The sequence below is a fragment of the Tiliqua scincoides genome, chromosome 4 (assembly GCF_035046505.1).
Source record: "Tiliqua scincoides isolate rTilSci1 chromosome 4, rTilSci1.hap2, whole genome shotgun sequence".
Lineage (NCBI taxonomy): Eukaryota > Metazoa > Chordata > Lepidosauria > Squamata > Scincidae > Tiliqua > Tiliqua scincoides.
Window position 1 is genome coordinate 161,277,389 of NC_089824.1, and position 144,179 is coordinate 161,421,567.

The 144,179-nt window shown below is 43.8% G+C and overlaps 2 protein-coding genes and 2 pseudogenes across 8 annotated transcripts; 3 read left to right on the top strand and 1 right to left on the bottom strand.

Moving 5' to 3' along the window:
• Positions 1 to 11,399: 11,399 nt before the first annotated feature.
• On the top strand, positions 11,400 to 43,279 carry MOB3C (MOB kinase activator 3C). Of its 2 annotated transcripts, XM_066624807.1 has the most exons (5): positions 11,400 to 11,835; positions 17,410 to 17,525; positions 23,866 to 24,363; positions 33,310 to 33,512; positions 41,677 to 43,279. In XM_066624807.1, exons 3-5 carry the CDS (start codon positions 23,946 to 23,948, stop codon positions 41,704 to 41,706), a joined length of 651 nt encoding a protein of 216 aa, XP_066480904.1. In that variant the 5' UTR covers positions 11,400 to 11,835; positions 17,410 to 17,525; positions 23,866 to 23,945; the 3' UTR covers positions 41,707 to 43,279. The 2 variants fall into 2 exon arrangements, with proteins under 2 accessions (XP_066480904.1, XP_066480905.1); XM_066624808.1 differs by lacking the exons at positions 11,400 to 11,835; positions 17,410 to 17,525 and adding an exon at positions 22,500 to 22,568.
• A 13,214-nt stretch (positions 43,280 to 56,493) lies between these two features.
• On the top strand, positions 56,494 to 91,614 carry MKNK1 (MAPK interacting serine/threonine kinase 1). 6 transcript variants are annotated; one of them, XM_066625135.1, is made up of 14 exons: positions 56,542 to 56,562; positions 59,691 to 59,753; positions 62,323 to 62,419; positions 66,881 to 66,979; positions 70,383 to 70,480; positions 71,980 to 72,059; positions 76,584 to 76,657; positions 78,818 to 78,922; positions 82,063 to 82,118; positions 82,222 to 82,317; positions 85,182 to 85,376; positions 86,415 to 86,579; positions 88,296 to 88,339; positions 88,629 to 91,614. In XM_066625135.1, the coding sequence occupies exons 2-14, from the start codon at positions 59,691 to 59,693 to the stop codon at positions 88,855 to 88,857; spliced, it is 1,401 nt and encodes a 466-aa protein (XP_066481232.1). In that variant the 5' UTR covers positions 56,542 to 56,562; the 3' UTR covers positions 88,858 to 91,614. The 6 variants fall into 6 exon arrangements, with proteins under 6 accessions (XP_066481237.1, XP_066481234.1, XP_066481232.1 ...); XM_066625140.1 differs by lacking the exon at positions 59,691 to 59,753 and having other exon boundaries at positions 56,494 to 56,562; XM_066625137.1 differs by lacking the exon at positions 66,881 to 66,979 and having other exon boundaries at positions 56,526 to 56,562.
• LOC136649897 (5S ribosomal RNA) lies at positions 78,627 to 78,743 on the top strand (annotated as a pseudogene).
• A 49,759-nt stretch (positions 91,615 to 141,373) lies between the features above and the next one.
• Positions 141,374 to 141,490, bottom strand: LOC136650282 (5S ribosomal RNA; annotated as a pseudogene).
• Between the last annotated feature and the right edge of the window lie 2,689 nt (positions 141,491 to 144,179).

The following is a 144,179-nucleotide window of genomic DNA, read 5'->3' on the forward strand; positions in this document are numbered from 1 at the left end:
TTTTAAAAACTGGACCATGCATGTAGCTCCAATCTATGTTGACCTGACTCCAGTCAGAGTGCTGCATATGGAACACAATGCGGTAAGCCAAAAATTTTGTACAGGAATTTAGACTGGACCCTTTCGATTGTGTCATTTAATGCTGGCATCCATACAGGGATGCCATATAAAATTTGAGGTATGACTTTGGTATTAAAAACTTGCAAAGCAGCTGGTACAAATGAGTTGCCCCAAGAAAAGAAAAAACGAGTTATGGCTTGGACAACTGGTTTGGATGAATTAATTGCAATCGAACGATGGGAGGACCAGGAATGCTTATAATGAAACCGAAGGCCAAGGTTCTGGAATTTCTTGACCTGCTGTATTAGTTTTCCACTGAAAAACCAAGACTGTGGTTTCCATGAGTTCCCCAAAACCACAATTTGGACTTTTCATAATTTATCTGCAGAGAGTTAGTTGCGAGATATTCAATACAGGCTTTAACCAGTCTTCGTAGGCCTATTTTTGTACGGGAGATTAGAGCCATGTCAACAGCATATAAAAGTAAAGGAACGTCCACCGGTTTGGGGCAATGCATGTCAAACTTTGTTAGGAAGGGGGCCAAGTTGTTGATGAAAAGAATAAACAAAATGGGTGCCAGCACACAACCTGGTTGATCCGCTTGTTGATTGGGATTGTAGCTGAAAGGTGACCCTGCAGAGATAATTGCACTTGGCAAGAGGTATTTAGGTGGAGGACACAAATTAATTCTAATAATCTTTTATCAAGTCCCATCTTCTCAAGTTTTTCCCAGAGTTTGTCTCTATCAATAGAATCGAAAGCTGACTTTAGGTCCAGAAATGCCACATAAAGTTGAAATTTATTTTGAATCACCTGTTTGAAAATTAAGTGGGACAATATTACACAGTGGTCGATTGTGAACTTGTTTGGCCTGAAGCCTGCTTGTTGTTTGGGCCTATGATGTTGTGATCAGATATCCAGGAAGAGAGTTTCCTCAATAAATGGGATGCGTACATTTTCCCTGCAACATCCAGAAGGCTTATCGGCCTGTAACTGGAAGGAAGGTTCTTATTTCCTTTTTTGAAAATAGGGACCAAAATTGATCTAGTCCAGGATTCTGGAATTACTCCAAATTTATCAATTCTTGTAAATAATTCCGCAATGATTGGGGCCCACCAATCCGGTGCTGCTTTATAGATATCTGATGGAATTGTGTCTGGGCCAGCTGCTTTACCCTGTTTCAGCTGGTTAATAATTGAAATGACCTCATGCACCGAGACTGTGGGCCAGTCTGGGAGGTCTGGCAGGATATGTGCCTTAACAACAGAGATAGATTTAGATTCATCAAAAAAAAAAATTGATTTAAAATGTGTTTCTCACAGATGAGCAGAAATTGTAGTAATACCGATTGGCTCTTTATGAAAACAGCCTAATATTATTTGCCAAAAACTCTTGACATTTTTAGATCTAACAGCATTAATTAAGAGTGACCATCTTGCTTCTGCAATGCGATAGATTGAAACTCTAACAGCCTTCAGGCGGGCATTCAGCTCGAAATATTGGTGTAAAAGTGGTCTACTATTAGTATCTCTGAGTTTTTTATAAGTTTTATAAGTTTTTTACAAGAGAATTTGATTTGCTTGGAAACACTGTGAGTGAGAGCCAGCAGTATAAGGTAAGGAGTTAGGTTTAGTCCTGGGCTCTTTCGCAGAGACAGAGGCGTCCTTGGATATTATCTGTGTGTGGTTGTAAACTTGTGTTGTTGCTGGGGAGCTGCCCTTAGGTCTTGGAGCTGATTGCTCCTGCAGCTTTTCCTGTAGTGCATCAATTTGGGAAGATATTGACTTAAGTTCTCGAAAGATAGCCAGCACTGTTCTAACCGCAGCTAGGGAGTGATCACCCAATAGTTAGGAGGCATGTGTTGCCTGATTCAAGGTCCTCTGGGTCCTTTTGGTCTTCTTGAGCTGGGTCTTTATCTCCCACTGCACTCTCACAAGCATAAATATTTCGTGGAGTCACTTCAGGGCAGGACCCAGACTTAGTGTTTCCCAAACATAGTGTATTGTTACATTCTTCCCCACTCCAGATCAGATTCAGTCTCTAGACAGTCAGGTTTGTTAAATGAAGCAGGACTGGGAGTAACACTTACTGTCTCATTCCAAGATGTTATTTGGTCCAGTAGAAGTTGTTTAGAGACCTTCAATGGAGAACCGCTACCAGCTCGCTGCCTTTTCCTCCTCCTGCCCATGTTTACAATCAATCCACAAGAGTAGACACTCCAAAGCAGTGAAATAACCAGTATCAATGCTGCCAGCAAGATCTTCAGCAAGTTAAAATATCGTGGGAGAAGGGAAAATCTCCCGCGTTGCCACTAAGGGTAAAATTGATAAGAGCTCCAGCAGCCGGGATCCTGCTAGAGGGCAGCCATCTTCCAATCTCCGCATTGTTTACATTATGTGAATTTCCCCCCATCTTTGAGAAAACTGAATTCAAACTGCAACAAATGCCAAGAACAGCAAATCTGATGGCAGACAATGGAGGATCCCTCCCTCTATGAGGTCATTTGATACTTTCTGTGTAATGGTCTTGATCCCTGCTTTTTAAAAACATCTTTTTAAAAGTACCAGCTGCTTCCCTGGTATAGAAAAACTACAAGTCTCAGACATGGATGTCTCATTCATCTGGAGTGACCCCTTAAACTGGAACATGTTACTTCTCAGCTATTTCCTTCCAGGTTGTTTGACTAACACCCTCTTAAGTAACTGGTCCTATAACAGCACAAGCCAATACATGTTTTCTCAGCAAGTAAGTTCCACTATATTCAATGGGGCTAACTCTCAGGTAAGTGTGTATAGGATTTCTGCCTAAGTAACTGATTACTGAAGCATTGTAGAAATGACACCAATGGAACCTGTTTCCTTTTGTCCCCCTTCAAACATCAATATCAGCCTAGACTTGATATTCTTTGTTATAAGGCCTTATTAAAACTGAGGGTAAAAAGGTTAGGTATTTGTGTGCTAAGTTATCAAAACTGTTCCCAATTCTTGATAGACTTGATAGCATATTTAAACAATGTACCTGCTATCGAGTTTGAGAAATCTTCATTGTTGGTTTTGGTTGAATGGCATGATTTTCTCTTGCAATACCCTTACAATACAAGCCTATGCGTGTCTACTCATGTACAAGTCTCATTGAGTTGAATTGGATTTATTCCTGGGTAGATGTGTGTAGGATTGCAGCCTGAGCTCTATGTGCCAGCTTACTGCTGGCGCACACTGTCACAAACATGATGTAAGGCACATTTGCGGGCTTAGCACTGGCCTACTGTTGGATGAGCTCATGCTGGGCTAGTGCCAGCGGAAAGCCGGTGCTTTGCTGCTTGGCAGGCGCCCAAACCATGGGGTGGCGGAGAGGCAGGTGGGGGCATGGGGAGAGGTGGGGAGGAGGCATCCTGGGGGGGGAGGGTGGGGAGAGGGTGGGAAGGAGGCGTGCCAGGGGGACAGAGTGGAGCGGGAGGAGGGCAGGACCGGTGGAGCTAAGTTCCATTGGATCCTGAACTCCATGCCCCTGATACAAGGTAATGAAGGTATGCTTACCTGAAATGTATGTTTCTGATCGGTCTGTATGTGTAAGTTAGAGTAAAGAAGAAATGTCCAAGCAAGTTAGAGTAAAGGGAAAAAAACTGGTTTCGGTTTAAAGTCAAGCGGTTGGCTGAACTTAGCCGCATGCCGCAGATGTTCTCGGCACAGTAGATAAGAATGTGTTACGGTGCGGGTATAGTTTCTGCAGCAAGCAGCTGTCCGGCTGCACTCTCCACCTATCTCTCAAGGCCAAAGCGTAGGCACTCCTGGGAACAAAGACGACACACGGCAGGAGTCCTCCACCAAACGTCTCTTTACTATGCACAATATATACAGCAACAGTCCAGATAGCACACAATTCACGGATCACACTGACGTAGCCTTCGGCACAAACTCCACTCTGCATCTCCCACAACCCAGCTTGCCCTGGCTGGAGTATATACTTGCCACAGCCAATCTGAGTGAACTAGAAAGTGCTTAGTCACTCTGATGGCACATGGGGTGACATACCTGGTGACAGTCACCTGGAGTGCATCACCAGATGTTGCATCATCTCTTCCCATGATGCTGTGCGCAGTCAGGCCAAGGCTTCAGGGCCTGATACTATCCAGCCTGCAAATTACCTGCAGGTCTGGGGATGATCCCTTGACAGAATGCATTTGAATGAACAGTTCTTTGTTCTCCGAAGAAGGGAAAAAAATGGTTTGCGTTTTGAATTTTCGGTTTGAAGACTTTTTAAGAGCAACTGGTTGCACACACATGCTGGAAAAAGTATTATGGCCAGTATTTACACTACATCTTATAGCCATACCATATAGAAGAACACTAGTCAACTTATTTTCCTTAGTTTTCTTATTGTTCTTATGCTTCATTTTAAAACCGGTTTGGTGCCTCAACAAGTGTAACTAACATTAGCCTAAGTGAGTTTTAGTGGTCAGCATTAAACGGTTTAAGACAACATATCAAAGCTATTTTCCGGTTCACATCAAAGTCATTTCCGGGTTAACATTGCAAAGGTCAGGTTCCCAGAGAAATGCATCAGGCTGCATTTCTTTTTTAGCTGAGCCCGCAAAACTTTTTTCTCAGCTGCAAGTATGTTGCATTATGAAGGCCATAAGTAAGTCATGAGGATGGTAATGAGGTGAGGTCACTTTTGAGCAAAATTGAAGTGCAGTACCATTTACTGACTGTATGATGTTATGTATGGAATTGCGTAACATGAAACAACTGGTGATTTGTAACCCACCATTGAAATGTCTCCAATGAGAAATGTATGAGTTTCAAGGAGGGAACCCCAGATTGTAATAAAAGCGAGCAGGAGAGAGCGCTCGGGGTGACTTATCTCACTCTCACTTCTGACTCTCAACCTTTGGAACCTTTGGATTTATAATAAACGCTTGGATTTGATCACCACTGCCTACTGAGTTTGCTTTGGAACCTTGGACTATCTTGCAAATCCTTATTAGCTTCCGCGGACCCTAACACCATTCTTCAGATAGCTACATTTATCTCACAAATTGTGTCGTCCAACTTGAAGCGTGCCCCTATTCCTTGAAGTTTCTGATTTATGGGAGTTAACTGTAGGTTGGGTTGTTATTAGCAAATGAATTTCTAGATGTATGTAAGCATTTAATGATTTCTTAACTGTATGCCAATAAAGGAACTGAAACTGAAACTGACTATCTTGCAACATCTGGGATTACCCTGCAACATTGGGATTACCTTGCAACACCCCTACACTCTTTGATTCTGTGGCAACTCCAGAGCTGCCGCAGAATCGAGTAGCCCAATCATGGGGCTACTTTCCTTATCCAGGGGGAAGGGAACAAACATCCCCTTCCCTCTAGGAGCCAGCAGCGGCTGCCCAGTTGTGCTCAGGATGCTGCAGCAGCCATTTTCTGCAGCATAGCAGTCCCGCGCTCTGGGCAGCTCAGGATTGGGTTCTCAGCCTCACTATTTCTTCCTTTGGGCCTGTGCCCCAAATAAAGCAAATTTTCACTCCCAGCCCTATTTTACTTTGACATTTCTCTTAGATCGCACATTTAAAGATGTGTTCAAAAGCTCACTAAAAACAGTGGTTCTCAAACATTTTAGCACCAGGACCCAGTTTTTAAAATGACACTGTAACAGGACCCACCTATTTATCAGACTTTAAAAAAAGGAGATCCTAGAAATATTATTTTATTTATTTAACTTATTCATATGTAATAATAACCAGAAAAAGACTCTCAAACATCTATATTTACACATGCTTGCAAATTGCAGGAGCTGAGTTCTTTGCAGGATATTAGCAGCTACAGGCTGCAATCCTAACCACACTTTCCTGTGAGTAAGCCCCACTGAACAAAATAGGACTTACTTCTGAGTAGACCTGGTTAGGATTGTGCCCACAGTATCTGACTTTTGGAATAGCCTCAGGGCTTGAGGCAGTTAGTTATCTGATCTTTCCTTCACCCTTTGTCGACCCACCAAAAATCAGGTCCCAACCCACAGTATGAGAACCACTGCACTAAAACATGGAGAACATATTTAGAGCTAACAACTATATCTTTTTGCTTGTTGTATTTTTTTTTCTAAATTATAATCATTGTTCAGTCACCCTCTTGCAAAGTTCATCCTGATCTAATGTTCTCTTATTTTTTTGTTGTAGCAACTCAGCTCTTGCAAGTCTACACCCATTGGACTATTTAAGAAACCTCCATTTAAAATAATACTTCCTCTGCAATGTATTTGCATCTACACTTTCAAATGACAATACTGTGTAGTTTATTGCAGCAGCAAAGTGTTGCACTTTAGTGCTATCAGCTTGGTGGAAAGTAAATTGAGCTGCTACTAAGGACAGCACAGAAGTCACATGCTCTGTTACTGAAGCTATTGCTGGAGTGAATTATTGCAATTTGTGTGTGTGTGTGTGTGTGTGTGTGTGTGTTACAGTACACTTTTTTGGAAGACAGCAATAACAATGTTACTCATTTATCAGCTGTGAAATTGACAAACTGAAGCTCAGTCTAGATTAGACGGAAGTACAGTTTTCCTGACTCAGGTGTGGGTGTGTTTACCCTGTTTTGAAGCAGGTTGTAACATGTTGTTCACCCTGTTTTGAACTAGGGATCAGCCTTTCAGTCAGTGCTTCTGGATTCATCACAGTTCTTGAATCCTTGGATATCAGCGAGGCTGATCCCAAGGCTAGGAATGCATTTAGATCTGTTGCCAATTTGAGCTTAAATTGGCTGTCTTGCAGCAGAAGCCAGCGGGCTGAGGGTGCTCATGCTTGTATTGAAAGATATAGTTGGACCCCAAACTGACCTTAGTGAATGCCTGAGCTCATACAGAGAAAAGCATTTCCTAAAATAAATAGGACAGTGTGTGTTTAGGGCAGTGGGAATAAGAACCAGTGCTTTTGAATTGTATCCAGAAACCTACTGGGCGCCAGTGCAGTCTCTTGAGAACTGGCTGAATGAGTTCATGCCTTCCATTATCAGGACCCAAGTTGCTGCATTCTACATCAGTCCCAACTTTCTGAGTTCACTTCAAGGGCAGCCCCATGACATATGCACTGCACTAGTCCATCCCAGATGTTGCGAAAGCATGGATGATCATTATAAGACACTTCCTGTTTGCACAACCCCAAGAGAATGGGAGCAGCCAGACTAATTGTGTTAGGGGAACAGGTATATTCATCCTTAAATCCAGATGAAACCGCTGAACCCTCCTCTCAGGCCTTCTTGGTGGTTTATCACTCCCCCCCCTACCCAATAGTATTTCCAAAATGCATCCATGCTGCTCCCAGTTTGCTCTATCTTTGCCAAGTGAAGAGGAATGTAATTAACTGAGATGGAGAGGCTTTCCAAATCTTGCTCCCAGCAGCTTGCCTGGTGAGAAGTGTTTCAAGAACCACCTGGTTGGGTTGTCAAGTATTGCCTCAACTCAAGTGAGTGGACATTGACTCCTTAAGGTCTCCAATAAGTCAGCGACAGCATGTTTTAGCTCTGGAAGAAAGGAAGCTATCTTTCTGCCCACTATGTGGAAATGGACTTCTGTATATCAGTCTTGATGTGCTGCGTTGCTCTGTGGTGCTGCTATCAAGCATGTGCTTGGTTCAGTATTTTGCACACTGGGAAGCTGTGAGATCAGCTGGAAGGCAAACCTAGCTAAATGTCAACAGAGATCACATTTTAGGGATGTTACAGAGGGATATTGTTCTATTTTTGAACTACAAAGTAATTCAGAATAAGAGCTTCTTTCTCAGAGAGCATTCATTATCTCAATGAAGCTATACTCATTTATATGCCCCCTGAGGATCACCTTAAGGAGGGAGCCAGTCTGGAGAGAAAAGTAAAGGAGTAAAATGAGTATATCATCAGCCCTGCCCCTGCAAGTGCATCATGAGTGCCTGAAGGCAATGAAGAATGACAGACTTTCCACTGCTTCCTCCTTGTAAGTTTCTTAGTCTGTGGATGTTTGTTCCACTGAGCTGACATGCGAGGAGGGGAAGTGTGGAGGCCTCTGACTGGTATGTGGTGCTGGGTGTCTGGCTTATGCTTCTGTTTTTCTTTGCCTGTTTGGTTTATCTCTGGGTGCCTTGTATAAGCTGAAAATGAAAGGTTCACCTTTGTTCAGTTTGATTGCAAGTGAAAAGAGGTGGAACTCTCTAACTGAAAACTTTGCCTTATTCACTCTGCACTTGTCCACATTATGGAGGTGGCACAGGAGAGGTAGAATCACTATAATTTCATGAAGAGTAGGGCAGGGGGAAATACAGCAGCAGGATTTGCTGTTCATGAGGTCTCAGGGTCTCCTTAGAGATGACATCTTGTCTATGTGAGCGTAGAAAACATAGTGCATAGTGCATGGAGGTCATTGTGTGAAAATGAGGCCAGTGACTATTTTGCTCCATGATGATATGTATTTAGAAACTGCCACACAGGTGTAAGAGACATTCAGGCATGACCCAGTCACTGATGAATACACAAATTCCCCAGCTCCCATGAAGGAAACATGGGGTATGTGTGTGTGTTTGTGAGAGAGGGAGGGAGGGAGGGAGGGAGATGATCTTTTTAGCCAGATCTTCTGCATGTTTAGTCTGCAGGAAGCTACACTGATCTTAATGGCACATATAAGGACACATTGGATTGCAGGCATGTTAAATGGGACTCGCTTCTGAGCACTTTGGCTCATTTATATTATAAATATAAATGTATAAACTTTTAAAGTAGCCTTTCAGTTTTCACAGAAGTTGGCTTTTAAAAAAATACCCACGGAATAAACAAACCCACCTTGGTCCAGTTTAACACCAGTTAGATAACAACATGCAGCTTGTCCAAGGTGATCATTAACTCCTGCTCAGAGATAAGCAAGATTATACTTCTGCTGCATAATTATCTGCGTACTTCGTTTTTCAAATGTTTGCCACACAGGACCCCAATCCAGATCAGAAATGCTGCATTGGGGAGCAGGATATTAACTCCCCCCCCCCTCCACACACACACACAGTGCAGATCTTTGTCTCTTTCTCTCCCTGCCTCTTCCTTCTGCTATTTGCCCCAGGCAAAAAAAAAAATCTATAGGCAAGCTTGGGACAACATTTTTAGGCCAAGGAAAATGCCCCTGATACTGACAAAAGATAGTTACCAGATAATTCTTAGCCTCTACGTCCAGTTCCTTAAAATACGTGATCTTTAAGAATTACAGAAATGTCATTAGGCTTCTTCTTCCGCTCTTGGCTACAATGAAAACCACATTTTTATCCTGCAGTGTTTATTGCCCAAACACTGGTGCATTGTCTTCGCACAGAGCATCTGAATTCTGACACTGGTATCAACAAAGGTGTGACTAGAGATTATGTTTCTCCTTAGCCATGCTAAGGATGAATGTAAATTAAAAATGCAACTAAGAGGAAAAAATTTGTGCTGGAAAACACTGTACATTGCCCAGTTATATGAATTTCTGGAAGCTCAGGTCTGTTTCCTGATCATTCATTTTGTACACATCCACATGAGCTTTGAGGATATTTTTTGGACATGTTGGACTACAGGGCACTTCCCTGTAGCAACTCTTTCCCCAAGAGACATAATTAGAATATAGGGTAAGTTGTTGCATTCCAAGTGCCTTTCAGCAGGCTTAATGTGCCATTTGGCATTTTCCCATAAAACTCTAGCTTTAAGTTACAGAGAAAGGGGAGCATAGGATATCTTTAAAACATCACTTCCTCCAACTGTACAATGATATGATTGTAAAGTATTGTATGATAAGTATGATTATAGGATTGTACAACAATACAACATTTAAAAATCTTCATTTATTTTTGAAAAAAAAAAAAAAACACTTGCAGATGTCTGGCACTGGGATATGTGTCTCCTTTTGTTAATATCCAGTAATTATCTATACACCCAAATGCTCTGTGGCTGGAACAACTGGATTCAAAGGTATACTACCTCTGTCCATGGAAGTTCCATTTCACAACCATCTAATAGCTATTGGCAGGACTGTCCTGCCAGTGATTTTAAACATGTGTTGGACAAATTCCTAGAAAATGGGTATAACAGTGGTTATTAGTGATAATGCCTACATGAAACTTTCATGGATAAAGTTAGTATACCTCTAATCTGGAATGGTATAGTATATCAGAAGCCAAAGACTAATGCAAAGGAAGTTCTCACTTCCATGCTCAAGTCCAGCAAAGCACTTATTCTGAGGTTAGCACATGGTTACAGCAGGGTCAGCTGGATCTTTTCTTGTGAAAGGTTTTCTTTTCTTAAAAGAACTACAAATAGAAAGATTTTTCCATTGTTGTTCTTGTAAATGAATTGAAGAGTTACACTAAGGGCTGATTCACACAGACATGTACCATGTTTGATTTCTCACTGATGATTCAGCACTTGATGACTTGCACTTGAATATGTGCACTGCCACCATTGGAAGTATTGTGTCTGAGGTGATATGAAAGTTCTCTTTCTGGGATGTCTCTTTGCCCTCTTGCAGCATGCACTGCGACATAACACATGACCCAATCTGATGACTGCCATGCCAGTCTGTCTTTGTAGCCTGAGGGGAGCAGGGAAGTCACATCACACACTGTGTTTAAGAACACATTACAAAGAAGAGAAGGCAAAGAGATGCAGACTGTTGGCAGCTTGCCTCTCATTCACACATGCAAGGTGTGGCAGTCATCAAGTGATGAGCGAGCATGCATGCAGCACATTTCTAAAGCAGCCCAAACCCTGCTGTTAGGAGTTACACTTCAGTAGGTCTGCACATTTTGTACATATCTGAATGCAAGATATACACTCTTAGAACATATATCTGATTGACAGAACATATATCTGATTGACAGCCCAATCCTAGGCATATCTACTCAGAAGTTAGTCCCATTCTAGTCAATGGAGCTTATGCTGAGATAAGTATGGAAAGGATTGCAGCCTTAATCATTTTTTGGCTACTGAGTAATATATAAAGGTACACACAAGTAGCATGAGAGAGGATCAAGATCATTTTTAGTGTTTAGGGTGTTTTAAATTCACTTGGGTCTCTAGCTTAGATCCTGCACTCTGATTATCACTGGGTTTGGTGTGCACTTGGTTTGCACTGTGGTCCCATACATGCCTGCTTTTCCTTCCCCACTGCTCTGTCACAGACAAGCCTTTTATCTCCTAAAGTGGCTGACAGGGTGGGGGGAGGGAAGAGGTGGAGTGTTTTATCTGTTTTCTTTGACTGGCAGAAAACATTGTTGTCTGGAGCTAGTGATAAGTAGGAGGAGTAAGGGCAGGAATCTGGGTGCAGTTTCCTGATCTTTTTAGTACAGAACGTTTCTTGTGACTTAAAGTTCATTCTGATCCTGAGCTAAGAAACATTAAAAAGAAAAGTTGAGTGTGTGTTCTCTCTCTGTGTGTGAGACTGTATGGGGAGGGAAGGGAAAGAGATTTTCCCAAGAATGGTTTACAGTACAGGGGGCCCCACACATCAGGGGAAGAGCGAGGAGGCGTCGGATGGGGAGAGTGGAAAAAAAAGGGTTGGCACATTGCAGCAAGGACAGCTGGAGTCCTCTAGACACAATCAGGATGTGACATCACTGGCGGGGAGACAAGGCAGTTTCGTTTGATGAAAACCCCAGGCACGGTTTCTGGTGTGTGGAGGACTTTGTGATCCCGGAGATCTTGGTAGCTGTGGAGCCACTGACGGAATCCTTCTCTTTAGCTTCTGGTGGTGTCCCAGAGGGGGCGATTGCCTTTCATGCGGCTCAGCTGTGGAGTGGAGGGTGAGTGTTTTTTTTTTTATTATTAAATATATGTATATATACACTTAATATTTCACCCCAAAGTTTCCACTCGGGACACGGTACAGTGCAAATTGCTCTCCAGCCTGTCTGTTTGCAGCCACATTGTGACACATTTGTAGTTTGCAGGCCAATTAAAATTCAGGCCAGGATGCATTTCTGAACTTTTCAACCCATTGTGCTGTCCGAAGGAAGAGCTGGGAAAAGTGCCTTGTGGGGCAGGGGATCATTCTAGAGAGGGTTCTGTGAGTATCTGTGTCAGTATCTGCAGGGCCCCCCAGGCTGCTGCTGGAGCCCATTACTGGCTATGGAAAGAAGCAGGAGCAACTGCAGGAATGTTTTCTGGAGCAGCAAATCACCCCAGCAGCCACTCAAGTTTTGTAGGCACTGTTTGGGGTTTGTCAGTTTTGGGTGGCTGCCAGTTGCCACTTAGCAGTGACACCAAGGACACTGCAAACACCGTGGCCAACAATTCTTGGAGATGCACTGAATCAGCCCCCCCCCCCATAACTGTGGGGGCTGAAAACTGGTGTCTGTATGTTGGAAACATAAGAACCTGAGTAAAATATCACAATTATGTGTGCAGGTACCTGGTGGGCGGGGGAATCTAGGGACTTGATTGCAGGCACTACAGACCAAGAGTTTTAGGGTTGCATCTTCTGGGGAGAGTGGAATGGGACATTGGGTGCATATAGACCAGTGGTTCCCAAACTTTTTAGCACTGGGATCCACTTTTTAAAATGACACTCTATCAGAACCCACTTAGGTTTACCAGATTTTTAAAAAAGGAGATCTAGAAAGAAATGTTCTATTTATTTATAAGTAATAATAAACAGAAAAAAGATCCTCAAACATTTATCTCCCTAGATTTACACATGCTTGAAAACTGCAGGAGCAGAGCTCTTTGCAGGGTCATTAGCAGCTACAGTATCTGATTTTTTGACTAACCTCAAGGCTTGAGACAGTTTCTTATCTGATCTTTCCATCACCCTTTGGCAACCCACCAAAAATCAGGTCACAACCCACCAATGTGTCCTGACCCACTGTTTGGGAACCACTGATATATACTGTTATATATAGTCTGAACAGCTAACCAACTTTACTGTAAGTTTTATTGTCATTTCTTATGGAACCTTGTATGCCGCCTCAGCAAGAGAAAGGTGGAATATACATTTAAAAAAAATATACTCAGCTGATATTGATTGCCTTAACTGCAGCACTGATGTAGGTGGCCAAAACCTGTCCCACCACCAAGCAAGGTGTCATGAGATTCTCCTATGGCACTTCAAGCCAAGTTCAAGGATTTACTTCTGTGACTCTAACAGAACAAACATTCATTTGTGCCTGGGCTCATCCATGGGCTCATCTGGGTTTATCTTTTCTATGCCAAGACTAAGTCCTACTATAATACCTGTACATGCTTCTGACTATGTGTAGGATACCTTATTATGGAGGTCAGGGCCAATCCAAGAGCACCAAAAGCTGATCCCCTTTCCCTGCTGATGTGCTAGCATCTGCACTACCTAATTCAGCCTTTCTCAACTTTTTTCATTTCACAGCACACTGGCAAGGTGCTAAAATTTTCTGGGCACACCATCAGTTTCTTGACAATTGACAAGGCACACCATGCTGCTGGGGGGGGGGTCACATCCCTGAAGGCCCTACTAATAAATGACCCTCCCCAAAATTCCTTCAGCACACCTGTAGACCATTTGTGGCATACCAATGTGCTGGGGCACACCAGTTGAAAATTGCTGGTCTACTTGCTGTATTGGGGAAATATGAGGGGGGTGGACTGCAAGAGAAAGCTGCACACAGCTCTTCTCTGCCCCCTCTTTCTTTTTCAATCCAGAGTATGGAAAAAGAGGAGAAACAGTGGAGGTGAGTGAGTAGGTGCCTCCCACCAATGTATTGTGTGAGGAGACTGCCAGGAGGAGACTGGATGGACTGGTCCTGATAGAGGAGTTGCATCCTGGTCCCCCATATCTGGGATGAAGGAGCAGAGCTCCTATGACTTATAGCATATCTCTGTGGCAAGCTTTAGCCCCTGTACCTCTCTTTGAACTTATCAGGGTCGATCTCTTAAGAGATCGAAGTGCCCAGAACTTCAGGGGGTCATTCAAGTTAGGTGTGTGTGGGAATGACTGAGAGGTGAGTTTCAATCAAAGATGATGTTCCACTGGGTTGCTACTGAATTGCTACTGAAATAGGCATCAGAACTGCCTGTCCCTCCAACTGTTGCAGCCAAGGACCAAGCATTTGCTTGCTGTTTTCTGACATTCTTAGGTGAATAGCAGATTTTGAGCCATTTTGCCTAGCAACCAGATTAGTGGACACTGGACTCAGAAATTAATTTTTTCCCCTCCTGTGAACAATTGATTCTTTTAGCAGATTTCTTTGGCTTAATACCTGTCTCTGTATTCGACAGTTTGAAGTTTGTTGAGCCTAATTCCAAGCCCCTAAAATTAATTTCTGTTCAGGACCAGATCTAGACCACTGCCTAGGGGCTGCTTCATGTGTTAAGAGGCATGTTGCACCGCTGCCTGATAAAAATCATTGCTTCTTTATTTGCCCTGTTAGGAAAACTTAGAGCGCAAGCCTAACCCGTGCCAGGCATAGCTAGGCTACAGGGTAGGAGCAGTCTGGAGGTCATCTTGGGATAAGAGGATATTTTTCCTCTTACCCCAAGTAAGGCCCCAGTCAGCCCTATGGGGCTACTCAGATCTGCACCATCTATTTAGCTGGTGCAAATTGAGCAGTTTGTGTAGGGCTCTGAGACTCAGGAGTGAGAGTTAAGATACAATGTGCACTGCCACTGCTGATCCCACCCCTTCCCAGGTCCGATCCTCCTTCCCCCGTTCTACCCTTCCCACCCAGAAACACCCCCCCACACACACCCGCCACCCTCCCCCACCTCCTGTACTGACTGTTGCAACACTCACCTACTCAGGCCTGCATAGGGGTGGAAGCCAGTGCCAGCAGGCCCAGCACACGCATTGTCACAAGTCAGCACAAATGTGCTTTACAGCACATTTGCCACACTCCTGAGCTGGCACAGGGGGCCTATACTGGTACATTTGCCCTTTGGATTGGGCTGCCCAGGGGTCTATGTAAAATTTCCCTAATAAGTCAAATAGCAATGGGAGTGAAAATGTGTTCAGAGAGCTGTCTAGGCAATTGCGTGGAGGTGGTTGAGAACTGGATGTGGACTAACAAGTTGTAACTAAATTGGGACAACTCCGAGGTCCTCTTAGTCTAGAAATCCACAACACAGGTGTTGGCCCCTAAACCTGTTCTGAATGTGGTAACATTCCATCTGTGGGAGCAGGTGTGTAGTTTGGGTGTCCTCTTGGATCCACAGCTGCTCCTGGACTTCAACTGCACCTCCCCCCTGCAGTATTTGGTGGAAAGGTTAGAGCCAGGTCCTGCATGCTGTGCTTCTGACAAGGAGATAATAGTGTGGGCTGCGAGGTGAGCACTCAATTTTCTGAAACTGATTACAGTCTTTAGTCTCATTTAAATGACAAAAACCAATTCTCTAAGTGTAACAAACTCCTGATGACAGTACATCAGGACCAGTATAGTACAGTACAGGCCAACAGTACAGTGCAACATCAGGGCCAGTCCAAGGTGCTTCACTGCCCCCTTTCGTCCCTCATGTATCTTATCATATGCTGAGCAGCATAACAGTCATACTGACCAATAGAAATGATCATTCTAACTTTACATTTAAAGTTAGGGTGTAAAATTTGAACTTTAAATGTAAATGGCAAAGTGTGGGGTGGAGATGTTGGCAGTTCTGATTATTTGCCTCCCAGCTCCACTGTTGCCCCCTTCCCCAACAAGTGGCTTGAGATTTCCTGGAGCAAGGCTGCCTTTTGGAATGCTGTACTGGCCTGGATGTAGTTAGCTGACCTTTTGGTCACAATTCCTTAATGAGTGCTTATCAGACCCTATAAAACCCCAACCTCTGAGCCAGTCCAGCAATCTCAGCAATTTTAACAGGTAGCTATGCAACTTTGCCTCACCTCGTCTCCTTTGGTATCCAACCATCAGCCTAGCTTTTTCCATGTTCCAAGCCTCTGACCCTCTGCTTCTGTCTTTCTGAACCCAACCCCAGCTCAGCTGCGTTGGAGCAGGTGGAGTATTGAACCCCAACTGACTTTAAAGGGTGCCTCAATAGTTGAATTGGCTCTGTACAATATATTTTAGAGATAGGTAAAACTGGTCACATCAGCATTATTGCACGAAGTCTGATCTATAGCCTGGACTTTTACATCAAGAACCGGAAATGTGCTTGACCACAGAGGAAGCAGGCAGTTATCACGTCAAGAGGAGATCCAGGGGCGGTACATATTTGAGGAGGAACTGGATGTTTTAAAAAGGAAGAAGAAATGAATCATGAGCTTCTGTGGCTCTCAGTCTTTTATGGAAATGAGTATCCTGTTAGCCAGAAGCTTAGGCTTACGACATCAATTGGTTCCTAAGCATCTTCCTGATTCTATCCTCTGGTCAGGGCCTAGGAGAAGGGGGTAAAGGGGGTAATTTGTACCCGGGCCCAGGGTCAGGAAGGGGACCCAGGAACCAAAGGAGGGGGCCCAGAAATTTCCCGGGATCTTACATTCTCCAATCTCACTACCCACGCAGGATGCTGGGGGCAATACTGTGGGCACATGGCTACAACTATTGCCATACACACCAGGCCCAGGATTGCATACATTCCTTAACAGTGTCACATCTGGGAGGAAACTGACCTGCTACAGTAGCTCTTTGGTTTGTGGACCTGAACTACAAAGACTATTCCAGCTGGTGCCACTTTCCCTCTGCCTGTTTTGCTCCCATTGCCACTCCCCATTCTGTTTCACCCCTCCCTCTTTGGGAAGAGGCCCAAAGAAACTCTGTACCCCCTGATAAAATTCCTCTCCTGCCTTTAGTCAGCAGTTGTCAGCCAGAACCCTGTAGTCATTTCTTGTTTTGTCTAAAAGGCAGTTGTATATTTTATTTCTAAGTGGCAGTGAAGAACACAGGACTTGCAGCCTGTGGTGATGGTGGGTCTGCATGTAAGACAGTGGAGTACAACTGTATGGTTCTGATTGGAAGCAGGCAGGACTAAATGGACCATGTCATTCATTCATACAAGAAATACCTATACTGTAATGTGTATATAGGAAGGACTATGACATAGAAAAATATAGAGGAGTCCAAAGAAAGTTGATGAGCTTCATCTGTGTCTGTAAAATGACCTCCCTTTGGATTTGAGGGATTGCTCCCATTTTGGAAGGTGTGTAAACAATCCTCTTTCCCCCCCCCCCCCCCCGCGGGCTATACCTTGAGGGGATTTTTAAAAAACTGGCTGATATATTTTTATTGTGATTTTGTTTTATTTTCTCTGTTGTTATGGGCCATATTCAACCCATGCTAGAAACAGAATACTGTATAGTACAGTATATTCTATGTGCATGTCCATCTATTGTTAATCAGTATCAAAGTGCCAATGCTGACCGCATACTCTTATTTGTACTTCTTTAGTGACCATCCTTAACTCTTATGTTACAGGGCAGGGGTGGCCAAACCATGGCTTGGAAGCCACATGCGGTTGTTTGACACACAATGTGCGACTTATGGAAATATGTTGACTGAGCTCCTTTTTTGCATCGCAATTAATATAAAAGGTAAACAAAACATTTTCAAGCTTTATAATTATTTACTGGGTATAAACCAAGTCTCCACAGGATTAAAACATAAGTTTAACGTTCATGGTGAGTATATTTAAGAATTTAAATGCTTCTTAAATATTGCAGCTCTAAGTTATCTTTCTTGCAGCTCTCAAACATCTGAAGTTTATCTATGTGGCTCTTACATTAAGCAAGTTATGCCACCCCTGTTATAGGGGAATCTAAATGTCCAGATATCTCAGTTGATTGTGAACTGCTTTCCCTGGACTGGAAACAAATATGGGAGGCACAAGGAGGCAAGCTATTTACTCAGGTAGCTGAGAACCCTTGTGAAAACATCAGTGTTTGCTGTCCTCAAGGCCACCATGGAATGGCAAATCAGATTTCTGGATGCCTCCTGTTTGCAAGGAGCTCATGGTTCAGGAGCATGCGAACATACAGTACAGTTCTGTAATTTACAACACCGAGTTAACATATATCGTATATCTATATCTATTGCTTGTTTCCCCAGTGATGCAGCTCTGTGTGTGTGCGTGCATGCATGTTGGATCAAGGACATGACATCAAGAGAGTACAACACTCCTCTCCCTCATGCATCTCCACTCCAATAGGAAAGACCCTAATGGCTGCCTTAAAGTTAAAAATCAGGAGATCCCTTCTCAGTTGTTGGGCTTTAGGAGACGTTTGACATTGGCTCAATTGTTACCCCCTCCCCAAGAATATATTTGCCTTGTGAAATACAGTATGTACTCATTATTTCATAATTGGAGAAAAGAGCCAAAACATAATTTCCCAATGGCAATGAATGAACTAAAAGCAAAGGATAGTGTAGTGATGACACATTCATGTTTAATGAATGCACTGAAATGAAAAGCATTTAAAATCCTTTATAGACTGTGCCTTTCTGAGAACTTTATTATTTCAGTAATATTAGGGGATTTAATAAACGAAATGTTGGTAACTTTTAATGCAATAGAAAACACAAGGGGAAGAGAGAGTCTTGGCCCCAAAGAATTTGCATTTGAAACTACAAGTACAGAAAATTGGATGCTCTGCTCAGAAGGTGGCGCAAGTCCAAGGAGACCCATAATAGTAGGTATGTGCAAGCTTGTGGTTTTAGAGGCAGGCTGCCTCTGATTGCCAGATGCAGGGGAGGGCCAAGGACGCAGGTTGTGTCTGTTGTCTTGTGTGCTCCCTGGGGCATTTGGTGGGCCACTGTGAGATACAGGAAGCTGGACTAGATGGGCCTTTGGCCTGATCCAGCAGGGCTCTTCTTATGTTCTTACACTGTTATTATAGGGGTTGTTATTATAGGAGGCTTACCTGGGGGTAAGGAGAAGAGTTTCCCCTTACCTTTAGCTGAGCCACTGTGGTGCCCTATCTCACTCTGGATACAGCACAAGTCTCCTGGCTTGTCTGTTCCAGCACAACATAGGATTGTGCCGTGTGTGTGATACATACTAAAGGCTACAGTGACATTTATTGTTGGCAGTAGAGGCTTAATTGCTGTCAGAATAATGTTTGGAAAAAATCAGCCTTTTTAAAAAAAAAAAGCTTAATTGGGAATTGTAGATCCTTGCATATGAAACTCTGGACCAAACTGCTTGGACCAAACTGTTTCATTGAAGCTCCTGTTATCTGCAAAGGATAAAATAGACAAGCACAATCAGAACACCTGCATATTTCCCCTCTGTGGCTAACAGCAGGTTGATGGTGGGTGGGGAAGGATGTGAACTGGGGAATCTGCATAGCAAAAAGGTTAAATTCTTTTCCTTCAACATGGCAACTTCACTACAAATCTCTCCTCCTCCCCCAAGTGCTCTAAGCAGCAGCAAGGCAAAAGCAAGTCACATCATGGAGCTTTCATATTATAGTTTGGTCCTAAGACAAAGATTAATAAAAATAATAATAATAATAATAACAGGTATTTATATACCGCCTTTCTTGGCCTTTATTCAAGACTTTATTCAAGGCAGTTTACATAGGCAGGCTTATTTAAATCCCTTATTAAATAGGGATTTTTACAATTGAAAGAAGGTTCTTTCTTTCAAGAACCACTACATTCAGGTGATTTCATTCCGATCTGGCTTCACATTCTGGCCTCCATCCTCCCATGCTTAGAGCAGATGGAATAGCTCGGCTTCAGCTTATCAGCTGCTTCAAGGTCGCACGGTGCTGGTGGCCTCGAACTGGCGACCTTGTGGATGTTATCTTCAGGCAGATGGAGGCTCTACCCTCTAGACCAGACCTCCTGCCCAAAGATTGTGAAGTTTTTGACCATTTAAAAAAGCAGATTGATAGATTATGCTTAACAGCTGCTGTCTGTACCAAACCAAAAGGAGGAAAGGTAAGCCTTCTCCACTAACCCAGGATAATGTCCAAATGCGCATTGGATAAAGACCAGTCATTAAACCACACAGCTGAATTTAGTGTCAATGAGTCTCTTCTCCAAAAATGCCTTAGGCTGATGCTTGATGGCTCCCTCTGCTGAGGCCCTGTATGCAGATCTTTGTGTGCAACACAGTGCTGGACCTGAAACAACTGTATAAAAGCAAAACCAGAAAACATTCCATCAATAGTGCAGCTTCTAGTATTATTCGGGGCTGCCCCAGGACTTACAGCTTTGGAGGTGGTAGGTTAAAGAGATGCACTATACTGAGGGCTGCTTCGTAATGTTATATTAGCCCTGCAAGATACCCTCAGTTGTAAGGTGTGCCTGCCCACATTTATATCTTTGAACCATTTCCTTCTATTATACATGAATGGCAACAGGGAGAGGCCAGGGCCTGCTTATATTAAAGGGCCTGTTAAAGGGGAAAGCTGTGAATAGAGCTGCCTTTCTTAACTAACATAAGAAGAGCCCAGCTGGATCAGAGCCAGCAGCGGCCAGCTAGATGTACATAGGAAGCATGCAAGCAGGTCATGCAGGCAAAAACTCTCCTGTATTGTTCCCCCTCGCTCCATACTTGCAACTTGACTGGTAATTATTCTCCAGGGTCTCTCTCGGGACCAAATTGCTCCCAGAAGCACTGCATAGGATTTTCTTAAAGACTGGAATCTTGAGCACTTGTACATAGAAGAAAACCTCATCGAAATCTGTGATGTTTTCTTTTAAGCAAACTTAGGCCCAGGCTGTAATTGTGATATGAGTTAAACTTGCAGTTTCATATACGCAAAGCATGCTGTTACCTGAACCCTCTGATCCCTTTCTGGGACAGCTGTGTGGTGCTATGGCAGACAGATGCTGCTGGCACGGAGAGCCTATGTATACAATCCACCTGATGCTGTTCCTTTGTCACAAGTCTCACTAGCCTAGTCTGGGTGAGTGCATAAGAACCAGAGCTGCTGTATACAATCTAGATCAGTACAGTTGGTATAGCTGGACAGTGGCTTTCCAAGGTTTCAGATGAGGCCCTGCTATAGCCTTACTTGGAGATGCTGGAGATTGGGCCTGCAATCTTCTGCAGGCAAGGCATGCACTCTACCACTGAGCTACGTTCCCATTAGTGTCTAGAGTTTTCCCATGGTTCAAAACTCCTCTGCTGCTTCCCCTGGGATGCTATTGTACTTGAGGCTTGAGCCCGACGGTCTTTTTAAATAGACTTCACTACAAATAATGACATGAAATTAGAGCCGCAAAACTGTGTGAACTGCCAAACAGCTGTATTCCCAGTAGATGCAGAGGGAATGGCCAAGTGAATGAGAATGCAAAAAGAATGTTTTCTTGGGTTGAATATGCCACAGCTGCTGAGGAAACCCCTCCTCTTCCTGCCAAATATATATGTGTGTATGTATTTTTAGAACTGCCTTGAGGTGTCACTTTGATGTGATACAACTTCTGTGCAATGGCATACTGATAAGAGCATTCTCCTTCATTCTGTAATAATCTCATAGCACCAATTACGGAAATTCTGCTGGGGGGGTAGGACAAACATTTGCTTTCAGTGCAGAGTTGGATAGCCAATGTTGTTTGCAAAGGCTGATTGCAATGTAATTTAGTAAGTCCAAGAGACTGTTTCTGTTGGGGTGGTCGGTGCTGAACTGCCCCCCAACTTCTGCATCACCCCAATGTGCTCATACAAGCACTCCTGAGTGCACACTGTTGATACTGTGCATTGGAGGGGCACTTGCCCATCTGCCTCATGCCAGGCGCTCAACTCCTTTGAGTCAAGCCTTGCTGTTGCCATTGCCACTGCCACTGCTGCTTCCTCTCTAGTTGCTGTGAATGAAAGGCTGGGCTGTCAGCATTCCCTCTGTTGCCCACTAAAGGGTGGCATTAGAGGAGGAATGTAAGCCACTCTGGCCCTGTGAGGTTCACTTTTTTCCCTCTTCCAAAGTCTTCCAAGTGCTGCTGCCACTCCTGTTCCTAGTGGACATGGAAAAAATGCTGAAGTAGAAGTGGTGGCAGCTGCAGTGCTGGACCCAGAAGAGGAAGGTAAGCCCTCCCCATATTCCTCTTATGAGCTAGCATGCAAGAAGAGGATGGAACTGGATGCCATAAATGCAGCCAACCTAAGGAAGACACCAGGCTGCCTGTGGCTAAGTTTTTACTTGGATCATGGATAGGCCAACTCTGTTTAATATGTTGTTACAAGGGAAGAATTAAGTAATACTGAATTTGAGACAACAGCAAGCTGCTGTGACAACCTCATAGCAAGTGACATGGTACTTTGCTGTGCAACTCTTGTGTTATATGTGTTTGAAATTTTATTTTTACTCTGGTACAATGTCTGAAGCCTTCAGTAAAGTTAGGAAGGTGAAATATACACAGCTTGATAGTCTCTAAGGGCACAATCCTAACCAGGACTACTCAGAAATAAGTTCTATTTTGTTCAATGGGGTTTACTCTCAGGAAAGTGTGCTTAGGATTGCAGCCTGAGTTTCAAAAAGCTGGATCTTTATTGAGCTGGTCTGATCTCTTGTTTACATAAGATGGCAGAGTTTGGTACACCTGTTTCTTTGTTTCCATACAGAATAGGTTCCCACTAGGAATTCCAAGCTTTTTACTCAAGTTCCTGTTTGTTGTACCACATACAAAAGGTACACATAAGTTCTGTTTACTCGTTGGTTGCCTACTTCCTGCTCAAGATTTTATCTGAAGAAGATAGTTTTACCATGTTGAGACTTGATGTGAATATCCATGATTACCACAAGATACCAACATTGTATCCTTACTAGCTGTTTTTAGAGAAGGGGAGTGGGATTTGATTTCAGGTGAATACACTGCTCCCAGGGCCTAGGAGAGGGGGGTAAAGGGGGTAATTTGTACCTGGGCCCAGGGTCAAAAGGGGGGCCCAGGAGCCAAAGGAGGGGGCCCAGAAATTTCCTGGGATCTGACATTTTCCTATCTGCTGGGAACACTACCATGACTGGACATGCTAGGGACACTACTGATGCCACATGGGTGGGTAGATCTGGGCTCCAAAGACTTTTCCAGCTGCCTCTACCCTCCCCTCATCCCGCTTCACCCCTCCCTACCCCTATTCTGCTCACCCATCACGACCCTCCCCTGCTGTGTTTCACCCCTCCCCCTTTGCAAAGGGTCCCAAAAGAAACTTTGAACCCCCTGATAAAATTCCTCTCAGAGGCCCGGTCTGCTCCCAATCACTTTTGCAGACTGATGAAATTGGGGGATCGAGAGAGGTAAAGTTGCACACTTTGTGAGACCTAAGATGGATTTTATGGATTATTTATTTAACATATTAAAATTTAACATTAGAATTAAACATATTAAAATTTATTTTAATAAATACATTCCTACCCCATTCCCCCCCCTTGCAATGGGGTGCCCAAGGCAATTTACAACACAGGATATAAAAAAGAAGTTCAATAAAATGATAAAAATTAAAAAGCAGCAGCATATTCCTGTAATATGAATAAAAACAGCAAATAAACTGCATGAAGAAGTAGCATAATATAGCACAAAACGAGGCAATAAAAGTAATACAAAAACACAAATAAACAGTTGCAAAAATTAGCAACCAACGCACCTCCAAAAGAAAAAAACGCCCACACACATATCCCTGCATCATATTCTAAAGAAACAGCCAAATAAGACACATGTTTTTAAACCCCTCTGGAAAACCCCAGGGAGAGGGCTGATCTCAATTCAAAAGGAAGGCAAGTTCCATAATGGCGGTACCACCCCAAAGAAGGTCCTACCTCTAGTTGCCACCCCCTAACTTCAGTCATGGGTGGCGCATGGATGCTGCAGTTCATTTGGGACACCTGATACTGCTATTGTTGACATGTTGTTGACATCTTCATACTGAACATCTAAAGTAACAAGGTGACTTTGCAGTCTGATTTTCATTCCTATGTCCAATTTTTCTTTCAGGACTCCTTAATTTTGCCACTTAATATTTTTGCTGGGGAAAGAATTGTTGCCCTTTTCATCCTGGCTGATTCCAGTCCAGAATGGCTTTGTGCCTTACAAAAGTTTTTAACAAAGACAAAACATTTCGCCCCAGGAAGAAATTTGAGCCAGGAACCCAGCGCTTTGAGCTGTACAAGAAGGCCCAGGCCTCACTGAAATCTGGGCTGGACCTGAAAGCTGTGGTCCAGCTGCCTCCGGGAGAGAGCATCAATGACTGGATTGCAGTGCATGTGGTGGACTTCTTCAACAGGATCAACCTCATCTACGGGACCATGTCAGAAGTCTGCACTGAGAAAAGCTGCCCCATCATGTCAGGTGGGCTCAAGTATGAATACCGGTGGCAGGATGACTGCCGTTTCAAGAGACCCACCAAGTTGTCGGCACCTCAGTACATGTGCATGCTGATGGACTGGATTGAGACGCTTATTAATAACGAGGACATCTTTCCTACCAGAATAGGTAGGTTGACATTTTCTGTGACATCCTTTCTAAAGATGTAGGGATGGCCAAGATATTTTGCTGTTCCCAGAGGCTGCACCACACTGCACTGCACTTACTATTACCCTTACAATGCAATTCTCTACGTATTTACTCAGAAGTAGTCCCCCCTTTGTACTCTCCCAATGTTTAAGACTGAAGTCATAGGACCCAATCCAATCCTATCCAGATTTCCAGCATTGATGTAGCTGCAAACATTCCCTTACCTTGAAGAGGCCTCCATAACTATCTTCCCCTCAGGATGCAGCACACATCCCATTGGCACTGCTGCATCAGCCCTGTTTAGTTGGATAGGATTGGGCCCTTAATTTACCAACTGTTTTAGCCTTCACACACTCTCCTTGGTTTCTGTTGACCTTTTCTCAGCTCTTGTAAGGGTTATGGTCATGCATAAGGAACTACAGGATCAGCATCTTGTAGCAAGTTGTAGAAGGGTATGACTTCTAGATCAGACCTTTAATTCTGACGTTTATCGTAGATTTATTTTCGCTTTAAAGAAACTAGTTTCTAGTTCTCATGGTTTCTCTGCACTTTCCATGGAGTAAGACCCATTGACTATAATGGGACTTACTTCTGAGCAGACATGGATAGGATTGGGCTCTATGACAGGCAGAAAAGGGTTCCATTAAAAGTGTATCAAGGCAAGATGGCTGCTGCTGTTTCATTGTACTTTTTGTATGAATAAGTTCTAATTGATATTGTAAGTGGCCTTGAGTCCTCTAAAAGAAATGTGAGGTATATCTAAAAATATATAAGATAATAGAATTTTACTGTATTGTGACTCCCTATTAACTCTGTTGATAATGGCAAAAATTATTTTGCTGATAATGTACCCAAACATCAGACTACCATAAGTCAACATTTCCCAAACTTTCAGCACTGGGACCTACAGTACTTAAAAAAATGACAATCTATTGTGACCCACTAGACCAAAAAAATCTAGAAATATATATTGTATTTATTATTAATAATAATAAATATATTTATTAATAATAATCAGGGTCCTGTGCAACTGAGGCTACTAGAGACCTTACATATAGTATGTGTGTAGGCATTTGCTTGACTCTCTCTAGAAATGGAGTTCAAGGACTGTTCATCCACACTTTTACAGTCATTGCAGGATACCCAGGACACTGAACTAGAGAGCAAGATGTGCAGTTAGAAGCTTCCATGCCAGACAAAAGACTGAAACTGGGTTCACATGTGATCTACAGCACACCAATTATTAGAGAAAATTGGAAAATGTGACATTTTAAATTGGGGGTACGAATATTACCTCGTACCAGCTAACAAATTTCTTCTGCAAACTAGGCTTGCAGTTTTTTTTTTGGGGGGGGGGGTAGTTTTTCAAAAACTTTTCATGACCCATCAAAAATCAGCTTGTGACTCAGTGGTGGGTCCTGACCCACAGTTTGGGAAACACTGCCATAAGTTATCTGCTAGGGTGGGCTTTTTCTGTGAGAGCCCCATGTTTTTGCATCCTTGTCAGGAATGAGATAATTGGATTTTCTGATATGCTAAAACAGCTATGACACATATATTCAGAGCTTGCCATTGGAAAAAGTCAGAATACAATTTGGAGCAAAGAGGTTTGGTAATGTGGTCTGTTATCAGTGAGGGGAAAAAATCAAATGAGAAGACTTTAAAAGAACACTTGATGATATCCCTTTCCATTGTGTCACAAAAACAAATGAACCTGATTGAGGGCCCAATCCTATCCAACTTTCCACCCCTGATGCAGCTGCAATGAAGCCCCTAGGCAAGGGAACAAGATCCCTTACCTTGTGTAGGTCTCCATAATTACTCTCCCACCACAGGATGCAGTGCAAAACCCATTGGTATGGCTATACCAGGGCTGGAAAGCTGGATAGGACTCGGCCTTGAGTCATTCAAAACTTAATCAACTATTTATGCTTTTCTTTTTTCCCCTCAAATGGATGTTTTTCATGTGCTTTCTCAAAGCACAGAAAGCAGTGTGGGCAGAGGATGATTGAATTCTTCTCTCCCATGTAAAGGAGTATAGTATGCGCTAGTTGTTTTCACAGCTGGCCAGCTGCATAAGTGTTTGCCAGTATTCATGTGCACTCTCTCTTTCTCTTTCCTCACACCCATTATCTTTCAAAATTAATACGATGTAACAAATTGCAGCTGTTCTTGTGCTATTTCCATTAAGTGTTAGTTTGAAGGAAAAGAAAAACCCAACATAGAAAACTACGAACTTATTTATAGGAAGTGACTGCCCTGTTAACAATACCCATGCCTGATGGAACATTGTATAAGTGCAGTTGTTTTGAATTATTGTTCCTTCCTAAAATTACTTTGTAGTGGAAAGTACTTGTGAATCCCATTAGCGGGCTTCATTTGTATGCACTAGAAAAACCTTGGCTTGAAGAGATGAGTCGTCTCGTATTCTATTCAGTAATTCATTTGTGCTTACTGCTACTCATTCATAATGTATTAATACATCTTGTTCTTGTTATTTGCTTGGTGGCTTAAGCGATGCTGCTGAAACACCTCTCCCTGAACAAGGGGGGCAGCCCAGATTTTCAGAATTGCCATCGTGTTACCCTGTTCTCTGCGCAAATCAGGTTGCAGACAGACAATACAGTACTCTTTTTTTTTGTTTGTTTCCGAACAGTTGAAAGTGAACTGATAGAAGCACCATTACCCCGTGTGCGCACAGATTCAACTATAATCTTTGCTCTCAGGTTTTTCAGGAGTTCGTGATCCTTCAGAAAAACTCTTCTGCTGAACCCATGTGAACAGAGATGACAGTAAAGCAAAAGTAAAGGGCATCTGTGCACCCGGTCAACAAAGCCTCTATCATGCCACCTTCACTTGTCTTTGAAATGATTGTCTCCAGCTCATATCTGGAGAAGATGAACACCGGTACATTTGAGGACTCCCTGCTCGTAAAATAAACCCAAAACATATTTCTCAGTTCATTTTCACAAGGTTCTTGTTGACAAAGACTGATGTTCCACCACATCATCTAGTTTGGCCTTCAAACACTGCCTCAGCTAGAGATAAGTTTTGAGACATTGTACTGCAAGAAAACTTCCTTTGGATGACAGTGAATGGATTTTACTCTGTTCTGTGTTTTGATTGATTGTCAAGAATGACAAGAATGTCATAACTTCCATCAAGTTAACAAGACTGTTTTGTTTTGGCCTTCCTTGCAGTGTGTGCATCTTGGCTCAATTCCCTGAGCCATTGGAGACTGTTTGCTCTACAAGCATCTTTTCTCTGTTTGCCATACACTGGATATGAACCATTCATATTTTAGATATGAATAAGTAGGGACTGATAGTGGCGAACTTTGAGCAGGGGCTGGGACTAAGTAGCCTTTATCTCTCCCAGTTCTGATTTGGTAGTCAATGGTAGTCAATGGTATCAAAGACTGAAGGAAAGCCAAGCAAGACCACTAGTGTATAAATGCCACCTACTGTATGTGGAAACCGCCTGCCAAAATGATAAACAACTTCTTTAGGGATCTAGAAAATAGATAATATCCAGGTGAAGTTCAAGCTGTTGGGCAATTCCTAGCTCAGCAATCTTTCCCTAGTAGAATTATATTGCATGGTCATATGAAAACCTTCAGAGTACTTTGAACACTCATTGCGTCTCATGAAAAGAGGATGTGTTGCTTATCAGATATGCACCGTATTTCCTGGCTTGAGGAAAGTTTTGATCCTATTCCAGGTTACCATACTAGGCAATTTCTGCCTGCAAGCCTAGGGTTGACAGTTTGGTTTTGTTGTTTTCGTAGTGCTTAAGACATAATTGGTTTTTGAACATGATTCAAAGCAGAGAAATCTAGAACTATGTATCAAAGTTCATCCAAATTCTGTAGTGTCAATGAATTTTGCTAATTTGGCATACTTATTGAATTGCTTTTGAGAGAAACTGCCATGCCATTTATGAGGATGATTATTAATGTAGCTCTTTTCCATATAGAAAGTGCTGTTAACTTCTTGTCTCATTTTATCTATGTGCTGTGAGGCAGACTAACCTGCTATCCACTGACTTCCATGCTCAAGCAAGATTTGAACATGCACCTTTCAAGTCCAGACTTTACACTCTGCCCAGGGCACTTTCATCTCTCTTGCTAAAGAGTAGCTATTCAGTTAGTTAGGTGTCTGTAACCCATTAGGCAGCTGAAAATGAAGATGTCTACAACAGGTAACAATGAATGCAGACATTGTGCAAAATATTTAAGACAGAGGAATCTTAAAAATAGCGGGTGAAAATGGCTACAAAAAAGTCAAGATACTGAGGCAGCATAAATGCCAACACTCCCCCCAAAAACAGCTGAATAAAACTATTCACTATGTGAATCAATTCCAATGATCAATAATCAATTAATGTCAATGATAAATTAATTCTCAATTTATTTTATTTATTTAAAAGATTTTTACCACACCTTTCCTCATCGAAGCAGATGCCATCTGGCATTTGGGTGATGGATTGTCTGCCTCCTGTGCTTCTGTAGCAGTACCTTGGTTGTAAATAGGTTGCCGTCCTCCAAATTAATTTATTTTTTGTGATTTATTTATTGTTTCTCTATGTTGTTGCCAGATGGAACAAAAACATTTTGAGACCTCGCCAAATTGCCATGAGGGAGGGGGTAGATTTTAATTCCCCCGGTAGGGAGTTCCATAATTGTGGCACCATTACCAAGAAGATTCACCCCCCAGATGGTCATCCCCCTAATTTGGGAGAAAGGCGGCACCTGCAGGAAAGCCCCCTCAGATGACCTGAGCCAGAATATATGGGAGAAGGCGGTCCCTCAAATAACCTGACACAAACAGTGAAGGGCTTTCAAGGTCAATACCAGCACCTTGGATTGGACCCGGAAACGAATGGGCAGTCAAGCAGTCGCCGTAGCAGTGGAATCAATGGAATCAAACTGCCTAGCTCCTGTAATTGCCCTGCTGCGCTCTAAGAGGAATTTTATCAGGGGGTACAAAGTTTATTTTGGGCCCCTTCCCAAAGAGGGAGGGGTGAAACAGAATGGGGGTGGTGGCAATGGGGTGGGCAGAATGGGGGCAAAACAGGCAGGGGGAAAGTGGCAACAGCCAGAATAGTCTTTGGAGCCCAGGTCTACCAGTCTTCCCAATGAAGAGCTCAGGTCTACCTATCTGTCCAGCATCTGCAGTAGATACAGTAATAAGGAAAACCAAACACACTCCTTAGTCCCTATAAAAACTTTCAAATATAGAAAATCATTGCAGGAGATTAGTATCATTGTATTTAGGCTCACACTAGAATAGAAAGTGTCCTGCGTACACCAAAACTGACTTCTGCAGCAGCTGCAGTCCCACAGCTAGGTCGCTGAGCTCCTCGACCCTCCTGTATGGTAAGCGAATCCACAAGCCAAAAGCTACTGTAGCAGGTCAGTTTCCTCCCAGATGTGACACTATTAAGGAATGTATGCATTCCTGGGTCTGGTGTGCATGGCTTGTGACAGTAGTCACCGCCATGGTATTTGTCCCCAGCATCCCATGTGGGCAGTGAGTCTGGGTGACATTGGGAAATGTAAGATCCCAGGAAATTTCTGGGCCCCCTCCTTGGGCTCCTGGGCCTCCTTTCTGAGGCTGGACCTGGGTACAAATTACCTCCTTTATTCCCTTCTTCTAGGCCCTGCCACCCTGGTCTCCGCATTCTGCACTAATTGCAGCTTCTGATCTGTCTTCAGTTTGGCCCCTAAAGTTTAATACGCAGCTTCCAGTGCAGCTGGAGCCACTATTTTCATTCACCCACAATATCTGCAACATAGTGCCACTGTAGGGGAATGGACATGGCAGTTTTAGCATGTTGGTGAAATGTGGGGGTGGTGAATGAATGGGTGTCACAGCTGCAGACTCTCCCAGAGTGCAGGCCTCCAGGCATTTACAAAGAATGTCAGGTAGCTGATGCTGGCCAGAATGCAGGAAGGTGGACAAAAGTGTAAAGCAAGGAACAGGCAGGAGAAGCCTCAGCTGCTTCATTAGTAATACCAAAAGTACAAATCAAGTATTTGGATGGCAACCTGGCAACTCTAAATACTGCCAGTCATAAAAATAAGTTAGCAGTGGCATGTTGAAAACAGAGTCCAGCATTGAGTAGTAGCCCATGCACAGAGATGCACAATACCGCTTTGAAGACATGCAAGTGTCTGCCTCAGTACATGGTAGAGTGACTGGAAGCAGCATGAGCTAGCTAGACTTTCCCCACCCCCAGGATGAAATGGTTATGTAAAGATGGCTTGAGAACACTTTCCCAACTTATCATACTGGTCTGTGAATTCGTTAAAAGCAGCTATTCCCTCATGCTGCAAATGAACCGCAATGCTAGTAAACATTCATAGTTACCATTTTTAACATAAAAGTGCTGTCAATGAATCGCTCCCTGGAGGCATCACCTTGGTTTGCCCATAGCGCAATAGACCAAAGAACCCAGAGCCTGCCATCTAGAGATATCTTGCAGTTCTGAGCTTCTGCTGTATTCACATTCACATCAGAAAACACAGAGAGAGCCAGTCAGCCCCAGACAGCATGGCAACACTTCCCCGTCTTTAGCACTTCTGAGGCTCATATTATACAGATTCACATTTTCATTGCAGTGCTTGTTTGTCAGGTAATAATCCAAACTGCATTTAGTGGAGCGCGTTAGGCTCATCCTAAGAGTCTAGTGTTGCATTAGTGGATGACAGGCTGAAGCCTGCTTGAAGAGAAGATGTAACCATCAGATCCATTCATTGTTTGTGGCCTTACTCTTATCATGAGGGTGTCAATTAAGCACATGTAGTGGATCATTCAGAAACTTCTCTTTTCTGGATTTCCATGTATCTACTTTAAGCAAGCTTATGTTAACCATTATAAGAATGTGAAATTTCCCCCCTCCCATTCCATTCCTTATTTTCTTGCTGGTCCTATCACCACCAAGCCTTAGTTTAGAAGCATATAGTTCATTCTATTCCACATTAAGCATATCCTCTAGCACCCTCTACAGGTATATTATAGTTTGCATAAGCTGTCAGTCAGAAGAGTTCTGCTCTATTGAATGAAATGTTGCCCCAAGGAATTAAGCTTTTTATCCTATAAAATGTTAATCATAGACATTCTGATTACAAACAGAAAAGGGAGAGGAAGTAGCTCAGTGGCAAAATTCTGCATGCAAAAGGTTAATACCTGGCATCTCCACCAGGTAGAGGGGTGGTAAAAACCTCCACCTTGGCCAGGGAGGATTCCTGCCCATCAGGAGAAGAATTGGGCAAATGGTCTGATGCAATTTAAGGCAGCTCCATTTGTTGTTGTTGTTGTTAGAAGGTACTTATCAAGCTCCCCACATCAATTTTTTTCAGACAGATTAATCCACATAATCAGTGTCTAGTATATAATGTATTAGGTGTATCATATCATGGTGCATGGAGAACATAGTTTTCCTGATAACTCAAGCAACTGAGCCAAGCCATGTGCTACAAGGGAGGGCCACTTCCCTTGGAAGACTAGTCAGTTTTACCTGGGATGTCTTTTTTTTTTTTTTTTTTAACTGTGTTTAACCGTTGTACTCTCAGATGAAATAAACCCTTGGCTGCTGCATTTTCCAGAGATATTTAACTGGGCACAACTCTACCCCACCTAGAGAATCCACCTTTGCTTTTCCATCATAGCTTCTGAAACTTGAACAGTTGCAGAGCAGGCTGAAATTCCTGAAAGCATTGGGCTGGCCGTGTTGAAAACAGGACACTGGAATAGATGGGCCTTGGTCTGATCCATCAGTCTTTTCTTAAGGTCTGAAATTAATCAGGTTGATTCTCCCAGCAATGCAACTCCCATCGGTGCATCTCCATGTCAATAAGTGCTGCACCTGCTGAACTTTTGACTTACCCTCCAATTTTAAGGGCACAAGAGCCCTTTTAGAATTAAAAATGGCAAGCCTAACCCCACCCAAGCATTATATCTGTAGTTGCAGCCCCCCCCAACGTCAAAGAGAATGGGGACAGAAGAGAAATTGGACGGTGGGGGGGGGGGCCTGTTTTTGATCTCTGCCTTAGAAAGAGTGTTCACTTGTTACACTGATCTGAGTGGAACTACTTGGAGGACTCAAATCTAATTCCTGGATTAATGGAGGGGGGAAAACTTGCTCCAAGTTGCAAGAATTCCACTGGAAGTTTGCAACAGGGTTTCTCTGATGAATCAATCCTAGAGGAAAAAAAGTAGGAATCCTGCATGATCAGTAGTATCCTACACCTGTGGTCCCAAATAATATAAATGGCACTACTAGAGCATCATCTTACAACTTGTCCTACACATTTTAGAAGTCTATCCATCTCAGTTTTTAAATAAATTAGTTAATCTGTTCCCTCAACTATTCTAGGAAGAGATTGTTTTAGAATCTTCTCTCTCTCCCCCCCCTCCATGGATAGAAACTCTTTAGGGGCTTGGCTAATCTTGTTGACACTGATGCTGGCAAAAACTTTGCAGTAGAAGAAGCAGAGTGGGGGAGTATTGTGACTAGTAATATGCATTGAAATATGTTTTATTATGGCACAGCATGGAATGATTCATAGATTTATAGCCTACTATCCCCAGTGAACATACAGTAAGTACTTAGATGCAGTCTAATTCTTTTTGTTAGGAATATGTTGAGTGAGCTGGTATTGGATGAGTAAGCAGTATGAGTAAACTGCTCACATCATGTCTTGCATTTTGCAGGTCTTATTTACTTTTTTTAAAAAAGCTAATTGCTTCAAAACAAGCATTACCCTATAACTTAGCAAATATTGTTGCCACATTTTCCAATGTGTCATACAACATTTTAATCCCAAGTAGGAGCTGCAAGTGGAAAACACAATTGGAGCTTTGAGCCCAAATGTCATACTTCATGCTTACGCTTTAAAATGTTTTCTCTTCTGTCTTTCAGGTGTTCCTTTCCCCAAGAACTTCCAGCAGGTTTGCACAAAGATCCTCACTCGCCTTTTCAGGGTCTTTGTGCATGTCTACATCCACCATTTTGACAGCATCATCAGCATGGGTGCTGAAGCCCACGTCAATACTTGCTACAAGCACTTTTACTACTTCATCAGTGAGTTTAGTTTGGTTGACCAAAGGGAACTGGAGCCTCTGGTAAGAACATATTCTGCTTCTGAGCAGTGAGATGTTTTGGGGCAATGCAACTGTGTTTGATTTCCTCTGCATGAAACCACACTGGAGACATATAGTCTTTTTGTAAGATTTACTTTATTTACAAACTTTCAAGCAAAGCATATTGAAAGCAAACGGATATATTCCTTCCATAACGAGCAAATCCCTAGACTCAAATCTCTGCACTCCTAAATGTTTATGTCCATCTGACTCACAGTTCTAAAAAACTTTGCCCTTCTATTTATATCAACTGTTTTTCTCTATCTGTGTTTCCTCACCTGGAAGAGTGTCACCTTCTCCAAGTTCTTATGGTCATCACATTCTTTAAGCAGCCATGACATCAGCTCAATCAATCCTAAAACTTCTTCAAAAGGAGACAAATTAAGCCATCCCCTGCTAACTGCATAAAGATGGATAAACTGCATAAAGATAAACAGGCCCTTTTTATATAATGATGTTATATTTAACAAGGCGATAACAGTCCCTCTTCTTGCTAGCATAGCATCTTTTCCTGTTATTGGTGTCTCCCTTTTGCTTTTGGGACAGGGGACAATTTTTTCCAGTTATTTGTTAAGTAAACTTGTTTTATGGAAAGAGGTATATAAACATAATAATAATAATAATAATAATAATAGAATATTCTGACTTTTATTGGTGAAGCATCAACCAATCACATCGGTCTTTAGCTAGCAATCAACTTAACCTTGTGTATATGAGTTACATTTGCTATGGCACAAGAGCACAGAGAATTTGCAACTTATTTATTTATTTATAGAATTTATACCCCACTAAGGGTACTCAAGGCGACTTACAAATAAAAAGATAAAACAATACTAAAAACAATTGAGATATGATAAAAACAAACAATTAAAACAATAAGAAACAATAAACTTGAATCACAATTAAAATGCATTCATAAAATTGCACCATTACCCCCTCCCCGGTGTCAGCATAAAAAAACTTTCCTGAATAAAAAGGTCTTAAGAATTTCAAAATTTATGGAATTTAATTTTAGAAGGCACCCCATTAAGTGTCAGTTTGGGTGGATAAAACTTTTGCTGGGGACAAGTATAAAAACTTGCATTTTTGCATTGATCATTAGCTGTTTTGAATGCGCTTCAGGGAGACAAAGTGGGGTAGAAATTTAGTAAATTAAATAAATGAACTTAGTTATGATGTGCTTTTAAACCTGTCTTGCTTGATCTTAAACCTTGGGGAGAGAGAAGAGCTTCTCCTCTCATTCCCTAGCATCATCAACATATTCCAGAGATATTGCAGTGAAACTTTAACCAGGTATTTCAGTACTTGCAGTAGGTTTGAGGATCTGTGACAGTGGTTCCCAAACTGTAAGCTATATTTCCCTGGGGAGCTGTGGAATTCTCATAAAAAACTTGACACCTTTACAAAGTATAGGATTGTAGCCCTAATGGGGAGCTGTAGCCATCTGCCCAGGGAGATGCCAAGGGAGCTGCCAGTTGAAAAGTTTGGGAACCACTGACCTATGAGAATCTTTCTGCTGGTTTCAGTCCAAACAGGCAATGTAAAATCTTAGGGCGATACACACAAGTTTGTAGCTATAGCTGTATCTTAGTTGCAAGATTTCCTGCTTTCATGGTCTGCGTTGAGGTTCACATGCCATACAGTCCATTTGCCAGACGTCTCTGTGTCTTCTTGTCCTCTGTCTTGAATGCATTTTCTTTTGAGTTATTCTGGAATAACTGAGTCGTCCCTTAAGATGCAAGACTGGGCTTATTGCGCCATTATACTCAGTGGAGGTTACTATACTCAGGTTTTCTCAGTGAAGCTGCACAGCTGTCAATTTGCATAATTGCATAATTATTGTGTAGCACATAAGCAACAGGAATGAAAGTTATGAATAAAACAGAAACAAGTGAATTTGGATAGGCACACCATCTTTGAATCAGAAGAGGTAATTCGAGGAATGACAGAGGGACAGGTGAAAATAAGGACACCCGCAGTTTACAGCTACTTGCAATCCTGATTGCCAAATCCCAGGATCAGTGCACCCACATTTGTTTGTGTCTGTGCACACTCCCCTGTAACACCTGTAGCTGAAATTCAGACCTTTCCCAGTCTTTTCTGTCTGTCAAAAGTAGCCACTTCCTGGCTCAGATGAGGGAATGGCTGAAATGTTTCACATCCATGAGAACAGCTACATTTCAGCAGGCCCCTAAAAGGTAATTAAAGCTCAGGAAGCCGAAGAGGGTAAGAAGGAAGAAAAAAAATCTATAATAATCCACTTCCCTCCTTCCTGCTGCTTTCCTTAAGAAATAATAAGAGGAAGTTCATCCACTAACATTTTTGCAAAGTAACAATAGCACCCATTTAGTATTATTGACTCTCTTTGGTTTCTGCATATGAATGTATATGCCTCTGTCCCTGTACCATATTTTTCAACCAATAGGGGATCAAATGGTTCTTCATACCTTTTTAAACCCTTACAGCACTGGAGTCAACACATGCACAGCTGATTCCTGGTTCTAGTTTCAAAATGACCCACGGTCAGCAAGAATCAGATCTGACATGCCCACTTTGAAACTGAAGATTACAGATGTTATAACTTTGATGACAAAATGTGCCTTCTCTCCATCATGAGCTACAATGATGCCATGATGCATGCTGGTGGGGGAGGGGAGGAATTACTTAAATGACCTTAACTAATAGTGTCTAAGGCTGCAATCCTCACTTTCCTGGGAGTAAGCCCCATTGACTATTATGGGACTTACTTCTGAGTAGACATGCCTAGGATTGGGTTCTAAGAGTCTTGGCAGTCCCTGTTTCACCCACCACCCTGTTGACATGAAATGCACTAAGAAGTACAGGTCTAATCTAGGAGCAAGCTCCACTGAGCAAAGTGGGACTTACTTATAAGGAAACATGCATAGGAATGCAGGGTCACCAAATGAGAGAAGCTTTTAGAAGTCTCTAGTAATAAAGAGACATTGTCCCCCACTAAGGGCCCAGTCCTATCCAACTTTCCAGCGCTGGTGCAGCTGCAGTTCAGCCCCGAGGCAAGGGAACAAAGGTTCCCTTACCTTGTGGAGGCCTCCATAACTATCCTCCCAGCACAAGATGCAGCACACATCCTATTGGCATGACTACACCAGGGCTGGAAAGCTGGATAGGATTTGGCCCTAAGGCACCTACACAAAATCTTAACTAACCGTCCCCCGCCCCCCCATGGAAGCAGCTGCTCCCTATGTGGGGAGCAGTCGCAGAGATCTCATGGTAAGATAACTTTCATTCCCGTACCCTGGGCAAGTCTCAGCTGCCCCAGTAGGTCTGCTTAGATCTGCTGGCACAGATCCAAGGAGAGTAGGGGAGGGGAAGTTGAAAAGAAATGGGGTTAGGATCTGGCGCAAGTTGCAGACACTGGGACCCACCTCCCCCTGTTACAGCCTCCCATTTTTCCCTCCATACCAGAAATTCCCGTGTTCCTTTCCTGGCCCATTCCATTCTGCTCCCTTGTCCATCGCCTGCCTCCTGCAACTCTTGCAACTTACTTGCCTTAGTGCACATTGATGCCTGCAGCAGTGTGCTGGGGCCATCACTGCAGTTTGCAGTAGTGCCCCTGAAATGGCCACTGGTGTCATACTGTTAGTGACATTATAAATAAGCTAGGTAGGATTGGGCTGAAAATCCTCATCCTTCTATTATGGACGAATCTGGAATGCCCATTATAGTCTCTCGTTTGGCTTCCTGTATAAACAGGCACTCAACCCAGGAGAGTTCAGCACTTACTCTAACAGATTTAGGCCCAAATCCTAACCAATTTTCCAGCACTGGCATAGCTGTGCCAATGAGATGTGTGCTGCATCCTGCAGTTCGGGGGCACTCATGGAGGCCTCCTCAAGGTAATGGAATGTTTGTTCCCTTACGTTGGCGCTGCATTGCTCTTATATCAGTGCTGGAAAGTGGGTTAGGATTGTGCCCTTAATGGAATTAATCTTGTTTACATTTTTCAGAAATGCTTGATATGCACAGATCTGACCTGCCTCTGGTTTGCGGGCTTCAAGGTATCCTAATGAAATATTCTAACACTCTTGCTCATCCCTCAGCCCCTGGACAATTTGTTTCTTTGTGACTGGCTGTACAAAATGAATGGCTCAACTCTCTGGGTTTAAGACTAATTTTAGAGATGTGTCCCCTAAGAAAACAATAATTTGTTTGTAGCAGCAAGTAATACTGACAAAGCCTTGGATTATTTCTGAGAAAGGCTGGGACCGCTGTGAGGATTGTCTCAGCATAATGAATGTTCTCTGACAAAGCGCTATGGCACTATGTGTTCTGTGTGAGGGAAAGAGAGAAATATTAAAGGAAATGGCACAAACTGATGTCATGGTGATGCCCCAAGGCTAGAGAAACATGTGAATACAAAGGGGAAATTGGAACTCAAAGAGCAAGAATGAAGATAAAGGCCTTTGACTCAACTGTGAAGTGTCATTCAAACGAACAGAAGTTGCACTTCAGCTTCCATTTCTGGAATGTTCTGTGAGAGAATCATCTTGGCCACACAGTTAAATGAACTGGGCCTAATCATGCTCTTTGCCTGAATCAGAATCCATGATCTTTACAATGATGGAATTCTTGGCCATCAGAATGTGACTGCTTCAGCAGTTTGTACTATCACCAGCTGATTTCAAGCATTATAAGGAATCCTGATACATTATAAGCCCTGCCGATGCATGAGTTTCATGAGAGTTATTTTAATGTACATTGCACATCTGGACAGAATACATTCATTTAAAAACCTCAGAACAAATTATTGAATACTCCACAAAGAGCAAAATGAATGAGTGCCAACCAAGACATCGGAGGAAGGAGCACCAAAGCTGCTAATTAATTTACCAAAAAGGCTTAAGCGTCACTGAGCTATGTAATTTCTTTCTCACCAATCTGTTGCTTTTGCTGTGGATCTTTAGCAGGTACACAAACACATATGCACAGATGTCTCATTAAAAAATGGATGGGAAGTTCATGCTTCGAAATAATACATCTTTAGCTTTTAGATTTGTGGGTGGATAGATTGAAGTGCGCACTGCTTCTAACAGTGAAATCTTGACTGGAAAGGCAGACACATGTTCCTTTTGCTGGGCACACAATTGTGATAGAGGGTTTTTCATTCATATTTCAGATCTTGAGAATGGTTATGAGCATTTGGATCACATAGGCCAATGTTATGTAACTGGCTACAGCTTCATTCTTAACAAGATTTAAAGAGCAAGTTGGCTGGCTAGAAAAGGATGGAGTCAGATTTGGTGCATTCAGGATGGTTGCTGCCATCTGCTCCAGCTTCCTATATTGTGAACTGCCAAGGCTTGATAGCCTCTAGTTGATCCACTCTGCACCCAGACTCACTTGTGATGACATTATTCTGGGCCAGTGGACATGGCCATTTAATTTGTGATTGGCTGTTGCCTACCTCCACTTACTGCCCCTGCTTGTGACACTCCACAAATTGTCTGTTCTTAATAAGGTGTATTTTTCTTACTCTGACTTCATTTATTTTTGGAAGATTTGTGACAGCAAGCAGAGTGCCAGGTTAGGCTTGCAGCAAACTGTTCAGACGACCATGCTTTCTGCTTTGTTTAGCGGAATGCAGAAGGAAGGAGTGAGATGAGTGGGTCGGGAAACAGATTGGAATACTTCATCCATGGAAGGCTGGGGAGACTTGGTGACAGTCTCAGGTTATAAAGCACCCCCAAGTCTGTTTGCCGCTCCCCACAACCCGTTGCTTGTTACGTGCTGCACCTCTTGTTTCATGGATGGGCCAGTCATGTCTCACCCCAATAGTTCACATATGCTAGAAGTTCCAACCAACCTGCACAATCATCTCAAAAAACATATGGCTGTGTGAATCCAATCTCAGGAGTCCTTGTTCGTTTGTACACATTATTTTCCAGTTAAATGGTCTTTATGTTTCCTTGTGGACCTCATTGCCACAATGATATTTGACAAGCTGTTGGTTTTTCCATTTCTTACATATATTGTGCCTTATTTCTTGTCACCAATGCCTTTTATTTTGTATGAAAAGAAAATGCTGCAGAAGTGGAAATTGGATTTTTAGACACAACACAAGCCTTTGTGAATGTCAGTCTCTTTTGACCCTTTTGATTATTGCCACAGCAACTCAAGCAGGCACTAAAGATCTGTCCTATTTTTTGCTGCTCATGTCTCACTTCAGCATCTTTCTTTCAAACCAAGAGTCTTTAGACTGCTTTAAGTTGGAATCAATTTAAAAAGGCAATACTGTCTGTCTACAGATTTTTCACGTGTATTATCTCAAATTTCTTTCAAGATGAATAGGAATTTATTAGCATTAAATGCATCTTTGTAGTCAGATTCTTAGCTGGTACAAATTCTACATTCAATGCAATTTTGCAAGCTTATGTCACCAACGTTCCCTTTAACTTTTGTTCCATTGTGCAGAACAATTAACCTGTGTAGTCTATAACCCTTGTGCACCACCCCAGAAAGCATCTGTGCCCAGCTTTCTTTCCTACCACCGTGGAGGTACTTCTTGAGCCATGACTCCAGGGACAACACTGGTTTAATTTTATCAGATTGGAAGGTTGTGATTTGTGACAGACTCTAGTTCAAATCCCACCTCAGTCAGAAATTCTTGCCTAAGACAAGCTATTCTCCCTCTGTCTCCTCTTTGCAATATGGGGATAAAAATACATACCTTACAGAGGAGTTGAAATTACTGAATGCATTTGAAATGCTTGTAATACTCTAAAAGTGATTTATGCATGCAGAGGAGGCAAGTCCTTGCCCCAGTGGACGCTGTCTACAAGTAACATAAGAAAAGGGGTGACAGTAAGTTCAAAATTATAGTACAGATAGTAAGTGAGGCAGAGATAATGTGAATGATAATGAAAATATAGATTTGTGATCTTTCCAATATTAGTTTGAAGCTACTGATATAAAACCTTGGCCTTCTTCCAGGCTTCTTCCAGGCTTCCAATCCTTCTGTATAATTATCTCTCTCTATTTCTTTAACTCAGAGAAGCAAACCCATTAAAAGGCAAGCAGGCATTTTTTTTGCAAACTCAGGTCCTAGGGCCCAATCCTATCTAATTTTCCAGTGCTGGTGCAGCTGTGCCAATGGGGCATGCAATGCATCCTGTGGTGGGGAGGCAGTCTCAGAGGCCTCCTCAATGTATGGGAACATTTGTTCCTTCACCCCAGAGTTGCATTGTGGCTGCAATTGTGCTGGAAAGTGGGATAGGATTGGGCCCTAAATCATCTCTTTGATGACTCGTCTTTTTAACTTACAGTGCTTTACAGCTCAGACTAAGAGTTGAATCTTGCATGTGGGTGGGTGCGTGTGACTGGCTTGCCATACATCCTTCCTGAATAGAATGTTTCAGGTGCTTTTGCTATGCATCCCATTTTGTGTGAACAGGAGGCACCCCAACAATTGGATTGCCAATGTATTGCGGTGTTGGAGTACTGGACTACTAGAAAGACCCTGTTCAGCCATGAGGCTTCCTGGGTGACCAATTATTGTTTCTCATCCCACCCTACCTTAGTGGGCTGCTGTGAGCTAAGAGGAGGGGCAGTATACTGTATAAATGTGAAAATAGTCATTTATTCATAATTTTTATGAACTGCTCCTGTTGTGGGAGTTTGGTACATAGTAAGTACAAAACCTAACATGGACAAAGTTTGTCTATTTTTAGTGAAAGCAATTTTCCTTCTGAAGCAAATTTCTATGTGTTGGCTCTGTAAAAAAAAAATAGATTTTTGTACTGCTACTCACTATGAAAGCTGAAATTGCTGTGTAGGATGATAATAATAGGGTAGCAACTATTAGGCATTAGCTAGCTGTTTTCCACTTTTGCATGTAATAAATGAAATCATTAAAGTAATGCGATTAGATACTCAGGATTATAACGGGGTAGAAAAAAAGTCATTTGATGCCCTGTTCATTTTCCTTTCCGAGTGAGAGTGACTGGCTGGACTATCCATAATTTGTCTAGTTAAACAATGGCAGCCCCTTCAGAGACTGAAGATGCGTCCTGTGCCAAGCTGGATGCATATGAAACATAAGGTGTTTTGTGTAAAGCTTACATTCACTCCAATCTCATCCAAATAAAATTATGCATTTTTCTTCTTGCAGAAAGAAATGACAGACAGAATTTGCCATTAAGATCGGTTTTGCAGAGTCATCATTTGCATGGACAAGCCAATCTAATGATGAACCATTACGGTTCAGTGGACTACTGATAGATTATCTGAAGAGCTTTCTGTTCCAAGGGCTGCACCTCTTCTCTAATGGCTGTGACCATCTAAGGCAATATTTCAGTGGCATTCTCTTGAGGCCCACCTCCTGCTGCTACATTGCCTTGCATCTTAAAGAGACTCCAAAGGGGAATTTACCCATATTGACCAGAAGCTGAATGCTGGAACAGTATTGTCATCCCCATAGAAGTTTGGTCTGTCAAAGAAGAAAATGATCACCAGAAACTCTGCCTTGTGTTGCCTTGGAAAAAATGGTTGACCACACTGCTTCACCCCCCCCCCCCAAAAAAAAAGCGACAAAGAGCTGTAGAATATTTCCACACAGCCGAAAAGAGTTTGGGAAGAGAGGTGCTAGGAGGATCCTAGGCACGCTGAGGAATCCTGGATTGAAAGAACAGTTTCTGCCAAATAAGACAGAATTCATAGAAAATAATATATCAGAGGGACCAAGGAATCATTCAGTCCAGTTTGTTCTGCAAGGCAAGGTGGTCATCTATAGGGAAAAATTCTTGCAGTTCCGAATGCCAGAAGACCGAGAAGTGGTGTATCATATTAAAGTGCCTGGAAGGAAAGGGCTCCACATCACTCGACTAAATGAGCCAAACCATGTGCTAAAGGTGAAGTATAAGCACTACAGATTCTGATTTGAAGCCCAGGAAGGTAATCAGTGCTCAGGATAAACAGTCCTTTTCACAAATGGATCACAAATCAACCAGCTCTTCAGTTCTTTGACAACCACACAAAAATTATTGCTTCTTAGAAAATACAAACTGCTTTATGTTGAGTCTGATCAATGGTGCATCTTCCCTGGCTAATGGCAGTCCAGTCCAGTCCTTTAACAGACCTTAACTGAAGATGCCAGGGAAGGAACCTGAAACTTCTACCTACAAATTGTGGGGTCAACCACTGAGCCCTGACCATAAGAACATAAGAGCCCTGCAAGATCAGGCCCAGAGCCCATCTAGCCCAGGAAGCCCAACCAGCTTCCTGTATCTCAAAACAACCCACCAGATGCTTCAGGGAGCACTCAAGACCACAAGATACTTGCATCTCGCTGCATCTGGCATTCTGTTTACCCTTGCACCCCCAAACAAAGACACCAGACTGCACTTGGGTTTGTGGGCCACTGCATAATTAGACCCCTCTCCATAATTCTCAGTAATGGATTTCCCCACTAGCTGTTACTTGCAGCTTTCTGCTTTTGAGAAGAGAGTTATTTTTCATCTTTTTATTTTATTTTTTTAAAGGAAGGATCTGAGCCACATTATATGGATAAGTTTTACTAGTTTATTTGGTAAATATTTATATCTTGTGTTACCCTCTTATATTTCTGCCTATGAAGTTTAAATGCTAAAATTGCACAGAGTTTTGGACTGACAGCACTTATTTTTCAAATGAAAACAGATATAAAAACCAGCAAAGACAAAAGAGCATCAAGGTAAATGAAGATATGTACCAGTTTTTCTACCAAACACAAAATCATCATATACATATGTATGTTCTTTGGTATTGCCCTCTCCTTGTATATCTGTCAACAGCTTGCCCTCCCACCCTGTTCCTTGCTCCTTCTGCTGCTGCTTTTTCCCCCCATTAAAAACCAAACAAACATTGATCTAAATGACAAGGATACTCCCCATCTGTGCAGCAAGTCTGGAGAAATGTATCTGGTTTATCAAACTGTCTACATCCATGCCTCCTCCAAAGAGAGGGGGTGAGAGATTGGGATTATATATGTTTCAGGGAAGTGTGGGTGTGTAGTAAATAATCAAGCCACAACCCCTTTCCTCAGTTTTCTGTTTGGCACCCCACTTTGCAAGCATCAGCCGTATGCTCTCTTTGCCTTTCTTTCCTTTAGCAAAGAACCAGCACCCGCAGGCTTTGTGGACAAACGATGGAGACAGTGACAGAGGCACCGGCTCTTATCCACAATGGCAACAGTAGTGGGAGAACTTCAGAGAAGGGAGACTGCTGGGATTGTGCCTCTGTCCCCATTCTGTCTGCTCTTTGAAACTGTGGGTTGTGGAGAACGACACAATATTGAACCAAAGTGCTAGTATAGGGTTCACACAGAATCCTGCCTTCTTTTGCCTCTCATCTAGAAACAATCATGGAGACTGACTGATTGGTTGGCATAAGTGGATAATAAAGTAACACCCATCCCCATGCTCTTCTCTGGAAAATGGTTAGCATCTTTTTTGCTCCATTTATGCAGTGTTTCAGATAAAACTAGACTGCACTAAGAATCACTATGACACTTTTATAGTAGCCCAGTTGCAATAGAGTTTCATTTTAATAGCACCTTCACAATCTACTGTGCATTATGTGAGACTCCATAGGCACATGAGCCACGACGCGCACACACACACTTCTTCAGCAAACAGGTTATATCTGAAGAGATTAGTATATGGATACAGCTTTCATTTTAGAGGCCGTCTACTTCACAGCGACTAGGTTAGCTTTTTGGAACAATCAAACCTTCTGATTGTTCACCATAGGCCATGCACACGGTAATGTCGATATGTCATGCTCAGATTGGAGTAGGGCAGCATTACTCCCAAGCAAAGACCGATCACCTGGTGGCTGCTGTGGAATAACTTGTAGTGCCATAGACCACAATGCAAATATACAGTTTCCTTTCTGTGCCCTGGGGGATTCACATTGGCTTTGGGAGCAGAGGTCTCATGTTTTGCATGTATGATGAAATACAACATTGCTACATGTGTGAGAGGCAGTACCTGTGGCCAGCACTGCAGTTTGAAAAGCAAACAAATGTGGCATGCGGAGTAGATTGCTAAAACTAAATTTAAACATAATCAGGGAATTGTGATCTCTGAAAAAAGGATAATCCACCACAGTGTCTGGAAGCATTATGTTCTACTAAGACAATAAGATTCCTTCCTAAGAAAAGAAAAGTGGCAACCCTTGTCCTACAGACAATTAGCATGTATGTCTACAGCTCCTCTTAAACCTTGCACCTTCGTACAGTTGCAATCCTGACCCAATAGTCCACCTTTTTTTTCTTTTAGTGATTTCTCATAATACCAGTTAATGCCAGTTAAAAGAAAGCTTAGTCATCCCATTTTGAGCTTTGATTAAATCACACCTACAGATACTTGCATATGAATAAAGAAATACTTATGTAGAAAGGATTGTATGTATGTGTGCAGCATACAAGAGGAGGGAGAATACATTTTCCTAAAATAGTGCTTGCCATGGGCAAGTAATATCTTTTTAAGGGACATGAACCATCCCATTAACCACTGCACATTTTAGTTGATGAAATGATTTTTAAAAATATAGTAATCTAAGCAATTATCAACTCACAATTGCAGGCCTACTTTTCCAAATGTTCCCACAGCAGGTTAAAGGCAGGGAGTCTTTACAGCCTGACCTATAAAACTATTGGTTTCTATAACTGAATGACAATAGACCTTACTTGGCTTTGCACATTAAAGGAAGCACTGACAAGAGAAGTGCAGGCAATTCATGCTCCCAGCATGTTGTAACAGCTTAGCCCACTGCTTTTCCCTCTCCCCGCCCCTCCCCTGTTGAAACCAGGACCTCTCTGGGGTCACCATGAGATGACTTGAACAACCACAAGCAGGGCTAAAACTAATCTTGCACACCACTCTTACCACCAGACCAGTCCTCAGACTAGGTGAACTAGAGGCCTTTGGGCATCCCAGCTACACAGAGGAGAAAGAAATCCTGAAACCCAAGGATTTCCTCCCTTACCAGAACTCTGGCAAGAAACACAATATAGTGACTTCATGGTCAGGACTAGATTTAGGCTGCAATTCTAAGCACACTTTCCTGGGAGTAAGCCCCATTGAATATAGGAGAACTTACTTCTGAGTAGACATGCCTAGGATTGTGCTATTAGTTGAACCAATCTTCCCTACTTAGTAACAATGCACTGCAGTAAAGTTTTCATGTGGTCATTACATTCTAGCCAATTACAGCCCAAAGTTCCACAAAGCAGTCTGTCCAAAAGTAGCCCCGTGTAACTCACAGCTGGAGTAAATTTTTAACTAGTCCAACATCTCCCAACTTTGAAGGCATGGTCAGCCAAGATAACACAAGTATCTCCCCTGAGAACATTTCCAACTAGCCATTATTCTCATGGAGACACAGGCCATTTCCCCTCTGATGAATGTTTGAGTGCTTCAAGATGGAGTTTTGGTCTCAAAATGGAGTTTACAATGTCTTCACATTAGGTAACATGCAAAAAAGAAATCTGTGCATATTCTTCACAGTGCGCTACACGTGCATGTGGATCCAACACACCTATCAACAGGAAAGATGTGTGATTTTCTCTTCACACATTACCCCTAAAATGCAACAAGCAGAGTACAAGTCACAGATGTTTCTTTTTGAGTTACTTCTGAGTAATATCAAAAGCTGTTTTATATGTCACCACCCTATGTTGATTCATACACTTGACCCATCTAATTCATTGTTGGACTATAAAAAATTAACATTCTAGCTCTGAATTTTGTTCACATCTCCTTAACTTGGCCATGAATGGAAAGTATGTACAAAGCTGTAACATCTCTTACTGTTTTTCTTTTAGAAGCTACTTTTACTTTAATTGAAACAGAGGATTGGATTAGATTCATTCCTGCCAGTTAGCAAGCCTGGTAAATAGGTAGACAAAGAGCTTCAAGGGAAAAAGAGAGTTAATTAAATTAGCAATTAAAAAGTAAAGGAAGTCTCCCAGGATAAAACAGGAGCTTGCATCACATGAATGGATATTATGATGTGAATCCCTTGTTGTAATTAATAGTCTTCCATGTTGCTATTTCTCTTGCATAGCTGCCTTGTGCATTTTTCAGGTGGAAGTATATTTGATATACAACATGTTCATTGTACCACTTTAGCTATTAACTGGATTCAAAGAGCTTTGAATGACTGTCAAAATCCTATTGAATCTATGAAATGGGTATCTCCAAAACTAGAGCTGATAGGACAAAACCAATGCCATTTTTGGAATCCGTGCCCCCAAAATATCCAAGAATAAGTCTAACTTCTGAAGCAACAGAACAATTTTGTTGCTGTTGTTGGGTTGTGTTATTTGTGGTTTTCCAGACTTCACAATCAACAGTGAAAAGCACAATGCATGCAAACCATCAATGTTTTGTCATAGTGAAGCATTGCAAAACATGTTTGACAGTGTTGGCTGCTTTTGCAATTTGTCACAAAGTGATCAGGAAAAAAAAGTTCATGTCTGCCATGTCAGGATGTGCCTTCTTCAAATGTTCAATCAGTCTGGAAGGCTTCATTGCCTCATCAGAAAAGACCTTTTCAAGTGTTAGGCACATTGGCAGCTAGTTGGCTTGTTGGTGCTGGTATAAATCTATACTTCAGATATTCCAAACTAGATTGTCTACATTTCTTTGAATTTCTGCTTCTACCATTTCTGTTCAATGACAGATACAGAAACACGTGTGGTGACTACAGTTTCTCAAAACATGCTGTACCGGTCTGACAAGAGTGCTGGTTGTATACTTGTTGGCAACCTTCAGTCTCGAAAGACTATGGTATCGCGCTCTGAAAGGTGGTTCTGGAACAGCGTCTAGTGTGGCTGAAAAGGCCAATTCGGGAGTGACAGCAAGTGCAGTCTGTCCCTGGTCTGTCTCCCTGGCTATGGTTGTATACATTTACCATAAATTTGTATACTTTCTACTAGATTTCACCACAGTGCAGAGGCAGAAACTTGGAGTGCCATTTGCCAGCATGGTGCCATATTCCCTCCACTTCCAGCACCTCCCTGCTACCTCATGGCTCTGGTAATCCCACAGCCCCCAAGGGGTGGTACTACCCACTTTAGGAATCTCCACTCTAGGACACTCTAGTCTCTTGGAGACTATTTGAAGATCTTCCCTGCACAAGGCTCTGACTGGAATATGAGGTTTCAAAAGGATGCTTTGTTTTGTGATTTTTGTGCCACAGAATAATTTTCTAGCTATAATAATCCAGGTGTATTTTTATTAGATGAACTAGTAGACCAGACAGGGTGTTGGATGAGAACATTCCTGTTTCACTGGTCTTTCTGGTTTTTCCAGACTTACTGTCCTAAGCTGCTGTATCTAATTATGAAAAGAATGAAAAACCCTTTTGGAAAGCATATCCAAAAAGCATTTTTGGAAAGAAAAAGCATTTTTCTTTTTCTTAATACAGATCCACCTAAACTACAAGAACAATCGACTCTGTACTTCACATTTTTCTTCGAAATTGCATTGAAATGAGAAATATTGACTGGAAACTGTTTTTCCTTCTGCACCTTTCTGCTGAGATCTTATTTATGAGACTTCGATGCTGATAAGATAATTTTGCTTGCACCACTTGTTACTAGCTGTAGATATTATGTTGCCATTAACACCTTCTGTGTTCTTGAGAGGAGGAGTGCAACTTGAAAAACTGACATCTGAATGTTAAGCAAGAGTGCAATCTTGGGCATGTCTACTCAGAAGTAAGCTTCATTGACTTCAGTGGGACTTACTCCTAGGTAAGTGCCTAGGATTGCAGCCTAAGCATCTTTACAAGACTTGAACAGTTCTGACTTCATTTGGGTGACTTTAAAAATAAATCCCTGCTTGTATTGAAACAGTATATAATATTATCCTATGAAAACTATATATTATGTAACTTTAAACATGTGCCACATGCTCTTTAAAGGACCCAGTGTAGATTACATATAGGCATTTCAAATTCCATAAGATAACAGCATAATAAAACCTGCTTTTAAATACATATTTCCATTTAATCAAGTGAGGAAGCCCCTGTACACATGGTAAAATTATGACTCACTTCTGATCCTGTTTTTATTTAGTACCATGGGGTATGCAACTCATTAAAGTCCATACAGGCTCTGAATTGGGGGGTATGCACATCTGTGGAGCACTTGCCACATTTCCAGTAATAACTCTGCTGCTCTTGTGGTTGTTGTTCAGTGCTGAAAAGCATTTTAAAGCAGGTTAAACTTCTTATTCTCCCTTTGTAGAAGAGCACAATATATGTGCTTTCAAAGCATTTCAAGGCCATACATCTGGAGGCATCTTCTTGAGCTTGAAGATGGAGATAGTCTTTCAGTGCACATCAAAAATAACCAGTGGAAGCAGGCAGGGTCTCTGAGAGGAATTTTATCAGGGGGTACAAAGTTTATTTTGGGCCCCTTTGCAAAGGTAGAGCTGTGAAACAGAGCAGGGGAGGGTGGTGATGGGTGGGCAGAATAGGGGCAGGGAGGGGGAAGCAGGGTGAGGGGAGGGTAGAGACAGCTGGAAAAGTCTTTGGAACCCAGGTCTACCCACCCATGTGGCATCAGTAGTGTCCCCAGCATCCCCTATCATGGTAGTGTCCCCAGCATCCCCAGTCATGATAGTGTATCCAGCATCCCGTGTGGGCAACAAGTTTGAGTAGATAGGAAAATGTTTGATTCCAGGAAATTTCTGGGCCTTCTCCTTTGGCTCCTGGGCCCCCCTTTTGACCCCGGGCCCGGGTACAAATTACCCCCTTTACCCCCTCTCCTAGCCCCTGGAAGCAGGCACTCACTTGGGGCAACAAAGTCCCTTGCAAGACCTTCTGGGTTCACTTGCCTTCCACTAGAAATGTCCTCCTTTTTGGATTATTGATTCTCTTGGGCTGCAAACTCGTAAATACAATACTTACCTAGGAGTCCCATTGCACTCAATGAGATTTCTTCTCAGTAGACCAGCATAGGATTGTGCTATTGATACCACAGGTATTTGAACTGTATGTGGTATTATGTATGATCTTCTTTATATCTTTGTTATATTTTTTCTGTGTGTTGATATGAACTATAAAGGTTGAAACAATGAGGCTTTGATTTAGTTATATATGCCAGTAGGATTTCTTTCCCTTCAAAGTAATGAACAAGACAATTACAAATACAATCAAGAGACTGTAGGATATAATTGAAAATGACATCTTAAAAATAGATTATGCATTTCTCCTGCAATTGTTTGCCAGCCATGCTATTCATATATATTTGATTTGTAACTTGTGCATTTAAAAAATCTTTTGCTAGAACAATCTATTACCAGAACACATTCACTAAGTATCCACTGGATGTTACTTTTATTTTATACTGCACAGCAAATAAGACTAGTTCAAGTCACATGAATTTTGTTTTGTTTGGGTTGCTCTTTTCCTAGAAAATGAATAAAATCGTTTCCTGGAAACAGAATTCCCATTCTACACAATAACAAGTGCTTTGAAGTAAAGCAGGAAGTAATGTACTTTCAAAGTAGTCTCCGCTCCGTCAAACAGAACTTAGCAGCCATTCACCATCTGTTGTTGTGAAAGTGGCAACCGTAACTGCACCCTTACGTTGTGTAAACTTAAAATCCCGGATGTTGTGTTGCCACTAGATAACAGACTGGGCAGGGTGCTGCACGCTGTAGAAGAACTTCCCTTCTTAGTTCTAGCATGATACACAGCAGGGCTTAGGAGAGGGGGGTAAAGGCGGTAATTTGTACCCGGGCCCAGGGTCAGAAAGGGGGCCCAAGAGTCAAAGGAGGGGCCCCAGAAAGTTCCTGGGATCTTACATTTTCCTATCTCACCCGAACTCGCTGCCTGCACATGATGTTGGGGGCTAAATTGCAGGCATGCAGTGGCAACTGCTGCTGCAAGCCATGCACACTGGGCTCAGGAATGCATCCATGACCCTCCATAACACCATTTCACATTTGGGAGGAAACTGGCATGCTGTAGTAGCTCTTTGCCTTGTGGATCCAATAACCATGAAGGACTGCTCAGGGACATAGTTGCAGGGCTGCAGCTGCTGCAGAAGTTTGTTTTGGTGCACACAGGACACTGTCCATTCTAGTGTGACTCTAACTACAATGATGCTAATTTTCTGCAATGATTTGCTATACTTCAAAGATTTTAGAGAGACTAAGGAGTGTGTTTGGTTTTCCATTTTACTTTATCTAGCTGCCAATCCCGCATGGTTAGGAAGACTTGGGCTCCACATCAAGAAGCCTGGTAGAACTGGGCTTCAAAGACTATTATGGCTGTCAGCACCCTCCCCCTGCCTTATTTTGTCTCCCATTCTGCCTGCTCTCATTGCTCCCCTCCTCCTTTGGGAAGGGGCCCAAAAGAAACTTTGTACCCTCCCCCCCATAAAATTCCTCTCAGAGGCCCTGATACACACCATTCCATAGCTTGAGTGAGAACAGCAGGGAGGAAGCCTGATTCTGCAGGGCAAGACAGAAGGGCCAGGAACAAATAGGCACTCCTAATAAACGGTGGCGCAAACATCAGGACTCAAATTCACACTAGGTCTAGAACTTGCAAATACAAGGCTATGTAAAGCACCATGCACAGTGAGAGAAATACATAATTTTATTACTACTTCCCAGGGTTGTGTGAGGATATAAAGGGGTAACCCTTTGCCAAAGTCTTTGGAGGAAGGTTGGTTATAAATATGGGGAGTAACACTAAAATGTGTGGTTATTAGCTAATGTCTGACTGACAAATGTTTACTGCTGTACTAATACGTAGTAAGAGGAAGGACTATAGCTCAGGGGTAGAGCACATTACTTGCTTGCAGAAGGTTTCAAGTTCAGTTCCACATAGGCAGTGAAAGATCCTCACCTGAAACCCCAGAGAACACCCACAGCCAGATGGGTCCATCAAGCTAGATGGACCAGTGGATTGACTCAGTAACTAGCAGATTTTGATGATCTCAATTTGATACCATTTGCTAGAGAGCATTAAACACATGGCATAAGGTTGAAAGTCAGCCATATGGCAATCAGAGAAAGAGAGAGTAAATGAGAAAGAGGAGTGATTCATTCCTCTCCATTGCTTTACAGCTGTTCCCAGACAATCAGACCCAGCAGTATTATAGCTCTCTCTGATCAAAGTAGGGTGAATACTAGGCTCAGAGCCCGGAAGAACCACTGGAGGAACTGAGGGCCCAATCCTATCCAACTTTCCAGTGCCTGTGCAGCCCTGCCAATGGGGCATGCACTGCATCCTGTGGTGGTGGGGCAGTCACAGAAGCCTCCTCAAGGTATGGAAACATTTCTTCCCTTACCTTAAGGAAATCAGATCAAGAAATAAGCTGTTAGTGGCCTAATCCCATTGAGCTGCATCAGCATGTCTGTAGCCTACATTACCCTCTGCTTGTCTCAGCCTGCAATCCTAGCCACACTTACCTGGGAGTAAGCGCCATTGACTATAATGGACTTACTTCTGAGGAGGCATGCATTGGATGTTGCAAAACACAATTGCTGGCATGAGACTTGACACAAAAGGCAAGCAAAAGCCAACATTTCATGACAACAAAAAGCAAGAAAGTTCTGTATTGGATATGCTGCTAGGCAGCTGAAATGATGGAGGTCCTTGCCCGCTTGCAAATCTCTAGGAAATCAATATCTTCTGGGCTACAGAAACCTGGAATAAGTGAAACAAGAAGAGAAAACAAGCAGGAGGGAAACACATTTTTTGTCAAGATATAACCTGTCAGTAAAACCAAAAACAGATAATGCCCAGAGGTATAAATATATCATTTATATTGCTTCTTGGAGAAATACGAGCAGCATGAGGAGGGACTGATACCATGCTTCTAAGAGCAAGGTTGTGGATGTGAACATCTTCAAGGCAGATTTTGTTTACTTACATAGTTCTCAGTCTACCCACAATGGACTTCATTTTCACTGTAATAGGAACTGAAGATTCTGTCATTTTCAAAGGCACCCATTAACTGTGGCCTAATGTTTTGTTTTATTCTCTACTCCAGGGGTGCCCAAACCCTGGCCCTGGGGCCACTTGCGGTCCTTGAGGTCTCTCAATGCGGCCCACAGGGAGCTACCAGTCTCCAATGAGCCTCTGGCCCTCCAGAGATTTGTTGGAGCCCACACTAGCCCAACGCAACTGATCTCAGCGTGAGGGTGACTGTTTGACCTCTCTTGTGAGCTGTGGGATGAGGGCTCCCTCCACTGTTTGTTGTTTCATGTCTGTGATGCGGTAGAAGCAGCAGCAAAGGAAAGGCCAGCCTTGCTTTGTGCAAGGCCTTTTATAGGCCTTGAGCTATTGCAAGACCTTCATTCATTCATATAAGTTCATCTTTAATATATTTGTTTATGTAAACTTAGGTAAATTTATTCAAATTTTAAATGTCAATTAATTCCCCCACCCACCCGCACCTGACACAGTGTCAGAGATGATGAGGCCCTCCTGCCAAAAACACTGGACACCCCTGCTCTACTCTCTCTCTCTGCATGCAGTTTAACCTTAATTGAATTCATAGGTTGTGCAATCCTAAAGTTGCCTTCAGCTGGCGCAGTGTTCCCTGTGTTGGATGAGGTATTGCAAATGTGCCTTAAAGCAAGCAAGCAAGCAGCACCAGCGGGGAGGAATGCACTGCCCTGCTGATGCAGCATCCTGAGGAATAACAGCTAGTGATGGTAAGAAATGCACTGGGTGGCACAAAGGTGGAACAGAGGCAGGGAGGGGTGTTTTAGGGCTAGGGATGGTGGAATGTGGGCAGGTTAGGCCCAAAAGGGGGCAGGATCAGCAGAGCAGGCTTCTGCCATATCCTAACCACCGAATGGGGCCTGCTTGCTTTACAGGGGGTTGATTGGACAGGCCCATAGGGCAGGCTGGGGTGTTACCCAGCATAAGGGGAAAAATATCTCCTTACCCTGAGGAGACCTCCAGCTTGCTCCTGCTGAGCGCTGGATACAGCAGAGGCAGTGCAACCCTGCTGCATCAGCGTTAGTCAGGATTGGCGGCTCTCACTAACTTAAGGCACATCTACATGTGTGCTTTAAAAAAATAGACTTAAGCATCCCTTTTGAGCTAATAACTGCCCCAGAGTTTGCACAGCTCAGAGCTGGAACTCTGTGGTGGATCCAGGGGAGAAAAAACAGTAGTCATGCATAACATCTTTTTGACTATGGGAATCTGGCCCAAATCATCTGTCACCAGTGCACTGACTGCTGTTTTCCCATGGCTTGATTCCTTATCATATTGATAAAGGATAGAATCACATGATATGGACACAGCTGTCCATCTCACACGCTCCCATCCTTTGAACACAACTGGCATGATGTGGAGCCCTGCCATATGGAAACAGTAACCATACGATACTGGCCACAAAGAGCTGAACAGCTCATTTTTGTAAACATAAAATCACATGCTTAGGGAGAAGCAACCAGAAGCCAATTTAGATGTGGGATGACCAGTGTAATGTACTCCCACTAACCCCTCCCATTACAGGATGAATTTTTGCCGTTGGAGCCTTCCAACTGTCTTTGTGGACAGTCATAATTTAATAATCAATTTTTGAGTTTACTAAGGCATAGACGATGCTTTCTAGTTCTAAGTCCAGCATCAGAAATATCAGAAAAATATTTTGCATTGTTAGAAAAAAAAATAGTGGCAAAATAATATTTTAAGCAATCCTTATTTTACCAAAAAATCCTTCATTCAAGACAAAAAAGAAGTTCAACTGAATCGAAAACTGATTGTTTCTCAATGTGCTAGAGCCACAACTTTAATATTGATGCCCAGTGAAACAGCATCTGTGTTTTCATGTATCATTTTGATTTCGTACCCAAGTTCCTACCTGTATTTCTGTCCATCCCCAGCTCCCCTGTACTGCCCAGAGATGCCTCCAGCATGGCAGATACTGTGATAGATTTGGAGGCCTGTATTTATGTGCTGTGAGAATGCCAAGCACCAAAATGCTTGCAAGTAATAAAAATAGCACACACTCCATTTTATTCCATGAACAAACAGCATGATCCAGACAAATAAAGACACTTAAAAAAATAATTTATAGCTTCCTTCTGCTAATGTTAAAGGGGGGGGGGGAGGAGGGCCAGCTCCTCGTGCCTGCCTCGACCTGTGGTTCTTGAGCTTTGCTGGAAGTAATGAGCTAGACTACCTTCCATCGTGGCTGCAGGGATGGGCAACATGAAGTCTCGCCCCTCTCCATGACTGTTGCCCCTCCTCCCTCCGGAGTGCCTGGCACTGGCCCTCTGGAGTGCCTGTCGGCAGCAGTCCAATTGTTGCGCACAGGTGCTGTTGCCTGCAAGTTGTTGCCTCCTCAGCCACATTGTTGCCCCTACCCACCCTGTAGCCCAGTGCATCTGCACCCCCTAGCTACGCTACTGCCCATAGGAGACTACTGGAGCCTGTGCTGACCCACAACCGCTGCTCACGATAGTCAGAAGTGAGCTGCAGGATGAGTTAGACAAAGGCCTTTTATAGGGATGTGTATTTTATTTTAACCCCCCCCCCCATTGCCTCTGAGCAACTTATGAATGTGTTCATTCATATAAGTTCTCTCTCAAATGTATTCGTTTATGTCAATTGATTCAAATTTGAAATGGAAATTAATTCTTTCCCCCTCCCTGGCCCCCCACACAGTGTCAGAGAGATGATGTGGGCCCTCCCGTTCACCCACCCCTGTTCCACAGTCATAAACATTAAACCAGGGGTGTCAAACTTGTGTCATACTGAGGGCCGAATAGCATTCATGATGGCTGCTGAGGGCCAGAAGTGATTAGGCAGGAAGTGATGTCATTAAACAGGCCATGACCAAAAATAAGCACTTTTTCCCACTTAGGAACTCATTAGCTGCAAATGACAGAAGAGAAAATATGCAAATCTTGATCATATTTCAAGATATGGGCGAGCCCAATTTTCATGTGGGCTGCCCTTTCAGCAGTAACACCTCAGCACTGCTCAGCAGCTGAGGGCCAGATAAAAAGTTTCTGTGGGCTGCATCTGGCCCCAGGGCCTTATGTTTGACACCCTTGGGTTAAACCTTCTTTAAAATCCTTCCTCCACCTGTAAACATGAAGCGGCACCCTCTCCCCTTTTGCCATACTAAACTGCGTGAATGACAGGATGGTTAGGTGACCTAAAGCGGGATTTGGTTTCTTGGAACGCAGCCCCCCTGGGGTCACCCCTGCCATCCGATCACCTAGCAGCCCACACTAAATTTGGACAAGGATGTCAAGGAGGACTGGGGTGAGCAGATGTCCTCTTTTTCCAGGAGGTGCCCTCTCTTTTGAGCCTCCTGTCCTGGAAAAGAACTTTCATGTGCTCGTTTTCCCTGTCAGAAGGCAGCGCAGGGCCTTTGTGCAATGAATAAGGCTGCAATCCTAGCCACTCCTACCTGGGAGTAAGCCCCATTGACTGCAGTGGGACTTACTTCTGAGTAGACCTGCATAGGCTTGGGCTCTGAATGGTATGTACTGTGGTTTGACATGGAAGAAGAAGTCTTTAAATGCGCCGCATGAAACCAAGATAGGGGTGTTTGGGGCTTTTATTGTGTCAACTCCTCCATCCTTCTTGGACGTCCCACACTGTGGAGTGCCTGCTCCTCTGTTGTGGCTGTGCCACCTGGGCTATGCTTGCCCGCCCCGCTGAGCCTCCCCGCCGGACTGAGCGCTGCGCCCCCCTCCGGCTACGCCACCGCCTCCACGCTTCCCTCCTCCGACCTGAGAAAAGCTCCCCCGCGCCCCCCATTGCGCATGTGCATCTTGCTCCCAGCCGGGCTGCGTCGCCGGCATCCCCGAGTGATGCGCGTGGGCTGAGCATGCGCTTGTCACCCCTTTCATTGGGCTTCTTTTCCTTACTAAAGCCTTTAGGGGCGGGCACTGGTGACGATTCGAGGGCTTGGAGCCTCTCCCTTGGCAGTGGGAGCCTCACACTGGCCGGCCTGGAGCGCGGCTCAAGGGGAGGGGGACCGAGGGAGGGATGCGGTCTGGCAGCCACGGAGGTGGGTGAAGGGGGAGCTCGGCTTGGGAGTGGGAACGGCACGAAGGGGGAACCCACCTCCGGGAGGGAGCAGGGCGCCGGGTGGGGCTTCCTCTCTTCCCTGGAGTTGTCGCTCTCTGGGTGCGTGGGAGACTGAGGAAGGGGCGCGGGGAGTCGAGAGCCGAGCCAGCCTTGGAACTTTAGGAACCTGCTTTCTGAGCGAAGAAAACTTTGCACATGCTCAGAGGCACAGCATTAGACCCCGATCCTATGCGTGTCTACTCGGAAGTAAGTCCCATTATAGTCAGTGGGCTTACTCCCAGGAAAGTGTGGCTAGGGTTGCAACCTTTCACTTATGATCCTGGCGCTGCAGAGAGTTTCTGCCGGAGGCCTGGAACAAGTTAACCCATTTCTGCCCAGCCCACAGGTCTACACATTTGTTGCATATATGCAACATAGGGCAGCAATGGCTTAAGATTCCCTTTCGTGGGAATCTTCCCTACCCCATGTAGACTATTCTGTTCCCTGCCCCCCCATTGTGAATTTTTATGTGAGAGGAGATTGAACATGACATAAATCCTCAATCTTCCCATGAGAGAGATGATGACGTACAACACACCGGATATGGTGAAACTGTGTTCCCCTGCTGCCCTGGTTCAGTTTAGTGTAGAAATGGATGGTAACGGAGACTGTTCTTCCTCTCAAGAGTGTATGCCCTGAAATCAATGATTTAAGGCTAAGAAAGAGCCGTAAATTAACAGTCTGGAAAATCAATCGCATTACATGTATCAGTAAAGCAAGCTATTGCCATATGCTTTCAAACACCTGCTGGCAATAGAAATGACTTGGCAGGAGGATTCCTTTGGAAGCTTGGGGGTGGGAACCAAGGTGATGATTTTCTCTGTTGTTTGCTCCTAGCATCTGGTGATAATTGCACCTTTCCCAGGAGTTCATGTGCTCCTTGCTTGGAAACTTGCTAAATGTTAAAGTTGATAAGCATTTCTTTTTCTTTATTTTTGAATGCCTGTGAAGGCATTCTTTGATGCTTGTGAAGGAGATGGTTTCATTGGACTTGACAGAGAGAATTACGTGTTTTGGCCAAGGTGATGCAACATCCTATCTGTAAATGGTGGGAAAGCATAGCCATGGGTGACATTCAAATATTGGTTTGAACAGTATGTGTGATATATAGTAGAAATTTGTTGGGACCTCCTCTCCATCCATTCCATTTTCTGTGAGGGGAGTGCCACTTCTGACCACAATAATTTTAACACTTGTCCTGCTCTGCAGTCTTATGCATATCTGCTTGTAGTAAGTCCTGTTGAGTTTCTGTTTCTTAGACTTCATACTAGCACTGTTAATTTTGGGTGAACCTTCTAAGTACCTGAAGAGTGGTTTGTCTTTTCCCGCCTCTCTTTGGTCTTGACAGGTTGCTGAATATATGGTGGGTGCTCATTTCTGTGCATATGTATCTCTTGATGAAGACCTTACCTGGGTCATATCTTGGAAAGGAAGGCAAATGTGTCTGGGGAATGTATAGTTATGTCTTGTTAATTTGGGGAGGGGGGTTACAAACTGTAGAGTAGAAGTAGAAAAGCAATATATAAAGGCAACAAATAAATTAATAATAAGCACTGACTTTGCAAACGTGACTTTTCAAAGTCATGAAAGATGTTAAAGCCTTGTCTTTAAAACTTTTTTTTTTAAAATCTAGAAGCTTATACTCTGCTTTTTGGCTCTAACAAGAGCTCAATTGAGTATACTGTAATCTCGTTTATTTTCATTATGTGGGAAAACTGTTTTCAGAGTGAAATTTCCAGTGGGTTTAGGAAGCTAATGAAAGAACTGAAGATAGTATAATTAGAACTGGTGTAGAAAAATATGCTATTGGACATCATTGTGATAAGTAGAACTGGTGTAGAAAAATATGCTATTGGACATCATTGTGATAAGTATAAGACATTAGTAAGGCTCCGCTTGCTTCATTTGCTCGGTAATCATACATTATAAATCAGCTATTTCAAATTCAGTTTCAATGCAGTCCATGTAATATTTTAACTTGGTAGGTCCCTATGACATCCTGTTTGCCTTCAGTAGCATATTTGATCATTAAAACAAATATCATAATGTTGTGGTTTTCAAACTCTCAGGGAGTTTGAGGACCACAATAAGTCCTTGCAGGGGAGGGGAGGGAGGTGGCGCGGGATGGTAGCGATGACGCAATCCCCAGGATCGCATCACTAAGGAGGGCTGCAGGGACTGGGATGGACTCACCAGTTCCTGCAGCAGCCTGTTGGGGGTGCAGGGAGCCCTGCATGGCCATCCCAGTCCCTGCAGCCCCCCTTAGTGACACGATTCTGGAGATTGCGTTGATGCCTTCCCCCTGCCCCTTAAGAGGGCAGAGGCCAGGGCTGTCAGGCTGGGGCATTGCGATGCCCCAGTTTGAATAGCTCTATCTTAATGCCTTTAATAACACTGCTTCCTTTAGCGCTGTTTTGATACAGTATTCTTTGTCCTTGGTTGATTGATCACTACCGCAGCCAATAAGAGCAGTGTGTTCTGGACAGTCAGTGCCAGTTTCCTGCATTATCATCGATGACAGTGCTGTTTGAGAGAGTGCTTGACTTTCGAGGAATGGATTCCCCACATTGTTAAAAGTATTATTATATGTGGTTTGAAACAATTGGGGTTTTGTGGGATGGCTCTTAAATCCTGTGCTAGGGATGTGAGAGTAAATAGAATCCTAGATGCAGGGAGGTGGCAGCAAATATCTTGTGGTCTTGTTTGTGCTCGCTAAGGCATCTGGTGGGCTGCTGTGAGATACAGGAAGCTGGACTAGATGGGCCCTGGCCCTGATCCAGCAGGGCTCTTCTTACGTTCTTATGCTCCCAACATGAAAAGGTGACACACAAAACTCTGTCTTAGAGCAGTGCTTCTCAATCTTTTTACTGCTGTGACCCGTTTAGTTGGCTGCTGCATCCAGATAGCATCCCAGAATGCCTTGTGGCTTCTAGGTAGCACCAGCATGCAGCCCACCAAAAACCAGATTGTAACCCACTGGTGGGTTGCGACCCACAGTTTGAGAACCACTGTCTTAGAGTATCAGCTGTATTATAGAAGGGATAATTCTTCTGTTTCCATCCTTTACAGATGTCAAATGTCCTGAGGCAAAATCAAATTTTGGAACTGAAGAGTTTTCCTTGTCCCTTCAGGGTAAATGTGAAGCACATCCAATTAACCTTTTGCATTGTTCTCTAGTGTGACTTTATTATTAATTCATTATTTCATGTGAACTGTAAACAAAAACCGATCTGTAAGCTCCTCAGGGCAACTATTTTTCTGAAGACTGTTGTCATGTCCATTCTTGGTTGAATCTTCTCCAAGCTACATGAGCTCAGCATCTTCAGTATTTGTATGGCCCCTTTTCAGCCTGTCAGTCACTTTTAGTATTCTTTTGTTTATTTACAACTGTTCCATGCCCAGTTGGAGTTTTGTGACTGGAACTGAATGTACTGCTCTAGCAGATGCCTTATCAATGCCTGTAAACTGGGAGAAGTTCTTCCCATATATTACTCATGTACTGGCCCTTTCAATACAGCCTACTATGTTGAGGGCTTTCTGTGTGATGATATTGCACTGCTGATTCATATATAACTTGTGATCAGCTATAACTGCCAGTTATTTTTTTGGAAGATTGCTAGCTTGCATGACCTTTGAGGTACACTGGAGTGCCATCTCCAGCATGACTCACATGTCTCTTTCAGAGATGTTATGACTAGACAGGAATCCACTAATATACTTTCCAGGTTGCCAGGAATGATCAGACATTTCAATCTGATGTCCAAATGCTTTGCATATCAGAGAGAGAAGGGGGGGTTTCTCCTTAAGCTTGATTGCAGACCTGCAGTTTTCTGTGTTGCAGTGGGCACTCCAAGAAGGAGTGTAGAGGGGTCATTGTGGATGTGCCGGTATATCTCTTGACATTTTAGAGTAAGCATAGGAAACTCTGGTAATATTTTGCAGTGCGTGTAATAGTGTGAGCAGTTAGGTGGAGTGAACTTGCCTTTCACTTGGCTGAGTGAGAGAGTGACTCACACATTCTCAGAAGGAGTCTGATTGCATGCTTCAGGGAGGAGAGGCCTTGTTCTGTTCAGAAGATAGGCAGACAGATATAAATTTTTGGTTATAATAGGAAGTACCTGCTCTATCAATTCCCCATTTTTTTTCCTCTTGCACTATTAAAATAATAATAATAATAATAATACTGCTGCAACATGTAAACATCGCTCTCCAGCTCTGAGTGCATATTTCCTCCTTCTACCTCCAGTACACTTTTTCTTTTTAGGGAGCATAGAAAATTATGAGCAGGCCCTCTGTACTTGCAGCATGACTCTTCTATCTTGAGAACAACTTTTTTCCCCTCCCTAAACCTGCAGCTGCATCTCAGATCCTGGCAGGGCTTCAAAATGTCTGTGTTCTCCAGGCCCATTCTTTGAAAGAGTTGTTTTCTGATCTTCTGCCCACCCTCTGCCAATCGTCCAGCTAGTCAAGCATTGCAGCATGAAACAAATAGGGTAGAAAGGAAGATTGGAGGAGAGGGTTTGCTTCAAGAAAAGAATTGGGGAATGCTACAGCTTTAAAGAACTCTGTGTGTGTGTGTGTTTGAAATGTTGCTGCATTCCAGGTAGTAGAAAGGGTTGCTGAATCTAAAAATCTACCTGAAAGTGGCTCGTGATCCAGCTAGTGGGTCCCAACCCACAGTTTGAGAAACACTAGTCTAGAGGCATTACACTGGTTTAGTGCGAAAAGCTGCATCTGACAAATATTATTATTATTATTATTATTATTATTATTATTATTATAAACAGTATTTATATACCGCTTTTCAACTAAAAGCGGTATATACAAAGCGGTTTACAGAGAAAAATCAAATACCAAATACAAACAAACCACAAAATCCCCAGTCTTTAAGGTGCCCCTGGACTACTTGTTTCTGAAAAATATATTTGTCTTTCAGTTTTTGAATTTAAAAGTTATAGTCTAGGGCAGGGGTGGCAAACCTTTTTCAGAGCATGTGCCCAAATTGGCAATTAATTAATTTATTATTTTTTATTTTGCTAACTCAGCAATTTTCATCTCAGGGCACACTGACTAGGTGCTGAAATTGTCAAGGCGCACCATCAATTTTTTGATATTTGACAAGGCACACCATGCTGCTGGTGGGGGGCTCATATCCTCCAATGGCCTTAATAGTAAATGACCCTTCTCAAATTCTTGTGGGATATCTGCAGACCTCCGTGGCACACCAGTGTGATGTGGCACACTGGTTGAAAATCACTGTGCTAAATTTTTATGGAGAAGAGAGCAAAATACTGGAAAGCATAATTCAGCATTTGCCTACTCCCATTTTGCTTTAGTTACGAGCAGTGTGACCTGCAGCCTGTCTGGCCCACAGGACTTCTGTTTTATATAAGCAGTAGCAGAGCAGGCTGGGAATCCACACTGCACCACATTTCAAACAGAAGCAGCATGGACCAGGCAGGCTGCAGATCACATTCCTCTTAAGTGTGAGGAAGGAAGGGGGGATGGGGAAGCTCCAAATTGCCTATCCCTGCCTAGTGATCTGGAAAGAAGGGATAGCCTTCTGGGATAGCCTGTATGTGTGTGCTCATGGGTGAGCTCTGTTGGTCAGGATTTGTCTTTTGTTATATCTGGTATAGTGCATAGTAGGTATTTTCTAGGCGCTAACCTGCAAAACTAAATAGGGTTTTGTTACTTTCAGCCACAAAGTAATCCTTCAGCGAATTCATTTGTGAGTGAAGCGGGTTGCCAGGCTACACCGGCCCTTTATTCAGGGAAGTCAAACCAGCATAAACCAGGTATCTGCTTTGAATATTAGCCTGTTTTGCATGTTTATCCCTATAGTGTAATTGTTCTTTTGAGTATTTTAAGGAAATGGTTTCCTGTCAACAGATGGGCGATGCTGCTCTCTTTGCTGTGAGAATGGTAGACTGCTTATCTAACTGGAGCGTGTGGATTTAGTTGACTAAGCATGAGCTGTTGAGTTATAACAAAACTTTACCCATTTCCCTGTCTTTCTCTCCTCCCCCTCCTGCATTGATACTGGCTTGCTTTCTGTTAATCTGCATGTCATTTACTTAAAGCTGCTTTTCTCCCTCCTTTTTTAGCAAATTAAAAATCTTGAAGTCTCAAAGGCAACTTTTTGAGAATCTTTAATGAAGGGAAAATCTTCCTGTAAATGTTAAGATTACACTGGTACTCATTGCTCGGAATAACTATCTTCAGTATTTCCTTTATCATCAAATTACATTACAAATTACGTGAAAATAAACACGTTCCAGGACTTCAGTTGTGTAGAAGGCCTGGATTTAAGATGCACTAACCTGGATTTCAACTGTGCATTATAATCTTCTGTTGCATGTGGCTCTTGTAGTGAGAAGGAAAACCATAGTGATATTGCCCTCAGTGGGTGGACACCTGCTAGTTTTCAATAAAAACAGGAAGAACTTCTCCTGAAGTTTCAGAATTGGTTAAGAGGAAGAAAATAGTACACTTGTGGCCAACTCTTCAAGTCCTGGAGTGTCTGCTTGTCAGTTCAATTGAAAGTCTCTCCCCCCCATTAGTTGTCAATTTGCATTGTATTTTCATATTTAAATAGGCATTAACAAAAGCATCTGTTCGAGCTGAATATACAAATGTGAGTAAATAGGCAATCTATTTTTAAAGAGCTCTCTGTGTTTGAATCATGGACACTGTGTAGGTTGATAAGTCAGTTTCTTATCAGTGGTCCTCCTACAGTGCTTCGTGTTTCTCTATCCTTTTTTTCCCCTAACAAAAATAGATTCTTGTCCTTGAGATCACTTGCCAAAGAACACTTCTTCTTATACAACACTTATACCATTTTATAATTAGGCTGAGGAAATAGATAGCTGGTCCATTGAAACAGCTGAGTAAAATTTGAGCTTGATATTTGTAGCTGTAACCAGCTACAACCCATCTACTATGGATAAAGAGAGAGACTTCCTGTATTTCTTTGGCAGCATGAAGTAGTTGAAATTAGTCTAACATAAAGCTGCCTGCTTCATGTCAGGTATGTTAATTATGTCATATTTTAAAATAGTGGCATAGAACCATTCTGCTATCCTCCAGGAACTGATCGCCATGCAAAAACTGGGCAGTGTGTGTGTGTGGTTCATTCCAACTGGAAAAGTAACCTCAGAAAGTTACAGGCCATGTAAGGATATATCTTGCAATTCTGGTGAATATACCACAGGCAGCATAAGCCGCCGAAATAACACCTTTTGTATGCTTGTCTGAACACAAGTTGAGGATGTCAATGAGAAGTTATTTTCTGGTGTGAAAGAAAACTCTTTAACCTTTGGTGTGTCAGACAGAGAAGAAACTGAAAGACCCCTGCTTGGAGAAATTCTTCAGGCAATGGATGCCGTGTTTTGACTAGCACAGTGCAGGTAGAGAAATGAAATTGAGTAGAATGAAGTGGCTTGGTACATCTAAATTAATTTTCTAAGTTGTATAAAATCTTCATTTGTTTCTGTTGCCTCTAGAAAGCAGCATTGGGGTACTTTGTTGAGTTAATGAGTGACAATTTCACTTAAATGATTTAATTCATTCCAGGGAAGTGCTCTCCTCTTCTGCAGACAGAACCTCTAGACCAGCCATTTTCAACCTTTTTCAGCTCACAGCACACTGTCAAGGCACTAAAATTGTCAAGGCACACTCCCAGTTTTTTTACTTACATTAAATTACTAAATTACAATTAATTTTTAATTGATATATTTAATACAATTAAATCATTACATGACAAAGGGCACAAGCCTAACCAGGTCTACTCAGAAGTAAGTTCTGTTTTTTCAATGGAGCTTACTCTCAGGAAAGTGTGGTTAGGATTGCAGCCAAAGACTGGCAGGGGAATGTGCCTGTGGGACTTACTTCTGAGTAGACATGCCTAGGATTGGGCTTTTGGTTGCACTCTTTTCTCAAATACAGGAGCAGGCAATTGGCACTTCTCTTCTCTCCCCACCCCCTCCCACAGGCACATTTCCCCCATCTCATAATTGCAATTAGCACCTCTCTTACTGTCCTTCCCCTCACTGGTCTGCACCTTCCCAAGGTCCTTGCCTTGGCTTGCCTCACATTCTCTCCCCCCCACTGCCAATTGCCTGCTCCTATATTTAAGAAAAAAAGAGTGCAACCAAAAGCCCAATCCCAGGCATGTCTACTCAGAAGTAAGCCCCGTTATAGTCACTGGGGCTTACTCCCAGGAAAGTGGGGCTAGGAGAGGAACCTGAGAGCCCAGCCCAGGCCTGTCAACTCAGAAGTAAGTCCCATTATAGTCAATGGGGCTTACTCACCGGAAAGTGTGGATAGGATTGTGGCCCAACGCCTCTTCTCTGAAAGGCAAAGGTAAGGCAGGGCAGGGAGGGTCACTTTGGGGAGCTGCAGGCAACTGTGGCAAGGAGTTTTGTGGATCCTCAGCCAGCCCATTCTTAGGTTGGTGGCCTCAGCTCCCTCCTCTCCCTAGCTCCCTCTTCTCACTCACCCCCCCCCCAGACCTTCTCCAGGCTCCTATGGCTGCCCAATCAGCATGAAGGGCAGACAATGGACTGCAGCCAAAGGATTGTGCTTCAATCCTAGGTGTGCCTACTCAGAAGTAAGCCCCATAATAGTCAAGGGAACTTACTTCCAGGTAAATGAGAATCGGGTTGCAGCCTTCCTCTTAATCAGTAGCAGGAGATGCAAAGCAGCCAAGGCTACTCATTTTTCACCTCCGATTCTCTCTGCCTTTGGCTGCTGCCTACCTCCTCTGGCCCTTCGGCACACCTGAGGCTACCTTGCTGCACACTAGTGTGCCAGGGTACAGCGGTTGAAACAACTGCTGCTCTAGACCGTAGCAGAGCCTTTGCAATTCAATGAGCTTTCTTTTTTTTTCTTTTTTTAATTTTTATAATGCTTTATTTATTTATTACAGATACAGGTAAGGAAAATTGGATAGACTTAGGGCTAGGACTACATAGGTTACACACGAGGGTGGTGGCCATCGATTACAACAAACATTAATCCAAACGAAATTAATAATCAATAATCAAACGAAATTATCATATTCATTAACCCAACTGGTTAATACTTTAACATTCCATATTTTTCCTCTAACCTTATCTATCCCATCATAAAAAAAACACTTCAGACTTTTACTTATACACTCTTCTTACCACTAAACTAGTCTCTAAAATAAAATCTCTTATCTAATTCTTAATTTCTAATATAACATCTAAAAAAAAAGTCTCCGATTACAATGGTATTACCTCCAATATCTCTTATAACATTATACATCATTTTCCATAACTATCCAATCAAAAAAGGCTTCAAATTTTTACTTATAGACTCTTCTTACCACTAAACTAACCTCTAAAATACAATCTCTTATCTGATTCTTAATTTCTAATATCACATCTAAAAACAAATATCTCCAATTACAATAGTATTATACTTTGCTTATCCACCACATATTTATTAACCCAAAATACAGGTTTAATATTTTCTCCAAAATAAATTGACATCTATAATGTGTCAGGTCTAATGCTCTAGACCGTAGCAGAACCTTTGCAATTCAATGAGCTTTCTAATTATAAGTTCAGGAGACCAGTAGGGGGATAAATTCATATCTCAAAAATAAAAATGTGGAAGTGAAGGCTAAGAAGATTAATCAAAAAGAGTCAAGAGACCAGTATCGGATTGAAATGATTGCTTCTTGACCAGAGTCCAGCTTCTAGCTTCTGCTAAATTGACCGATTCATGCTGGTGAAATTTTCCTTGAGCTATTTGTAAAATAATTTTCAAAAAAGTGAATGCCTCCATCTTTTCAACAAAGACTTGAAGGTGAAATAGTTTGGCAGTATTTGTAGGGATGATGGAAAATGATCCTTAATGTGTGCACCCACACACGTTCTGTGTTCTGTGATTGTTCTTCCTGCACTACAAGGGCCATTCCCTAAACTACTTGCAGTGCACTTGTCAGCATAAATGATAATACCAGTTAAACATAATCTGAAAGCATCCTGGCTAATCATGCAAGCCACTAGTCTTGTAGAATGGATTGCTTTGGTTTTTCCAAAGTCCTTTTGCTTCAGCTTAGGAATTTGGTGCTCAGATTTGGTGCTGTTAATGTTAAGATGTCAGAGCCTTGACTGGTGATTAAAATTTTTCTCAGAGTTTATGAGCGCAAGTGCATAATGCTTTATTTTTCCCTTTTGTATGCAGTAAACATAATTGTGGCTTACTATACCCTATACATTGTACAGAAATGGTAAACAGCCAGCCTCTTCCCATATCGGACAATAGCAAAAGGAAAAAGAAAAAAAGAACCAGAGCTACAGACCATTTTCCTGGAAGATTTGAAGGTTGGGTCACACTTACATTGTCTTTTGTTTCTTCTGGATGCAGCTCAATATCCTCAGTTACAGCTGCTTTTTTGTTACAGTTTTTATTGTAGCAAATGCCTCCCCCTCCCCCCCAGCTACTTTCTTTGGCCTCCATTGTGCATTTTCCTTCTCTATGCCTTGCTTTTTCTTGAAGGTAGCAAAACTGTGAATTATCTAAGTCAGGGGTATCGAACATAAGGCCCGGGGGCCGGATACGGCCCACAGAAGCTTTTTATCTGGCCCACAGGCTCTCAGCTGCTGAGCAGTACTGAGGTGTTACTGCTGAAAGGGCAGCCGAAATAAAAATTGGACTCTCCTATATCTTGAAATATGATAAAGATTTGCATATTTTCTCTTTTGTCGTTTGTAGCTAATGACTTCCTAAGCGAGAAAAAGAGATTATTTTTGTTATGGCCTGTTTAATGACATCACTTCCTGCTTAATGACATCACTTCCTGCTTAATGACATCACTTCTGGCCCTCAGGAAGCATCATGAATATTACTCGACCCTCTATATGAAGCGGGTTTGACACCCCTGATCTAAGTAGTAGTGATAAATATAGGTTGAATATATGAAACTGCTTTATCTAGAGTCAGACTGCTGGCCTACCTAGCTCAGTGTTGTGTATACTGGCACCAACTCTTTCCAATTTTTTTGCAGCCCAGGCTGCTGGAGTTGAATTGGAATACTCTGCATGTAGACTTGGGCCTCTGCCATTGAGCTATGAGCCATATCTTTGCAGGAGGAACCCCCCACTTCTCCTTCAGTGTTGTTCTTCCAGAACAATTTAGGGGAAGAAGCTATAAGCATTTAAAGCCTGCAATCTCAAGCACAGCTACTTGAATTCTGTGGGGTCATCTCCCCCCCCCCCCGTAAACTAGTAAGCAAATAGCATAGAGTTACTCCTCATCTGTGAAGTATAAGATTTCAGTGAGCCCTATGAAAATATCACTCTTTGGTTGTGTCCCATGTGTTAAGCTAAGAAAATGAGCTTCCATTTTCTTTCCCTGGGAGGAGATCGTACTGAATAGAGATCTTTTAAAAAGTTAACATGAAATTGGCCCCCAAATCTCCTGAACTGTTGATGTCTCCATTCCATTATGCAGCTGCTGCTGGAGTGGGGAGACCCAGCTATGGCTAGCAGCTTGTAGCAGAAGAGACTTCTATATGCTCACTCATATAAAGGGCCAAACCTGGAAGAAAATTTGCACAGACTTAAAGAAATGATGGGCCTACAAGAGGTTGAGGGAAGCTGGATGGAGAGAAGGGGGTAGAGATGTTGGTGACATTGTGCTACCCCTACTTCCTTGACTTGGGCCAACCCAGGGCCACAAGAGAGCCTCTCCCTCAAGGATACCGCAGGACTTTGACCTCAAGTTGGGGAAAGAGGACAGGGAAGGTGGCTATGAAGAAGACAGACCCACCCAGCCAAGACAGATCAAGAAAATAAAGATAAGGGGTTGAAGAAAAGCCTTTCCTTTCCCTCTCCTGCCTTAGCAAGCAGGGGGTGGGTTGTAAACTCTGGGATGCTTGTACTTGGCCTTGTTGTAAATAGAGATTCTGGGCCCAATCCTATCCAACTTTCCAGCATCAGTACAGCCATTCCAATGGGGCGGGCACCACATCCTGAGGTGGGGGGATAGTGGTAGAGGCCTCCTCAAGGTAAGGGAATGTTTGTTCCCTTACTATGGGACTGCAGTGTAGCTGCATCAGCACTGAAAAATTGAATAGAATTGGGCCCTAAAACTGCATACAGGTGGAGCCTATTTATCCGCGTTAGTTCCGTTCCGTGACTCGGCGTGATTAACAAAAAACGTGTTGTGCTGAATTCCATAGAGTTAAGCAAACACGCTGCAGCCTGACACTTCCGAATTGAAGGAAACTAAGGCAGCTGTTATCAATCCCCTCCCCGTTGCCAGCTGTCCTGCTGAGCTTTTAAGAGTCCAGCCCTATGCGTTTCTACTCAGAAGTAAGCCCCATTCCAGTCAATGGGGCTTACTCACAGGAAAGTGTGGAGAGGATTGTAGGCTAAATCTCATGCTTTGCTTGGTGGGAAGGCTTGCTTGTGTCAGTGAAAGCCTGCACCATGGGGGGGGGGGAATTTGGCAAACACTCCTTGGGTTTTTTAAAGCAATCCCCTCTGTTGCTACCACACCTGCCCCTGTTTGTGTGTGTGTGTGAGGGAGAGAGAGCTCCACCTTGCTGCACATGTTCTAGCTACAGAGATTTTCCAGGCCCCCCTTCTCCTCTTCAGCCTCTTTGCTGGCTCAGGGGCTCCAGGACTGTTACTGTTCCTTTGCAAAGGGAACCTCTTCCAGGGCTCCAGGGCTATTTCCCTGCCTGGGCGAGGCAGAGCCTTTTTGCAGTGTTTTGGGCTGCCTGGAAATGAAGGGAGACACTAGTGCAGGGCAAAGGAGGCAAAGATGTGTGTGACTTTCAGTACCCCCACCCCGTTGAGACAAATCCGATAAAAAAATTCGTGGTTAAATAGGCTGCACCTGTATTTAAAACTTCGGTCACTGCCTTGTTGTTTGTAGTAGACTTAGAGCCCAATCCTGGGCTCGACATGTCGGTTTAGTGCCGGCGCACACTATTGCAAACATTAGGCACATTTGCAAGGCTTGCCGCTGGGTGAGTGCCCATGCTAGCCCAGTGCTGGGCTAGCGCTGTGCAGGTGCCCAGCCTCCACTGCTTGGCGGTTGCACGGACTGCCAAGCTGCGATATGGGAGGTGGGGAGGAGGCCTTCCAGGGAGGGGGGAGGTCGAGAGAGGGTGGTTAAGAGGCGTGCTGGGGGGAGGGAGGTGGGTCCAGTGGAGCTCTGCTTCACTGGATCCAGAGCATTCATGTGGGACTCAGTGCCCTACACAAACGCTCTTCCCTCACTGTTGCAGGGCTAATTCCCTTACCTGGGAGAAGGGGACAAAAGTCCCCTTCTCCCGGGGTGCTGCTCGCAGCAGCCTTTTTCTGTGCCACCGCAGCTGGGTGCCATGGGAATGCAGGATTGGGCTGTTACCCAGCACCTGTGATACGGAGGTATCTGTGTGGGATGAGGATGTGAACAGTCTCAAAATTCTTGTGGACAAAAATTCTCAATAAGCTTGTAATATTTGATTTAAATTAGTTGACTGTAGGTTCAAATAAACAAGATCGATTTTCAATGCCATCTTCACATAAGAATTCTAACTCTACTCCCACGTTTCTTACTCTGTTTCGTTGATGGGAACAGATTGATCTTAAAACCAATTTCAGCCTTCTATATTAGCAAGGGAGCTTTGGTTCTTATCTCATTATTAGTGATGGTAATTAGCTCAGTAACTTATCCTTGCAATTTTACCTCCGTTTCTTCAAATGATTTCCATATACTGGTTTTCTTTTGCAGATTTGTACAAACTCACCGCAGAATTACTTGGTGAGGGCTCATATGCCAAGGTCCAGGGAGCTGTAAGCCTACAAAATGGGAAAGAGTATGCAGTTAAAGTAAGTAACTTAACCCAAAGGTTAATTTCAGTTGTTCAATGTCTTTAGTTTCTGCAAGTGTCATTGACAATCTGTTGCTGATCAGAAATCATTCCTTGGTGTGATGAGAAATGTAGTTAACGGGAAATAGATCATGGAATGTTTAGGTTGGAGTTCAACAAGGATTTGATCCAGATATTACATTTCTAATCTTCCAAGCCATGACTGGAATGAGCCCTGTGCTCACATACTCCCTCCTCTTGCATACTTAGGGCTGCAATCCTATCCACACTTACCTGGGAGTAAGCCCCATTGACTATAATATGACTTCTGAGTAGACATTCATAGGATTGGGCTCTAGAGATCAACAACTAATTTCCTGGTTTCAAATCATCAGTTACTGTTAACAAAGCACAGTTTGATCTGGCTGGCAAGTCATATTTTGCTGGTAATAAATAGTTCTAATAAATAGTTCTGTGGGGGAAAAATCATTGTTTAGCTGTCATTCCTATCCTATATTAATCTGTGTGAAATGATAGTTTATATTTAAACTATTCAGAGCATTTGCACACATCTACATAATTTATAAGCTCCAGTCAGGTATAAACAACCTTGAGTGGTACTAGGGGGCTTTTTTTTTAGTTTTAATTTCAGGGGACTAAAGTCACTTTCAAAATGGAATTTATTCTGTTTGTAGAGGGCATAGACATTGAGAAGTACTCTTATGAAATGTTCATCTTTCCTGAAAGTACAAAATGCCAGCTACGTTTTTTTTAATTCAAAGACCTTGACTTTTGGTCGTTCTTGTTTCATTTTAAGTACAAAACCTTTCATAATTGAAATGACTTTAGCTCTTATGTTGCCCATTACTTTTGGTATCTGGATGAACTTACTGGCATCTATATTGAGAGGTTCCTGGAAAAAAGAATCTGGTTGGACACAGAAATTGTTTGTTCAATCATCATCTCAAACGAGTCGTATCGCTAAAGAACCTCTGACAGCTGTGGAGGTTCAGTGGCTGCTGGAAGCTTCTTGAGCATCTTGTTCTGTTCTCTAATTCTTGTATTTAGGATATCATTACAAGTATTGCATTTAATGCAACAACTTGTGACTCTGAGATGTTGTTAGTGTTTAATAATCTGTTTACAACACATGTTAGAAAAAAAGCATTGCCATGTTTCTTGAGGATAAAGACATGGAAATAGAATAATACTTCCCTCAGTGTGTAGTCTGGATATATGTTGGGGTCTTCTTGACTTCAGTGAGAGATCTTAGCAGTGAACAGACATGGTAAAGAATCTGATGTAAATGTGCTTGTCTTAGCTGGTTCATTTGTGCGAATTTGATAAACCAGTACCATATCTGTAAACACATCTGTTGTCAAAACAAAACAAGTGCAAAACAAAACCATTTTTTCTTCTGTGATGACTTAATGGAGCAGTTGGAAAACTTATCACCAAAAGTTGCTCAGTGGCATTTGTTCCTGCTGCTAAAAAACAAATTTTCTATTTTGATTGCAGATAATTGAAAAGAATGCAGGACATAGTCGAAGTCGGGTGTTCCGGGAAGTGGAGACATTGTATCAATGTCAGGGTAACAAGTAAGCAACTGTTATGGCATTTTAGCATACTTATAAATTGTTTTGAAATTAGTCATTAATCAATGTTTCCATGACACCAGAGCTGTGAGCTAACTTATTTCTGATACAAAGATGTGAAGCCAAAGCTGACGGTCTCTGATAAATGTCATGTAGGTTAGTTGGGGTACCAAAAATGAGTTTTGCTCTGTATGTGGAGGTGCTTAATTTTAAGCTTCATGCTCAGTTCAAGATCTTTTATAAAATAAAATTCAGTTCAAGATCTTGAATGGTTGCATGCTGAAAGTTGACTCTTGTTTTGAGTCTTGTTTTAAAAGTGTTGAGATCAAAGCTCCCCATCAGCCTCAGTTCCCTTCCTATGGAATGTACTGGTATCCTTTGTTCCTTGTGCAGCCACATGGCTGCACAACTCTAAGGGAAGCCGCATGCAGCTTCCATTTCGGCACTCCATAGCCTGACAATATGTCATCGGCAAGCATTCTGGAGCTGCCCCCACACAGCCATGGTAGGTCTCTGTGCACTCTGGGCAGAAGATAAGAGGGAGCACTGCTGAGATTGATAAAATCATTTCTGTGTTTTGAGTATTCCCTAACCACAAAAGGAATTCCCATTTCTCTAAGGCAGTAGTGCTTATTTTATTTTTAGGGGAATTGATTATGAGCACTAGCAGCACCAAGGATCTTTAGGTTGGGTACAAGGCCAGCATTGGCAAAACTGATTCATGAGACTGAGAAGGGAGCATCTTTAAGCAAGAGTTTTTTAAACTTGTTCAGCGCAGTCCTCACTACGAGTTAGGCTTTTAGTTTGCGCCTCCTTTAGAGCAAGCTGCGCCAGCACACGGAGGTGCACTGTCACATGGAGAATGCATCCAGCCTCCGTGGCGGTTTGTGGGTTGAGCCTTGTGTTGGCCAAGCTCAAGGTGGGAGGGAAGCGTTCCAGGGAGGGGGTGGAAGGAGGGAGGGTGGGCAGAGGGCAATTGGGGGCAGGTGGGCAGTGAGTGGCTGGTGGGGCTGGGATCCAATTGTTATGCCAGATCCCAAACCCCTGTTCCCAAGCAGCACAGAGCACCTTCAAGTCACTCCACTCTCCTTGGACTTGTGCCACCTCATGAGGTGGCACAAGTCCTAGGAGTCCTATAGGGGCTGCGGTGGCTTACTCGGTGGTAAGGGGAAGAGTTCCTCTTATCTTGTGCCGCTTTAGCGGAGGCGGGGCGCGATCGCTCCGAATCTACTTTCACTGCTGCAGGGAGCTCTGCTGCAGGTCGCGCTGGGCTCCCCTTACCTGCGGGAGGCTGCAGGGGTTTGGGTACGTGTACCCAAGCCCCTGCAGCCCCCCTGAGCGGCGCGATCCTGGGGATCACGCTGCTGCCTTACCCTGCCCCTACTGCCCCCCCCGCCCATGCAAGAACTTAGTGGCTCTCAAACTCCCCCAGAGAGTTTGAGAACCACTGCAATATGGCGTGATAGGAATTTCAATGACATTGCAAAAATTACTTTCCCTTCCAGAGCATGTGACATTTATGAAACATCATGAGCTGAGGCCAAGATGGTGTGTAGGGCTTGACCTGAATTTTGAAAAAGTAATATCTGTGATCCATGTTACTGACCACTGGGGTTCATAAATTTCTGAAAATAGTTAAGCAATGTGTTGGCAGCAACAGCTGTAAAATTAAGAGTCTGCTTTTGTGAACAATCAGCACATGTAGTATTTGAATTCTCTCCTTGAAAAATGCAAGTCTGTACTGCCCCAGCACAAGTTGTCAAAGCAAATCAAACTTTGAAAGCATATTTTTAAGGCTTTGAAGCACAATATCTATGAAGTCTAAATTGTGCAGCTTACATGGAAGGAAAGGGCAAGTTCTTACATGTGGATTTTGAGAAAAGAATATACAGGTTGAGTCTCATTATTCGTGCGGTTTGCATTCCCAGTGCTCATATGAATGGCAAAAATTGCACTAAAGCAAATCAATTTAAAAAATAAAGTCCCTTTGCTCTGTGATTTAAAAACAGCTTTGCTGATCTTTGTGATGTTAAGACAAAGTCATTAGGTAGACAATCCATCATTCGGTCATACGAACATAAGAACAGCCCCACTGGATCAGGCCATAAGCCCATCTAGTCCAGCTTCCTGTATCTCAGAGTGCCCCAGGGAGCACACCTGATAACAAGAGACCTGCATCCTGGTGCCCTCCCTTGCATCTGACATAGCCCATTTCTAAAATCAGGAGGTTGCACATACACATCGTGGCTTGTACCCTGTAATGGATTTTTCCTCCAGAAACTTGTCCAATCCCCTTTTAAAGGCATCCAGGTCAGATCCTGTGGCAAGGAGTTCCACAGACGAACCACATGCTGAGTAAAGAAATATTTTCTTTGGTCTGTCCTAACTCTTCCAACACTCAATTTTAGTAGATGTCCCCTGGTTCTGGTGTTATGTGAGAGTGTAAAGAGCATCTCTCTATCCACTTTATCCTTCCCATGCATAATTTTGTATGTCTCAGTCATGTCCCCCCTCAGGCGTGCCTTTTCTAGTCTGAAGAGGCCCAAATGCCATAGCCTTTCCTTATAAGGAAGGTGCCCCAGCCCAGCAATCATCTTAGTTGTCCTCTTTTGCACCTTTTCCATTTCCACTATATCCTTTTTGAGTTGCGGCGACCAGAACTGGACACAATACATCAGGTGTGGCCTTACCATCAATTTGTACAATGGCATTATAATATTGGCTGTTTTGTTCTCAATACCTTTTCTAATGATCCCAAGCATAGAATTGGCCTTCTTCACTGCCACCGCACATTGGGTTGACACTTTCATTAACTTGTCCACCACCACCCCAAGATCTCTCTCCTGATCTGTCACAGACAGCTCACATATAGGCTAATTGGTTCTGAAGTTTTGATTTTTTGCCCCAATGTGCATGACTTTACACGGTCATGTGCATGACTTTTGATGGTCTCTCTCCAGGCAAGCCATCCACCCCACCCCCTTTGCCCAGAGCAAACTGATCTTTCTTTCATGGGCTCAGGAGGGAAGGGAGGAGTTGATTTGCCTGGGAGTGAAGCCTGGAAAGATAATGATTGATAGATTGTCAGCCGACTGCCCTCTCTCACATTAATGACTAAACGACTGTTTTCCTTTAATTTAAAGGTGCCCTTCTCATCGCAATGAAATATAAAAATCTGTGGATAGTTAGTTTATACCTGTAATCCTGCTGTTTTCAAATTCTCTGGGAGTTTGAAACCTGCAGTAAGTCTTTGTGGGGGCGGGGGGAGGCAACAGGGGCAGGGGGAAGGCAGTAATGCGATCCCTAGGATCGCGTTGGTCAGGGGGCTGCAGAGATTGGGATGCACGCACCAGTCCCTGTAGTAGCCAACCCTGTGTGTGGGGAGCCCTGCGCAAGTGCCTGCAGGGCGTCCCAGGTCAGGGAAAGGAAGAGTGGAGTGATCTGCTCTGCCTCCGCAAAAGCGGAAGCAGGTGCTCGTGCAGGGCTCCCTACACCCTCAGGAGTCTGCAGGAGGCTTGGGCAAGTGCACCAAAGCCCCTGCAGCCCCCCTGAGCGGCGCAGTCCTGCAGATCGCACTGCTGCCTTCCTCTTGTCTCCTGGCTGCCCCCGCCCCTTAAGGGGGCAGAGGCCAGGATCCACAGGCTGGGGCGTCGTGACACCCCAGTTTGAATACCACTGCTGTAATCCCTTGAATGACTGTCTCTCTACAATAGTAAGAAAAGCAGTTTTTTATGACTGTGATTTTAAAGGGATACATTTTTCCCCTTCTCCAGGGATCAGCACATTCCTTCTCATTTGCAGTGGCCATTCGTGTTGAGTCCAATCCATGTATAAAAAATTAGTGTATAACAAGGTTGAACCTGTACATTCAGATTATTACAGACCCTAGAAGCTTGCCATTCATTCCATTTAATGGTAGCAAAAATCTATAATCAAGTCTACTAAATTTTCAGTTGTGAAATCAAAACAGTGCAGTTAATAGTGAGAGTTGGAAATATAGTGCTTAAACTAGCACATTTCTGATGTCTTCATTGGGACTATGTCACTGTAAATGGTCTCTTCATTTAGCAAGGAAGACTGATCTGGTTCAGGTGGTCTGAAACATGGTTGTCTGGAACATGAATGCAAGCTCAGGGAAGTCCAAGCCTGCTGTGCCCCTTCATTCTCTCTTTCTGTAAGGATCTAGTTTTTTTTAATGAAACTGGGGTCTATTCTCTATTATGATTTGTATATCCTTTGTAAACTATAGTCAAACTACACCTTCTGAGTTCAGATAATGTGTGAAGTTGTAATCTAAATAACAAATTCTGCTCCAGAGGGGAGGAGGGAGATGTGTGGGGGGTGGGGAGTACACAGACTTAGAGCTCCTTAGGGTCACCTCCTTTGTTGAATAGGGCTACTGAATCTGAATAGGGCCACTAAGCCTTCTCCAAATAAAAGCATTGCTGTTGGATACTCCCGATATAACAGTGCTTTTAGCACATAACTTTATCACAGTGTATTTTTTCCTCTCCCATTTATTTTTAGGAACATTTTGGAATTAATAGAATTTTTTGAAGATAATGCAAGATACTACTTAGTCTTTGAAAAACTACGTGGAGGTACTGTGTGTACTATATGGTGTAAAATATAATTTAAAATGTTGCTCGAGTCGTCAAGCCACAGATTAAAACACACTGTAGGGTTTAGTCCCAACATTTCACTTTCAACTGTGGAAAGGGGGGTTACAAAGAATTTTATATTGTCTGTTCAACTTTCTGAGTAACATCCCTTTTTGAAGGTATACAAGAAAATATCTATTTGGTCTCATCTGCTAGCTGGCCACAGGTTTAATTGCCGGCTCCTGCTTGAATTTTTAAAGGCATACATACACTCTTTGCCTATTCATAAATACCACAATTTCCTATATAGGTTTCTCCTCAAAGTTTTTTATTCTAGTATATTTGATTACTGGAAGCCAGGCATTACTTATGCTGAGAGCCTCTTCTTTTTTATTCATATTGTTTTTATGTTTTTGATTTTCAGTGGCCTCTCTATAGATTCTAGTATGGTGGTACTGCACTGTGAAAAGAACTTGAGTTTGACTAAAATTTATTTGGTGACCAGTTATCATAGCATGTTCTGCCCCTGCTGATTTTTCACTTTTTTCTAAGTGGCAGTGGTGCCCGTGTTCCTTTACTGTAATCACACACTACTTTAAAGTGTCATGATAAATTTGCTGAAACTGTATTGGATTAGAAGTTCCTAAATAGCTGAGAGATAGCTAGTGGAGAGACAAGAACATTATTTTCTTGGTATACATTTTTCTGCTATGTAAGATAAAAGTGCATCTTAAGATATTTTGTATTGGTTCTGGTCCTACATAAATTGGAGGTGAGGACACTTTGATACTGGATAATGTTTATAAAAACTAATTGCATTTATTGTGCAATGCAAATAGGGGGCAGAATGATGCATGATCTTAGGTGAGATGGATGTCAAGGTAAAAAAATGAGCATAGTAATTTAGAACTGTAGATGTCATTTTTGCTTTCTGTAATATAATCTGCAACCTGAAAAAACAAGATGAAAAATGGGGGAGGGGCACTTGTAAATGGCTCCACAAATCTATTCTGTGCTTTCAGCATATAACAATTTTATTTAGGGATTGCAGAAAAGATAACGAATGGTAAGATGGCACTTATTTTATTTAGATGGACTGCTTGGGTATGTCACCTGTATTAAGTGGTTTTATCCTCTTAGTTTCATCAAATGATCAAGGCTCTTGAATGTTATGAAAAGGCTTAAATCCCAACATTAAAAGCTGCGCACTGCATTGGCAAATATGTACAAGACATGTCTTGTACACACATGATTTCCAGATGGAATTGGGTTCATTTTTTAATTGGAATTTTAAACCAGAAATCCTGTGCACAATTTTATTTCCCCATTGAACACAGTGAGACTCACTTCTGAGGAAACTTGCATATGATTGCACTATAAGACATTCTAGTAGCTAGAATAGTGAGATGCTGGTAGTTAGCTGAGATTTTGTAGGGTTTTTTTGTGCCTTTTGGAAATGGATAATGGGATGGAGACAGGAGGTTAGGAAACATTTCTGTCTACCCTGCCATGATAAAGGACTATAAGAATGCCCACATGACATGCTCTTGAGAGTACCCTCCATTGCAAAGAGGTCCTGCACGTGTTTAAAAAAAAAAGTTTTGGACAATTATGATTAAATGCAAGGTTTTTGTTATTGGGCAAGTCTTGAATGTCATTTGTCTTGAAAGAAAGCAGCAATTCACTTTTTTTAATTCACAGCAATTCACAATTCAATACACTTGCTTGGGTCCCATTAAACTCTGTGGGGACTGGCTTCTGTATGAGCATACACATATCAAGCTATATGTCACGTTCACTTATTACAGAGCAGTGAAACTGCTATAATAACGATTAATATATTTCTGATAACTACCTTTGGCTCACTCATGTTGAGATAAGAGGTGTTCTATTCAACTTATGTCTAACACTTCCTTTTCACAATACAGTCTGTTGCGAATGTAGTCTTTCCATTACAGCTTTTCAGGTAGCTCACAACTGTTACCCTGCACATGCCCAATCTCGTCTGATCTTGGAAGCTAAGCAGGGTCAGGCCTGGTTTGTACTTGGATGGGAGACTGCCTAGGAATACCGGGTGCTGTAGGCTTATACCATAGTTTTTCGAGACTGAAGGTTGTCAACCACTTGTAAAAGACATTTGCGTGTCCTTTTTCTCCACAGGTTCTATCCTGGCTCACATTCAAAAGCAAAAGCATTTTAATGAGAGAGAAGCCAGCAAGGTTGTGAGAGACATTGCCTATGCTCTGGATTTCCTCCACACAAAAGGTAAATTTTTGGAAAAAAATTGATTTTTACAAATTCATTAGCCAATAACTAATGATGTTTGCCTTTGTAAATTAAGAGTTCAGCATGAAATGTGGTCCGTTCTTGTGAGCATTAGATGTTAGATGTTCTTTATTTGATCACAGAAGATGTGCCAATGAGCCCAGGAGCTGTGGTGCTATCATTGCTGGCTTTGTGCCACTATGGCTGTGACTAGTGGAGAGATGAGCATGTGGTCTGTGAGACTTGTGAGTACTGGGACATGATAAGTTAATGCAGCAGTTCTCAGACTGTGGGTCTGTGGCCCACCAGTGGGTCACGACTCAATTTGTGGTGGTCCGTGAAACTGATAGGGCAGATCAGGCTGTGTGTATCAAGCCATTGGTGCACCATACTTTAGTCATATGCCCTACTGTAACTAAGCCAAGTCCTCCTTTTGTTTCCCTTGCATCAGTATCTACGTTGCAGGCCCCGCAGAGCAGGGTTCTTTCATTCTATGCATCTCTATATTAAGAAATAAGCTGCACTGAGTCCTGTAGGCCTTACTGTCTGATAGATTTGTATAGGACTGCAGTCTAAAATACCTGCCATCACAGGAAGAATGGCACATTTTGTCTGGGCAAAAATAAAGGCCAAGAGCATATTTTACTTCAGATGCTTAGCTCTGTATTTTATTAGGCAGTGATGGTGGTTTGAGTCTACTGTGTAGATTCAATTAGATGTCTGGCTGGTGACTTATGCATTAATAAAATTGGTCTGCATACTTATTCTCTGTTGAAATTGACAATAGCAGATTCTGAAATGAACAGGTTAGGCTGAGTTAGCGGAAAAAGATGCCTTTTTAAATGAGAAGCCTCTGCTTAAGGCAGTTGTGCCACCTTTGGAGACAGGCAGGGGCCTCTTCTTCCTCTTTAACTCCAGAAGTTTTTTGATGCTAACCCACCTGAGTACAAACAAGCTAGAGGAAAGGTCTTGGCTTGTAATGAAAAAAGTGTTTGGAAAATAATGAAGCGGAGAAGCATTGCATGGGGCAGATTAGAACTCATAGTGAAGGACAACAGAAATGGACTTGAAGGGAAAATAGGACACTAGAAAAACTAATCTGTGTTGAAGAATTGGCTGCTTGAGGATATAGCAGAAGTATAAGGATGTGTTTTAATACCTGAAGTAATTACAGGGTGGGAGGGCTTTGTAATTAAAGAAAAAGAAATATGTATTGCTAGTATGTATAAGTAGTGTAATTACTGGCTTTGAATTTTATGGTTTGCTTGCTTGTAAACTGTCCGTCGAACACATTCTTTTTCTCTTCTGTTTGTTCATGGATTGAAGCAACAAGAGCAATGATGGTCCTGCAGGAAAGACTTTTAAAAGCAGCTGCTAAAATTGGTTGGGCAGGCAGCCACGCAGCAGGAAGAACTGCTTGCAGAATAAACTCCTGGAGGCATCTCTGATTTTTTCATTTTACATTATGGTCCCACTGTGTGGCATTAACATTCTTATTGAGCAATGGTGCACACAAATTCGGAGAGGAAGGGGAAGTGTTTGTTGCAGACGCAACTTTAGCAGTTTCCTCTTTCGAGGTTTCCTCTTTCCTCTGAAATGGTGAGGGGTTTAGGTCTTGTCACTTGCAAAAGTTGTCCTACCATAACAGCACCTATTGTTATAGTTGCTATAACTATACTATACTATAACTAAGCAACTATTGCCTGTTGCTTTCATATCATTAAGCCCCAGCAAACAACTTGGTGGCGACCTCTTAATAGTTCATCTAAAGCACTCAGACAAAACAGTCATGTTGTATGGCTCTCTATTATGCCTTAAAGAATTTAAAGCCTTCTTTGTTTGCATGCTATTAGTGATGCTTAATGTTTTTCAGATAATGCAAATGCAGATTTGTGTTAATATAAAACATCAGTTTGGCTCTAAATCCAACATGTTCTTCCTCATATTGGTTGTATGCTGCAGAAAAGAGCTATTAAGGGTTATTCCTTTCTTAGTTCTGAATTAAAGAAGAGTATGATTTTTCACATCCACCTAATAATGAACGTTTGAAAAGTGGGTACAGGGAAAATTTTATAAGAGTGGAAAGCAAGTCTTAATGCGTTTCAAGCATACACTTTATTATGGGATACAGAAAGGTTTTTATAATTTGGTTCCTTAGACAGCAGGAAACTTGTGGAAAGTGCTTTGTTTGGGGGGGGGGGGGAGGTTGTTGCTGTATATTTTGATATATTTTAAGAAGCCATCCTTAAAGCTGGCATTAACTTTGGTGTTTGGCACCAAATCTTGTAGAAGCAAAACGTTTGGCAATGCTATAACTCTCCCCCAGTGTCTGTTTTCTTGATTTATTGAACAGAGAATGCATAGAAAGCCTTTACATAAAAGAGATTGTTTAGGATGCTAAGTTTCTCAAAGCTTGGTTAGATGAGCTTAGATTGCACAACTTGCTCCACTCCTAGAGGCTCTGGAGCTTCTTGGACTACACAGTTAAAAATTGGGGTGTCACCCTTTGGGTGGTATTTGCTTAGTTCTACAGCCCCAGACTCCTGGGTCTCCAAGGCTTTACAAACTAATCAGGAGGATACCCCTAATGGGGAGAGAGAGAGAGAGAGAGAGAGAGAGAGGCACCTCATCAGTGGCTTCAGTGTAGACCTTTTTCATTGTACAGTAGTGGCTAAAAAACTGAGGTGAAAAAAATGGGACTTCCCTGGTTTGAATTTTACCTCTGCCATGAACTTTCTTACTGAGTTTGGGGAAACCTCCTGAACTTTAACCCCCTCACCATATGGAGCTAATAATTAATGTATATATTTGCTGTAAAAACTTCAAGGTTGCTGTAAAGTTGCTTCAATGGAATACATGTGAAGCACTTTGCATGAGCAAGGTGCTATTAAAATGCTAAGTAGTATTTATTAACTGTGCCAGGAGCTGGGTTCAAAGTCTAATATGAATTGTCAAGTAAGCCTATTAGCCCCACTTTCATCTTATCCAGACCACTTCATGCTATATCTTCCAGTTATGATGGTGACAGTTTATAACTTCACTTCATGTAGAAACACCAAGAATCAAATACTATTACTTTTTTTGTTCTAAATTTGATGTAGCTCCTTGAGGCCTGATTCTTTCTTCTCTGTATGTCTTAGGCATCGCTCATCGAGACTTAAAACCTGAAAACATACTGTGCGAATCTCCAGATAAGGTGCTTCATGCTTTGATATCCTTTTGTTGGGTACTATTCTGGGCCTTGGTTCATAATGTCAGTGACGGACTTATTCTTTCTTTTCTCTCCCTCTCCATTTCAGGTGTCTCCAGTGAGAATTTGTGACTTTGACCTTGGAAGTGGGGTAAAACTCAACAGTGCGTGCACGCCAATCACTACTCCTGAGTTGACCACTCCAGTATGTAGACTTCTGTGTTTCTCTAGAGTTGGGTGTACTTGTAGCAATAGAAGAGGAAGGGTGGGCATCTTGTCTGCTAAATATTTTTGCACATGTCAAACCATGATTGTAGTGCATCTCTAGCTATGACTGGTTTTGGTAGTGGTCCTTGGCATAAATTCTCTTCTGATGAGACCCCAAAGCTGGTGTGATGAGTACATTTTCATCTCTTGTGTATTCCATTGGTTGGTTTTAATGCAGGTTGGTTTAATGCAGGTTTTAATCAAAGGTTGGTTTTAATGCAGGTTGATTTTAATCAAAGGTTGGTGTTTCCTTAACTTCTGATCCTTATTCAGGCATAAGTCTGCTTAAATCTGAGCATCTAAGGAAACTGACCTTTTGCCGCAGAAGAGCCTTCCAATAGGTGAAGCAAGCCTCATCCATCTTCAAGGCTGCAACTTCAAATTTTGAGGCTATTTGGGAATCATTATCTATATAGTTTGGGAATCACAGACTAGTTCCACAGCACCTGATGATGACGTACACATTCTGGCCTTATAAAGTATAGTTTGGGAGACACTTACATTGCCTGTTTCCTCATCTACCAGTTCCTCTCATTTGTACTTTGCCTCTACTGCTGTTTGGAACAAGAACTTGAAGGGCTATTAACTGTGGTTCAGACAAACCTGAATATTACATCTGTGCACCAGCCTTGTTTTCAGCTTCTGGGTTTTGACTTGCAGAGGCTTAAAATGATATTGTATGTTTGCATTGTGTTTTAAGATTGGCTGTTATTCCCAAACCAAGCACTTCTTACTTAGCAGGAATAGTCTAAAAATGTAGAGTATATCTTTTGAAAGAGCTTAGAATTAAAATTCTCTATGATTTCATTTGCTGCTTGCTGTTGCCCGGCAACTGTACAGTACTTTATTGCCAGGGTTGTGGGAGGCAAGCCAGCAGACTGAGGCTTTTTTTGCAGGAAGTATGAAATTTTCTATGAGTGGAAATCTTTGGGTTTCAATATTTTTAAATGGAACTCCTGTGCAGTGTTATGATTATGGATTAGAGTTAAACTGTAGATTGATCTTTGTATCTGTCTGTGTTGGAGTGAATAATTTCCAAAATGTTAAACGTGTACCTTTTGCACAAATGCAAGGTAGAAGGACATTTTTTTTAGCGCTGAGGACTGCACTTCCCTTAGGGATTCTGTGTTTTTTCCCCACCCTGAAACCAAGTCAAAACCACACCTTTAGTGTGTTGCCTTCAACAGCCGCATGAACTGAAGGCTCCCAAACAAGGCTTTCACCCAGCTGGGATCATTTGTCCATCAACTGTTTGCATGCAGAGTTTTCTGACTGACATTGCCTCTTTCCCTCTCTCATCCACATGCCCCCATACAATTGTACACACATTCATACTTTCTCTAGTAAGACAAGGCTAAGCACAGTGGAGATAGGAAGTCATTTGCTCTTTGGGTGGATGCAGTAGGCAGGTTGGTTTTAATCAAAGGAAAAGATTGAAAATGGAACAAGGGGAAAACAGGCAATCAAAAGGCAAAGTTCAAAATAAAATACAAGCAGATTTGTCCCTGACTTGGAGTCCTTTTACAATTCAGTATCCTCCTGACAGCAGAGGGGAAGAGTTCCTTAGGAATGGGCAGCCCAATCCTGAGCTCCCATGGCATGCAGCTTTGGCAGCACAAAAAACGGCTGCTGTTTTTTCCCATCTTGCGCGCCATGGGCTACCGCGGGTGGCAATTTTAGAAGAAGGGGACTTGTCCCCTTCTCCCAGGTAAGGGAAGTAGCCCTGCAATGGGTAGGGTAGGGTAAAGGTGTTTGTGTGGGGTGCCAAGCCTCACACAAATGCACAGGATCCAGTTCCACCGGACCCGCCTCCCTCCCCCCCACTTCCTCCCCCCGGCATGCCTCCCCGCTTCCCCATAATGCCTCCTCCCCATCCTCTCTCCACCCTCCGTCTGCCTCCCTCCTTCCTGGAACACCTCCTCCCCGCCCCCTCCCTGCCCCCGCTTACCATGCCGTGGCTCAGCAGTCTGCGCAAGCAGCGGAGGCCAGGCAGCTGCCCGGCACTAGCCCAGCATGGGCACTGGCCCGGCTGTAAGGCTGGCAAACATGCCTTACGACAGTGCATGCTGGCGGTAAGCACAGTTCAGGATTTGGGGAGACTAGCCACCCCCAAGCTCTGATAGGTTGGTTTGAAATTTAAGATTTCCCACCCCCAAATCAGATGCAAAACTGGACCAATGACTAGGTGTGAGCTAATCCTACCAGGGATCAAGAAAGATTTTGGTCACGGCTGTTGCTCTTTTGAAGAGACTAGACAGTCATGAGACTCTTAATATATGCTTAAGAGAGGACTGCTACTTGTGATACATGACCTAGAGCTCTGGAAAGAATGGAGAATGTGACGGGTCAAGTCTTTCTCAGTGTGAACAGAACACCGTCATTTAGGGAAAGATGAGGTTTTCCAGGAGATGGAGCTCTTAAATTGTGGTTAAATTTCCTCTGGGCGGTTGAGCTGACTGCTATCTGGCCATGGCTTTCTTGGACTTTTAAACACAGCGTATTTACAAGAAGAATGCTTGTGTTGGGTTTAATTCTCAGCCAGCTTTGTTTGAAAGACTGTGTTTCAGAGGATTGCGACAATGACATGTAATCTCAGGTGGCAGCATTGAAAAGATCCATTTAAATTGCCTTGAACAATCTCTGCCTCCAAAGGCTAGCACTGAAGTGTGAATTACGTACATGTTTTGATGCATTTTGCATGCCCCTCTGTTGCCAAAGCCCTGGAAATATTAATCACAGATTTATTTCAGAAGAGAGCATCTTTATTTTGAGAAAACTGATATGACCTCTGTCTTTCCCCAGTGTGGTTCTGTGGAGTACATGGCTCCGGAGGTGGTGGAAGTCTTCACGGAGGAAGCCACGTTCTATGACAAGCGATGTGATCTGTGGAGCTTGGGTGTGATTTTGTACATCATGCTAAGTGGCTATCCTCCTTTTGTGGGGAACTGCGGCACAGGCTGTGGCTGGGACAGGGGAGAAGTCTGCAAAATCTGCCAGGTAGTCACATAAGTATACTGCCACTGCATAGAAGAAGATTATATTGATTATATTGAATTGATTATATTAAATCCAGCCACAAATTCTCCTGGACTTATTTTTTTATTGTCAGATGATAAAAACAATGATACAATAACAATGCAAAGCAACATTCTTCACACACAGTGCCTGGGTTTAGTTCCTAGAATATCCAGTTAAAAGGGCCCAAGATATCAGGGTTGAGGGAGACTCTTGTCTGAAGAACTATTGCTAGCCAGAGTTGATGATACTGGCCTAGTTAGATCAGGGGTCTGATGCTGAATAAGACAGCTTCATATTTTCAGATGCATCTGGAACAGGGGACTAGGAAAATATTTATTTCTAAATTGAGACTTGCCCGATACCGACTGACTGTTGGACTCCATTTTTAGCATATATTTTTAGTCCTTCCGGATGGGCAGAAGTCAGGAAGGAGACCTGAAACATGTAACTGGAATTGGTCTGGCTCATGATGGAAGCAGGTTTGGGCTCTCAGACTGTGGCTTCAGATATGGGTTAGAGCAGCAATTTTCAACCCTTTTCATTTCACGGCACACTGACAAGGCACTAAAGTTGTCTAGGCACACCATCAGGTTTTTAATAATGGGCGAGGCACACCATACTGCCTGTGGAGGGCTCACATTCGCCATCGACCCGACTAATAAGTGACCTTTCCCCCCAAATTCCTGTGGCACACCTGAGGGCCACTTGCGGCACACCAATGAGTCCCGGCACAGTGGTTGAAAATGGCTGGTTTAGAGGGTGGTGGGAAGTATCTATTTCCTCAAAACTTGAGGAATTTCAGTCCAAATTAGGTTTCAGTCCAAACCTAAATTACCAGCCAGTTACCAAAATTCCCCTTCAAAATATGAGTTTCATGAGCTGTAGGGATTTTAGAGACATTTTGTGAAAAGTGATTTTTCACTTTCAACCACAAATATAATAATAATAATTTTATTTTTACCCCACCTTTCTCCCCGAAGGGACTCAATACATATGTATTTTTAATGTTGTTTCTAGAACAAACTCTTTGAGAGTATACAGGAAGGCAAGTATGAGTTTCCTGACAAGGACTGGTCTCATATCTCTAGTGATGCCAAAGATCTTATCTCCAAGTTGCTAGTCCGGGATGCCAAAGAGAGGCTGAGTGCTGCTCAGGTCCTAAAACATCCATGGGTGCAAGGGGTAAGTGCTGCTTTATTTGCATAGCATTATTGATCATTCACTTTTCAGAATATCTAATGGAGAAGACAGGCTCTGAATGGGAAATGTCTTTCTTGCAGGGGGGAAAAAAAAAGATTGGGCAGAGTTGTGATACAGGACTATGGGGGAGAACAGGGATAAAGCTTTGTGTGAGTTGCATAGAGTCCCAGTGGTATTTGTCATCTGTGTTTGTGAGGACTTAAGTCAGGGGTTCCCAGACTGTGCACCATGGCACCCTAGGGTCACCGTACAGGGTCACCCGTACAAGCCTTCTTGGCTGGTCAAGCTAAGATCACATGGAATCTTGTGTGATCTCAGCCTGGCAAGCCAGAAAGAAAAGGCTCTTCGGCACATGTATCAGTGTGAAAGGTGCTGTGGTGAGTTTGGGAACTATTGGCGTAAATCAGAGGTTCCCAAACTACGGCATTGCGACACCTTAGCCAGGGAAGCCCTGTCATTGCCCCCTTAAGGGGTGGGGCAGTGGTGAAGGCAGCAACATGATCACCACAATTGCACCACTGCTGGGGACAAAAGATTTTTTTTTTATTTTTACTTACCCCTAGCAGTGCCAGCATTCCAGAGGATACAGAGAGAGTGCAGACCCCTCTGCAGGGCTTTCCAAGCCTCAGAACAGTTTGGTGGGTGACGTGTTGGCAGGGTATGCAGGAGTTGGCCTTGTGTACTTCTTGAGGTAAGCAAGGTCAATGATAGGTCAAGACCGCTCTTACAGTGCTTGTCTGGGAAGGCTGGCTGGCTTGTCCCTTGACTGGTTTGGCAATCACTAACACATGGCTTGACCTGTGTGGGTACTTGCAGACTAGCTGGCTTGACCCTCCAGGGTTGGCAGTGATAAGATCACCCAGTCTTCAGACTGGGTGATGCCTTGAGTCAGGTAGTGATGCTTGTTTGGGGATTGGGGGAGGCAGACAGCCAGTGCCCTTTTCCCCCAATTGTTAGGCCAGCACATCTAATTGTTAGGCCAGTCAGAGGGTCATAATTAGGTTTTTTTCCCTGCTGCAGGTCTGTTTTGAATTTAATAAAATAACTATATCTTAAGCCTCTATCTCTTGTGCTTTATTGGGGGGGGGGGTACATGGGTGAGGACCTCTCTGTAGGGCTTTCCAAGCTTCAGAACAGCTAAAAAAACAGATTGTGACCCACTTCCGGTTTCACAATCGCAAACCAGAAGTAGGTCGCAATAGCTTTCATAGCTGTTCCGAGACTTGGGGAACCCTGCAGAGAGGTTTGCAGGCTCCCCACACCCTCTGGAGTATCAGCACTGTCAAGGGTCAGTCTAAGAAAAAACCCTTTTGTCCCTGGCAGCCTTGCAATTGTGCTGACTGTGTTGCTGCCTTCGCCCCTCTCCTGCAAGTACTTACAGTGGTTCCCAAACTTCCAGAAAGTTTGGGAACTGCTGGCCTAAATTATTTCCTGGAATAATTGGTGCCCAATCTCTCTTGCTCTGGGTTGGTGCAGTTCCAAAATCTTGTCCTGTCCCCCCCAGCATGCCTGCTTCTTAACCTTCTCCTTTCTTCAGTAAGAGTTTGCTATTGGTGGAATGCAAACTACTCATACAAGGATGACCTAACTGGTGAACTCTGAAACATAGAAATCATTCCCTTATTTGATTTAACATGAGCAAAGATTTGCCATGTTAAAAAGCCTCAACTGAACTTGTCATGTTTTCATCACATACAGCATGCTTCTGAAAGAGGACTGCCCACCCCACAGGTTCTTCAGAGGTAACTTTGAAGTTTTCTTAAGTATCTGTTGTGAGTAGCTGAGAGTGTAATTCAGATAATGGAACCATCAAATTGCAGGAGTTGGGAGGGAAGCCAGTGAGCTGCATAAATGGAAATGTATGTCTTTGAGAAATAATGTGTTGGCATGTGTGTTGCAATTTCTCATTTGGGCATTAATAAGAGAACATAGCTTGGTTATTTGTACAAGACAACAAAGAGGCTTATGCTAACGTTAATCGAATTCCTTGTATCGCTGGTGTAAAATGTTCTTCTCCGCCCCCCTTTACAGGAACAGCAGCACAAAAGACTTGACTCTCTTCGCGGCGGAGGCCATTGCCCTAAACCGCCAGCTCTCTCAACACGAGAATCAACTCAGTGAAGAGCAAGAGAGTATTGCTCGGGCTGTGTGCTCCATGAAGCTTTCTCCACCCTCTAAATCCCGCCTTGCCAAACGCCGAGCCATGACGCAGGCCACAAAAAGCAGTGACTTCCAACCACCTGTTCAAGCTACCCTTTGATGCCCAGTTCACATTTGTCAGGCCAATTTTTGTAGTTATTTCTGTATAGTTATTTTAATATATTCATGGGTTTATCAGTGTTTAAAACACTTTTTAGAACAAATGTGTTGATGAAGAGTGACTTAATGGATAATTCCCTTAGTGGTGCTATTTTTGAAGTTGAAAAATATAGTGAATTGGATGAAGTTCTTAGGTGATGTTGCTGCTGTGTTACTGACATGACAAACCACTTACGCTGCATTTGCACAGTCTTCTGTGACCAGCCGAAATATGAATTTACATTCTCATCAAGGAGCTTGCAATAGCTGTACAACTCCATGAATTGGATCCAAAGGTTGAATCGTGTGAGCTGAAAAGGAATTCCACTCATGTGACTGGTTGAGTGCAATTTCTGCCAACTTCTTCACTCCCCTTGGCAGTCCTACATGTCATAGGTATTCCTGTCAGGAGACCCTCAGGCTACGCCTGGCTTTTCATTGGGGGATGGAAAGTTCTATTCCATGAGCAAAACATCTCCCATGATTCTCTGAATCCAAGCCAATGTCTCTACCTCACAGAATAAGTGGTGACTGTACTTCAGGAAGCTTTCTGCATGTAGTTGTCCTTGCCTGCTATACAAACAGAGTTTAAGCTATGAACACACACAAAATAAATATCTTTCCTACTTTTGTCTTGTGGTCACTTCCTATATTACCCTTGACTGAGTTGGGACCTTGGCTTGTCTGGATATATGGTATGCAAATATGACTTCAGAATAGTCAGAGTTATGTCCGTTTCAGCCCTGAGGTGATTCTGTCAGAAGTGGCATGAAATTTGTTTTTCTGCAGAGGCCTGTTTGTGTTTTGTCATGGACATATTCTGCTTCTTAAAAACTGATTGGACAAAAAGTAATGTGGGAAGCAAACTTCAGGATACAGAAACTTCCTGCCTTTGGTCAGGCCTCCTTTGTAGCTCAATTTTCCAAGTCTCTTTCTCTACATTTCTTTGTTGGTGATTCTGCTTTCAGTTGCTTGCTTGAAGTGTTTGACTTAATCTTTCACAAAGCATTTCTCTGTCTAAGGTGTGTCCTTTCTCACCAAAATCCACAGAGAAATGTTTTCTGCCCCTGTGTGGCAGGCATTAGACACCTCTCCCTATATTAAGCTTTCATTCGTATTTAAATGCTTTTTATTGTGTGTATGTGCACCAGTGTAGGCACCCCTTTAAAGTGCAGGGCTGGTGTGAGACATTGCATCTGTTTGGACAGCTGTATACAGAAATCTTTGACATTGCTGCTCTAATGTGGAGCAGGAGAACCACCACAGGAGAACGCTTCTTTGTGTTTGTTGCATCAGGGCAATAATTGAACTGCTGCTGGCTTGGGAAATAATGAAGACATTTAGGGTTTAGGTAATCAGTGCTGTATGGGTGTTCACCTGCTGCAAGCTTCAGTTTAAGCTCATGCTGAAAAGTTTCAAGGTGTATGATGTGGCCTTCGCATGCCACTTCAAAACACTTTCCATAACTTTGAAATTGGAACACACACACAAATATATATATGTAGTGCCCATTTATTTCCTCTTCCCTCTAAAGAGGATATGCTTAATTACCCTACTTCCCCCTCCCCCATCTCTTTCTTAGCTATTTTTCCAGGTTTGGTATGATAGTCTTTGCTTAAAATAAAGATGGCGTTTGTAGCCTGCAAAATGTTTAAACAAAGCTGTCTTGCATATTGGTACCCAGCGCATTGGAACTGTCCTGATCAGCAATTTCAGAAGCACTTATTTTTGTCAGCAGTCCTTTAGGTTGCATGCCAAATTTCTAGCCTTTTTGATTTGAATTAGGTTTTGAATGGTTGTTGCTCTTGGAACATACATTCCGCCTTTGTCTTACATAGTATAGACTTGAAGATGGAGAACATCAACCACAGTGTTGATGCATGCCATTTTCACAGACTGAAATAGTGACATCTTTCTCATAATCATTTTCTTTGCCCATGTTTCCATCTTCCCCCAATACATTTCACTCACAAAAGAATTGGATTGGGCTAGCCTCACCAATTGTCTCAAGCCTTTCAGATACCAATACAGTATATTTTGGGGTTGATCATGGCAAGAGAGGTAATGGAAAATGCCAGATTGTTTTTAAATATAACATGCCTTTATGAGTTAACTTCTGTTGAAACACAGTGACTTAAGAATTAGCCATTATTGAACAAGGTCTCTCTTTTTAAAATCTTTGCAACCCCATCATGAGTGTATCCTAGATGGTCTTGTTTTATTATGCTGAAGCTACTTGCCTCAAGAAATTCAAATTCCTTTTAAATCAAGATGGATATTTCAAATTCATTTGTGGCACTTGAAAAATTGGACAGTTAACTGTGCAAGTCACTTTTTTTTTAAAGATCAGTATTGATATGAAAAGGGCAGATGGAAGAGATCCAAGAAGCTAGAAAAGTCTGAGTTGAGGTTACCCTATCTCTGCCTTTCAGTTAAGTTCCCCATTTTCTTTGTCTTGCAAAGTATGCAATTTATACATTTGCATTGTTCTTTATATTGATGATTAACATGAAGAGTTGTTACATGAATCTTTTACAGATCTTGCCATTAGTGAATATTAATTATACTTTAGTTTTTAAGCCTACTGTAAGCTATAGTAGTTATACTCCGTAGCTAATGGTTTTTAAAAGCATTGGAAGACTCAGGAAGAAATATCCCTGCCTATGTGATTCATTTACTAACTTCGTGTCCTGAAAATTAAACTTACCTCATTTCTGAACTGTGTTTTGTTTCTGTGTTCTTTCGATTAGTTACAAATATTCCATTAAAAAAAAAACTGGGACTAAGAATTCACCACTGCATCATACTGTACAAACACTGAAAAATTTTGATTCTTGAACAATGACTTAGGGCTGTTACTATTATTGATTTGAGACAAGACGGGTGTATATGAATGTTAAAATGCTAGTTCAGTAGCAGTCATCCTGACCACAAATATAAAAGATGCAGAAAACAGAGAGAGAATCTCACGCTGATATACTGATGAACTGACCCTCGGTGCCAGAGAGGCGTTGCTGTCAAGTGGAGCGTGGGAGGCAAAGGGCCAGAGAGAGGCCAGACCGGGAAGGAATCCAGCTGGAATGAGGAGTTCTATGAAAGACTAGAACTATTCAATTGTAAAAATCCCAACGGGGGTTTAGAACAGCCTGCCTATGTAAACCGCCTTGTATTAAAGTCTGAGGAGAAATCTGAGGACCGAAGAAAGGCGGTATATAAATACCTGTATAAATAATTAAATAAAATAATAGGAAAGGCAGTTGACATACACCAGTTGCAGTTATTAAAGGGAAATGACCTGGTATGTACTGCTTTATTCCAACTCAAATCATCTAGTAAAACATTATTCAGTGTTCTTTGATCCTAAAAAGGAGAGCAAATAACCCAGTAAGTCATGGCAATTGAACTCTTGCAGCGGAAGAATTCTGCAGTGTGTCCCTGGATGGTAATTTTTACCATCGGCATCCTTAAAGTGAATAATTTGTCCCTTTAGCATAAACAAAGCTCTAGGAAAACTTGCCTTTATCTCTTGTGTTGCTAGTATAAAAAGAACTTACTGATCCTATATCCATGTGGGCTTTTTGTTTTTCAGCAATAGCAATTTTATATTTGATCTGCAAAAACAAAAAGAGGGCTGCTTTTCACAAGAGGAAGAAAACAACCCTGCTTGTTTAATTCTCCAAGGCTAATGCTCTTCTTTTGGACCATTCCAGTGGTAAGGCACAAACATCTAATTTGGTTTCTTTAGGAACATGCTACCATGGCAACTGAAAGCTTGACAATTCTGAAGAAGCATATGCTGGTGCCTACTCACAAAGGCTTCCTCTTCCCTCCCTACTATTTCACTTGCTAACTATTTTGCTACTAACACAATAATATGGACATAGAAATAATTTTGCTTCTATGATTAAGACTCGGAGAGTCTTAAGCTTGTGGTCTACTCTCCAGTGATGGGAAGAGGCACCAACTGTGCCCAATCCCATCAATAAATGAGAGTAACTATGCAGTAGTGCATTGTCCATGACTGATTTGCCTTAGGTGATATGGTGACAATGGATTGCCTTTATGGGTGACACACATTGTTGCTGTTAATCAACAATGTGAGTTAGAGGGGAAATGAGCCTCCGTAATTCAGCTAAGAGAATTTGACTTTGAAGGGGAAGCATCATTTCCTTGTAAGTTTGCTAAGGACTTGGTCAAAGAACTGCTGATGGTGTGTTTTGACCAACTCCTGTTAAAATAAAAGACTTGAAGCAGATTAAATGAATTTTAAAATGCTGCTTTTCATTCTGCTTGGTGAAGAATCCAGATTTCATAAATATGTATGTATGTGCATTTATGTATGCTTACTATTTTGCTGGGGTGGGGGTATTTCTCATTGGGAGAGCCTAGTTGGGTGAATTGGTAGAATTTCTTGCTGAGATGGTATAGGAGAGGAGACTGTTAGACTCTTATTTGTATCTTGACTATTGGGCAGCCCAAACCTAACCTGCACTGGCACAGACAGGCCACATGGCCTACACTGTATCAGGTACAGGTTAGGAAGCAATTGGAGGTCTCCTTGGGGTAAGGGGATATTTTTCCCCCTACACTGAGTAATGCCCCAGCCTGCCCTATGGAGCTACATAGATCTCCACCTGGCTGCCAGCAGTCCATATGGGCCCATGTAAAGCTGCCTGGCCCAGGTGGGAAGATAGGATCCCGCCCCATTCTGAGCCTGATATACACCAATCCACCCTTTCTCTCCCAGCCATGCAAAACTCACTACTGCCTGTTTCTGGAGCCTGACGCAGCTGTGGTGGACTGGCACAGGCCATCTCACTGGTGCTGCTTACTCTAGAGTCATCGCAAATGTGCTTTATGGCATGTTTGCTACACTCTAGGCCAGAACAGGGTCTGCTGCGCTAGCAGATGATAACTATAGGATTGTGACTGCTGGGTCAGATTGGCTAGTGCTGTTTCAAGTGTATATTTTTGCCTTCCCTTAGTTTGGTGCTAGGGTCACTTGGTTGAATTAGCTCAGTGTTTCATTTCTTCCTGTCTTTTGCAGAAAGGCTTCTTGAACCTTATTGTATTAAGTTTCCCTTTGTCAAAACTCAGTTCTCTGCAACTATAATAGCATGTGAATTCACCTGATTTGCCAAAATGAGTCCTTGCTCTCCAATTGGGAAGTACAGGTGTGCCCCAGTATCTGCGGGGGTTAAGCAAAACCATGGATACCGGGGAATGATCCCCCTTTCCAGAGCGGAGGGGAGTTCCACTCCCCTCACCTCCCAAGGGTCTTCTGAGCCCAGGAGAGGCTGTGCACATCTGCCCACAGCCTCTGCTGGGCTCGGAATGAAGCTTAGAGCAGGGGAAAAAATGCAACTTTTGGGTTTTTCAAAAAACCAGGAAGTGATGTTTTAAACACCTTATAAGGCATCAGGATAAGGCACCGGGTAGATGGGGCTCATCAGCCTGGGAAGGCAGCTCATCTGAGAGAAGGAAAACTCTGATCCCAAACCTCCACTGCCTTGTGGCTACATCCAGTTATGGAAAAGGCTTCAGGAGTCAACCTTGAGGCAAAATCCGGAGCCGGAGTCCCTGAGGCATTTCATGGCTGAACACAGTCACGTTCTGGCAACTCCTGCGACGCCGCTGGAACCAACCGTATTGGCCTCTGCCTTTCCATTGGACCATTTCAGCGACGTGGAGAGGGGGGATTTGCTGCATGGGTAACAGCCTACCCTCCATACCTACTTTACCCAGGCTTCGCGCACTGGAGAGGACACTCTGTTCCAGAACCACCATTCAGAGTGTGACACCATAGTCTTCCGAGACTGAAGGATGCCAACTTAAGGCATCAGGAGGCCTGGGAAAGTCATGGATGGCCTCTGCGGGACTCAGAAGACTCTCTAGAGCAGGGGTGTCCAAAGTTTTTGGCTGGAGGGCCACATCATCTCTCTGGCACTGTGTCGGGGGCTGGGGAAGAAAAGAATTAATTTACATTTAAAATTTGAATAAATTTACATAAGTTTACATAAATGACTATATTAAAGATGAACTTATATGAATGAATGAACCTCTTGCAATAGCTCAAGGCCTATAAAAGGCCTTGCACAAAGCAAGGCTGGCCTTTCCTTTGCTGCCGCTGCTGCATCAGAGACATGAAACAGCAAGCAGTGGAGGGAGTCCTCATCCCACAGCTCACGCGAGAAGTCAAACAGTCACCCTCATGCTGAAAGCAGTTGCGTGGGGCCAGTGTGGGCTCCAACAAATTTCTGGAGGGCCAGTGGCTCATTGGAGACTGGGGGCTCCCTGAGGGCCGCATTGAGAGTCCTCGAGGGCCGCAAGTGGACCCAGGGCCGGGGTTTGGGCACCCCTGCTCTAGAGGCAAAGGGAGTGGAGCTTGCCTCCAGAGGGGGCACATGGGGGGAGCATGTGCAGGGGTGAACCCATTCTGTAGATAAGTGATCTGCAGATAGGGGGGCCCCCTGTATAGGGGAGCTGCAAAATCTTTCTTTCATGATTGGTGCCCCCTAGATTTCAGTGGGGAGGATGAATCCATTCACTTTGAAACTGGAATAGTGTGTTTTAAAATAAGCAAAGAGATTGTCCTTAACTATGAATTTAAAATAGTGAACATTTTGGGAGAAGGCACTAACCTTTCTTTAATTTTTTTTAAGTGTCAGTTTCTCTTTGATGGGATGTGTGTCACCTTTGTGTGTTAATTTTTCTCACAGTTGGGGTTGTTTCAGTCAGTCCCCTGCCCCCCCCCCCCACACACACCTGCAGGGACTTGACAGAAAGCAGTGTGACATACTTAGCAAGTTCCTATTCATAACTAAGTTGTAACATAGCCTCCAGCCTGGTCCTAATTAGATTGTGCTAAAGTTACTGTGCATAAATTCTCCAAGCGAACATAACTAAGCAGAATTTTCCTTGGGGTTTAAAGGACTCGCCTTTAAAACCAAATGACGTATAATATGTTTTTATCTGCTATAATGTGGGATCAGAAGATTTAGGGCACAAGCCTGACCAGGTCTACTCAGAAGTAAGTCCTAGTTTGTTCAGTGGGGCTTACTCTCAGGAAAATGTGGTTAGGATTGCAGCCTTAGGCATATTATATATTTAGGAGGATTTTCTCTTGGAGTTTCTTATATTAAATTAGGTCTCCTTCCCATCCTGTGATTATTGCACATCTCTACTGGGGGTTTCTAATGGCTGCTCAAGTATGATAAAGCAATGAGGAAGAAAGATGGCAAATGTTCCAAAACCAATATGTGCTAGGGCAGTGGTTTCCAAACTGGGGTTTAGGACCCAATGGTGGGTTGTGACCTGATTTTTGATGGGTCACCAAAGAGTGATGGAAAGATCAGATAACTGCCTCAAGCCCTGAGGCTATTCAAAAATCAGATACTATAGTTGCTAATTGCCCTGAAAAGAGCTGAGCTTCTGCAGTTTGCAGACATTTGTAAATATAGGGAGATAAGTGTTTGAGAGTCTTTTTCTGGTTATTATAAATAAAATATTTCTTTCTAGATCTCCTTTTTTAAAAATCTGGTAAATCTAGGTGGGTCCCAATAGAGTGCCATTTAAATGTGGGTCCCGGTGTTAAAAAGTTTGGGAACCACTGGGCCTAAGGTTGCAGCCTAAGGTTGGGCTATAATTCTAGTCAACGTATAAAACCCAGCCCATCTTCATTTGGCTCCCTTCAAAATCTGTCCCTAAGCTGTGTGAAAGAAGCTCCATTTTCCAAGATGCTGCCAGTCCAGCCAAAAATTAACATCTGCCCTGTGGTAGAGCATACCCTTGTCCAGGTGTGTGCATTTTCTAATCCCATGTAAAAAGTGGGCTACTATGTGCCAGAGGATGAGTGCATATGCCCATAATGCATTGCAGGTCAGATGGAACAATTTATGTAACCTGTCCTGACTTACTCTATGTAAAGTAATACTCCAGGAGCGCTGTTTGAGTCATGGCAACCTATTTTTAGATCAGTTGCCTGAAGAATAGTTGTCACTTCATTAAAGACATGATTAAAGGAATAGAATCTAGTTTGCAAGAGCTATGCAAGAGCCATAGTTATTGGATAAGGGAGCTTCAGCTCTCTCTGTGAAATGTTTCCATTTTATGCCTTTGTTCAGACTAGCTGCCTTTTGAACAATCAAGTCAAAGCTTACAGTTCCCCCTGGTGCAGTACCCCTCCTGGCACATGGAACAATCTTGCCCTTTTGGTTGAGTTAAGCTGCTTCCCGTCATAAGAACATAAGAACAGCCCCACTGGATCAGGCCATAGGCCCATCTAGTCCAGCCTCCTGTATCTCACAGCGGCCCACCAAATGCCCCAGGGAGCACACCAGATAACAAGAGACCTCATCCTGGTGCTCCCCCCTACATCTGGCATTCTGACTTAACCCATTCCTAAAATCAGGAGGTTGCGCATACACATCATGTCTTGTACCCCATAATGGATTTTTCCTCCAGAAACTCGTCCAATCCCCTTTTAAAGGCGTCTAGGCTAGACGCCATCACCACATCCTGTGGCAAGGAGTTCCACAGACCGACCACACGCTGAGTAAAGAAATATTTTCTTTTGTCTGTCCTAACCCGCCCAACACTCAATTTTAGTGGATGTCCCCTGGTTCTGGTATTATGTGAGAGTGTAAAGAGCATCTCCCTATCCACTCTGTCCATCCCCTGCATAATTTTGTATGTCTCAATCATGTCCCCCCTCAAGCGTCTCTTTTCTAGGCTGAAGAGGCCCAAACGCCGTAGCCTTTCCTCATAAGGAAGGTGCCCCAGCCCCGTAATCATCTTAGTCGCTCTCTTTTGCACCTTTTCCATTTCCACTATGTCTTTTTTGAGATGCGGCGACCAGAACTGGACACAATACTCCAGGTGTGGCCTTACCATCGATTTGTACAACGGCATTATAATACTAACCGTTTTGTTCTCAATACCCTTCCTAATGATCCCAAGCATAGAATTGGCCTTCTTCACTGCCGTCGCACATTGGGTCGACACTTTCATCGACCTGTCCACCACCACCCCAAGATCTCTCTTCTGATCTGTCACAGACAGCTCAGAACCCATCAGCCTATATCTAAAGTTTTGATTTTTTGCCCCAATGTGCATGACTTTACACTTACTGACATTGAAGCGCATCTGCCATTTTGCTGCCCATTCTGCCAGTCTGGAGAGATCCTTCTGGAGCTCCTCACAATCACTTCTGGTCTTTACCACTCGGAAAAGTTTGGTGTCGTCTGCAAACTTTGCCACTTCACTGCTCAACCCTGTCTCCAGGTCATTTATGAAGAGGTTGAAAAGCACCGGTCCCAGGACAGATCCTTGGGGCACACCGCTTTTCACCTCTCTCCATTGTGAAAATTGCCCATTGACACCCACTCTCTGCTTCCTGGCCTCCAACCAGTTCTCAATCCACATAAGAACATAAGAACATAAGAACAGCCCCACTGGATCAGGCCATAGGCCCATCTAGTCCAGCTTCCTGTATCTCACAGCGGCCCACCAATGCCCCAGGGAGCACACCAGATAACAAGAGACCTCATCCTGGTGCTCTCCCCTACATCTGGCATTCTGACTTAACCCATTCCTAAAATCAGGAGGTTGCGCATACACATCATGGCTTGTACCCCATAATGGATTTTTCCTCCAGAAACTCGTCCAATCCCCTTTTAAAGGCGTCTAGGCTAGACGCCAGCACCACATCCTGTGGCAAGGAGTTCCACAAACCGACCACGCGCTGAGTAAAGAAATATTTTCTCTTGTCTGTCCTAACCCGCCCAACACTCAATTTTAGTGGATGTCCCCTGGTTCTGGTATTATGTGAGAGTGTAAAGAGCATCTCCCTATCCACTCTGTCCATCCCCTGCATAATTTTGTATGTCTCAATCATGTCCCCCCTCAAGCGTCTCTTTTCTAGGCTGAAGAGGCCCAAACGCCGTAGCCTTTCCTCATAAGGAAGGTGCCCCAGCCCCGTAATCATCTTAGTCGCTCTCTTTTGCACCTTTTCCATTTCCACTATGTCTTTTTTGAGATGCGGCGACCAGAACTGGACACAATAATCCAGGTGTGGCCTTACCATAGATTTGTACAACGGCATTATAATACTAACCGTTTTGTTCTCAATACCCTTCCTAATGATCCCAAGCATAGAATTGGCCTTCTTCACTGCTGCCGCACATTGGGTCGACACTTTCATCGACCTGTCCACCACCACCCCAAGATCACTCTCCTGATCTGTCACAGACAGCTCAGAACCCATCAGCCTATATCTAAAATTTTGATTTTTTGCCCCAATGTGCATGACTTTACACTTACTGACATTGAAGCGCATCTGCCATTTTGCTGCCCATTCTGCCAGTCTGGAGAGATCCTTCTGGAGCTCCTCACAATCACTTCTGGTCTTCACCACTCGGAAAAGTTTGGTGTCATCTGCAAACTTAGCCACTTCACTGCTCAACCTTGTCTCCAGGTCATTTATGAAGAGGTTGAAAAGCACCGGTCCCAGGACAGATCCTTGGGGCACACCGCTTTTCACCTCTCTCCATTGTGAAAATTGCCCATTGACACCCACTCTCTGCTTCCTGGCCTCCAACCAGTTCTCAATCCAGGAGAGGACCTGTCCTCTAATTCCCTGACTGTGGAGTTTTTTCAGTAACCTTTGGTGAGGGACCGTGTCAAACGCCTTCTGAAAGTCCAGATATATAATGTCCACGGGTTCTCCCGCATCCACATGCCTGTTGACCTTTTCAAAGAATTCTATAAGGTTTGTGAGGCAAGACTTACCCTTACAGAAGCCATGCTGACTCTCCCTCAGCAAGGCCTGTTCGTCTATGTGTTTTGAGATCCTATCTTTGATGAGGCATTCCACCATCTTACCCGGTATGGATGTTAGGCTGACCGGCCTATAGTTTCCCGGGTCCCCCCTCTTTCCCTTTTTAAAAATAGGCGTGACATTTGCTATCCTCCAATCTTCTGGCACCGTGGCCGTTTTGAGGGACAAGTTGCATACCTTAGTCAAGAGATCTGCAACTTCATTCTTCAATTCCTTAATAACCCTTGGGTGTATGCCATCAGTGCCCAGTGACTTATTGATCTTTAATTTATCAATGAGGTCTGAAACATCTTCTCTTTTAACCTCTATCTGACTTAACTCCTCGGTTAGGAGGGGCCGTTCGGGCAGCGGTATCTGCCCGAGGTCTTCTGCCGTGAAGACAGATGCAAAGAACTCATTTAATTTCTCTGCCATCTCTAAGTCTCCTTTTATCTCCCCTTTCCCTCCCTCACCATCCAGAGGGCCAACCGCTTCTCTGGCGGGTTTCCTGCTTCTAACATATTTGAAGAAGCTTTTATTATTCCCCTTAATGTTGCTGGCCATGCGTTCCTCATAGTCTCGCTTGGCCTCCCCTATCACCTTCTTACATTTCTTTTGCCACAGTTTATGTTCCTTTTTATTCTCTTCATTAGAGCAAGACTTCCATTTACGGAAGGAAGCTTCCTTGCCCTTCACAGCCTCTCTAACTTGGCTGGTTAGCCATGCGGGCACTCTCCTGGATTTAGTGGAACCCTTCTTTCTTTGCGGTATACACCTCTGCTGGGCCTCTATTACTGTTGTTTTAAGCAGCCTCCATGCACTCTGGAGAGACTGGACTCTTTTTACCCTCCCTTTCAGCCTCCTTCTAACCAGCCTCCTCATTTGAGGGAAGTCCGCCCGTCGGAAGTCAAGGGTTTTTGTTAGAGATTTGCCTGGTATTCCTCCCCCAACGTGCACGTCAAAACGGATCGCAGCATGATCACTGTTCCCCAATGGCTCAGTAACGTTTACATCTCTAACCAGGTCCTGCGTACCACACAAAATTAAATCCAGAGTCACCTGTCCTCTGGTGGGCTCCGTGACTAGCTGATCTAAGCCACAGTCATTTAGCACGTCAAGAAATCCGGTTTCCTTATCGTGACCAGAACACAAATTGACCCAGTCAATATGAGGATAATTGAAGTCCCCCATGATTACAACCCTGTCCTTCCTTGTCACCTCCCTGATCTGTTTCCTCATTTCAAGGTCCCCATCAGATTTCTGGTCTGGAGGATGATAGCACACCCCCAGTATTACATCGCTGCTCAAGCCTGGTAATTTAACCCACAGAGATTCTACGGTGGAGTCAGACCCACCTTCAATCTCTACTTTGCTGGATTCTATCCCTTCCTTAACATAAAGGGCCACCCCACCTCCAACACGCCCCTGCCTGTCCCTCCTGTAGAGTTTATAGCCCGGGACTGCGGTATCCCACTGATTCTCCGCATTCCACCAGGTTTCCGTTATGCCCACTATGTCAATATTTTCCCTTGTCACCAGACATTCCAGTTCTCCCACCTTTGCTCGTAGACTTCGGGCATTCGCATAAAAGCAATTATACACGGAATGCCCCAGGATGGGCTGCTTATTCGCTCCTTTGTCCCCGCATCCTCTCATTGTGCCAAACTGTCTATCACATCCCATCTCCCTACCTTTCCCAATTTCTTCTCCTACCCTGCCTTTGTCTTGTTGTTCTCTAACCTCCCCTTCCTCATCCCATAGGGATGAGGAGTCCCGAACCGGATGCCCCTCGGCTCCTGTCGGCCTTCCCCCAGGGATCAGTTTAAAAGCTGCTCTGCCACCTTTTTAATGTTATGCGCCAGCAGTCTGGTTCCATTCTGGTTCAAATGGAGCCCGTCCCTCTTGTACAGGCCCCGCTTGTCCCAAAACGTTCTCCAGTGCCTAACGAATCTAAACCCCTCCTCCCTACACCACCGTCTCATCCACGCATTGAGACCCCTGATCTCCGCCTGCCTAGCTGGCCCTGCGCGTGGAACAGGTAGCACTTCAGAGAACGCTACCTTTGAGGTCCTGGCTTTCAGCTTCCTGCCTAAAAGCCTAAATTTGGCCTCCAGGACCTCCCAGCTACACTTGCCCACATCATTGGTGCCGACATGCACCACAGCCGCTACCTCTCCCCCAGCACTGTCTACCAGCCTGTCTAGACGAGAAGTGATGTCCGCAACCTTCGCACCAGGCAGGCAAGTCACCATGCGGTCCTCACATCCGTCGCAAACCCCCCTCTCTATGTTTCTAATAATCGAATCCCCCACTACAAGAAGCCCCCGACCCCCCTCCCGCCGAGGAGTATCCCGAGTGCGCTCGGATACGGGCCCATCCCCTGGAGAAGGGATCCCCCCTAGGGGATTGTTTCCCTCCTCTCCAGGATGACGTCCTCCAGTCCCGAGACTTCCCACCCGGGCAGCCGAGGAGCTGCACGCCTGAGGTTGGGACGAAGCCTGATCGTCCCCAGAAGTCTCCCCACGGTCCTCCTCTGGCTGCCTGCGCTTCTCCAGGTCGGCCACCAAGGCTTCAAGGGAGCGGACGCGTTCCCTGAGAGCCTGGAGCTCCTTGCACCGACGACACACCCATGACTTATGCCCCAGAGGCATATCCGTCTCTCTCTGTTTGTCTCTCTATGACTCGCAATGTCATCAGTTACTTTTCTGAACCATCTAAGAACTAAACTGGCTGCAAGCGTGGCAGCACTGTTGGGTCATATGTCCTCACCTTTGCCCCACTTAGTTGTTTTTGCAAATATTTATATACTGTACTGCATTTCAGCAACGGTAACAACCACAATGTTCATTGCATATAAATTGGATTGAACTTTCCAAAGGGTTAAAGCCTTAATGCCATTCTTGTCATGAAGGCGAAATGAACAAAACGTAGTTTCTTTTTCCGCTTGAATCATGTCCTGGGTGAATTAATTTGGCTGCACATGGCCTTCATCCAGAGAATCCTAGAGACTGAGGACTTACTAGAGTACATTTTTAACACCTGGATGTAACAGTAAAGTTGGTATGCTTACCCACAATTTCAGCAGAGCTAAGAAGACTGATTTTTGAGTTCGCGGTGTTCTCAACACCTATTGCAAGATCTGAGTAAATGGAGGAAGACATTTCAGATGTGTTTCTGGGGAAGTATCCACACTTGAAGTCACTCCGAACTAACAAATCGCATGCAGTACATAACTGTAACAAACACAGATCTATTTCTTGAAAGTTTGGATTCAGCTCAAATTTGGGAAGAGGAATGCTGTAGATATATTGGAAAATTATACAAGTTAGGGTGCAATCCTAACCCACTTTCCAGCACCAACATAAGGGTAATGCAGCTCTGTGGTGTGGGAACAAACATACCCTTACTTTGAGGAGGCCTCCATGAGTACCACCCAACTGCAGGATGCAGCATACGTCCTATTGGCACAGCTATGCCAGGGCTGGAAAGTAGGTTAGGATTTGGGCCTTAATCTCTGTAAATTTCATTTTGTTGTAAACAGCCCTGGTATCTTTTTTTTTTATGGCAGCTTGTGTACAAATACAAATAAATAAATGAAAATCCTTCTAAATTAACTATTCACAGTCTTGTTCCAGTATTAATGAATGTGTTTGCTGTTCTCTGTGACTTTTTTGAGTTCTTTCCATAAATGTGAGAAGTAAACGGCAAATATTCATAAACACTAAAATTCTACTTGAGGAGGATGCTCTGGTGCCACAGTCACTGACTGTAACCCACAAGCATGGAAACAAAATATTTGTAAATGCAACTTCAGCTTTCAAATAATCCCTCCCCTTTGGCCTGCTTTGCTGCCTTTTTATTGGCTCCTGTGTTCAGCCCTGTCAGCAAATTTGCACCATGTTAGCGTCATCATTAGGTCATCCATGAGCTGAGGTGGTTTAACAAGGAAACTAGTTGGCCAACTCTCAGCTCTTCAGATACTTGACTGCCAATGAGCATCATTAAGATCTCACCTTGGAATAATATTGGAGAAGCTTGGTGTAAATCCTCTGTTTCTGTTGGAGGGCAATGAGTTGTCACAAAAATTAATGTTTATGCTGCTCTCCTGAGGAGCTGGAAAGAGGTTTTTGGTATGTCCTTTTGCAAGATACACACACTTCTGATTGAATGCAGCCTCATACAAGTGTCTGGAGAAACTGTTCACAGGTGTTTATTAGGCATATGGAGTTCAGTCACTTCATTACATCTTTGGATAGAATAAAATATCCCCAGTTAGTAAGGCAGTGGCTTTCTTTTTTAAAACCCTGATTTTGGAAATAATAAATACAGATCTACTGGTGGCTGTTACCCTTAAGTATGCTTCCTTTCTCATATAGGAAGGAATGCTTCTTCTGAGGGTATCCATGCTTGTTTCTCAGCAGGTGCCATCTTAAAACAAAAGATGCTTCTCCCCTCGAACTATTTAGTTGATTTGAAATTCATATATCTGTCTCAGTTTTCTCTGGCTGAAGGCCCTTGTGATTGAGGGCCCTTGTGATCATGACACTCATGCAGTGGTGCCACTAGGGTTTGCATCACCCTATGTGGCAGGCCAGCTCATTACCCCCATGCAGTGGGTAGGGCAATACCCTGGGTGGTGGGTAGGGGGGGGATATGCATCATTGTCCCGCCCCCACTGGTTTTTTGGCTATACCTTTTGATAGAACACAGATATTTCAATGCTGATTTTATTGCATTCTGCTGTAAATTTCACATTGAATGGTATAAGAACATAAGAACAGCCCCACTGGATCAGGCCATAGGCCCATCTAGTCCAGCTTCCTGTACCTCACAGCGGCCCACCAAATGCCCCAGTTAGCACACCAGATAACAAGAGACCTCATCCTGGTGCTCTCCCTTGCATCTGGCATTCTGGTTGTGTATGCGCAACCTCCTGATTTTAGAAATGGGTTAAGTCAGAATGCCAGGTGCAAGGGAGGGCACCAGGATGAGGTCTCTTGTTATCTGGTGTGCTCCCTGGGGCATTTGGTGGGCCGCTGTGAGATACAGGAAGCTGGACTAGATGGGCCTATGGCCTGATCCAGTGGGGCTGTTCTTATGTTCTTATGTATGACATAACCCATTTCTAAAATCAGGAGGCTGCGCATACACATCATGGCTTGAACCCCGTAATGGATTTTTCCTCCAGAAACTTGTCCAATCCCCTTTTAAAGGCGTCCAGGCTAGACGCCATCACCACATCCTGTGGCAAGGAGTTCCACAGACCAACCACACGCTGAGTAAAGAAATATTTTCTTTTGTCTGTTCTAACTCTCCCAACACTCAAATTTAGTGGATGTCCCCTAGTTCTGGTGTTATGTGAGAGTGTAAAGAGCATCTCCCTATCCACTCTGTCCATCCCCTGCATAATTTTGTATGTCTCAATCATGTCCCCCCTCAGGCGTCTCTTTTCTAGGCTGAAGAGGCCCAAACGCCATAGCCTTTCCTCATAAGGAAGGTGCCCCAGCCCCGTAATCATCTTAGTCGCTCTCTTTTGCACCTTTTCCAGTTCCACTATGTCTTTTTTGAGATGCGGCGACCAGAATTGGACACAATACTCCAGGTGTGGCCTTACCATAGATTTGTACAATGGCATTATAATATTAGCCGTTTTGTTCTCAATACCCTTCCTAATGATCCCAAGCATAGAATTGGCCTTCTTCACTGCCGCCGCACATTGGGTCGACACTTTCATCGACCTGTCCACCACCACCCCAAGATCTCTCTTCTGATCTGTCACAGACAGCTCAGAACCCATCAGCCTAAATCTAAAGTTTTGATTTTTTGCCCCAACGTGCATGACTTTACACTTACTGACATTGAAGCGCATCTGCCATTTTGCTGCCCATTCTGCCAGTCTGGAGAGATCCTTCTGGAGCTCCTCACAATCACTTCTGGTCTTCACCACTTGGAAAAGTTTGGTGTCGTCTGCAAACTTTGCAACCTCACTGCTCAACCCTGTCTCCAGGTCATTTATGAAAAGGTTGAAAAGCACCGGTCCCAGGACAAATCCTTGGGGCACACCGCTTTTCACCTCTCTCCATTGTGAAAATTGCCCATTGACACCCACTCTCTGTTTCCTGGCCTTCAACCAGTTCTCAATCCATGAGAGGACCTGTCCTCTAATTCCCTGACTGTGGAGTTTTTTCAGTAGCCTTTGGTGAGGGACCGTGTCGAACGCCTTCTGAAAGTCCAGATATATAATGTCCACGGGTTCTCCCGCATCCACATGCCTGTTGACCTTTTCAAAGAATTCTATAAGGTTTGTGAGGCAAGACTTACCCTTACAGAAGCCATGCTGATTCTCCCTCAGCAAGGCCTGTTCATCTATGTGTTTTGAGATCCTATCTTTGATGAGGCATTCCACCATCTTACCTGGTATAGATGTTAGGCTGACTGGCCTATAGTTTCCCGGGTCCCCCCTCTTTCCCTTTTTAAAGATAGGCGTGACATTTGCTATCCTCCAATCTTCTGGCACCGTGGCCGTTTTGAGGGACAAGTTGCAGATCTTAGTCAAGAGATCTGCAACTTCATTCTTCAATTCCTTAATAACTCTAGGGTGGATGCTATCAGGGCCCGGTGACTTATTGATCTTTAGTTTATCAATGAGGTCTGAAACGTCTTTTAACCTCTATCTGACTTAACTCCTCGGTCAGGAGGGGCCGTTCGGGCAGCGGTATCTGCCTGAGGTCTTCTGCCGTGAAGACAGATGCAAAGAACTCATTTAATTTCTCTGCCATCTCTAAGTCTCCTTTTATCTCCCCTTCCCCTCCCTCACCATCCAGAGGGCCAACCGCTTCTAACATATTTGAAGAAGCTTTTATTATTCCCCTTAATGTTGCTGGCCATGCGTTCCTCATAGTCTCGCTTGGCCTCCCATATCACCTTCTTGCATTTCTTTTGCCAAAGTTTATGTTCCTTTTTATTCTCCTCATTAGGGCAAGACTTCCATTTACGGAAGGAAGCTTCCTTGCCCTTCACAGCCTCTCTAACTTGGCTGGTTAGCCATGCGGGCACTCTCCTGGATTTAGTGGAACCCTTCTTTCTTTGAGGTATACACCTCTGCTGGGCCTCTATTACTGTTGTTTTAAGCAGCCTCCATGCACTCTGGAGAGATTGGACTCTTTTTACCCTCCCTTTCAACCTCCTTCTAACCAGCCTCCTCATTTGAGGGAAGTCCGCCTGTCGGAAGTCAAGGGTTTTTGTTAGAGATTTGCCTGGTATTCTTCCCCCAACGTGCATGTTGGGGTATGTAACATATTATTCCTATAAACCGCAATTTTAGTGATTTTGGTCACTAGTGGTGTAACCCTCTCCCCCGTGTGCATCACCCGACGCAGTCCGAATCCCCTGAATCTCCCTAGTGACACCACTGCACCCACATAGTGACAGTCTTAAGAGCAGCTTTTGAACTGAATCCTGGGGGAAAGCCCACAGGAGCTGAAGGGCATCTAGTTTGGGACTCCTTATCCCATCTTACTATGCAGATGGGAAGTTTAGAGAACCTCAAGGTAGTGATAGAGTGGGAATTGGGAGCAGAAGCATGATGGGACATGATAGCTGGTAAAGCAGAATGAGAGGCTGCAGGGATAAAGGAGCAAATAAGTAGCCTATCTTGGGGGACTCTATACAAATGCTTTTATGTAAATGCTCAAAGTCTCTGAGCAAAGATGGGGGAACTGGACTGTTTGGTGGTTACGGAAAACATTAATATAGTGGGTATAACAGAAAAAGGGTGGAATGAGGAGAATCAGTGGGATACCACAATCCCAGGCTATAAACTATAGGAGGGATAGGGAGGGGCGTAATAGAGGTGGGGTGGCCATCTATGTTAAATACAGTAAAGTAGAGATTGAAGGCAGGTCCAACACCATCATAGAATTGCTGTGGGTTAAGTTACCAGGCTTGAGGGGCAATGTAATAATTGGGGGCATGTTACCGTGTTCCAGACCAATAACCTGAAGGGGACTTGAAATGAGAAAACAAATCAGGGAGGCATTGTGAAGAGACAGGGTTGTAATCATGGGGGACTTCAATTATCCTTATACTGACGGGTCAATTCGTTCTCTGTTCATGAAAGAGAGACTGGATTTCTTGACTCGCTAAATGACTGTGCCTTACAGCAGCTAGTCATGGAGCCCACCAGAGGACAGGTGACTCTGGATTTAATATTGTGTGGTACTCAAGGATCTGGTTAGAGATGCAAATGTTACTGAACTGTTGGGGAAGAGTGACCATGCTGCAATCTGTTTTGCCATGCATGTTGGAGGAAGAGTGCCAAGTAAATCTGACACAAAAACCCTAGACTTTTGAGGGATGGACTTCCCTCAAATGAGGAGACAAGGAGATGGATAAAGTGGCTGGGGGAGGGTGTTCTTTCCCTCTCACACAACACCAGAACCAGGGGACATCCACTAAAATTGAGTGGGAGGGTTAGGACAGGCAAAAGAAAATATTTCTTTACCCAGTGTGTAATTAGTCTGAAACTCCTTGCCACAGGACATGGTGATAGCATCTGGCCTGGATGCCTTTAAAAGGGGATTGGACAAATTTATGGAGGAAAAGTCCATCACAGGTTACAAGCCATGATGGGTATGTGCAACCTCCTGATTTTAGAAGTAGGCTACTTCAGAATGCCAGATGCAAATGAGGGGACCAGGATGCAGGTTTCTTGTTGTCTTGTGTTTCTGAAGCATCTGGTGGGCCACTGTGAGATACAGGATGCTGGACTAGATGGACTTTTGGCCTGATCCAGTGGGATTCTTATGTTCTTACATGCACTGCTGAACATTTCTTCTTTGTAAAGCACCAAGCTTCTCTCTTCCTGTCTCTGGCTTGCTCTACTGGTCTATGCAGGCTAACTTGTGTAGCTTTCTGCTATTGGAGGAAAGGGCTTAACCTCTCTCCATTCTTGCCTGTATTGACAAGCAGTGCTGGTGTTGGGGGGAGGGGGATGTGAGGCATTGTATGGTTAAAATCCCATTTCAGCTGGCAATTGCTCCAGGCTCTGGCAATGAGTACTTCAGATTGATAGGAAAAATTCATTTCATATGCTTTTCATTTCATACTTCTGCTGAGCTAATGCAATGTCACTGGGGTTTATTTTACACTGAACTGCAGCTCAGCACCTGTCGTTCTTTTCTTCTTCACCTCTTAGCCTTCCCAATCAATGGTAACACTTCAAACATTTTCTGCATGTGAACTTTGGAGACTCTCAGCCTGTGTTTTTAATAGTGGTTCTTTTAAAGCACTGCTGGCCACTGTGTTGGGTGAAGAGTTCTTTAGAAATGGGTCTGTTTCTTCTGTCCCTCATTTCCCAGAATACACAGCCATTGAAAGAAGCAGAGAATGTGAGGGTGGCACTTCCTGCCATGATCCTTGACACGCACGCTTGCAGGACCCTAGGAAGATCTTTCATTGTGTTCATTTTCCTGGGTATGCACCCTTTTAAGTTAGAAGTGGCAAAGAAGGAAATGGATGCTGTACAGAGGCAGATTGAACGTCAGTTTTTTCATAGCACCATGGCTGTTCTACCTGCTTTGGGTACATAGTGTGGTGAAATCTAGGAACCTTTTGGAAGCCTGGCCTGAAAATGCTCTGTCTTGACGAAAAGAAAGTTCTGATGAATCATGAAAATGCCAAAGATCTGCAACATCTGGCATTCATAATATTTCGTGGTTTAAGTTAGAGCTCTCCAAACCCTGGCCCAAGGGCCAGATCCAGGGTTTGGAAACCCACCCACCCCCATGTGTGGTGCTTACCATTCTGCATCCCTGTGCCCAGATCAACTTGAAAGAAACATGGCACCATGGCAGAACAGTAAGCACCGCTTGGAATGGGGAGAGCTTTTTCAGAACACAGCAGTTTCCAGTTTGGAGACCTCTGGTTAAGTGAATCCATAGCACTTCATTAACCTCAAGAAGGGCTGCTATTCATGAAATGTTTGACATGTAAGGGAGGCTATTTTAAATGCTTCCATCTGGTGCCTGCCTCAATAAGACAGCAGGTTTTATGCAATGGCTTCTGTGATGATGAAGGGATTTTCTCAGTTTCATGAGTTGTGTGTTTTTCAGAAAGAGGCAAAACTCTGTAGCTCACCAAAAGAAATCATGTAGAGTGGCATCCATTTTGTGGGCATCAGCCCTTAGCCTTCTGATGTTTGCACAACAGACAGATCAGTGCAAATTAACTTCATTCTCATACCCACGGGTGCAACCTGACTGACATTGTGTTGAATATTAGGTGCTGTACACGAGAACATGTGGACAGCTACAAAGCATTTAAGTTAAGGCAGTCACCCTAACTTACACATATAATTGTGCCCCCCACTCCTAAATTGTGAAAAACATAAGGACTGAAACTCTTGACTTGACTTGATGGGTGTGTGTGTGTGTGTGTGTGTGTGTGTGTGTGTGTGTGTGATCGATCTTTGAATGGTCTTGGTATTTTGAAAAGGAAATTCACTGTTTGATGGGAAAGGTCTTGTGGAGGGAAGGGGACAAGAAGCAATATGACTACACCTCTATAATAGTATTTATATTGTGCTTTGAGGTCTGCTCGCATATATCATCTCCATAATCTTTATATCGAGCCCGTAAGGCAAACTATTTTATTGCTGTGTTTATCATCTTCAGTGCTTGTCCAATGGTTCAAGAAGTGACGAAGGCATAATGTAACTATTGGAGTCCTCCCCATATTGCCTTGGGACTAAGGAGGGGTTTATTGCAACCCTTGAACATGGACTCTTAATGAGTGCCAAATCCATGCTAAAGTGAAATGGTACTCTCTCTCTCTCTCTCTCTCTCTCTCACTTGATCACTATGAAACATCCCAAAGTGGGCTGATTAATGTAATGAACTTGATGTGTGACAGAGTAATGAAACCCTAATCCCAGGGTTGGCCAAAGAATCTCTAGTGCCTGAGCAGGCATACTAAATGCTACCCCCTTACCTGGTGATGTGCCAGCCTCTGCTCTTCCCACTTCCTGGATTGGGAGAGGAAGAGGGCAATGGAGCAGAAGAGGAAGCATGGAGGAGAGGACAGTGGTGGGCTAGACTAGTGTCTTGCACTTCCTCTCTTGTTCTATCATCCTCTTCCTTTCCTGATCCAGAGAGTGGGAGGGGAAAGAGAGCAGGGGAGGCAAATGGCTGGATGGAGTTGGACACCTGCCAATCTGCTGCCTGAGGTGACCACCGCAAATGACCTCATGGATAGTCCAAGTCTGAATCATCTCAAAGCTTCTCTGATTGCAAGTATTTATTACCACTGTCACTGCAACCACAACTCTGCAGAAATGTGGTGATCTGTGATCAGAAATGTGGCAGAGCAGGGCAGGAAGTGGAAGGATAGAAGAGAAAGGGGAGGTGCCATATACCTCAGCCGGATTTTACTGATCTGAAATTCAATCTGATGGAATTGACAGTGACATTGAACTGTCTGTGACCAAAATGACTGCTGCTAAAGGCAGCTGATTTGCTTGCTTTGTTTTGAATATTGCCAAGAGTTGCTTTAGCTTACTGTCTCAAGTGGCGAGGGAAAGATTGATTCACTCTCGAACAGATTTCAAGGTGTGGGCATGTTACTTAAGTTTGTTTTCTGCTTTCTGTGCTACCTCCAGAGTGTGATTCTTCTTCAGAAGCCGAAATCCATCCCCCCTGGAACTAGCCTGATAATTCCACTGTTATCAGTTTGAGTTATGTTTTCTCTGCTATGCTTCTTGAAGCCTTGTTTGAATACTTTGAAGCAGTGAATGTTTTTGCCCACGGGTAAGTAAAGAAAGTGAACATATCAGTAAATTAGGCACCCTGGAAAGAAATACCTTTAAGAAAGGAGAGGAAAACAGAAGTCGAGTGGCTATAGAGTGCAGAAGAGTGACTTATAAACTGTTTCTTCCAGGAGAGATTAAGGGCTTAATCCTATACAACTTTCCAGCATCATTGCAGTCACAGTGTGGTCCCAAGGTAAGGGAACAAACATTCCCTTACCCTGTGGAGACCTCTGTGACTGCAACCCTACCATAGGATGCAGCACACACCCTGTTGGCATGGCTGCATCAGTGCTGGAAAGTTGGATAGGATTGGGCCCTATGTTACTCTCTCAAAATGCTCCTCCATTGACATTTGGATTTCTCCTGAACATGCCAACATTGTTGCAGCCCACGTTATGCATGGTGATTGGATGTTGCAAGAAAGTCATTGAATGGTAACCATGCTGCTTCATGTACTGAATATGTTAATGTCTGGATGGTCATGAATCAGGGAAACTGGACTACTGGTCAGCATCCTGTTGGGAACTCAGAATTGTTTGAAAGATTTGCAGAACCGTTGAAATGTGATATTGAAGAACTTTGCAATTTGTTTGCTAGAAGAGGCCGGGAATGTTGTCAGTTGTTAAGGCAGTTGCATAGAAGCTGCTCACCTGTGGTTTCATGTCACACTGCTGCCATGATATTTAGCCCAGCACCATGTGAGTTGAGCTAATTGTGTGGGTCCCCTCTACATGGTAGTAAGCTTTGGGATATTGCAGCAGTATCATGCAGTTTGGCACTTGTGTCAGAATTTGAAATTCTGCTTGCTTACCAGAGTTTGCTAGTGAGTGATCCTCCTTTTCTCTTGGTTAAGTAAACTGCAGGTGTCAATCCGAACCCTTTCCCCTGTTTTGTTAAAGTCATCAAACAGGCAAATGGGTACATTCCTGAGCAGTAGAATGAGGTAGCCACATTTTGAGGAGTAGTAATCCAACCTAGAAATAGCAGTTTCAGATACTATCAGAGGATCCTCATACTTCCCCCTCCCCATGAATGCAACCATCTGTTCACTAGTCTGAGCACATGGGGATCCTTGGCTATAACTCTATCCACTCCGCATATATCTACATGTGAGGATCTGTGGATTGGGGTAAATGGATGGGGGAGCTTTTGAAGCAGGGGCATGCCTTTCTCCCTTGTCCACTTCACTCTCCACTCTCACTGACTCCATTCCCACATCCAACTTGGAAAGAAGCAGGTTGCCTGGTGGTGACACCTAATTCCACCTAAAGTGACTTAGGGCTGGTCCTTATGTGCAAAAAAGGCTTATGTTGCAACAGGTAGACCACAGCTGCAATACAAGGACATCTGCAAGAGGGATCTGAAGGCCTTAGGAGTGGACCTCAACAGGTGGGAAACCCTGGCCTCTGAGCGGCCCGCTTGGAGGCAGGCTGTGCAGCATGGCCTTTCCCAGTTTGAAGAGACACTTGGTCAACAGTCTGAGGCAAAGAGGCAAAGAAGGAAGGCCCATAGCCAGGGAGACAGATCAGGGACAGACTGCACTTGCTCCTGTTGTGGAAGGGATTGTCACTCCCGAATTGGCCTTTTCAGCCACACTAGACGATGTTCCAAAACCACTTTTCAGAGCGCGATACCATAGTCTCTCGAGACTGAAGGATGCCAACAACAACCATGAGTGTGCTTAGAAGTAAGTACCATCGCATTCAGAGGTGCACAGGTGTGCTTAGGACTGCAGTGTTAGTGTCCCTCTTGTGAATGTGTGGACTGTTTCTATTGTGGAAAGGATTATATTTAAATTGAAGGAGACCATTGGCCCACCTACCTGGGTAATGCCTACAGTGGCTGGTGGCAGCTCTTTAGGATTTTAGGTAGGGATCTTACTCAGAAGCAGGGACTGCCTACATGCAGAGAAGGTGGTCTGTCACTTCACAGACTGCTCCACATGCATTGCTAGAACATCTGCTCAGTTCCCGACCTAGGGATAAGGGCCAACATAAAAGGCCCAACAAGGTACTGAAATTGACAGAACTCGGCCCATGAATGTGCAATGTTTGTGAAACCATGGCACTTGGTATTGGGGGCAAAAAAAGTGTTGGGCGCTTTGGTGGAACATTACACAGATTGTCAGCCATGCTCTGTACTGCAATTTGTGTCCTCTGAATCTTGTGCTCTTAACTTGTAACATCTGGTGGAATTTTATAGGGGGATTTGTTTTGTTCATTTTAAACCAACTTGCCATTCAAGTTGCTACTCTTCATTTTTTACATGTGTTTATCTAGACCTTTTCTGTTAAGGCGAAATGTCTCAAGCTGTTCCATTAGATGCGAACTTAAAGTACAGGCTCCATTTTAAAAATATATAGCTATGAGACAACATATATTCCTGTCATTTTGCCTCTGTAAAGATGAAGAGGCAATGGAGAGACCACGGTAATGCATTTCATTTAACCGCCACTTTGTGTACACCTGATAAAGCTCCTCTCAGCTTGTATAGTACTTACTGTGTAGACTATCATTTTATGCCAAGGTAAGGAATTGTGACTGCTCGGGCTGGATTGGCTAAGAAATAGAAAAATGTCATATTGATTGTTAATAGCTTCTCCTTACTTGACCTCCAGTCTTTAAAGGTTGCTTATACTTGGCTCTTTCGTATCAGATGCAAGCTCATTCTCATGTACAGCACTTTATTTCTGAGAGTGAGATTAGGGCAGTGCTTTAACTGTGGGTATAAAGATAGAGGAGCACCAAACAAAACCCACAAAGCCTAACTTCTGCAATTTTAGTTAAATCATGGCCCCCTTGCAGATATGGTGGCCCTCCAAAATATGGGGCCCTCCTCTGCCCTCCCAATTCAAACACTCAATTAGGGAATTTGAAGCTTCTAAACACTGTCCAGTTGGAAGATCCAAGATAATTTTTTAACATCAGACTATTCTCTGCCACTTCTGCTCAACAAGGCAGCTGCTGATCCACTCTCAAAATCTAAGCTGCTGTATACTCGTTTCTCAGTTTGCTCATGCACTGCTCAGGGTCTTATAATTTTGCACTTGTCATAGGTACAGGCCAAACTCCCCTTTAATGCAGCATCCTGTTTCCCACAGTGACTCACCAGCTGCCTCTGGGAAGCACACAAGCAGGACATACTTCTCTCCCACCATTGCTTCCCTGAAACTGGTAATTGTAGTGCACAGCCTACATGACTAATAGGTATTGCTAGACCTGTCCTCTATGAATGTGTCCAGTCCTCCTCTATATCTATCCAAACTAGTGGCCATTGCCACAACGTTCAGTAACAAGTTCCACAAATGTATTATACCCTGTTCTTGGATATAATGAACTTCTGCAGAAAGAACCCAGCAAATTAGACATGAACACCTTTGTGTGAAGACCTCAAGGGATCTCTGAGTAGTAGACACATTCATACAGTCAGGGCCCCTGAAATTTTATCAGGGGGTACAAAGTTTCTTTTGGGCCCCTTTGCAAAGAGCAGGGAAGGGTGGTGGTAGGAAGCAGGATGGGAGCAGGGAGGAGCAAAACAGGGTGGACAGAAGGGTAGACACAGCTGGAAAAGTCTTGGAGCCCAGGTCTACCCACCCATGTGGCATTGGCGGCTAGATACAGTAATATGAAAAACCAAACACTCTTAAGTCTCTCTCAAATCTTTTAAATATAGAAAATATTGCAGAAAATTAGCATCATTATATTTAGGCTAACACTAGAAGGGAAAATTGCCTGTGCATGCCAAAACTTGCTTCTGCAGCAGCTGTAGTCTTGCAGCTGTGTCCCTGAGCTCCTATACACTCCTTCATGGTAAGCAGATCTGCAAGCCAGTGACCTACTGTAGCAGTCCAGTTTCCTCCCAGATTTGACACTGGGGTAAAAAGTGTCATGTATGTATTCCTTGTCCCAGCATATATGGCTTGCCAGTAGCTGCAGCCCGATACTTGTGGTAGCATCCCCTGCATCCCATGTGGGCAACAAGTCTGAGTAGATAGGAAATTGTAAGATCCCAGGAAATTTCTGGACCCCCTCCTTTGGCTCCAGGGCCCCCTTTTTGACCCTGGGTAAAATATCCTCTTTACCACCCTCTCCTAGGCCCTGCATACAGTACTTTAGCTGATGCTGTGTGAAAGATATTTTTATTAAAGGGAAGACACAGGTAGTTGGCAACCTTCAGTCTTGAAAGACTATGGTATCGCGCTCTGAAAGGTGCTTCTGGAACAGCGTCTAGTGTGGCTGAAAAGGCCGATTTGGGAGTGACAATCCCTTCCACACTGGGAGCAAGTGCAGTCTGTCCCTGGTCTGTCTCCCTGGCTATGGGCCTTCCTTCTTTGCCTCTTAGCCTCAGACTGTTGGCCAAGTGTCTCTTCAAACTGGGAGAGGCCATGTTGCACAGCCTGCCTCCAAGCGGGCTGCTCAGAGGCCAGGGTTTCCCACTTGTTGAGGTCCACTCCTAAGGCCTTCAGATCCCTCTTGCAGATGTCCTTGTATCGCAGCTGTGGTCTACCTGTAGGGCGCTTTCCTTGCACGAGTTCTCCATAAAGGAGATCCTTTGGGATCTGGCCATCATCCATTCTCACGACATGACCGAGCCGATTGTAGGGTGCAATCCAGACTGGCAGATGGGCCTGCGCATGTTTTTTGCACCAGCCCATCGTTGTCGAAAAAGTGCCATAAAGCACCTCCACACTGATAGATAAGAGATAAGCTGGCGCATGGATGTGTGCCAGCCTCCTCATGCTGATGTGGGCCCCAGGCAGAGTGAGTTTGTGCCGGCCCAAGCTCAGCCAACACAGGTGTCTGGGGGGAGGGGGAGGGAGGGAGGGATGCATTTTCAGGTGGCAGGCATTTCCTGTGGTGGGCGGGCAGGGAGTAGGAGGCAAGGCCAGGATCCAGCACTTATGCCGGATCCTAGCCCTGTTCCCAGGTGGCCCGGGGCAGTCCTAGGCTGCTGCGGTTCTCCCTGCAGTAAGGGAGCAAACTTTTGTTTCCCCAGGCGGAGCCTCAGCCAACCCCAAACTTGCACTGGATACGGCGCAGGCCCGTCGCCCTGCGTGCTCCAGTGCAAGACAGGATTTGGCTGGCAGTCTAAGAAAGTTAGCTATGACTAAGCACCACTGAAATCAATGAGGCAAGTCAGGCTTGATGAACTTCAGTCCTATGAAGTTCAGTGTTTCTGATCAAGGGGGCTGCAGTTCACAGAAGCATATTTTACAAGCAACTTGTTAGTCCTTAAGAAGCTGCAACACTCATTTTTGCTACTCCGTACTAACAAGGTTAGTCTTCTGGGAACTAAGACTATTTCTGTGTTATTTGGGTCCAAACCCTGAAGCACTGAGATCCATGCAGTACTCTAGCTGAGTGGATGGGGTGGGGGCAAGGCATGGGGCAAAGCATGCGGGGCATTGTCTTTTGATTCCAGAAGATGTTCTGTACGTCTCTGCAACTACATGGAGATCTGTGTTTTTCTCTCCTTCAATGAGCAGCAGTTACTCATTTTAATTCTATTTTTTCCCTAGCAACTTTATTGCCGAAGCAAACCAGCCATTATAGCCAGGTAAGACATCTGGTGGAGCTTAAATGAAGTATTGACACATCTCGCCAAGGCTGGAACTCCCCCACTGAGTGCTATTCCCAAAGGAGGGCTTTATGTTAATCTTTCAAGTTCTCTAGCTGTCTACATTATGCAGAATGTAGAACTCCCAAAGCATAAAACATTCATCTGTGTTTGAGGAGTGTGTTACAAAACAGCAGTGAATTCATATGTCTTTCTGCAGCAGCACCACAGAGTCCTCTTGGGTGGCATTGTGGGCTTTATTAGCTCTATCTAGCAAATAGCTTTTTTTTTTTTTTTTTTTGAAAAAAGGTGCGTATGTGATGTGACTGAAAATCAAGCAGCACTGAAAGAAGCTTTATCATTCTCATGCTCATCCCAGCTTGTATCTAATTGGACAGCTCTTAATAAACTTAATTGTTAGAGCTGACTCTGTAGGAGTGAGATTGACCCAGACTCATCATAAACAGAGTATTTGTAATAGCATGGGGCTGCTAAACCATCTAGTCCAACTCTTTGCATTGTGCAATGATGCTCCAGCATGCTTAACAGAGTACAAAATGCCACCGGTTTGCTCATCTCAGGGCTCGCTCACAAGCAGGTTTGGCGTTAAATTCTTTGCTTGTGCTGCCTTATCCCTGGTGATATCACACATGAAGATGGCTGTGCACCTATGGAGCTTTACTGCAGTACTTTACTGCAGTACTGACAGCAACTTTCCAAGTGCATTTGTGTCCACAGATCAGAACATACGGTCTGTTAGCCACTACACAGCCCCCACTGGATGTGTGGTATTAGTGGGTATGGTTAGGAAACAGAAATAGTGACTACCCTGCAGATGTTTGCCATAAAAAGTCTCTCAATTACAGTGCACCACAGACAAGAGACAGTACAGTAGCAATGGGCAATGAATAGGTTCATTCAGAGTTGGCATGTGATGGCAAAACAGTTGTGTGATCATGTTGGGTTAACTTTGGGGCTGGATAGTCCTCAACTTGACTAGGGGCCTGAGGCCTCAAGATCCAGGCTGGCTCCTTCCTTCTCAACAGGCTGCTGACCACAAACCACATATAGTACTATGTAACTTGCAAAAGTACAGCTTCTGTATCAACTCTTATTGTCACTGGTTTCCAGGACCCCATAGTATCCTGAACAGAAAGATCTGCCACCCCAACCACAGCTGAATAGCACAGGCAGCTCAGTTCTCAGAAGAGTTGTCTGGTGGTTGGGACATTTGGGGGCTTTTTGGGCTGGGACTTTCTGTGATCACATCTGCTTGTTGTTTATAATCCATGTATTTCTGAGAAACATGCTCTGCTTACTAAGGAAATGTATGCCAAATATGGAATAAGTAGGTTGATTTACTGCTTGGTCACTGGTATAGGAAATCGACAGGGCCATAGCTGGGGGGGGGGCCGGGGGGGGCTTTGCCCCCCCCCAGCCAGCAGTTTACCCCCCCCTCCCCTGGCATTTTTCCCAGACTTGTCATGTAAATGTGGTTGAATGTCCTCCAATTTAGCTTCTGTTCCTTGAGAGCTCAGCCCCTCCCTGCAGGCAGCCTCCTCCAATCAGCTCAGGCTGCTGTGTCTCAGTAACTCACCTTAGGGGCAATCATAGAGATCTGCTGATAGTCACAGGACACCAGAGAGGGGGGCATGAAAAAGCCTGGAGGGAATGTGTTCAGTGCCTTCGATTTCCCTCCTGTGAGCTGAGTGGCTGTGCAAGCACTTTGCAGGACCCTGAAGGCTGCTGCTGACTCTGGTATCATTTGGGGGTGAGCAGGCAGGAGATTTTGGATGCAGCATTTCAGCTGTTTGGGCCAGGAAGGGCCTTTCTGGGGGGGGGGGGGAGGAAACCATGGGTTTGGCCTCTGAGATTTTGGATGCACCATTTTGGCTGTTTGGGCCAGGAAGGCTCTGACTTCTGAGATTTTAAATGGACCATTTCTGCTGTTTAGGCCTGTCCTCTATCTGCCTAGTATGGCTTCAGATGGGGGTCATTTGATGCCCTTTTTGCAACTTTTTTCGTGCACAGGAGGAAAGAAGGTTTGATGCTTCTGGCAGGAATGGGGGCGAGAGAGAGAGCATGTAGAGTGAGCAAAACAGGGTCCTGGAGGGCTCCTTGGAAGTTATGACCTCTGGTCACCCTGCCCCCATCCAGAGCACATGGAGAGCGGGGCTGGTCAAGAGAAGCTCCAAGGAAGGTCGGAAGAGATTTCTACTTTTACTGGCAGAGGGGGTGGGGAGGGTGCTATTCTACTGTGGAACATGCTAATTACAATGAAGGTATTGCTGTGGTGAACACAAAGAAAAGTTTCTGTTTGGCAAAATCATGGTGGGGTTTTTGCCTTTCAGACATATTTTTAAAATTAATGGCTGCTGTTTGGGGCTGGGGAGACCCTTTTTCTGGTGGAGAAAGCATGGAAAGCATTTGAGCTAAAGAGAACCAAGAACTTAAGTGCGGAAAAGGTTCTAAGCAGGAGCAAATCCAGGGGAGGCCATGGGTGCATACCCCCACCCCAACTGTCCTGCCAGTAGGGAAGGGCACCCACCGGGATGGAGAGCAAAATTGGATGTCAGGGAAACACCCACTGGGTGGGTGCCAAGAAGATTGGTTGGAATGGGAGCCCAGGTCTACCCACCCAACAAATAGCCACAGAGGCTATAAACTCAATTTGGAGCCCAGGTCTACCCAAGCAGGTAGACCTGGGCTCCAAGTCCAGCAAATAGCCACAGAGACCTGAGAGAGGACATGACTGAGACATACAAAATTATGCAGGGGATGAATGGAGTGGATAGAGATACCCTTTTCCCTGTTACATAACACCAGAACCAGGGGACATCTACTAAAATTGAGTGCTGAGAGAGTTAGGACAGATAAAAGAAAATATTTCTTTACCCAGCATGCTAATTAGTCTGTGGAACTTTGTGCCATAGGAAGTGGTGATAGCATTTTACCTAAATGACTTTAAGAGGGGATTGGACAAATTTCTGGAGGAAAAGTCCATCATGGGTCACGAGTCATGATAGGTATGTGCAAGCTCCTGATTTTAGAAGTAGACTACCTCGGAATGCCAGATGCAGGGGAGGCACCAGGACACAGGTTTTGTCTTGCTGTCTTTTGCGCTCCCTGAAGCATTTGATGGGCTACTGTGAGATACAGGAAGCTGGACTAGATGGGCCTTTGGCCTGATCCAGCAGGGCTCTTCCTATGTTCTTATGTAGGCTATAAGCTCAATCGGGAGCCCAAGAAGGTAGACCTGGACTCCAAGTCCAAGTGGGAGCCCAGCTCTACCTGCCCAGCAAATAGCCACAGAGGATATAAACTCAATTGGGAACCCATGTTACGTGAAAATCCCCCCCTGTGATTTTCTATATATCTGGGTATAATATCATGCAAGCTCAACTGTTCTCCCAGCATACAGGTCACATTTCCAGGACTCTAGTCCAGCCACAAGCTCGTGGTTATGCAACCACCACCACCCATAGTCACACATTATGGGAGGAAGTCTTGTGTCTTAATCCAATCACTGTTTATGCAAATGATTTTGGTGTTACCAATTCATTTTATTGTACATACACAGAAGCCCATGGTTACACCCCCCCCACACACACACAGTCACACATTATGGGAGGAAGTCTTGTGTTTTAATCCAATCACTGTTTAAGCATCTCCTACATTACTGTATGCAAACTTGAACTGCCTTGTGTTGGTATTGTTTCCACTCAGTCTTTGTAAGTTCCCCCTTCTAGGAAGCCAGCCATTGACCCCATTGGATAACTGACATCCTGATCCCCATTCAAATGTATACATACTCCAAGCACCCAGCCCTGTGTTAGCAACCAAGCTACCATCCAGCTCAGTCTGTCTTCCAACCCCTTATAAGAGAGGGCTTCCTCTCACATGCTCTCTCTCTCCAACACATCTGTGTTGTGTCAGAGGGTCTTCTCCACAGGACTCCCCCCCCCCACTCCAACTGCTCTACAGGACAGGTAACTATCTTGTGCCTGGAACTCTTTCCCTTCTTCTTCCCCCTTTTTTCTCCCCTTCTCTCCCCATCTTTAGTTAGCAGCTGGGGTTGGCAGAGCAGGGACCCCTAAAATCCTTCCCTACAACCCTTCCTTTTTCTGATTTCCTTGGATGCACCAAATACTCTTCACACGCAACCACCATGAAAGCTAGGTACCTTGGATTCAAGCATCAGGACCAAGAAATATCATTTCTCCATGTGCATTATTTTTACCTTTGTTCTTTTGTAATAAACCATAATCTTTTGTTGAAAGTTATCTTTCTCTCAGTGTCCTCTTTAAGCAAAAGGGAATTTCTCTGCATTACACCATCTTGTTATCCAGCCTACGTTCCTAATGTTCCAATAAGGGCAGTGTAATAATTCCCCTAAACAAAACAGCTCTTTTGGTAACACCCAGGTATACCCAGCAGGTAGACCTGGGTTCTAAGTCCAGATGGGAGTCCAGGTCTACACAGCAGGTAGAAGTCCAGGTGGGAGCCCAGGTCTACCCACCCAGCAAATAGCCACAGAGGCTATAAGCTCAATTAGGAATCCAGGTCTACCCAGTTGGTAGACCTGGAGCCCAGATCTATCCACCTGGTTGACCTGGGCTCTGAAGATAGTGCTCAAGGCCCCTCCCCATACAGACACTGGATCCACCCCTGATTCTAAGGAGATTCAACTCTCAGAAAGATAGGAGAATTCAGCTCTACTAGGTAGATTCAATAATTCAAATCTTCTGTACTTTGCTTTTTAAAAGTAATGAATATTGTAAAAAACTAATGTTCCAATGGGATTACTGTATTTGACTTGCATATCTTTCCTCTTGCTTTTATGTAAATAAATTTTATTTTAGTATGTTTCAATGTATCAGCAATGTGTCAGCTAATGAAAGGCTTTCAATACAAGCAAATACTACCTGTATCACAGTGATGTTTTACTTTTGCAGGGATGCAAACCTGTGTATTGTGCTGGTGTGTAAAATGAAAGGATATGTTGCATGTTATTTCTATGTAGACAAATACTTTTTACATTGCATACAGAGATGCATTGATTCTATGCAAATTGTTACATTGCTTTACAGATGAATGCGTGTTTCAATAACCCCCAAAAATATTTTCTCTTCATGAAATTTGGGGGAGTTATGGGTCTTTGATGTTTCTCCGCACTTATCACTTCATTTTGCACACCAGTATAGATACCCAATATAATTGCCCCACCCTGAAAAAATAGTCACCCCTCATCTCTAGAATCCTGCCTACGGGCCTGGAACTTGAATATAAGGTCTAACCCTGCCTGGGGACAGACACTGGACAGATGCACATTTGCTTTTTGCTATCTTGTTTGTCTTTTCAGCCCGGAGAAAGCAGCGTAATAAAAGGTGTCTGAACTTCAACCTGCTGTGGATATTGGCTATTTTCACATCAAGGAACAAGTTCTTTCTCTCCTGGAGACATCTGGCAAGTCATTTGGCTAAGAATTGCTTCAGCCTTTTTCTAGCTTGTAGCTCAGATCACACTGACATCCTCACCACAATGAACCCAGAGGTGGGATCAGCAAGTGATGCAGTGAATATAGATTGTTGCACTGTCAGCAAAGCATATGGGAAAACAATCGCACTATTGTGTTCCCTGCATGCTTAGCTCTACACACCAGTCTTGTTGTGTCCTTTGGCCTTAAGAACCAGTTCTACCACTTTCTGCACTGCCTGCAATTTCAAGATGCAACAGCACAAATGAATTCGAAGATGCTTGGGTCGCAACCCTATATACACTTTCCTGTGTATAAGCATTGTGTTTCCATGAAACATAAGGGGACTTTGTAGTAAACATGCCTAGGATTGCCCTGTTGGAGTGGTGGATGTCACCGGCCCCATGGGTGTAGCTGCATCTCCTTCCTTACACTTTCAAAGCAAGACCCACTTTGCTGCGGACTGATAAAGAAAACCAACAGCAAGCAACTTGTTACCCCACCCACAGAACTGTAGGATTCTGCAAAGGGTGTTGCCTGCCACTTCTGTTCAGGAATCACTGCTACCTGTTAAGATAGCATGGAAGTCTCCAATGTCATGCATTGCAGTGTAAGACCAGGCATGTGTTCAGAGAACAGATGCTTGCTAGGTGCTAGGCAAACACAGCTCAGCTTTAAATCCTGGGTATAACAACAGGTATTTATATACCGCCTTTCTTGGTCTTTATTCAAGACTTTATTCAAGGCGGTTTACATAGGCAGGCTTTATTAAATCCCTATTAAATAGGGATTTTTACAGTTTTCAAAGAAGGTTCTTTCTTTCAAGAACCACTACATTCAAGGTGTTTCATTCCGATCTGGCTTCACATTCTGGCCTCCTTCTCCCACGCTCAGAGCAGATGGAATCGCTTGGCTTCAGCTTGTCAGCTGCTTCAAGGTCGCACGGTGCCGGTGGCCTCGAACTGGCGACCTTGTGGATGTTATCTTCAGGCAGATGGAGGCTCTACCCTCTAGACCAGACCTCCTGCCCCTCCTACCTCCTGGGTATTTTTTTTACTGTTACGGTGTAGTTCTTCTAAATGTATATTCCTCCTCCTTTCCCAGCTAGTTTATTCACATAGTCATGAGGGCTCTCTGCTTTGAGTGAATTAGTCTGTAATAAAGCAATGAAGTGATTTCATAAAATAGATGTGAAACCAAGTGGGCCAAGGGGTTGGAGGGCCTTTATCTGGCCCCAGAAAATTATTGCAAATTAGTCAGGACATTATTAGCTTATTTTGCTCCTGCTGGAGCAGCTATACGGATACATCTTGTCTCCCTGCCAAACACAGAATATTCACCCTTTCGCTCTCTGGCTGTTTCTTGCTCTAAATCTGGGGTCTCCAAACTTTTTGGCCAGAGGGCTGCATCAAATATCTGGCACAGTGCTCCCAATTCTCACAGTCCAGACCAAAAAAGAGATTCAAAATGTGACAGTCTTCCATGGCCCACATAGGCAACACATGTGCACTGATGTTAGATAGATGCTCCACTAGTCTTGCCCATATACTTAGGGTTTACTTAGTTTTGTAACTACACAGACAATTTTTGTTTTGCAGTGAACCATTTTTATTATATCTTTTCCAAGAATCTGAGAAAATAATATTTTGTTTCTGACTCAAAAATGTTGAGCTTTTGCAAAACATGTCTACTTGGCAGTAAATCCCATCAGACTCAGTGGGGTTTACTCCCAGGAAAGTGTGGATCCAATTGGGCTGTGAGTGTGCTTGGGGTCAGGGGCTGGCACTGCAGGGAAGAAGTCCCGGGGATGTTTGAATGCAGCTGGAGAGCATATCTACTCAGCAGTAAGTCCCATAGAGTCAGTGGGGCTTACTCCCAGGAAAGTGTGAGTTGATTGGGCTGTGAGTACTCGGTTTTGGAGGCGGGCACTGCAGGGGAGAACTCACAGGATGTTTGAATGGGGAGGAAACCTAATACTTTTGCTTGTTGGGGTTGCTGACAGAGAGGGGGGAAGATGGGGGTCCGTTTGTGAAGGGGGAAATACACACAGTTCTCTGCCTGCTTCTAAGTTTGTTTGGTGCTCGGTGCAGGCTGGGGGAGGGGGGACTGAGAGAGGGAGACAGGCAGCTCCCTTCTCTGTGTGAATGAGGAGAAACAAACTCCTGTCCTGAGGGGGTGAGTGCCCACCAGATCCCTGACTGATTGTGTTCCTTTGCTGCTGCTTGTTGCCAGGATGGGGGGAGAGAGAGTAAAAACATGCTCCTGCATGGGGCAGGGGAAGGAGCCCATGCTGACTCCTCTTAAGTCTGTTCTGTACTTTTCCCTAGGAAGAGGTGTGTTATATGTGTCAGGAATTATTTTAACAACCCCCCTTTTCTGGATCTCATGTGTATTATAAATACGCTCAGTAAAATTAGTTCATTCATATAAGTTCCGTCTCTAGTATATTAATTTATGTAAATTTATTCAAATTTGAAATGTAAATTTTCCCTGGACCCCAACACAGTGTCAGAGAGATGATGTGGCCCTCCTGCCAAAAAGTTTGGACACCCCTGCTCTAGCGTAAGAACAGCCCCACTGGATCAGGCCATAGGCCCATCTAGTCCAGCTTCCTGTATCTCACAGCAGCCCACCAATACTCTAGCAGTAGTTATAGGAAACATATAAGACATTCATGCTCACCTTGGGACCAGGATAGCAGAAGGGCCACCTCCTCCCATATGAACTTGTCCAGAGTCATGTCAGAGGCATTTCTCCAGATGCCACTACTAGTCAAAGGTGAGGCAACCAGACAAAGGGTTGTCAGTTTGCCAAATATGACTTGCTTTTCCAGCTTTTTGCCTTTGGCAGAGGGGCAGCAAAGCTTAGCCTCAGGCCTTTGGGGAGTGCTGTTGGGTCCCGCATCAGTACCCAGTTTTTCAAGGGTTGGCAGTCTTGTGACATCACCAGGATCCCCCCCCCCCCCGCAAAAAAATAGGCACTGCTGAAAGGAGCTCGTATGTGGCTGCACAGTAGTTCAGCAACATCTTCCCAGCATTTGGCAATGATGTCATTATGTCATTGCTGGCTTCCAGTTCAACCAAACTCTGAACTGTGTGGAGCTGGTTGAGAGCTGCACAACTTAGTGGGGAACACTGGACATTACTAGGTCCCGTCTCAAATCCCAGGTTTTTGGGTGCATTCAGCCTGGCAGCTCTAGTGGTGTGGTCCCCAAGGATGCTTGACTAGGGCCTGTTTGGAACCAGGTGAAGACCATTTTATGCTCCATTCATGCTTTTAATGATTGATCTGTCATTGCCTTCAAAGGATTGTAGCCTCAGAGCTGCTTCCTCTTAGCTATATATGCTAGAAAGCTGAATCTCTGGTATTCAATTCAATTTGAAGAAAAGGGTGTCATTTTTCTACCTGGTTAAAGTGGTTAACTTTTTAAAACTATGAATAACAAGCACTGGGTGGAATGGAAAGTAGAAAGATTACTGCTGTGGGAATGGACTGAACGTTCATGATCATTTGATAGTTTTCCTTTGAAGCTTGACTTTTCTATTAAATAAACTTTCTTTTTCTTTTGGTTCTGACTTAATACTTGTCAACCTCCAGCTACATTCAGCTGTTATGAATTTAAAAAGCAACCTTACAGGTAGAGCCTATTTATCCGCATTAGTTCTGTTCCTTGACTTGGCGTGATTAACAAAAAAAAAGGCGTTGTGCTGAGTCCATAGAGTTAGAGTCCATAGAGCAAATAGGCTGCAGCCTGACACTTCCGGTTGGAAGGAAACTAAGGCAGCTGTTCTCAATTCCCTCCCCTCCCCACTCAGCCCTGTTGCCAGCTGTCCTGCGTCTTTCACAGTTGGAATGGTGAGCTTGCTTGGGAAGCCTCTGTGTCCCAGGCGGCATCCCAACAGCACTGCAGGTCCTCCTCCTCGCTGCTGCCGCTCCTGCAACTCTCCCAACCACCATCATGGAAACACCTCTGCCCTGGAGCATTCTGGGACTTGTAGTCTGACTCTCTGCTCACCCTCACCTGTCTCTCCAAGGCTTCCCAAGGGGGGGGGGAATTTGGCAAACACTCCCTGGGTTTTTTTAAAGCAATCTCCTCTCCTCCCCCTCCTGAACCCTCCCCATTGCCAGCTGCCTGGCTTCTTTCACAGGTGGGATGCTGATCTTTTGAGTCCAGCCCTATGCATTTCTGCTCAGAAGTGAGCCCCATTCCAGTCAATGAGGCTTACTCTCAGGAAAGTGTGGAGAGGATTGGGCTGTAAATATGCTTTGCTTGGTGGGAAGGCTTTGTGATAGCCTACAACATGGGGGGGGGGGGGAATTCAGCAAATACTCCCTGGGTTCATTAAAGCAACCCCCTCTGTTGCTATGGTACCTGTCCCTGTGAGTGAGTGAGAGAGCAAGAGAGAGAGAGCTCCACCTTGCTGCAGGTGTTCTGGCTACAGAGGTTCTTGCCCCCCTTCCCCTCTTCAGCCTCAGCTGGCTCAGGGGCTCCAGGAGTGTTACTGTTCATTTGCTAGGGGAACCTCTTCCAGGGCTATTCCCTGACTGGGCGAGGCGGAGCCTTCTTGTAGTGTTTTGGGCTGCCTGGAAATTGGAGCGAGACACCAGCACAGGGCAAAGGAGTGTGTGACATTCAGTACCCCACCCCATTCTTGTTGAGACAAATCCTCAGATAAAAAATTCTTAGATAAATAGGCTGCACTTGTACATGCACCTGTTATTTGTTGTTTTGCCTTCTTTGGCTACTCACAACATGGCTGTCTGTTTTATTTCCCTCTTAATCTTTTACCCTCTTTCAAATACTGCAGCCAATCTGGAAGTGGAACCTTGGTATGAAATGGTTTAATAAATATAAAAAGGAATGTTCTGCAGAAAAAAAGCCAAATAACTTCTAACTCTGCAATGATCAAACAAAGTAAATGATATATATATATATATATATATATATATATATATATATATATATATATATATATATATATATATATATGCATAGATATGTCTTTCCTTAGGTTAAAATTTAGGAAAAGAAATGTGTTGTTTCTGCCTCCAACCCCCAAGAAGAAAACTTTAGTCAGTGGCAGCACTAGTGGGGTGTGAAGAGTGTGGGCCGCACCAGGTGACACACACAGGGGGAGTGACACCACTACTGGTCAAAATGTTTAAAACTTTTGGTTTTTTTTAATAATACCATCAGGTTATATATCATTTGATGTCGAATTGCATGCAGAATGCAATGAAACAAACTGTGTTGAAATATCTCTATTCTCTCAAACATTATAGCCCAAAAACCAGTGGGGACAGGGCAATGATAGGTCACCACACCCACTGCCCGGGGTATTGCCCCACCCATTACAAGGGAGGAAGTCCAACCTGGGGGTGACGCACTGGCCTTTCACACTGGGTGATGCAAACCCTTGTGACGCCACTGACTTTAGTGCAACGGAAGACTATCAAAGGAGTGTTTTCAGCAGGAATAGACTTGAGGCATTAAGACAAGCCCTCTAAAAGCTGCTGTATCAGGCAAGCTTTCTCATGTCAGTGTAAAGGGCGTGCTGCCCTTGCCTTGCCTTGCCTCTGCTTCCACACAACCGTGCCTTGTCTTGCTGGGCCTGGGCCTCCTCCAACTTTCACCAATAGCTGAATCTGCCACATTACAAAGGTACAGCACTGCTCCTCTTGGCTCCTGGAATGACTGATATCTCACTCAATGACACATGAAGGGCTGTTGCTGGCCAGGCCCAATTCTCTCCTGTGAAAAGAGAAGGCAATACTGTGATAGCTCCATTAAAAATGCCTGCTGTGCCAGCACTGTGGTTGTGATCAGTGTTAAAACACAGCATTCAGCAGGAGGCCATTTCTGCTCCACTATATGCACAGTTAGGCCTTGAGACTTGAGAATTAGCATGTGTATTAAGATGAGACTAGTCAATCTGGGAACGCAGACTGGCTAGAGTATCCATATTTCATGCTTTGTACATTGCGATTGGAGAAACAAATGTGTATGGCCTCAACCTCTGCCAAACTGGCACCTGAATTGATGATAAATTCCACCACCCAGCACCAGTGTGTGTGCAAACTCCCCATCACCATTGTTGCTGTCTCATCATGTCTGCCACGGTTTCTGCTAAACTGGTCAGGCACCGAGGATTCTGGGAGTAGAACCTCTCTGCTCCTGGCTGCCTCTTCCCCAGGTCAGTTTAGAAGTGGGAGTGGAGGAAGCAAAGGTCTAGAGATGGTTGTGGTGGTGGTGGCAGCTATGAACAGCTATGAACAGGATCACAATGCTGACTACCTCCTCCTCTAGCTCTAATGCTATGAACATCAAAAACACTGCTGGATAAGGAGGTGTGCCTCTTGGTTTCAGAACACCAGTTGTCATTACAAACCTTCAGTGTGAAACCTATTGTTTCTTCGTTTATGGAGCACCGTCAGTGTACATGATGCTTTACTTAGAATAAAAAACCAGTTCCCTGCCCCAAGGAGTTTGCAAGTGAACCTAACCTCTGGCTCTTCCTCACAAACCCTGCTGCCAGTTCAGTCTGAACTCTGAAGTAACTGGTTTTGGGGCTATGCAAGCAATTGAAAGGATGTTCACCTAAGCCCTCTAAGAACTGGTTCAACAGAAATTAAACTGCCTCTCCCCTGAGAACCAGGAATGGCCTCAATAGGTTGGTCCAGGATAAGCTCATCCCACAAATGATCCTATATGACCGAAGAGCCTATAGAAAGTGTCGCCATAGACCCCAAATGGTTTTTCCTTCCCAATCTGCAAGGTGCTTGGGAATGTATCCACCATCTGTGTCACAAGCTTGTCACTCATCTCCTTTACAGGCATATTCTGTGTTCTTGGGCAACTAGGGGCACAATCCTAACCAACTTTCCAGCACTAATATAGTTGTGCCAATGTGGCATACACTGCATCCTGTAGTGGGAAGGTCCTCCTCAAGGTAAAGGGCATGTTTGTTACCTCACCTTGGAGCTACATTGTGGTTAGGTCAGTGCTGGAAAGTTGGTTAGGATTGCACCCTAAGGCAAGTGACTTACCTCATTGTAGTTCCCTCATCATTTCCCTCATCATTTCCCGATGCTTCTTCTCCGTATTTCCCCTTTCTCTCTTTGCCTCTTTGCCACAACTATCAGGCCAGTCTCATATTAAAGCAAACTTTTATAAAATGATGTGTAGGTGGTATATTAGCAAAAATGTATGGAAATATGTGGTGGAAATATGTATGTATGTATGGAAATATGGTGCTGGAAGAGCTTGACAGTGAACCAACCCTAGAAGAACTTCACGTGGCCCTGGACTCCCTTGCCTTTGGCAAGGCACCTGGAAAAGACAGCATCCCTGCTGAAGTCCTAAAATGCTGCAAAGAGATCATCGTCACTGAGCTGCATGAAATCCTCTGTCTCTGCTGGAGAGAAGGTGGAGTACCTCAAGACATGAGGGATGCAAACATCATCACGCTGTACAAGAACAAAGGTGACAGGGGTGACTGCAACAACTACCGCGGCATCTCTCTCCTTAGCGTTGTAGGAAAGCTGTTTGCCCGAGTTGTACTAAAGAGGCTCCAGGTACTTGCAGAGAGCGTCTATCCAGAATCGCAGTGTGGATTCCGAGCCAACAGGTCCACCACTGATATGGTATTCTCCCTTAGACAACTGCAGGAGAAATGCAGGGAACAACGACAGCCACTCTTTATAGCCTTCATAGATCTCACGAAGGCTTTCGACCTGGTCAGCAGAGACGGCCTCTTCAAGATTCAAGACCGGACACGGAGTAGAGCCCATTACAGAGCCTATTCCGTGGCGGTGGTAGCAGCGAAGAGATCGTTCTTCTCTGCTACCATTGCATCTGCTGACAACCGTCCGGCAGAGCTGTTCCGTGTGGTGCGGGGCCTCCTCCATCAGGCCCCCCCAGTAGACCAGGAGGAATACACGGTCAGCCGCTGTGACGTGTTTGCGCAACATTTTGCAGATAAAATCGATCGTATTCGTCACAACTTGGATGCCACATTGACAGTGTCTGACGATGTCCCCTTGGCAACTGCTTGTCCTGTGTTGTGGGATTCTTTTCAGCTTGTACAGCCTGAGGATGTGGACAGACTCCTTTGGAGTGTGAGGCCATCTGCCTGCCTGCTCGACCCTTGCCCAGCTTGGTTGATAAGAGCTGCCCGGGGTGGGCTGGCTGAGTGGACAGGGAGGGTGGTCAACTCTTCCTTGATGGAGGGGACGTTACCACTCGCTTTGAAACGGGCGGTGGTTCGCCCCCTCCTGAAGAAGCCCTCCCTGGATTCCACTGTGTTGGATAACTACCGGCCAGTCTCCAACATCCCGTTTCTGGGCAAGGTAATTGAGCGGGTGGTGGCATCCCAACTCCAGAGGGTCTTGGATGAAGCGGATTATCTGGATCCTTTTCAATCTGGCTTCAGGCCGGGCTTTGGGACGGAAACCGCCTTGGTCGCCTTGGTGGATGACCTACGCCGGGGACTGGACAGGGGGAGTGTGTCCCTGTTGGTCCTGCTGGACCTCTCAGCGGCTTTCGATACCATCGACCATGGTATCCTTCTGGGCCGATTGGCCGAGTTGGGAGCTGGAGGCACTGTTTTGCGGTGGTTCCGCTCCTACTTGGAGGGTCGGTCCCAGATGGTGGTGCTGGGGGATGCCTGTTCGACACCCTGGCCCTTGAGATGCGGGGTGCCACAGGGCTCAATTCTGTCCCCCATGCTATTTAACATCTACATGAAACCGCTGGGAGAGGTCATCCGGGGGTTTGGAGTGGGGTGCCATCAATACGCTGATGACACCCAGCTCTATCTCTCCTTTCCTCCAGACTCCAGGGTGGTGGTTGAGGACCTGGAGCGCTGTCTGGAGGCAGTGAGGATCTGGATGGGGGCTAACAAGCTGAAATTAAATCCGGATAAGACAGAGGCTCTCCTGGTTAGGAAATCCTCGATGCAGGTGCTGGACTATCGGCTTGCCCTGAATGGGGTTGCACTCCCTCTGAAGGAGCAGGTCCGCAGCTTGGGGGTCCACCTGGACTCGCAGCTGCTCCTGGATTCCCAGGTGGCGGCTGTGGCTAGGGGGGCCTTCGCTCAGCTTCGGCTGGTGCGCCAGCTGCGGCCGTACTTGGATCGTGCAGACCTGGCCACGGTGATCCATGCCTCGGTGACATCCAGATTAGATTACTGTAACGCACTCTATGTGGGGCTGCCCTTGAAGACGGTTCGGAAACTGCAACTAGTGCAGAATGCGGCGGCCCGTGTGGTTACTGGAAGTAGGCGGTTCGACCCTGTCAGTCCGCTTCTCCAGCGGCTGCACTGGCTGCCCATTCGTTTCCGGGCCCAATTCAAGATGCTGGTATTGACCTTTAAAGCCCTATACTACTCTGGACCAGGGTATCTTAGAGATCGCCTGCTCCCGTACAATCCGGCTCGCCCTCTCAGGTCATCAGAGAAGAACTTTTTACAAGTGCCGCCGCCTAGGGAGGTACGTGGGGCGGCTGCAAGAAATAGGGCCTTCTCAGTAGTGGCACCAACGCTATGGAACTCCCTTCCCCTTGACTTAAGAATGGCTCCCTCTCTTGAGACCTTTCGGCAAGGCCTGAAGACCCTTCTGTTTAAACAGGCCTTCTGAGTTCTTGGCCTTTTAACATTTTTTAACATCTTTTAATATTTTTTTTTACAGGCCTGATTCTTTTATGACTTGCTGCTGCTCTATGCTCTTTTTACCTATTTTTACTCTGACTGCTGTTTTTAGTATGTGTTAATATGTTTTTATTTGTTTTTAAATTGTTTTTAATATGTTGTAAGCCGCCTTGAGTCCCTTCGGGGAGAAAGGCGGGGTAGAAATAAAGTTATTATTATTATTATTATTATTATTATTATTATTATTATTATTCTCCCCAAGATTGGATGTCCACCCAGGCTCCTCAGCATCATCAGATCTTTCCACAAGGACATGAAGGGCACTGTTGTCTTCGATGGCTCCACATCAGACCCTTTTGACATCCGAAGCGGAGTGAAGCAGGGCTGTGTTCTTGCACCAACCTTGTTTGGGATTTTCTTCGCTGTCCTGCTGAAGCAGGCCTTTGGAACTGCAACAGAAGGCATCTATCTCCGGACCAGATCAGACGGAAAGCTCTTCAACTTCTCCAGGTTGAGAGCAAAGTCCAAAGTCCAGCTGAAATGTCTGCGTGACTTCCTCTTTGCCGACGATGCAGCTGTCACTACCCACTCTGCCAAAGATCTCCAGCAGCTCATGGATCGTTTTAGCAAAGCCTGCCAAGATTTTGGACTGACAATCAGCCTGAAGAAAACACAGGTCATGGTTCAGGATGTGGACTCACCTCCCTGCATTACAATCTCTGAGCATGAACTGGAGGTTGTCCATGACTTTGTGTACCTTGGCTCAACGATCTCCGACACTCTTTCTCTCGATACCGAGCTAAACAAGCGCATCGGTAAAGCAGCTACCACGTTTTCCAGACTCACAAAGAGAGTCTGGTCCAACAAGAAGCTGACGGAACATACCAAGATCCAGGTCTACAGAGCTTGCGTCCTGAGTACACTTCTGTACTGCAGCGAGTCATGGACTCTTCGCTCACAACAGGAGAGGAAACTGAGCGCTTTCCACATGCGCTGCCTCCGACGCATCCTCGGCATCACCTGGCAGGACAAAGTTCCAAACAACACAGTCCTGGAACGTGCTGGAATCCCTAGCATGTATTCACTGCTGAAACAGAGACGCCTGCGTTGGCTTGGTCATGTCATGAGAATGGATGATAGCCGGATCCCAAAGAATCTCCTCTATGGAGAACTCGTGCAAGGAAAGCGCCCTACAGGTAGACCACACCTGTGATACAAGGACATCTGCAAGAGGGATCTGAAGGCCTTAGGGATGGACCTCAACAAGTGGGAAACCCTGGCCTCTGAGGTTGCCAATAATAATGGAAATATGCCAAATAAATGTTGGAAATGTAAAAACAAGAAGCTTCCTTTTATCATATGTGGTGGACATGTGGCATTGGCCCAGGAAAGATTGGGCCCTCTGTGAGCTTGATGGCTGCCCAGCTTCACTGCTTGTATCATCAGAGTTTTGTAATTCAAAGAAACTGCCTTAGCAGATACAGAGAGAGCAATCTTGGCTCTAACCCTCCCATCTTCTGATCTCGTGCACAGCAAACTTGTGAGCATGCTTAGTGACTTTTCCTCTTGCTTATACAACACGTGTCAGACTTGTAGCTAGGATCCATTCAGAACATTGCTTTTTCTAAGACTCCAGTTTAATCTTGACTTTCCCTCTCCCTATTATTGTACATGTCTTCCTAATAAATATTCTTCTGCAGCAGTTCCCAAACTCTGGGTCAGGACCTACCCATGGGTCACGACTCAATTTTTGGAGGGTCGCAAACTGACAGGGCAGATTAGGCTATGTACATCAAAGGTTAAACAAACTGCTACTTAGTGGTGGGGAGCACTGCTGCCCAATCACCATTATAGTGATGCCCCTTGGCATTTAAATATCAGGTAGCAGCCTCTAGGGCTTCTAAAAATTTTGAGAACCACGGCCTTAGATTGCACTGTAGGAACCCATTCCTCTCATTGGGTTGCTGTCAAGAGTTGTGTCAGAGGTCAGCCAGCTGAGACAGTGATCTAGGGTCAACATCCCTAAGAGGCCACCAGAATGGTTCTGATTCAATGAACTTGGAGCTCAACAAACACTCCAGAAGGTGGTTCCCTCCCCCACTATAGTAAAAAGGATACAAACAGAGGCTTGAGCAACTGGAAAAGTGCAACACTTTTTTTTAGGCTCGAAAAGCTAGATGCGTCCCAACAGAGTGACATTTTAAAAAGTGGGTTCCAATGCAAATAGATTTGGGAATCACTGCTCTTGTGCATGAATTGATATTGGTGCCTCTCACTTTTCATGAATGCCAATATCCATTGGGTATGCTACGAATCAATTTTTCAAAGAGCCAAGTTATACACAGGCTGGGGTGTATGTGTGAGAACATGTGGGCTTGAGGCATGTGTGGCAACAGGCAGAAGGAGTAAAAGATGGCACTGGGTGTGCCCAAGTACATTGTTGAATCCAAGCCACAGTGTACATTATAACACACCCTGCCATCCCATCGATTTGACAGTTTCCTGTAGTTTCTCTTTTTCCCTAGCTGGGTATTTGTCAGCTAAAATAAAATAATGGCAATCATTAACTAACTGATCCAAGCAGCTCTGGAAACAGATCCCTGGAGGGAATGAAGTTGAATAATTGGAAGGTAAGGCATGGAATGTAGGTGTTTTGCTAATTGGCTTGCAAATGCGGATGTCTGCGATTTAAGGTCTGCTGGCACAGAGCTCCCAGCAAGTCAATTAAAAATATTTGTCTCTTGCTGATAGCAGCAGCACAGTCCTATTCTGCCTTTGAAGACAGCATCCTAAGTGGTTATCTCTTTTCTTCTTCCTTGCTGGCAGGGAAATGACAGCAAGGCAAACTGGAGGAAGAACCATGTCACATTCAAGCAGTAGCCTGCCCCATAAATGAGAGGGAAGGTGAGCCAAAAACAGTTGCTTAGCTACTCTCTTGCTTCTCTCCTCTTACTGATGTCCCGGCTGCCATCACTTCAATGTTCATTACAGGTGCCTCTACTAAAGTTACCCTTCACTTTTTGCTTATGATCCAGCCACTGTTCCAGTACTAGAGAGCATGTAACTAGTTATTGGATGTGAGCGGAGAGATTTAAAAAAACTAAGAATCCAGGCTAGGTGAATAATAAGAACAAACTTTGCTAGAGATTTTGAAAAATATTTCAGTTATTTGTTTTATGGCAGTGTTTCTCAAACTGTGGGTCGGGACCCATGAAATGGGTCACAAGCCAATTTCAGGTGGGTCATTTCATTTCAATATTTTATTTTTAATATATTAGACTTGATGCTACCGTGGGATGTGACTGCATTTGGGGAAATATTACACATCTGTACTTTTTACAAGCTACTATGTATATTCTTTTAACAATGATAGTAAATGGGACTTTCTCCTGGGTAAGTGTGGGCAGGATTGCAGCCTAGGATTGTTAAAAATTTTTCCTGCTTGATGATGTCACTTCCAGTCATGACATCACTTCCAGTGGGTTCTGATAGATTCTCATTCCAAAAAGTGGGTCCCGGTGCTAAATATGTGAGAACCACTGTTTTATGGTATTCATTTTCATTTTTCACATTTTTATACCACCTTCCCTCCAAGGAATTCAGGGTAGAGAACATAGTTCATCCCTTTATTTAAAGCAGTTTTTGGGGGAAGGGGACAATAACTCACAGGCATGTGAGATAAGAACATAAACAGGGATAAACACAGCCAGCGAATGCTAACTAGACTTGTTCCCTATTTTGCAGGTTGAAATATCCGTAAGTATTTACCTTTCCAGGTCAGCTTCGTGAAGCTATCTTCCTCGTTCATACTCACTCAATCACTTCCAAGTAGCAGTTCCCTTTGATTTCTATCCAAGCTTAACTGTGCTATGGTTCAGCCCATTTTTACAGGAAAACACCCTTCCTCCCAGGTTTTTACCCAATCTGATAGCAAGTTTTAAATTTTCTTCCTCCAAGTTAGGGTATTGAGTTTACTATTTCTCCCCAAAATGAGAGTTTTCTGGATAGTGCATTTGGTTTCAGTTTCTTCTCTGCCTAAAGCTAAACAGAACAAGAACATTTTCCCCCTTCTGGAAACCATTTTGCAACACACTGTAAATATGAATAAAGAAATGGTGGAAGCAAGTTCAACATAGGGGATATCTGGGCAGAAATGCCACTACAAAACCATTGGAAGTTCATTACATCAGAAGGTCTTTTCTGTGGTGACCCCTGCCTGTGAAACTCCCTCCCACAAGAGGTTTCCTCTGCTCCCTCTCTTTTCTCCTTTCAGTTAAAGTACTACAGTTAAAGGCCCATTTATTCCATCAAATATTTCTTGATTTTGTTTCATTATGTTAATGTCAAATATTTTCATGTTTTATTGTTTTTAGCCTTGGTTTCTGTATTTTTTAATGGGACATAATTAAAAAAAATAGATACATTGCTTGCCCCACTTGTTTCCAAATCCTAAGACCAAACGCTGATTTTCCTATCATTGATTGCCTGATGACTCCAGCATGGCGTGATTTGGTATTGAATGTTTGTTGAAAGGCTTCTTTGGAGCAAGGAACATAGAGAAGACCAAAATGGCACAACAGCATCCATCCATCCAATCTAATCTAATCTATTGGGCGCACACACAGTTCCTACAGGATATTGACCAGATTTGGACCTCACTCCTGTGAGCTGAAAGTGCAACCTTAAAGACATTGAACACTTCCTGTGAATGCATCTTGCAAGATTAGAGATGTAATGATGTGGCAGGTGACTTCCGGTTTGTTATGCACTTTTACTGATCTTTATGGGGTCAAACTGGATGTTACCCAGAAGGATGGAATCTTGAGCGAAAGGATGGTAGGAGGAAGGAATGTTTAACCCTTCCAGGTGTTTTTCAACTTAAAACTGCTCCCACCTGCTTTTCCATCTTCATGAAAAGAAAAAAAAAATTAAAAATTAAAAAATAGTTTGTTTTTTCTTCCATAGATAGAGCAACAGTTTGGTGTGCATGTATGTGATGATCTTGAGCTTTACAGCTTTTCAGACCTGTGTCTTTTTCTGCTAACAGCATTTTCACAAGGGACATCAAATCCGGTATGTTTCAGAGAATATACAATTGATTGAAAAGTATCTCTCTTTTGCATTCTGTATCACATTATGTTCAGAAGTACTACGCTCAAGACTAAAAGATATTTATGGCATCATTTGTGATGCTCGCACTGTCACCTCTGGTGCATGTCTATCTGACAGAAGACTTCTTGTCATTGGCTGCTCAGGATCTCCTGTATGGCTTTGGCGCTGACAGGTTGCTTGGTGTGCATCTAGACTACAATTTTTGTCCTTGTTAGGCTGTGCTGGAATGACAGAAGACCACAAGGTCTTTTTGACAAGGTGGGTTCTGTGAAGCTTTGCTAACTGGGCCCCTAAGCACATAAAGCTCTAGATAAAAACCTTGCCTCGTTATTGCTCTTGTTATGGGCTATTAAACAGGAAGTGTGCTGGAGGAGGCCTGCAGCAACTGTTGAGAGTCTGAAATGGCGGCAACCATATTTCAGCATAATGATCTTCATAGCATGGAGCCCCAGAGAATCAAGGAGCATTTAAATAAAATGCAGGAATTCCAAATGAATTCGACAGAACAAGACTAGAACTAGGGTTCCTCTTGCCATTAAATAGCTGCTACAGGCACCACTCAAAAGACAGCAACTGTTTCTATTACAAATCACATTTCACTAATCAGAAAACCAAGAATAGGTTGGAATAGTCTGCCCAGCTTGTGGGCGTGCATGCAGGGAAGGTGGAAGACTAGATTTTTAGGGGATGACGAAATTATTACTCACTGACTACAATGAACTGGGAACAGCCTGAGAAGTCTCTTTTTATATGCCTTACCAAGAAACAAAGGAATTTTCCTCTAGTGGAAAGGAAAATACCGACAGTAAGAGCCACTGCTGCATTAATAATAGAACTGGTGACAGTGTAAAAGATCCCATTCGTTGGAGCACCGTTGCCATTTAGTTGGGTTGAATATTAATGGTGCACTTACAATACCGCTGTTTACTGGAAGTCATGTATCTTAAATTTTATACTCCTGCTTCCACACAGATTTTATTAATAAAAGTGAAGTATTACTGCCACGAATCTTCATTGCATAATCAATGCAGATGAAAAAGAGCCACTCTGAAATGAGAGGCTGAGAAATAATTTATCCCAAAAGGTGGTCAATGGTCTGCATCTAGATGCCAAAATCAAACTTATAATCTTATTATTGAAAACACCAATTCCCCTGAAGTGGAAGGTGTAATGAAAATGTCTTGGAATAGAAACCCAGAATGATGCTTCTTACTCTCTCTCTAAAATTGAAAATTATTAGTCTCTCTCTCTCTCTCTCTCTCTCTCTCTCTCTCTCTCTCTCTCTCTCTCTGTGTGTGTGTGTGTGTGTAAAACTTCAGTGATAAATGGTGGAGATGCAATTGAGAGGGAAAGCAATTGAAATGCATTGTTAGTGGAACTGCAGGAAGACAGGATTATATTGGCTATAAATATAAAAATGATTCAAGATATGATGAGATACATTTTACCCTGCAACATTGTAAAGTTCCTGCCAAGCTGTTTAAAATATATCAGGAGATCAAATAGGAATTAGCTGGAAATGGATTGACTACTATAAGAATGGAAGCAGTATATAATACAGTAAAAATATTCCAAAGTGCCAACAATCAAGGATTGTCTATTATAACAGTACAGAAGGTAGTGGATATGGTAAAATTAAGGTGTGTTGAATGAGTATGGAAAGGTCAAGAAAAGGATCGTATTTTAGAACATCTGTATAAAATGGAACATGGAATTTGATCAGTATACTACCCAGGGATGGGAAGGTCCAGTGTGGCTTGACTCGAACCAAATCTAGAGTCAATCCCCCCTGTGATTTGACTTTGAAAAGAATCATAACAGGGGCACTTTTCAAGTCTCCGAGTTGCCCCTTCGCGACTCTAAAGTACTCGAGTTGAGTCACTCCCCTCCCTTTAAAAAGCCTGCCATGGAAAAAACTGGGCTGCTGCCAGGCTGTGTGTGTCAGAGCTCTCTTTGAACACTCCCCTGATCTCCCTGCCCATCTATAAACAGGGTGGGAGGGATGCAAGAGAGCCAAGAGAGAAGTGACAAGAAGGAGGAGGATGGTCACGAGCAGCAGCTGTGAGGCTTACCAGGCCGACCCAATCTTTTACAGCTCTACACATTTGCACCTGTCATTCAATGAGGCTTCCTCCCCTCCCCCAAGTAACAACAGAGCCAGGAGGAGGAAAGCGTGATTGCTATGAACTGCCTCCCCTCTTCCTGCCTCCTCCTCCTTCCCTGGGCCTCTGTAGCCAATTGTAAGGCAAGAACCCTCTTGGGCTCCTCCTTCTGCCCTCCCTCAACCAAAGAAAATACCAAACCTCCCATCCTGTGTCCAACGATCATCCATTCTTTCCTTCCAATCAGAGAGCCCGCTCTTGCCACCCCCCTCCTGCTCAGATGCAAATGCAAACATTAACCCTTCCCTGCCTGAACCTCCCTGCTGCTTGCCCGTGAAAAATGCCAAGGGGTCTTTCACACCACAAAAAGTAAGCAAGTACACCCATACACAGGAAGACTCAAGTCTGCATGCATGGGGACGAAAGACCCAGGAGGGCCCTGACTCGAGTGTTTTTCCAAGTCTTCCATGCGCACGACTCACAAGTCAACGAATCGGCAAAAAACACACATTTTCGTGATTCAAGTCCAAGTCATCTGAGTCGAGTTCCCAACCCTGATACTACCTTAGAAAATATACTATCAATCCTTCAATGGAAATTGATCAGCCATATGACTGCGTTTAAAATGTGAGCAAAAGAAAAGAGAGCTCCTGTAGCATAGTGACTAACCACTCAATCCTTAGCATGTCTACTCAAAAGCAATGGCCCAATCTTGTTTGGGCCTTACACCACTGGAACAAGTATTTCTTTATGGTGATCACAAAGTGTAACACACCACTCAGCATGAGCTGCAAGCATCGAGCAGTAGGTTCGTGTGTCAGTGAACTGAGGCGTTGGTAAGTCAGTGCAGGTTTGGGAGAGAGGTAGAAAGGGAATAGAACCCCGGGGGGGGGGGAGAACGGGTGAAGATGGGGGCAGGGGGGATGGTGGTCTGGTGCTGGTAAGGGGGTAGTATTGGCAGCAGTGGCACATGCTGATATCCAGCCTTGCTTCCTTCTCAGCTTTGCTTCCCAGATCTAGGTCCACTTGAACTTACGCCAGCTGTAGAGCTGATGCAGGTTTGAGTAGACCCAGTGGACTAGTGCAGGTCCAACAAATGTTTCCTTTTCACAAGGAGACCTCCAGAGGCTGATACTCCCTTGTGATTTTCAGCAGGCACCATGTTGGCATAGCTGGGTCACTGCACGGGGCGTTAAGTGGGATTGGGCTGCCCATATCATTGTGTTCAGGGAGACTTACTTCCAGGAAAGTGTATATAGTATTGCAGTCTAACACCCAATCCTAACTAATCTTGCCAATGCAGGCACAACATTCTCATACATTGAGGAGACCTCTATGACTGCCCCCCACTGTAGGATGCAGTACTCACCCCATTGTCGTGGCTGCATCAGTGTTGGAAAGTTAGTTGGGACTGGGCTGTAAGAGACTGAATTGTGAACCAGGACATTTTCCAGTCTGAATCTTGCCTATGCCTTGAGCTCACTAGCTGGCCTCCAACAGGCCACTCACTCTCAGCCTCACTTCCCTAGGCCAACATGGAGATAATAATACCTGGTTTATGCTGCAATCCTATATACACATGTACCAGCAAAGAAGGTCCATTAAGTGATTACTTCTCTGTAGACCTGCATAGGCTTGTGCTGTTACAGGCTTATTGTAAAGATTGCATCAAGTTAATACATGTTAATTCTGTACAAATACACGTATTCAGATACTAAGCATTATTAGAATAGATCTCCTTTTGGTACATTGTGCAGTTCGATCACATTTCATCAAGTGGCAAAAGGTTATTTATACAATATTCATATAATTTGGTTTCCAGAAAAATTAAAGTTCTATTGACATAGAGCTCTGTAGTGGCATGGTACAGTAGTCTTTTCTCTAAACTTCTAGGACAATGATGTTGGGATAGGGAGTCTTCTATTTTGGTTGGCAACCTTCAGTCTCAAAAGACTATGGTATAAGCCCACAGCACCCAGTATTCCCAGGTGGTCTCCCATCCAAGTACTAACCAGGCCTGACTCTGCTTAGCTTCCGAGATCAGATGGGATCAGGCATGTGCAGGATAACAGTTATTTACTGATGTCTCATTTCTAATACAGTGGAACAATTACAGTTATATAAGAAAAGCCCATCTTATTGGTAAAGAATAGCTCAGCAGGGGATTTTAGTTTTTCAATAGAAAAACTATTGAAAGAGAAAGAGAATGAATATGTGTCCTCCTTGATGATTTCTCAAGTGTGGGCCTGGTTCATTGACCTACATTATGTTTCTTTACAGTTACAGAGGTGGTTCTCAGAGTACAGTATATTTTCTTGACAAAAGGACACTGTTTAATAAGCTGGAAGAAAAGAGTATATGGCTGGCCTTCATTCAGTGATGCTATCTGCACTTCTTTTATTGTAAAGAAAAGAAGAGGAAAACATGATGTTGGGGGGGGGGGGAAGAGCTCAGAATTGAGTCATTTCCAAGGTTTGGTAATAAACAGCTCAGACAGAGAGCACAAATGTCACTGGCATTATACCAGCAGTTAGTAACACATCACAAAACTATTTCATTATGTCAGAGTTCTAGATATATAATACTGTACTTCCAGGTACAGTCAGTTGTAGCAATTGGTTTTGTTTTTTACTGCTCCTTTAAATAGCTTGTTCTTTGATTGTATTTTGATTGTTTTACTTCATTTAATCTTATTGTGAACTGCTTTGGCTTGCCTTGATAGGCAAGAAAGGTGGAATAGAAATACTTTAGAATAAACAAATAGAATAATACATATACAGGAGCAGAAATTGATGCAATCTACTTGTACCTGACTATCTGCCTCTGTAGGCTTGTATGGGGCAATGAAATGAATGGAATTTAGTAGTAGCAAAGCTTGGTGAATTGCTTCATTCGGTGGCAAACCTCAGGTTTTTTTTTTCAGGTTACCAGTTTGAGATATGGTTCTGTCACATCTGAAATCTTTGTGGAATCATCCTCAACATGATCAGTCCATCCATGAGACCAGCTGAGGCTCTTGCCTCAGGTAGCAGATTGGCAGGTGTGCCCACCTCTCTCACTTGTCTCCACTTCTCCCCCCCACTGGACTGGAAAAGGAAAAGGGGGACAAGCCAGAACAGAAAGTGTGAGTGAGGGAACAGTGGTGGGCTTGAATACCAATACTCTACCCACCTCCTCTACACTGTTGCCTCCTACACTTTCACTTCCACTCTGTCCCCCTTCCAATTCGGGGAGCAGGAGCAGCTACATCACCAGGTAAAAGGGGGCACCAGGTAAAAAATTTGGCACCGTCTCAGTACCAAGAGGTATTTGGCCAACTTTTCTTGAATAGCACACCATCCAGTCCACAGATAAGAACTAGCCTCTTTGTTCAGGGCACAGCAATGTTACTGTACAGCCAAACTGTACTGTTTGAGGCGACTAAACAGCCACCGGGTAGATGGGACTCATTAGCCTGGGAAGGCAGCACATCTGAGAGAAGGAAAACTCTGATCCCAAACCTCCACTGCCTTGTGGCTACATCCAGTTATGGAAAAGGCTTCAGGAGTCAACCTCGACACAAAATCTGGAACCGGAGTCCTGAGGCAGTTCATGGCTGAACACAGTCACATTCTGGCAACTCCTGCGATGCCGCTGGAACCAACCGTATTGGCATCTGCCTTTCCATTGGACCATTCCAGCGAAGTGGAGAGGGGGGATTTGCTGCATGGGAAACAGTCTATCCTCCATATCTACTTTACCCAGGCTTTGCGCACTGGAGAGGACACTGTTCCGGAACCACTATTCAGAGCGCGATACCATCGTCTTTCGAGACTGAAGGATGCCAACAATGTTACTGTTCTGTCTGTGTGTTTTTTTTTGTTTTTTTAAAAGCTTCATGGTGTATGTGCCATTGTGTGAGAAAGAGAGTTGCTGGCTCTCCAGGCAAAGAATGACTGGCAAGAGTTGAAACTGTCCATTTCCAATGCAAGGTTGGAGAAGTGCTTATCAGTTTCACATGAAAGCAAACCAATGTTTCAAGAGAATTAATTTGTTTCAGTTCCTATACAAGCCCTCTCTTTGCGGGTGATCGAGGTCGTGCTTCGTTAGAGACACTACATGGCATGGGGGCAGGGGAGGTAAACTGAATTGTTCATCATCAGTGATGTCATAAGCATTATCCAAAATATACTCCAAACTCTTATGCAACTACATTCCACCTGACACTCCCGACAATAGTTCTATTAGCTAAGAATAGCATTTTACAAGCCATGATATATTTCAGTGTGGAGCTACGCCATTCCTTAAACAGAAATCTCTTTTTAAGGAAAAATGTCTGGATCCTGAGCAACAAGCAACCAAAAATTGTCTGCTTGCTGTGTTTATAAATCTGTTATCTGGAAAAACTCATACACTAGAACAGTGCTGTAAAACTAAGCATCATCAGCAGTAGGAATGGTCTTGCCTTCATACGCAGCAGAATGAGTCCTGAGACTGTAGAAAAATGGATTGTATAATTTCAGATTGCAGGTGGGGAGCACATTTTTGAATGTTCCCCTGTGGGGTGGGGAACCTCACTGCATGTAGAAACTCTCACAGAAGGGAGATAGTTCCCTCCCCCCCCTGTACTGACTTCTTTTTGATGTGCCATCTTTTTTTATTTGCATGGAGTTTTGATATGAGGAAGCTTTTAAAAAAAATGGCAAGCCCCACCTACAGTTTGAAGCAATGCAATCCACTCTATGCCTCAGAATTGTACCACCCCATTCTGCTGCAAGTGGAGACCAGGC

What these genes read in the sequence shown, in the direction of transcription:
- MOB3C (XM_066624807.1), top strand. Translation starts at nt 23,946, where the DNA reads ATGGCTTTGTGCCTTACAAAAGTTTTTAACAAAGACAAAACATTTCGC. An exon ending in CATCTTTCCTACCAGAATAG is followed by an intron (nt 24,364 to 33,309) that starts GTAGGTTGACAT and finishes TCTGTCTTTCAG; the next exon opens with GTGTTCCTTTCCCCAAGAAC. An exon ending in AAAGGGAACTGGAGCCTCTG is followed by an intron (nt 33,513 to 41,676) that starts GTAAGAACATAT and finishes TTCTTCTTGCAG; the next exon opens with AAAGAAATGACAGACAGAAT.
- MKNK1 (XM_066625135.1), top strand. Translation starts at nt 59,691, where the DNA reads ATGTCAAATGTCCTGAGGCAAAATCAAATTTTGGAACTGAAGAGTTTT. An exon ending in TTTTCCTGGAAGATTTGAAG is followed by an intron (nt 66,980 to 70,382) that starts GTTGGGTCACAC and finishes TTTCTTTTGCAG; the next exon opens with ATTTGTACAAACTCACCGCA. An exon ending in AACATCCATGGGTGCAAGGG is followed by an intron (nt 86,580 to 88,295) that starts GTAAGTGCTGCT and finishes CATCACATACAG; the next exon opens with CATGCTTCTGAAAGAGGACT.